Below are 144,179 nucleotides of genomic sequence, written 5' to 3' on the forward strand. Positions count from 1 at the left end.
CAATATCCCACCCAGTCTAATCCCACTCTCCCCCTCACTACCCGTACACTTTAATATTCCACCCAGTCTAATCCCACTCTCCCCCTCACTCTCCGCACCCTTTAATATCCCACCCAGTCTAATCCCACTCTCCCCTCACTCCCCACACCCTTCAATATCCCACCCAGTCTAATCCCACTCTCCCCCTCACTCCCCGTACCCTTTAATATCCCACCCAGACTAATCCCACTCTCCCCCTCACTCCCCGTACCCTTTAATATCCCACCCAGTCTAATCCCACTCTCCCCCTCACTCCCCGTACCCTTTAATACCCCACCCAGTCTAATCCCGCACTCCCCCTCACTCCCCGTACCCTTTAATATCCCACCCAGTCTAATCCCGCTCTCCCCCTCACTCCCCGTACCCTTTAATATCCCACCCAGTCTAATCCCACTCTCCCCCTCACTCCCCGCACCCTTTAATATCCCACCCAGTCTAATTCCACTCTCCCCCTCACTCCCCGCAACCTTTAATATCCCACCCAGTCTAATCCCACTCTCCCCCTCACTCCCCGCACCCTTTAATATCCCACCCAGTCTAATCCCACTCTCCCCCTCACTCCCCGCACCCTTTAATATCCCACCCAGTCTAATCCCACTCTCCCGCTCACTCCCCACACCCTTTAATATCCCACCCAGTCTAATCCCACTCTCCCCCTCACTCCCCGCACCCTTTAATATCCCACCCAGGCTAAGCCCACTCTCCCCCTCACTCCCCGCACCCTTTCATATTCCACCCAGTCTAATCCCACTCTCCCCCTCACTCCCCACACTCTTTAATATCCCACCCAGTCTAATCCCACTCTCCCCCTCACTCCCCGCACCCTTTAATATCCCACCCAGTCTAATCCCACTCTCCCGCACACTCCCCGCACCCTTTAATATCCCACCCAGTCTAATCCCACTCTCCCCCTCACTCCCCGCACCCTTTAATATCCCACCCAGTCTAATCCCACTCTCCCCCTCACTCCCCACACCCTTTAATATCCCACCCAGTCTAATCCCACTCTCCCCCTCACTCCCCGCACCCTTTAATATCCCACCCAGTCTAATCCCACTCTCCCCCTCACTCCCCGTACCCTTTAATATCCCACCCAGTCTAATCCCACTCTCCCCCTCACTCCCCGTACGCTTTAATATCCCACCCAGTCTAATCCCACTCTCCCCCTCACTCCCCGTACCCTTTAATATCCCACCCAGTCTAATCCCACTCTCCCCCTCACTCCCCGCACCCTTTAATATCCCACCCAGTCTAATCCCACTCTCCCCCTCACTCCCCGCACCCTTTAACATCCCACCCAGTCTAATCCCACTCTCCCCCTCACTCTCCGCACCCTTTAATATCCCACCCAGTCTAATACCACTCTCCCCCTCACTCCCCGAGACCTTTACTATCCCACCCAGTCTAATCCCACTCTCCCCCTCACTCCCCGCACCCTTTAATATCCCACCCAGTCTAATCCCACTCTCCCCCTCTCCCTTTAATATCCCACCAAGGCTAATCCCACTCTCCCGCACACTCCCCACACCCTTTAATATCCCACCCTGTCTAATCCCACTCTCCTCCTCACTCCCCGTACCCTTTAATATTCCACCCAGTCTAATCCCACTCTCCCCCTCACTCTCCGCACCCTTTAATATCCCACCCAGTCTAATCCCACTCTCCCCCTCACTCCCCCCCCCTCACTCCCCGCACCCTTTAATATCCCACCCAGTCTAATCCCACTCTCCCCCTCACTCCCCGCACCCTTTAATATCCCACCCAGTCTAATCCCACTCTCCCGCTCACTCCCCACACCCTTTAATATCCCACCCAGTCTAATCCCACTCTCCCGCTCACTCCCCGCACCCTTTAATATCCCACCCAGTCTAATCCCACTCTCCCCCTCACTCCTCACACCCTTCAATATACCACCCAGTCTAATCCCACTCTCCCCCTCACTCCCCGCACCCTTTAATATCCCACCCAGTCTAATCCCACTCTCCCCCTCACTCCCCGTACCCTTTAATATCCCACCCAGACTAATCCCACTCTCCCCCTCACTCCCCGCACCCTTTAACATCCCACCCAGTCTAATCCCCTTCTCCCCCTCACTCCCCATACCTTTTAATATCCCACCCAGTCTAATCCCACTCTCCCCCTCACTCCCCGCACACTTTAATATCCCACCCAGTCTAATCCCACTCTCCCCTCACTCCCCGCACCCTTTAATATCCCACCCAGTCTAATCCCACTCTCCCCCTCACTCCCCGCACCCTTTAATATCCCACCCAGTCTAATCCCACTCTCCCCCTCACTCCCCGCACCCTTTAATATCCCACCCAGTCTAATCCCACTCTCCCCCTCACTCCCCGCACCCTTTAATATCCCATCCAGTCTAATCCCACTCTCCCCCTCACTCTTTAATATCCCACCCAGTCTAATCCCACTCTCCCCCTCACTCCCCGCACCCTTTAATATCCCACCCAGTCTAATCCCGCTCTCCCCCTCACTCCCCGCACCCTTTAATATCCCACCCAGTCTAATCCCGCTCTCCCCCTCACTCCCCGTACCCTTTAATATCCCACCCAGTCTAATCCCACTCTCCCCCTCACTCCCCACACCCTTCAATATCCCACCCAGTCTAATCCCACTCTCGTCCTCACTCCCCGTACCCTTTAATATCCCACCCAGTCTAATCCCGCTCTCCCCCTCACTCCCCGTACCCTTTAATATCCCACCCAGTCTAATCCCACTCGCCCCCTCAATCCCCGCACCCTTCAATATCCCACCCAGTCTAATCCCACTCTCCCCCTCACAGCCCGTACCCTTTAATATCCCACCCAGTCTAATCCCACTCTCCCCCTCACTCCCCGTACCCTTTAATATCCCACCCAGTCTAATCCCACTCTCCCCCTCACTCCCCACACCCTTTAATATCCCACCCAGTCTAATCCCACTCTCCCCCTCACTCCCCGCACCCTTTAGTTACCCACCCAGTCTAATCCCACTCTCCCCCTCACTCCCCGTACCCTTTAATATCCCACCCAGTCTAATCCCACTCTCCCCCTCACTCCCCGCACCCTTTAATATCCCACCCAGTCTAATCCCACTCTCCCCCTCACTCCCCGCTCCCTTTAATATCCCACCCAGTCTAATCCCGCTCTCCCCCTCACTCCCCGCACCCTTTAATATCCCACCCAGTCTAATCCCGCTCTCCCCCTCACTCCCCGTACCCTTTAATATCCCACCCAGTCTAATCCCACTCTCCCCCTCACTCCCCGTACCCTTTAATATCCCACCCAGTCTAATCCCACTCTCCCCCTCACTCCCCGCACCCTTTAATATCCCACCCAGTCTAATCCCACTCTCCCCCTCACTCCCCGTACCCTTTAATATCCCACCCAGTCTAATCCCACTCTCCCCCTCACTCCCCGCACCCTTTAATATCCCACCCAGGCTAATCCCACTCTCCCCCTCACTCCCCACACCCTTTAATATCCCACCCAGTCTAATCCCACTCTCCCGCTCACTCCCCACACCCTTTAATATCCCACCCAGTCTAATCCCACTCTCCCCCTCACTCCCCGCACCCTTTAATATCCCACCCAGTCTAATCCCACTCTCCCGCTCACTCCCCGCACCCTTTAATATCCCACCCAGTCTAATCCCACTCTCCCCCTCACTCCCCGCACCCTTTAATATCCCACCCAGTCTAATCCCACTCTCCCCCTCACTCCACGCACCCTTTAATATCTCACCCAGTCTAATCCCACTCTCCCCCTCACTCCCCGTACCCTTTAATATCCCACCCAGTCTAATCCCACTCTCCCCCTCACTCCCCGTACCCTTCAATATCCCACCCAGTCTAATCCCACTCTCCCCCTCACTCCCCGTACCCTTTAATATCCCACCCAGTCTAATCCCACTCTCCCCCTCACTCCCCGTACCCTTTAATATCCCACCCAGTCTAATCCCACTCTCCCCCTCACTCCCCGTACCCTTTAATATCCCACCCAGTCTAATCCCACTCTCCCCCTCACTCCCCGCACCCTTTAATATCCCACCCAGTCTAATCCCACTCTCCCCCTCACTCCCCGTACCCTTTAATATCCCACCCAGTCTAATCCCACTCTCCCGCTCACTCCCCGCACCCTTTAATATCCCACCCAGGCTAATCCCACTCTCCCGCTCACTCCCCACACCCTTTAATATCCCACCCAGTCTAATCCCACTCTCCCTCTCACTCCCCGTACCCTTTAATATCCCACCCAGGCTAATCCCACTCTCCCGCTCACTCCCCACACCCTTTAATATCCCACCCAGTCTAATCCCACTCTCCCCCTCACTCCCCGTACCCTTTTATATCCCACCCAGTCTAATCCCACTCTCCCCCTCACTCCCCGCACCCTTTAATATCCCACCCAGTCTAATCCCACTCTCCCCCTCACTCCCCGCACCCTTTAATATCCCACCCAGTCTAATCCCACTCTCCCGCTCACTCCCCGCACCCTTTCATATCCCAACCAGTCTAATCCCACTCTCCCCTCACTCCCCGCACCCTTTAATATCCCACCCAGTCTAATCCCACTCTCCCCCTCACTCCCCGCACCCTTTAATATCCCACCCAGTCTAATCCCACTCTCCCCCTCACACCCCGCACCCTTTAATATCCCACCCAGTCTAATCCCACTCTCCCCCTCACTCCCCGTACCCTTTAATATCCCACCCAGCCTAATTCCACTCTCCCCCTCACTCCCCGCACCATTTAACATCCCACCCAGTCTAATCCCACTCTCCCGCTCACTCTCCACACCCTTTAACATCCCACCCAGCCTAATCCCACTCTCCCCCTCACTCCCCGCACCCTTTAATATCCCACCCAGTCTAATCCCGCTCTCCCCCTCACTCCCCGTACCCTTTAATATCCCACCCAGTCTAATCCCACTCTCCCCCCTCACTCCCCGTACCCTTTAATATCCCACCCAGTCTAATCCCACTCTCCCCCTCACTCCCCGCACCCTTTAATATCCCACCCAGGCTAATCCCACTCTCCCCCTCAGTCCCCACACCCTTTAATATCCCACCCAGTCTAATCCCACTCTCCCGCTCACTCCCACACCCTTTAATATCCCACCCAGTCTAATCCCACTCTCCCCCTCACACCCCGCACCCTTTAATATCCCACCCAGGCTAATCCCACTCTCCCCCTCACTCCCCGCACCCTTTAATATCCCACCCAGTCTAATCCCACTCTCCCCCTCACTCCCCACACCCTTTAATATCCCACCCAGTCTAATCCCACTCTCCCCCTCACTCCCCGCACCCTTTAATATCCCACCCAGTCTAATCCCACTCTCCCGCACACTCCCCGCACCCTTTAATATCCCACCCAGTCTAATCCCACTCTCCCCCTCACTCCCCGCACACTTTAACATCCCACCCAGTCTAATCCCACTCTCCCCCTCACTCCCCGAGACCTTTACTATCCCACCCAGTCTAATCCCACTCTCCCCCTCACTCCCCGCACCCTTTAATATCCCACCCAATCTAATCCCACTCTCCTCCTCACTCCACACACCCTTCAATATCCCACCCAGTCTAATCCCACTCTCCCCCTCTCCCTTTGATATCCCACCCAGGCTAATCCCACTCTCCCGCTCACTCCCCACACCCTTTAATATCCCACCCAGTCTAATCCCACTCTCCTCCTCACTCCACACACCCTTCAATATCCCACCCAGTCTAATCCCACTCTCCCCCTCACTCCCCGTACCCTTTAATATCCCACCCAGTCTAATCCCACTCTCCCCCTCACTCTCCGCACCCTTTTATATCCCACCCAGTCTAATCCCACTCTCCCCTCACTCCCCGCACCCTTTAATATCCCACCCAGTCTAATCCCACTCTCCCCCTCACTCCCCACACCCTTTAATATCCCACCCAGTCTAATCCCACTCCCCTCACTCCCCGCACCCTTTAATATCCCACCCAGTCTAATCCCACTCTCCCCCTCACTCCCCGCACCCTTTAATATCCCACCCAGTCTAATCCCACTCTCCCCCTCACTCCCCGCACCCTTTAATATCCCACCCAGTCTAATCCCACTCTCCCGCTCACTCCCCACACCCTTTAATATCCCACCCAGTCTAATGCCACTCTCCCGCTCACTCCCCGCACCCTTTAATATCCCACCCAGTCTAATCCCACTCTCCCCCTCACTCCTCACACCCTTCAATATACCACCCAGTCTAATCCCACTCTCCCCCTCACTCCCCGCACCCTTTAATATCCCACCCAGTCTAATCCCACTCTCCCCCTCACTCCCCGTACCCTTTAATATCCCACCCAGACTAATCCCACTCTCCCCCTCACTCCCCGCACCCTTTAACATCCCACCCAGTCTAATCCCCTTCTCCCCCTCACTCCCCATACCTTTTAATATCCCACCCAGTCTAATCCCACTCTCCCCCTCACTCCCCGCACACTTTAATATCCCACCCAGTCTAATCCCACTCTCCCCTCACTCCCCGCACCCTTTAATATCCCACCCAGTCTAATCCCACTCTCCCCCTCACTCCCCGCACCCTTTAATATCCCACCCAGTCTAATCCCACTCTCCCCCTCACTCCCCGCACCCTTTAATATCCCACCCAGTCTAATCCCACTCTCCCCCTCACTCCCCGCACCCTTTAATATCCCATCCAGTCTAATCCCACTCTCCCCCTCACTCTTTAATATCCCACCCAGTCTAATCCCACTCTCCCCCTCACTCCCCGCACCCTTTAATATCCCACCCAGTCTAATCCCGCTCTCCCCCTCACTCCCCGCACCCTTTAATATCCCACCCAGTCTAATCCCGCTCCCTCACTCCCCGTACCCTTTAATATCCCACCCAGTCTAATCCCACTCTCCCCCTCACTCCCCGTACCCTTTAATATCCCACCCAGTCTAATCCCACTCTCCCCCTCACTCCCCGCACCCTTTAATATCCCACCCAGTCTAATCCCACTCTCCCCCTCACTCCCCGTACCCTTTAATATCCCACCCAGTCTAATCCCACTCTCCCCCTCACTCCCCCGCACCCTTTAATATCCCACCCAGGCTAATCCCACTCTCCCCCTCACTCCCCACACCCTTTAATATCCCACCCAGTCTAATCCCACTCTCCCGCTCACTCCCCACACCCTTTAATATCCCACCCAGTCTAATCCCACTCTCCCCCTCACTCCCCGCACCCTTTAATATCCCACCCAGTCTAATCCCACTCTCCCGCTCACTCCCCGCACCCTTTAATATCCCACCCAGTCTAATCCCACTCTCCCCCTCACTCCCCGCACCCTTTAATATCCCACCCAGTCTAATCCCACTCTCCCCCTCACTCCCCGTACCCTTTAATATCCCACCCAGTCTAATCCCACTCTCCCCTCACTCCCCGTACCCTTTAATATCTCACCCAGTCTAATCCCACTCTCCCCCTCACTCCCCGTACCCTTTAATATCCCACCCAGTCTAATCCCACTCTCCCCCTCACTCCCCGTACCCTTTAATATCCCACCCAGTCTAATCCCACTCTCCCCCTCACTCCCCGCAACCCTTTAATATCCCACCCAGTCTAATCCCACTCTCCCCCTCACTCCCCGCACCCTTTAATATCCCACCCAGTCTAATCCCACTCTCCCCCTCACTCCCCGTACCCTTTAATATCCCACCCAGTCTAATCCCACTCTCCCCCTCACTCCCCGCACCCTTTAATATCCCACCCAGGCTAATCCCACTCTCCCGCTCACTCCCCACACCCTTTAATATCCACCCAGTCTAATCCCACTCTCCCTCTCACTCCCCGTACCCTTTAATATCCCACCCAGGCTAATCCCACTCTCCCGCTCACTCCCCACACCCTTTAATATCCCACCCAGTCTAATCCCACTCTCCCCCTCACTCCCCGTACCCTTTTATATCCCACCCAGTCTAATCCCACTCTCCCCCTCACTCCCCGCACCCTTTAATATCCCACCCAGTCTAATTCCACTCTCCCCCTCACTCCCGCACCCTTTAATATCCCACCCAGTCTAATCCCACTCTCCCGCTCACTCCCCGCACCCTTTAATATCCCACCCAGTCGAATCCCACTCTCCCCCTCACACCCCCGCACCCCTTTAATATCCCACCCAGTCTAATCCCACTCTTCCCCTCACTCCCCGTACCCTTCAATATCCCACCCAGCCTAATTCCACTCTCCCCCTCACTCCCCGCACCATTTAACATCCCACCCAGTCTAATCCCACTCTCCCGCTCACTCTCCACACCCTTTAACATCCCACCCAGCCTAATCCCACTCTCCCCCTCACTCCCCGCACCCTTTAATATCCCACCCAGTCTAATCCCGCTCTCCCCCTCACTCCCCGTACCCTTTAATATCCCACCCAGTCTAATCCCACTCTCCCCCTCACTCCCCGTACCCTTTAATATCCCACCCAGTCTAATCCCACTCTCCCCCTCACTCCCCGCACCCTTTAATATCCCACCCAGTCTAATCCCACTCTCCCCCTCACTCCCCGTACCCTTTAATATCCCACCCAGTCTAATCCCACTCTCCCGCTCACTCCCCGCAGCCTTTAATATCCCACCCAGGCTAATCCCACTCTCCCGCTCTCACACTCTCCCACACCCTTTAATATCCCACCCAGTCTAATCCCACTCTCCCTCTCACTCCCCGTACCCTTTAATATCCCACCCAGGCTAATCCCACTCTCCCGCTCACTCCCCACACCCTTTAATATCCCACCCAGTCTAATCCCACTCTCCCCCTCACTCCCGTACCCTTTTATATCCCACCCAGTCTAATCCCACTCTCCCCCTCACTCCCCGCACCCTTTAATATCCCACCCAGTCTAATCCCACTCTCCCCCTCACTCCCCGCACCCTTTAATATCCCACCCAGTCTAATCCCACTCTCCCGCTCACTCCCCGCACCCTTTCATATCCCAACCAGTCTAATCCCACTCTCCCCTCACTCCCCGCACCCTTTAATATCCCACCCAGTCTAATCCCACTCTCCCCCTCACTCCCCGCACCCTTTAATATCCCACCCAGTCTAATCCCACTCTCCCCCTCACACCCCGCACCCTTTAATATCCCACCCAGTCTAATCCCACTCTCCCCCTCACTCCCCGTACCCTTTAATATCCCACCCAGCCTAATTCCACTCTCCCCCTCACTCCCCGCACCATTTAACATCCCACCCAGTCTAATCCCACTCTCCCGCTCACTCTCCACACCCTTTAACATCCCACCCAGCCTAATCCCACTCTCCCCCTCACTCCCCGCACCCTTTAATATCCCACCCAGTCTAATCCCGCTCTCCCCCTCACTCCCCAATATCCCACCCAGTCTAATCCCACTCTCCCCCTCACTCCCCGTACCCTTTAATATCCCACCCAGTCTAATCCCACTCACCCCCCCTCACTCCCCGCACCCATTAATATCCCACCCAGGCTAATCCCACTCTCCCCCTCAGATCCCCCACACCCTTTTAATATCCCACCCCAGTCTAATCCCACTCTCCCCGCTCACTCCCCACACCCTTTAATATCCCACCCAGTCTAATCCCACTCTCCCCCTCACACCCGCACCCTTTAATATCCCACCCAGGCTAATCCCACTCTCCCCCTCACTCCCCGCACCCTTTAATATCCCACCCCAGTCTAATCCCACTCTCCCCCTCACTCCCCACACCCTTTAATATCCCACCCAGTCTAATCCCACTCTCCCCCTCACTCCCCGCACCCTTTAATATCCCACCCAGTCTAATCCCACTCTCCCGCACACTCCCCGCACGCTTTAATATCCCACCCAGTCTAATCCCACTCTCCCCCTCACTCCCCGCACACTTTAACATCCCACCCCAGTCTAATCCCACTCTCCCCCTCACTCCCCGAGACCTTTACTATCCCACCCAGTCTAATCCCACTCTCCCCCTCACTCCCCGCACCCTTTAATATCCCACCCAGTCTAATCCCACTCTCCTCCTCACTCCACACACCCTTCAATATCCCACCCAGTCTAATCCCACTCTCCCCCTCTCCCTTTGATATCCCACCCAGGCTAATCCCACTCTCCCGCTCACTCCCCACACCCTTTAATATCCCACCCAGTCTAATCCCCTACTCCTCCTCACTCCACACATCCTTTAATATCCCACCCAGTCTAATCCCACTCTCCCCCTCACTCTCCGCACCCTTTTATATCCCACCCAGTCTAATCCCACTCTCCCCTCACTCCCCGCACCCTTTAATATCCCACCCAGTCTAATCCCACTCTCCCCCTCACTCCCCACACCCTTTAATATCCCACCCAGTCTAATCCCACTCTCCCCTCACTCCCCGCACCCTTTAATAGCCCACCCAGTCTAATCCCACTCTCCCCCTCACTCCCCGCACCCTTTAATATCCCACCCAGTCTAATCCCACTCTCCCCCTCACTCCCCGCACCCTTTAATATCCCACCCAGTCTAATCCCACTCTCCCCGCTCACTCCCCACACCCTTTAATATCCCACCCAGTCTAATCCCACTCTCCCGCTCACTCCCCGCACCCTTTAATATCCCACCCAGTCTAATCCCACTCTCCCCCTCACTCCTCACACCCTTCAATATACCACCCAGTCTAATCCCACTCTCCCCCTCACTCCCCGACCCTTTAATATCCCACCCAGTCTAATCCCACTCTCCCCCCTCTCCCCGTACCCTTTAATATCCCACCCAGACTAATCCCACTCTCCCCCTCACTCCCCGCACCCTTTAACATCCCACCCAGTCTAATCCCCTTCTCCCCCTCACTCCCCATACCTTTTAATATCCCACCCAGTCTAATCCCACTCTCCCCCTCACTCCCCGCACACTTTAATATCCCACCCAGTCTAATCCCACTCTCCCCTCACTCCCCGCACCCTTTAATATCCCACCCAGTCTAATCCCACTCTCCCCCTCACTCCCCGCACCCTTTAATATCCCACCCAGTCTAATCCCACTCTCCCCCTCACTCCCCGCACCCTTTAATATCCCACCCAGTCTAATCCCACTCTCCCCCTCACTCCCCGCACCCTTTAATATCCCATCCAGTCTAATCCCACTCTCCCCCTCACTCTTTAATATCCCACCCAGTCTAATCCCACTCTCCCCCTCACTCCCCGCACCCTTTAATATCCCACCCAGTCTAATCCCGCTCTCCCCCTCACTCCCCGCACCCTTTAATATCCCACCCAGTCTAATCCCGCTCTCCCCCTCACTCCCCGTACCCTTTAATATCCCACCCAGTCTAATCCCACTCTCCCCCTCACTCCCCACACCCTTCAATATCCCACCCAGTCTAATCCCACTCTCGTCCTCACTCCCCGTACCCTTTAATATCCCACCCAGTCTAATCCCGCTCTCCCCCTCACTCCCCGTACCCTTTAATATCCCACCCAGTCTAATCCCACTCGCCCCCTCAATCCCCGCACCCTTCAATATCCCACCCAGTCTAATCCCACTCTCCCCCTCACAGCCCGTACCCTTTAATATCCCACCCAGTCTAATCCCACTCTCCCCCTCACTCCCCGTACCCTTTAATATCCCACCCAGTCTAATCCCACTCTCCCCCTCACTCCCCACACCCTTTAATATCCCACCCAGTCTAATCCCACTCTCCCCCTCACTCCCCGCACCCTTTAGTTACCCACCCAGTCTAATCCCACTCTCCCCCTCACTCCCCGTACCCTTTAATATCCCACCCAGTCTAATCCCACTCTCCCCCTCACTCCCCGCACCCTTTAATATCCCACCCAGTCTAATCCCACTCTCCCCCTCACTCCCCGCACCCTTTAATATCCCACCCAGTCTAATCCCACTCTCCCCCTCACTCCCCGCACCCTTTAATATCCCACCCAGTCTAATCCCACTCTCCCGCTCACTCCCCACACCCTTTAATATCCCACCCAGTCTAATCCCACTCTCCCGCTCACTCCCCGCACCCTTTAATATCCCACCCAGTCTAATCCCACTCTCCCCCTCACTCCTCACACCCTTCAATATACCACCCAGTCTAATCCCACTCTCCCCCTCACTCCCCGCACCCTTTAATATCCCACCCAGTCTAATCCCACTCTCCCCCTCACTCCCCGTACCCTTTAATATCCCACCCAGACTAATCCCACTCTCCCCCTCACTCCCCGCACCCTTTAACATCCCACCCAGTCTAATCCCCTTCTCCCCCTCACTCCCCATACCTTTTAATATCCCACCCAGTCTAATCCCACTCTCCCCCTCACTCCCCGCACACTTTAATATCCCACCCAGTCTAATCCCACTCTCCCCTCACTCCCCGCACCCTTTAATATCCCACCCAGTCTAATCCCACTCTCCCCCTCACTCCCCGCACCCTTTAATATCCCACCCAGTCTAATCCCACTCTCCCCCTCACTCCCCGCACCCTTTAATATCCCACCCAGTCTAATCCCACTCTCCCCCTCACTCCCCGCACCCTTTAATATCCCATCCAGTCTAATCCCACTCTCCCCCTCACTCTTTAATATCCCACCCAGTCTAATCCCACTCTCCCCCTCACTCCCCGCACCCTTTAATATCCCACCCAGTCTAATCCCGCTCTCCCCCTCACTCCCCGCACCCTTTAATATCCCACCCAGTCTAATCCCGCTCTCCCCCTCACTCCCCGTACCCTTTAATATCCCACCCAGTCTAATCCCACTCTCCCCCTCACTCCCCACACCCTTCAATATCCCACCCAGTCTAATCCCACTCTCGTCCTCACTCCCCGTACCCTTTAATATCCCACCCAGTCTAATCCCGCTCTCCCCCTCACTCCCCGTACCCTTTAATATCCCACCCAGTCTAATCCCACTCGCCCCCTCAATCCCCGCACCCTTCAATATCCCACCCAGTCTAATCCCACTCTCCCCCTCACAGCCCGTACCCTTTAATATCCCACCCAGTCTAATCCCACTCTCCCCCTCACTCCCCGTACCCTTTAATATCCCACCCAGTCTAATCCCACTCTCCCCCTCACTCCCCACACCCTTTAATATCCCACCCAGTCTAATCCCACTCTCCCCCTCACTCCCCGCACCCTTTAGTTACCCACCCAGTCTAATCCCACTCTCCCCCTCACTCCCCGTACCCTTTAATATCCCACCCAGTCTAATCCCACTCTCCCCCTCACTCCCCGCACCCTTTAATATCCCACCCAGTCTAATCCCACTCTCCCCCTCACTCCCCGCTCCCTTTAATATCCCACCCAGTCTAATCCCGCTCTCCCCCTCACTCCCCGCACCCTTTAATATCCCACCCAGTCTAATCCCGCTCTCCCCCTCACTCCCCGTACCCTTTAATATCCCACCCAGTCTAATCCCACTCTCCCCCTCACTCCCCGTACCCTTTAATATCCCACCCAGTCTAATCCCACTCTCCCCCTCACTCCCCGCACCCTTTAATATCCCACCCAGTCTAATCCCACTCTCCCCCTCACTCCCCGTACCCTTTAATATCCCACCCAGTCTAATCCCACTCTCCCCCTCACTCCCCGCACCCTTTAATATCCCACCCAGGCTAATCCCACTCTCCCCCTCACTCCCCACACCCTTTAATATCCCACCCAGTCTAATCCCACTCTCCCGCTCACTCCCCACACCCTTTAATATCCCACCCAGTCTAATCCCACTCTCCCCCTCACTCCCCGCACCCTTTAATATCCCACCCAGTCTAATCCCACTCTCCCGCTCACTCCCCGCACCCTTTAATATCCCACCCAGTCTAATCCCACTCTCCCCCTCACTCCCCGCACCCTTTAATATCCCACCCAGTCTAATCCCACTCTCCCCCTCACTCCACGCACCCTTTAATATCTCACCCAGTCTAATCCCACTCTCCCCCTCACTCCCCGTACCCTTTAATATCCCACCCAGTCTAATCCCACTCTCCCCCTCACTCCCCGTACCCTTCAATATCCCACCCAGTCTAATCCCACTCTCCCCCTCACTCCCCGTACCCTTTAATATCCCACCCAGTCTAATCCCACTCTCCCCCTCACTCCCCGTACCCTTTAATATCCCACCCAGTCTAATCCCACTCTCCCCCTCACTCCCCGTACCCTTTAATATCCCACCCAGTCTAATCCCACTCTCCCCCTCACTCCCCGCACCCTTTAATATCCCACCCAGTCTAATCCCACTCTCCCCCTCACTCCCCGTACCCTTTAATATCCCACCCAGTCTAATCCCACTCTCCCGCTCACTCCCCGCACCCTTTAATATCCCACCCAGGCTAATCCCACTCTCCCGCTCACTCCCCACACCCTTTAATATCCCACCCAGTCTAATCCCACTCTCCCTCTCACTCCCCGTACCCTTTAATATCCCACCCAGGCTAATCCCACTCTCCCGCTCACTCCCCACACCCTTTAATATCCCACCCAGTCTAATCCCACTCTCCCCCTCACTCCCCGTACCCTTTTATATCCCACCCAGTCTAATCCCACTCTCCCCCTCACTCCCCGCACCCTTTAATATCCCACCCAGTCTAATCCCACTCTCCCCCTCACTCCCCGCACCCTTTAATATCCCACCCAGTCTAATCCCACTCTCCCGCTCACTCCCCGCACCCTTTCATATCCCAACCAGTCTAATCCCACTCTCCCCTCACTCCCCGCACCCTTTAATATCCCACCCAGTCTAATCCCACTCTCCCCCTCACTCCCCGCACCCTTTAATATCCCACCCAGTCTAATCCCACTCTCCCCCTCACACCCCGCACCCTTTAATATCCCACCCAGTCTAATCCCACTCTCCCCCTCACTCCCCGTACCCTTTAATATCCCACCCAGCCTAATTCCACTCTCCCCCTCACTCCCCGCACCATTTAACATCCCACCCAGTCTAATCCCACTCTCCCGCTCACTCTCCACACCCTTTAACATCCCACCCAGCCTAATCCCACTCTCCCCCTCACTCCCCGCACCCTTTAATATCCCACCCAGTCTAATCCCGCTCTCCCCCTCACTCCCCGTACCCTTTAATATCCCACCCAGTCTAATCCCACTCTCCCCCTCACTCCCCGTACCCTTTAATATCCCACCCAGTCTAATCCCACTCTCCCCCTCACTCCCCGCACCCTTTAATATCCCACCCAGGCTAATCCCACTCTCCCCCTCAGTCCCCACACCCTTTAATATCCCACCCAGTCTAATCCCACTCTCCCGCTCACTCCCCACACCCTTTAATATCCCACCCAGTCTAATCCCACTCTCCCCCTCACACCCCGCACCCTTTAATATCCCACCCAGGCTAATCCCACTCTCCCCCTCACTCCCCGCACCCTTTAATATCCCACCCAGTCTAATCCCACTCTCCCCCTCACTCCCCACACCCTTTAATATCCCACCCAGTCTAATCCCACTCTCCCCCTCACTCCCCGCACCCTTTAATATCCCACCCAGTCTAATCCCACTCTCCCGCACACTCCCCGCACCCTTTAATATCCCACCCAGTCTAATCCCACTCTCCCCCTCACTCCCCGCACACTTTAACATCCCACCCAGTCTAATCCCACTCTCCCCCTCACTCCCCGAGACCTTTACTATCCCACCCAGTCTAATCCCACTCTCCCCCTCACTCCCCGCACCCTTTAATATCCCACCCAATCTAATCCCACTCTCCTCCTCACTCCACACACCCTTCAATATCCCACCCAGTCTAATCCCACTCTCCCCCTCTCCCTTTGATATCCCACCCAGGCTAATCCCACTCTCCCGCTCACTCCCCACACCCTTTAATATCCCACCCAATCTAATCCCACTCTCCTCCTCACTCCACACACCCTTCAATATCCCACCCAGTCTAATCCCACTCTCCCCCTCACTCCCCGTACCCTTTAATATCCCACCCAGTCTAATCCCACTCTCCCCCTCACTCTCCGCACCCTTTTATATCCCACCCAGTCTAATCCCACTCTCCCCTCACTCCCCGCACCCTTTAATATCCCACCCAGTCTAATCCCACTCTCCCCCTCACTCCCCACACCCTTTAATATCCCACCCAGTCTAATCCCACTCTCCCCTCACTCCCCGCACCCTTTAATATCCCACCCAGTCTAATCCCACTCTCCCCCTCACTCCCCGCACCCTTTAATATCCCACCCAGTCTAATCCCACTCTCCCCCTCACTCCCCGCACCCTTTAATATCCCACCCAGTCTAATCCCACTCTCCCGCTCACTCCCCACACCCTTTAATATCCCACCCAGTCTAATGCCACTCTCCCGCTCACTCCCCGCACCCTTTAATATCCCACCCAGTCTAATCCCACTCTCCCCCTCACTCCTCACACCCTTCAATATACCACCCAGTCTAATCCCACTCTCCCCCTCACTCCCCGCACCCTTTAATATCCCACCCAGTCTAATCCCACTCTCCCCCTCACTCCCCGTACCCTTTAATATCCCACCCAGACTAATCCCACTCTCCCCCTCACTCCCCGCACCCTTTAACATCCCACCCAGTCTAATCCCCTTCTCCCCCTCACTCCCCATACCTTTCAATATCCCACCCAGTCTAATCCCACTCTCCCCCTCACTCCCCGCACACTTTAATATCCCACCCAGTCTAATCCCACTCTCCCCTCACTCCCCGCACCCTTTAATATCCCACCCAGTCTAATCCCACTCTCCCCCTCACTCCCCGCACCCTTTAATATCCCACCCAGTCTGATCCCACTCTCCCCCTCACTCCCCGCACCCTTTAATATCCCACCCAGTCTAATCCCACTCTCCCCCTCACTCCCCGCACCCTTTAATATCCCATCCAGTCTAATCCCACTCTCCCCCTCACTCTTTAATATCCCACCCAGTCTAATCCCACTCTCCCCCTCACTCCCCGCACCCTTTAATATCCCACCCAGTCTAATCCCGCTCTCCCCCTCACTCCCCGCACCCTTTAATATCCCACCCAGTCTAATCCCGCTCTCCCCCTCACTCCCCGTACCCTTTAATATCCCACCCAGTCTAATCCCACTCTCCCCCTCACTCCCCGTACCCTTTAATATCCCACCCAGTCTAATCCCACTCTCCCCCTCACTCCCCGCACCCTTTAATATCCCACCCAGTCTAATCCCACTCTCCCCCTCACTCCCCGTACCCTTTAATATCCCACCCAGTCTAATCCCACTCTCCCCCTCACTCCCCGCACCCTTTAATATCCCACCCAGGCTAATCCCACTCTCCCCCTCACTCCCCACACCCTTTAATATCCCACCCAGTCTAATCCCACTCTCCCGCTCACTCCCCACACCCTTTAATATCCCACCCAGTCTAATCCCACTCTCCCCCTCACTCCCCGCACCCTTTAATATCCCACCCAGTCTAATCCCACTCTCCCGCTCACTCCCCGCACCCTTTAATATCCCACCCAGTCTAATCCCACTCTCCCCCTCACTCCCCGCACCCTTTAATATCCCACCCAGTCTAATCCCACTCTCCCCCTCACTCCCCGTACCCTTTAATATCCCACCCAGTCTAATCCCACTCTCCCCCTCACTCCCCGTACCCTTTAATATCTCACCCAGTCTAATCCCACTCTCCCCCTCACTCCCCGTACCCTTTAATATCCCACCCAGTCTAATCCCACTCTCCCCCTCACTCCCCGTACCCTTTAATATCCCACCCAGTCTAATCCCACTCTCCCCCTCACTCCCCGCACCCTTTAATATCCCACCCAGTCTAATCCCACTCTCCCCCTCACTCCCCGCACCCTTTAATATCCCACCCAGTCTAATCCCACTCTCCCCCTCACTCCCCGTACCCTTTAATATCCCACCCAGTCTAATCCCACTCTCCCCCTCACTCCCCGCACCCTTTAATATCCCACCCAGGCTAATCCCACTCTCCCGCTCACTCCCCACACCCTTTAATATCCCACCCAGTCTAATCCCACTCTCCCTCTCACTCCCCGTACCCTTTAATATCCCACCCAGGCTAATCCCACTCTCCCGCTCACTCCCCACACCCTTTAATATCCCACCCAGTCTAATCCCACTCTCCCCCTCACTCCCCGTACCCTTTTATATCCCACCCAGTCTAATCCCACTCTCCCCCTCACTCCCCGCACCCTTTAATATCCCACCCAGTCTAATTCCACTCTCCCCCTCACTCCCCGCACCCTTTAATATCCCACCCAGTCTAATCCCACTCTCCCGCTCACTCCCCGCACCCTTTAATATCCCACCCAGTCGAATCCCACTCTCCCCCTCACACCCCGCACCCTTTAATATCCCACCCAGTCTAATCCCACTCTTCCCCTCACTCCCCGTACCCTTCAATATCCCACCCAGCCTAATTCCACTCTCCCCCTCACTCCCCGCACCATTTAACATCCCACCCAGTCTAATCCCACTCTCCCGCTCACTCTCCACACCCTTTAACATCCCACCCAGCCTAATCCCACTCTCCCCCTCACTCCCCGCACCCTTTAATATCCCACCCAGTCTAATCCCGCTCTCCCCCTCACTCCCCGTACCCTTTAATATCCCACCCAGTCTAATCCCACTCTCCCCCTCACTCCCCGTACCCTTTAATATCCCACCCAGTCTAATCCCACTCTCCCCCTCACTCCCCGCACCCTTTAATATCCCACCCAGTCTAATCCCACTCTCCCCCTCACTCCCCGGACCCTTTAATATCCCACCCAGTCTAATCCCACTCTCCCGCTCACTCCCCGCACCCTTTAATATCCCACCCAGGCTAATCCCACTCTCCCGCTCACTCCCCACACCCTTTAATATCCCACCCAGTCTAATCCCACTCTCCCTCTCACTCCCCGTACCCTTTAATATCCCACCCAGGCTAATCCCACTCTCCCGCTCACTCCCCACACCCTTTAATATCCCACCCAGTCTAATCCCACTCTCCCCCTCACTCCCCGTACCCTTTTATATCCCACCCAGTCTAATCCCACTCTCCCCCTCACTCCCCGCACCCTTTAATATCCCACCCAGTCTAATCCCACTCTCCCCCTCACTCCCCGCACCCTTTAATATCCCACCCAGTCTAATCCCACTCTCCCGCTCACTCCCCGCACCCTTTCATATCCCAACCAGTCTAATCCCACTCTCCCCTCACTCCCCGCACCCTTTAATATCCCACCCAGTCTAATCCCACTCTCCCCCTCACTCCCCGCACCCTTTAATATCCCACCCAGTCTAATCCCACTCTCCCCCTCACACCCCGCACCCTTTAATATCCCACCCAGTCTAATCCCACTCTCCCCCTCACTCCCCGTACCCTTTAATATCCCACCCAGCCTAATTCCACTCTCCCCCTCACTCCCCGCACCATTTAACATCCCACCCAGTCTAATCCCACTCTCCCGCTCACTCTCCACACCCTTTAACATCCCACCCAGCCTAATCCCACTCTCCCCCTCACTCCCCGCACCCTTTAATATCCCACCCAGTCTAATCCCGCTCTCCCCCTCACTCCCCGTACCCTTTAATATCCCACCCAGTCTAATCCCACTCTCCCCCTCACTCCCCGTACCCTTTAATATCCCACCCAGTCTAATCCCACTCACCCCCTCACTCCCCGCACCCTTTAATATCCCACCCAGGCTAATCCCACTCTCCCCCTCAGTCCCCACACCCTTTAATATCCCACCCAGTCTAATCCCACTCTCCCGCTCACTCCCCACACCCTTTAATATCCCACCCAGTCTAATCCCACTCTCCCCCTCACACCCGCACCCTTTAATATCCCACCCAGGCTAATCCCACTCTCCCCCTCACTCCCCGCACCCTTTAATATCCCACCCAGTCTAATCCCACTCTCCCCCTCACTCCCCACACCCTTTAATATCCCACCCAGTCTAATCCCACTCTCCCCCTCACTCCCCGCACCCTTTAATATCCCACCCAGTCTAATCCCACTCTCCCGCACACTCCCCGCACGCTTTAATATCCCACCCAGTCTAATCCCACTCTCCCCCTCACTCCCCGCACACTTTAACATCCCACCCAGTCTAATCCCACTCTCCCCCTCACTCCCCGAGACCTTTACTATCCCACCCAGTCTAATCCCACTCTCCCCCTCACTCCCCGCACCCTTTAATATCCCACCCAGTCTAATCCCACTCTCCTCCTCACTCCACACACCCTTCAATATCCCACCCAGTCTAATCCCACTCTCCCCCTCTCCCTTTGATATCCCACCCAGGCTAATCCCACTCTCCCGCTCACTCCCCACACCCTTTAATATCCCACCCAGTCTAATCCCACTCTCCTCCTCACTCCACACACCCTTTAATATCCCACCCAGTCTAATCCCACTCTCCCCCTCACTCTCCGCACACTTTTATATCCCACCCAGTCTAATCCCACTCTCCCCTCACTCCCCGCACCCTTTAATATCCCACCCAGTCTAATCCCACTCTCCCCCTCACTCCCCACACCCTTTAATATCCCACCCAGTCTAATCCCACTCTCCCCTCACTCCCCGCACCCTTTAATAGCCCACCCAGTCTAATCCCACTCTCCCCCTCACTCCCCGCACCCTTTAATATCCCACCCAGTCTAATCCCACTCTCCCCCTCACTCCCCGCACCCTTTAATATCCCACCCAGTCTAATCCCACTCTCCCGCTCACTCCCCGCACCCTTTAATATCCCACCCAGTCTAATCCCACTCTCCCGCTCACTCCCCGCACCCTTTAATATCCCACCCAGTCTAATCCCACTCTCCCCCTCACTCCTCACACCCTTCAATATACCACCCAGTCTAATCCCACTCTCCCCCTCACTCCCCGCACCCTTTAATATCCCACCCAGTCTAATCCCACTCTCCCCCTCACTCCCCGTACCCTTTAATATCCCACCCAGACTAATCCCACTCTCCCCCTCACTCCCCGCACCCTTTAACATCCCACCCAGTCTAATCCCCTTCTCCCCCTCACTCCCCATACCTTTTAATATCCCACCCAGTCTAATCCCACTCTCCCCCTCACTCCCCGCACACTTTAATATCCCACCCAGTCTAATCCCACTCTCCCCTCACTCCCCGCACCCTTTAATATCCCACCCAGTCTAATCCCACTCTCCCCCTCACTCCCCGCACCCTTTAATATCCCACCCAGTCTAATCCCACTCTCCCCCTCACTCCCCGCACCCTTTAATATCCCACCCAGTCTAATCCCACTCTCCCCCTCACTCCCCGCACCCTTTAATATCCCATCCAGTCTAATCCCACTCTCCCCCTCACTCTTTAATATCCCACCCAGTCTAATCCCACTCTCCCCCTCACTCCCCGCACCCTTTAATATCCCACCCAGTCTAATCCCGCTCTCCCCCTCACTCCCCGCACCCTTTAATATCCCACCCAGTCTAATCCCGCTCTCCCCCTCACTCCCCGTACCCTTTAATATCCCACCCAGTCTAATCCCACTCTCCCCCTCACTCCCCGTACCCTTTAATATCCCACCCAGTCTAATCCCACTCTCCCCCTCACTCCCCGCACCCTTTAATATCCCACCCAGTCTAATCCCACTCTCCCCCTCACTCCCCGTACCCTTTAATATCCCACCCAGTCTAATCCCACTCTCCCCCTCACTCCCCGCACCCTTTAATATCCCACCCAGGCTAATCCCACTCTCCCCCTCACTCCCCACACCCTTTAATATCCCACCCAGTCTAATCCCACTGTCCCGCTCACTCCCCACACCCTTTAATATCCCACCCAGTCTAATCCCACTCTCCCCCTCACTCCCCGCACCCTTTAATATCCCACCCAGTCTAATCCCACTCTCCCGCTCACTCCCCGCACCCTTTAATATCCCACCCAGTCTAATCCCACTCTCCCCCTCACTCCCCGCACCCTTTAATATCCCACCCAGTCTAATCCCACTCTCCCCCTCACTCCCCGTACCCTTTAATATCCCACCCAGTCTAATCCCACTCTCCCCCTCACTCCCCGTACCCTTTAATATCTCACCCAGTCTAATCCCACTCTCCCCCTCACTCCCCGTACCCTTTAATATCCCACCCAGTCTAATCCCACTCTCCCCCTCACTCCCCGTACCCTTTAATATCCCACCCAGTCTAATCCCACTCTCCCCCTCACTCCCCGCACCCTTTAATATCCCACCCAGTCTAATCCCACTCTCCCCCTCACTCCCCGCACCCTTTAATATCCCACCCAGTCTAATCCCACTCTCCCCCTCACTCCCCGTACCCTTTAATATCCCACCCAGTCTAATCCCACTCTCCCCCTCACTCCCCGCACCCTTTAATATCCCACCCAGGCTAATCCCACTCTCCCGCTCACTCCCCACACCCTTTAATATCCCACCCAGTCTAATCCCACTCTCCCTCTCACTCCCCGTACCCTTTAATATCCCACCCAGGCTAATCCCACTCTCCCGCTCACTCCCCACACCCTTTAATATCCCACCCAGTCTTATCCCACTCTCCCCCTCACTCCCCGTACCCTTTTATATCCCACCCAGTCTAATCCCACTCTCCCCCTCACTCCCCGCACCCTTTAATATCCCACCCAGTCTAATTCCACTCTCCCCCTCACTCCCCGCACCCTTTAATATCCCACCCAGTCTAATCCCACTCTCCCGCTCACTCCCCGCACCCTTTAATATCCCACCCAGTCGAATCCCACTCTCCCCCTCACACCCCGCACCCTTTAATATCCCACCCAGTCTAATCCCACTCTTCCCCTCACTCCCCGTACCCTTCAATATCCCACCCAGCCTAATTCCACTCTCCCCCTCACTCCCCGCACCATTTAACATCCCACCCAGTCTAATCCCACTCTCCCGCTCACTCTCCACACCCTTTAACATCCCACCCAGCCTAATCCCACTCTCCCCCTCACTCCCCGCACCCTTTAATATCCCACCCAGTCTAATCCCGCTCTCCCCCTCACTCCCCGTACCCTTTAATATCCCACCCAGTCTAATCCCACTCTCCCCCTCACTCCCCGTACCCTTTAATATCCCACCCAGTCTAATCCCACTCTCCCCCTCACTCCCCGCACCCTTTAATATCCCACCCAGGCTAATCCCACTCTCCCCCTCACTCCCCACACCCTTTAATATCCCACCCAGTCTAATCCCACTCTCCCGCTCACTCCCCACACCCTTTAATATCCCACCCAGTCTAATCCCACTCTCCCCCTCACTCCCCGCACCCTTTAATATCCCACCCAGGCTAATCCCACTCTCCCCCTCACTCCCCGCACCCTTTAATATCCCACCCAGTCTAATCCCACTCTCCCCCTCACTCCCCACACCCTTTAATATCCCACCCAGTCTAATCCCACTCTCCCCCTCACTCCCCGCACCCTTTAATATCCCACCCAGTCTAATCCCACTCTCCCGCACACTCCCCGCACCCTTTAATATCCCACCCAGTCTAATCCCACTCTCCCCCTCACTCCCCGCACACTTTAACATCCCACCCAGTCTAATCCCACTCTCCCCCTCACTCCCCGAGACCTTTACTATCCCACCCAGTCTAATCCCACTCTCCCCCTCACTCCCCGCACCCTTTAATATCCCACCCAGTCTAATCCCACTCTCCCCCTCTCCCTTTGATATCCCACCCAGGCTGATCCCACTCTCCCGCTCACTCCCCACACCCTTTAATATCCCACCCAGTCTAATCCCACTCTCCTCCTCACTCCACACACCCTTCAATATCCAACCCAGTCTAATCCCACTCTCCCCCTCACTCCCCGTACCCTTCAATATCCCACCCAGTCTAATCCCACTCTCCCCCTCACTCTCCGCACCCTTTAATATCCCACCCAGTCTAATCCCACTCTCCCCTCACTCCCCGCACCCTTTAATATCCCACCCAGTCTAATCCCACTCTCCCCCTCACTCCCCACACCCTTTAATATCCCACCCAGTCTAATCCCACTCTCCCCTCACTCCCCGCACCCTTTAATATCCCACCCAGTCTAATCCCACTCTCCCCCTCACTCCCCGCACCCTTTAATATCCCACCCAGTCTAATCCCACTCTCCCCCTCACTCCCCGCACCCTTTAATATCCCACCCAGTCTAATCCCACTCTTCCCCTCACTCCCCGTACCCTTCAATATCCCACCCAGCCTAATTCCACTCTCCCCCTCACTCCCCGCACCATTTAACATCCCACCCAGTCTAATCCCACTCTCCCGCTCACTCTCCACACCCTTTAACATCCCACCCAGCCTAATCCCACTCTCCCCCTCACTCCCCGCACCCTTTAATATCCCACCCAGTCTAATCCCGCTCTCCCCCTCACTCCCCGTACCCTTTAATATCCCACCCAGTCTAATCCCACTCTCCCCCTCACTCCCCGTACCCTTTAATATCCCACCCAGTCTAATCCCACTCTCCCCCTCACTCCCCGCACCCTTTAATATCCCACCCAGGCTAATCCCACTCTCCCCCTCACTCCCCACACCCTTTAATATCCCACCCAGTCTAATCCCACTCTCCCGCTCACTCCCCACACCCTTTAATATCCCACCCAGTCTAATCCCACTCTCCCCCTCACTCCCCGCACCCTTTAATATCCCACCCAGGCTAATCCCACTCTCCCCCTCACTCCCCGCACCCTTTAATATCCCACCCAGTCTAATCCCACTCTCCCCCTCACTCCCCACACCCTTTAATATCCCACCCAGTCTAATCCCACTCTCCCCCTCACTCCCCGCACCCTTTAATATCCCACCCAGTCTAATCCCACTCTCCCGCACACTCCCCGCACCCTTTAATATCCCACCCAGTCTAATCCCACTCTCCCCCTCACTCCCCGCACCCTTTAACATCCCACCCAGTCTAATCCCACTCTCCCCCTCACTCCCCGAGACCTTTACTATCCCACCCAGTCTAATCCCACTCTCCCCCTCACTCCCCGCACCCTTTAATATCCCACCCAGTCTAATCCCACTCTCCCCCTCTCCCTTTGATATCCCACCCAGGCTGATCCCACTCTCCCGCTCACTCCCCACACCCTTTAATATCCCACCCAGTCTAATCCCACTCTCCTCCTCACTCCACACACCCTTCAATATCCAACCCAGTCTAATCCCACTCTCCCCCTCACTCCCCGTACCCTTCAATATCCCACCCAGTCTAATCCCACTCTCCCCCTCACTCTCCGCACCCTTTAATATCCCACCCAGTCTAATCCCACTCTCCCCTCACTCCCCGCACCCTTTAATATCCCACCCAGTCTAATCCCACTCTCCCCCTCACTCCCCACACCCTTTAATATCCCACCCAGTCTAATCCCACTCTCCCCTCACTCCCCGCACCCTTTAATATCCCACCCAGTCTAATCCCACTCTCCCCCTCACTCCCCGCACCCTTTAATATCCCACCCAGTCTAATCCCACTCTCCCCCTCACTCCCCGCACCCTTTAATATCCCACCCAGTCTAATCCCACTCTCCCGCTCACTCCCCACACCCTTTAATATCCCACCCAGTCTAATCCCACTCTCCCGCTCACTCCCCGCACCCTTTAATATCCCACCCAGTCTAATCCCACTCTCCCCCTCACTCCTCACACCCTTCAATATCCCACCCAGTCTAATCCCACTCTCCCCCTCACTCCCCGCACCCTTTAATATCCCACCCAGTCTAATCCCACTCTCCCCCTCACTCCCCGTACCCTTTAATATCCCACCCAGACTAATCCCACTCTCCCCCTCACTCCCCGCACCCTTTAACATCCCACCCAGTCTAATCCCCTTCTCCCCCTCACTCCCCATACCTTTTAATATCCCACCCAGTCTAATCCCACTCTCCCCCTCACTCCCCGCACACTTTAATATCCCACCCAGTCTAATCCCACTCTCCCCTCACTCCCCGCACCCTTTAATATCCCACCCAGTCTAATCCCACTCTCCCCCTCACTCCCCGCACCCTTTAATATCCCACCCAGTCTAATCCCACTTTCCCCCTCACTCCCCGCACCCTTTAATATCCCACCCAGTCTAATCCCACTCTCCCCCTCACTCCCCGCACTCTTTAATATCCCATCCAGTCTAATCCCACTCTCCCCCTCACTCTTTAATATCCCACCCAGTCTAATCCCGCTCTCCCCCTCACTCCCCGTACCCTTTAATATCCCACCCAGTCTAATCCCACTCTCCCCCTCACTCCCCGTACCCTTTAATATCCCACCCAGTCTAATCCCACTCTCCCCCTCACTCCCCACACCCTTTAATATCCCACCCAGTCTAATCCCACTCTCCCCCTCACTCCCCGCACCCTTGAATATCCCACCCAGTCTAATCCCACTCTCCCCCTCACTCCCCGTACCCTTTAATATCCCACCCAGTCTAATCCCACTCTCCCCCTCACTCCCCGCACCCTTTAATATCCCACCCAGGCTAATCCCACTCTCCCGCTCACTCCCCACACCCTTTAATATCCCACCCAGTCTAATCCCACTCTCCCTCTCACTCCCCGTACCCTTTAATATCCCACCCAGGCTAATCCCACTCTCCCGCTCACTCCCCACACCCTTTAATATCCCACCCAGTCTAATCCCACTCTCCCGCTCACTCCCCGTACCCTTTAATATCCCACCCAGTCTAATCCCACTCTCCCCCTCACTCCCCGCACCCTTTAATATCCCACCCAGTCTAATCCCACTCTCCCCCTCACGCCCCACACCCTTTAACATCCCACCCAGCCTAATCCCACTCTCCCCCTCACTCCCCGCACCCTTTAATATCCCACCCTGTCTAATCCCACTCTCCCCCTCACTCCCCGCACCCTTTAATATCCCACCCAGCCTAATCCCACTCTCCCCCTCACTCCCCGCACCCTTTAATATCCCACCCGGTCTAATCCCACTCTCCCGCACACTCCCCGCACCCTTTAATATCCCACCCAGTCTAATCCCACTCTCCCCCTCACTCCCCGCACACTTTAACATCCCACCCAGTCTAATCCCACTCTCCCCCTCACTCCCCGAGACCTTTACTATCCCACCCAGTCTAATCCCACTCTCCCCCTCACTCCCCGCACCCTTTAATATCCCACCCAGTCTAATCCCACTCTCCCCCTCTCCCTTTGATATCCCACCCAGGCTGATCCCACTCTCCCGCTCACTCCCCACACCCTTTAATATCCCACCCAGTCTAATCCCAGTCTCCTCCTCACTCCACACACCCTTCAATATCCAACCCAGTCTAATCCCACTCTCCCCCTCACTCCCCGTACCCTTCAATATCCCACCCAGTCTAATCCCACTCTCCCCCTCACTCTCCGCACCCTTTAATATCCCACCCAGTCTAATCCCACTCTCCCCTCACTCCCCGCACCCTTTAATATCCCACCCAGTCTAATCCCACTCTCCCCCTCACTCCCCACACCCTTTAATATCCCACCCAGTCTAATCCCACTCTCCCCTCACTCCCCGCACCCTTTAATATCCCACCCAGTCTAATCCCACTCTCCCCGTCACTCCCCGCACCCTTTAATATCCCACCCAGTCTAATCCCACTCTCCCCCTCACTCCCCGCACCCTTTAATATCCCACCCAGTCTAATCCCACTCTCCCGCTCACTCCCCAGACCCTTTAATATCCCACCCAGTCTAATCCCACTCTCCTGCTCACTCCCCGCACCCTTTAATATCCCACCCAATCTAATCCCACTCTCCCCCTCACTCCTCACACCCTTCAATATCCCACCCAGTCTAATCCCACTCTCCCCCTCACTCCCCGCACCCTTTAATATCCCACCCAGTCTAATCCCACTCTCCCCCTCACTCCCCTTACCCTTTAATATCCCACCCAGACTAATCCCACTCTCCCCCTCACTCCCCGCACCCTTTAACATCCCACCCAGTCTAATCCCCTTCTCCCCCTCACTCCCCATACCTTTTAATATCCCACCCAGTCTAATCCCACTCTCCCCCTCTCTCCCCGCACACTTTAATATCCCACCCAGTCTAATCCCACTCTCCCCTCACTCCCCGCACCCTTTAATATCCCACCCAGTCTAATCCCACTCTCCCCCTCACTCCCCGCACCCTTTAATATCCCACCCAGTCTAATCCCACTTTCCCCCTCACTCCCCGCACCCTTTAATATCCCACCCAGTCTAATCCCACTCTCCCCCTCACTCCCCGCACTCTTTAATATCCCATCCAGTCTAATCCCACTCTCCCCCTCACTCTTTAATATCCCACCCAGTCTAATCCCGCTCTCCCCCACTCCCCGTACCCTTTAATATCCCACCCAGTCTAATCCCACTCTCCCCCTCACTCCCCGTACCCTTTAATATCCCACCCAGTCTAATCCCACTCTCCCCCTCACTCCCCACACCCTTTAATATCCCACCCAGTCTAATCCCACTCTCCCCCTCACTCCCCGCACCCTTGAATATCCCACCCAGTCTAATCCCACTCTCCCCCTCACTCCCCGTACCCTTTAATATCCCACCCAGTCTAATCCCACTCTCCCTCTCACTCCCCGTACCCTTTAATATCCAACCCAGGCTAATCCCACTCTCCCGCTCACTCCCCACACCCTTTAATATCCCACCCAGTCTAATCCCACTCTCCCGCTCACTCCCCGTACCCTTTAATATCCCACCCAGTCTAATCCCACTCTCCCCCTCACTCCCCGCACCCTTTAATATCCCACCCAGTCTAATCCCACTCTCCCCCTCACGCCCCACACCCTTTAACATCCCACCCAGCCTAATCCCACTCTCCCCCTCACTCCCCGCACCCTTTAATATCCCACCCTGTCTAATCCCACTCTCCCCCTCACTCCCCGCACCCTTTAATATCCCACCCAGCCTAATCCCACTCTCCCCCTCACTCCCCGCACCCTTTAATAACCCACCCGGTCTAATCCCACTCTCCCCCGCACCCTTTAATATCCTACCCAGTCTAATCCCACTCTCCCGCTCACTCCCCACACCCTTTAATATCCCACCCAGTCTAATCCCACTCTCCCTCTCACTCCCCGTACCCTTTAATATCCCACCCAGTCTAATCCCACTCTCCCCCTCACTCCCCGCACCCTTTAATATCCCACCCAGTCTAATCCCACTCTCCCCCTCACTCCCCGCACCCTTTAATATTCCACCCAGTCTAATCCCACTCTCCCCCTCACACCCCGCACCCTTTAATATCCCACCAAGTCTAATCCCACTCTCCCCCTCACTCCCCGCACCCTTTAATATCCCACCCAGTCTAATCCCACTCTCCCCCTCACTCCCCGTACCCTTTAATATCCCACCCAGCCTAATCCCACTCTCCCCCTCACTCCCCGCACCCTTTAACATCCCACCCAGTCTAATCCCACTCTCCCGCTCACTCTCCACACCCGTTAACATCCCACCCAGCCTAATCCCACTCTCCCCCTCACTCTCCACACCCTTTAATATCCCACCCAGTCTAATCCCACTCTCCCCCTCACTCCCCACACCCTTTAATATCCCACCCAGTCTAATCCCACTCACCCCCTCACTCACTGCACCCTTTAATATCCCACCCAGTCTAATCCCACTCTCCCCCTCACTCCCCGCACCCTTTAATATCCCACCCAGTCTAATCCCACTCTCCCCCTCACTCCCCGCACCCTTTAATATCCCACCCAGTCTAATCCCACTCTCCCCCTCACTCCCCGCACCCTTTAATATCCCACCCAATCTAACCCCACTCTCCCCCTCACTCTTTAATATCCCACCCAGTCTAATCCCGCTCTCCCCCTCACTCCCCGTACCCTTTAATATCCCACCCAGTCTAATCCCACTCTCCCCCTCACTCCCCGTACCCTTTAATATCCCACCCAGTCTAATCCCACTCTCCCCGCACCCTTTAATATCCCACCCAGTCTAATCCCGCTCTCCCCCTCACTCCCCGTACCCTTTAATATCCCACCCAGTCTAATCCCGCTCTCCCCCTCACTCCCCGTACCCTTTAATATCCCACCCAGTCTAATCCCACTCTCCCCCTCACTCCCCGTACCCTTTAATATCCCACCCAGTCTAATCCCACTCTCCCCCTCACTCCCCACACCCTTTAATATCCCACCCAGGCTAATCCCACTCTCCCGCTCACTCCCCACACCCTTTAATATCCCACCCAGTCTAATCCCACTCTCCCTCTCACTCCCCGTACCCTTTAATATCCCACCCAGGCTAATCCCACTCTCCCGCTCACTCCCCACACCCTTTAATATCCCACCCAGTCTAATCCCACTCTCCCGCTCACTCCCCGTACCCTTTAATATCCCACCCAGTCTAATCCCACTCTCCCCCTCACTCCCCGCACCCTTTAATATCCCACCCAGTCTAATCCCACTCTCCCCCTCACGCCCCACACCCTTTAACATCCCACCCAGTCTAATCCCACTCTCCCCCTCACTCCCCGCACCCTTTAATATCCCACCCTGTCTAATCCCACTCTCCCCCTCACTCCCCGCACCCTTTAATATCCCACCCAGCCTAATCCCACTCTCCCCCTCACTCCCCGCACCCTTTAATATCCCACCCGGTCTAATCCCACTCTCCCGCACACTCCCCGCACCCTTTAATATCCCACCCAGTCTAATCCCACTCTCCCCCTCACTCCCCGCACACTTTAACATCCCACCCAGTCTAATCCCACTCTCCCCCTCACTCCCCGAGACCTTTACTATCCCACCCAGTCTAATCCCACTCTCCCCCTCACTCCCCGCACCCTTTAATATCCCACCCAGTCTAATCCCACTCTCCCCCTCTCCCTTTGATATCCCACCCAGGCTGATCCCACTCTCCCGCTCACTCCCCACACCCTTTAATATCCCACCCAGTCTAATCCCACTCTCCTCCTCACTCCACACACCCTTCAATATCCAACCCAGTCTAATCCCACTCTCCCCCTCACTCCCCGTACCCTTCAATATCCCACCCAGTCTAATCCCACTCTCCCCCTCACTCTCCGCACCCTTTAATATCCCACCCAGTCTAATCCCACTCTCCCCTCACTCCCCGCACCCTTTAATATCCCACCCAGTCTAATCCCACTCTCCCCCTCACTCCCCACACCCTTTAATATCCCACCCAGTCTAATCCCACTCTCCCCTCACTCCCCGCACCCTTTAATATCCCACCCAGTCTAATCCCACTCTCCCCCTCACTCCCCGCACCCTTTAATATCCCACCCAGTCTAATCCCACTCTCCCCCTCACTCCCCGCACCCTTTAATATCCCACCCAGTCTAATCCCACTCTCCCGCTCACTCCCCACACCCTTTAATATCCCACCCAGTCTAATCCCACTCTCCTGCTCACTCCCCGCACCCTTTAATATCCCACCCAATCTAATCCCACTCTCCCCCTCACTCCTCACACCCTTCAATATCCCACCCAGTCTAATCCCACTCTCCCCCTCACTCCCCGCACCCTTTAATATCCCACCCAGTCTAATCCCACTCTCCCCCTCACTCCCCTTACCCTTTAATATCCCACCCAGACTAATCCCACTCTCCCCCTCACTCCCCGCACCCTTTAACATCCCACCCAGTCTAATCCCCTTCTCCCCCTCACTCCCCATACCTTTTAATATCCCACCCAGTCTAATCCCACTCTCCCCCTCTCTCCCCGCACACTTTAATATCCCACCCAGTCTAATCCCACTCTCCCCTCACTCCCCGCACCCTTTAATATCCCACCCAGTCTAATCCCACTCTCCCCCTCACTCCCCGCACCCTTTAATATCCCACCCAGTCTAATCCCACTTTCCCCCTCACTCCCCGCACCCTTTAATATCCCACCCAGTCTAATCCCACTCTCCCGCTCACTCCCCGCACTCTTTAATATCCCATCCAGTCTAATCCCACTCTCCCCCTCACTCTTTAATATCCCACCCAGTCTAATCCCGCTCTCCCCCACTCCCCGTACCCTTTAATATCCCACCCAGTCTAATCCCACTCTCCCCCTCACTCCCCGTACCCTTTAATATCCCACCCAGTCTAATCCCACTCTCCCCCTCACTCCCCACACCCTTTAATATCCCACCCAGTCTAATCCCACTCTCCCCCTCACTCCCCGCACCCTTGAATATCCCACCCAGTCTAATCCCACTCTCCCCCTCACTCCCCGTACCCTTTAATATCCCACCCAGTCTAATCCCACTCTCCCTCTCACTCCCCGTACCCTTTAATATCCCACCCAGGCTAATCCCACTCTCCCGCTCACTCCCCACACCCTTTAATATCCCACCCAGTCTAATCCCACTCTCCCGCTCACTCCCCGTACCCTTTAATATCCCACCCAGTCTAATCCCACTCTCCCCCTCACTCCCCGCACCCTTTAATATCCCACCCAGTCTAATCCCACTCTCCCCCTCACGCCCCACACCCTTTAACATCCCACCCAGCCTAATCCCACTCTCCCCCTCACTCCCCGCACCCTTTAATATCCCACCCTGTCTAATCCCACTCTCCCCCTCACTCCCCGCACCCTTTAATATCCCACCCAGCCTAATCCCACTCTCCCCCTCACTCCCCGCACCCTTTAATAACCCACCCGGTCTAATCCCACTCTCCCCCGCACCCTTTAATATCCTACCCAGTCTAATCCCACTCTCCCGCTCACTCCCCACACCCTTTAATATCCCACCCAGTCTAATCCCACTCTCCCTCTCACTCCCCGTACCCTTTAATATCCCACCCAGTCTAATCCCACTCTCCCCCTCACTCCCCGCACCCTTTAATATCCCACCCAGTCTAATCCCACTCTCCCCCTCACTCCCCGCACCCTTTAATATTCCACCCAGTCTAATCCCACTCTCCCCCTCACACCCCGCACCCTTTAATATCCCACCAAGTCTAATCCCACTCTCCCCCTCACTCCCCGCACCCTTTAATATCCCACCCAGTCTAATCCCACTCTCCCCCTCACTCCCCGTACCCTTTAATATCCCACCCAGCCTAATCCCACTCTCCCCCTCACTCCCCGCACCCTTTAACATCCCACCCAGTCTAATCCCACTCTCCCGCTCACTCTCCACACCCGTTAACATCCCACCCAGCCTAATCCCACTCTCCCCCTCACTCTCCACACCCTTTAATATCCCACCCAGTCTAATCCCACTCTCCCCCTCACTCCCCACACCCTTTAATATCCCACCCAGTCTAATCCCACTCACCCCCTCACTCACTGCACCCTTTAATATCCCACCCAGTCTAATCCCACTCTCCCCCTCACTCCCCGCACCCTTTAATATCCCACCCAGTCTAATCCCACTCTCCCCCTCACTCCCCGCACCCTTTAATATCCCACCCAGTCTAATGCCACTCTCCCCCTCACTCCCCGTACTCTTTAATATCCCACCCAGGCTAATCCCACTCTCCCCCTCACTCCCCACACCATTTAATATCCCACCCAGTCTAATCCCACTCTCCCGCTCACTCCCCACACCCTTTAATATCCCACCCAGTCTAATACCACTCTCCCCGCTCACTCCCCACACCCTTTAATATCCCACCCAGTCTAATCCCACTCTCCTGCTCACTCCCCGCACCCTTTAATATCCCACCCAATCTAATCCCACTCTCCCCCTCACTCCTCACACCCTTCAATATCCCACCCAGTCTAATCCCACTCTCCCCCTCACTCCCCGCACCCTTTAATATCCCACCCAGTCTAATCCCACTCTCCCCCTCACTCCCCGTACCCTTTAATATCCCACCCAGACTAATCCCACTCTCCCCCTCACTCCCCGCACCCTTTAACATCCCACCCAGTCTAATCCCCTTCTCCCCCTCACTCCCCATACCTTTTAATATCCCACCCAGTCTAATCCCACTCTCCCCCTCTCTCCCCGCACACTTTAATATCCCACCCAGTCTAATCCCACTCTCCCCTCACTCCCCGCACCCTTTAATATCCCACCCAGTCTAATCCCACTCTCCCCCTCACTCCCCGCACCCTTTAATATCCCACCCAGTCTAATCCCACTTTCCCCCTCACTCCCCGCACCCTTTAATATCCCACCCAGTCTAATCCCACTCTCCCCCTCACTCCCCGCACTCTTTAATATCCCATCCAGTCTAATCCCACTCTCCCCCTCACTCTTTAATATCCCACCCAGTCTAATCCCGCTCTCCCCCACTCCCCGTACCCTTTAATATCCCACCCAGTCTAATCCCACTCTCCCCCTCACTCCCCGTACCCTTTAATATCCCACCCAGTCTAATCCCACTCTCCCCCTCACTCCCCACACCCTTTAATATCCCACCCAGTCTAATCCCACTCTCCCCCTCACTCCCCGCACCCTTGAATATCCCACCCAGTCTAATCCCACTCTCCCCCTCACTCCCCGTACCCTTTAATATCCCACCCAGTCTAATCCCACTCTCCCTCTCACTCCCCGTACCCTTTAATATCCCACCCAGGCTAATCCCACTCTCCCGCTCACTCCCCACACCCTTTAATATCCCACCCAGTCTAATCCCACTCTCCCGCTCACTCCCCGTACCCTTTAATATCCCACCCAGTCTAATCCCACTCTCCCCCTCACTCCCCGCACCCTTTAATATCCCACCCAGTCTAATCCCACTCTCCCCCTCACGCCCCACACCCTTTAACATCCCACCCAGCCTAATCCCACTCTCCCCCTCACTCCCCGCACCCTTTAATATCCCACCCTGTCTAATCCCACTCTCCCCCTCACTCCCCGCACCCTTTAATATCCCACCCAGCCTAATCCCACTCTCCCCCTCACTCCCCGCACCCTTTAATAACCCACCCGGTCTAATCCCACTCTCCCCCGCACCCTTTAATATCCTACCCAGTCTAATCCCACTCTTCCGCTCACTCCCCACACCCTTTAATATCCCACCCAGTCTAATCCCACTCTCCCTCTCACTCCCCGTACCCTTTAATATCCCACCCAGTCTAATCCCACTCTCCCCCTCACTCCCCGCACCCTTTAATATCCCACCCAGTCTAATCCCACTCTCCCCCTCACTCCCCGCACCCTTTAATATTCCACCCAGTCTAATCCCACTCTCCCCCTCACACCCCGCACCCTTTAATATCCCACCAAGTCTAATCCCACTCTCCCCCTCACTCCCCGCACCCTTTAATATCCCACCCAGTCTAATCCCACTCTCCCCCTCACTCCCCGTACCCTTTAATATCCCACCCAGCCTAATCCCACTCTCCCCCTCACTCCCCGCACCCTTTAACATCCCACCCAGTCTAATCCCACTCTCCCGCTCACTCTCCACACCCGTTAACATCCCACCCAGCCTAATCCCACTCTCCCCCTCACTCTCCACACCCTTTAATATCCCACCCAGTCTAATCCCACTCTCCCCCTCACTCCCCACACCCTTTAATATCCCACCCAGTCTAATCCCACTCACCCCCTCACTCACTGCACCCTTTAATATCCCACCCAGTCTAATCCCACTCTCCCCCTCACTCCCCGCACCCTTTAATATCCCACCCAGTCTAATCCCACTCTCCCCCTCACTCCCCGCACCCTTTAATATCCCACCCAGTCTAATCCCACTCTCCCCCTCACTCCCCGCACCCTTTAATATCCCACCCAATCTAACCCCACTCTCCCCCTCACTCTTTAATATCCCACCCAGTCTAATCCCGCTCTCCCCCTCACTCCCCGTACCCTTTAATATCCCACCCAGTCTAATCCCACTCTCCCCCTCACTCCCCGTACCCTTTAATATCCCACCCAGTCTAATCCCACTCTCCCCGCACCCTTTAATATCCCACCCAGTCTAATGCCACTCTCCCCCTCACTCCCCGTACTCTTTAATATCCCACCCAGGCTAATCCCACTCTCCCCCTCACTCCCCACACCATTTAATATCCCACCCAGTCTAATCCCACTCTCCCGCTCACTCCCCACACCCTTTAATATCCCACCCAGTCTAATCCCACTCTCCCCCTCACTCCCCGCTCCCTTTAATATCCCACCCAGGCTAATCCCACTCTCCCCCTCACTCCCCGCACCCTTTAATATCCCACCCAGTCTAATCCCACTCTCCCCCTCACTCCCCGCACCCTTTAATATCCCACCCAGTCTAATCCCACTCTCCCGCTCACTCCCCGCACCCTTTAATATCCCACCCAGGCTAATCCCACTCTCCTCACTCCCCGTACCCTTTAATATCCCACCCAGTCTAATCCCACTCTCCCGCTCACTCCCCACACCCTTTAATATCCCACCCAGTCTAATCCCACTCTCTCTCTCACTCCCCGTACCCTTTCATTTCCCACCCAGGCTAATCCCACTCTCCCCCTCACTCCCCGCACCCTTTAATATCCCACCCAGTCTAATCCCACTCTCTCTCTCACTCCCCGTACCCTTTCATTTCCCACCCAGTCTAATCCCACTCTCCCGCTCACTCCCCACACCCTTTAATATCCCACCCAGTCTAATCCCACTCTCCCTCTCACTCCCCGTACCCTTTAATATCCCACCCAGGCTAATCCCACTCTCCCGCTCACTCCCCACACCCTTTAATATCCCACCCAGTCTAATCCCACTCTCCCGCTCACTCCCCGTACCCTTTAATATCCCACCCAGTCTAATCCCACTCTCCCGCTCACTCCCCGCACCCTTTAATACCCCACCCAGTCTAATCCCACTCTCCCCCTCACTCCCCGCACCCTTTAATATCCCACCCAGTCTAATCCCACTCTCCCCCTCACTCCCCACACCCTTTAATATCCCACCCAGGCTAATCCCACTCTCCCCCTCATTCCCTGCACCCTTTAATATCCCACCCAGTCTAATCCCACTCTCCCCCTCACTCCCCACACCCTTTAATATCCCACCCGGTCTAATCCCACTCTCCCCCGCACCCTTTAATATCCTACCCAGTCTAATCCCACTCTCCCGCTCACTCCCCACACCCTTTAATATCCCACCCAGTCTAATCCCACTCTCCCTCTCACTCCCCGTACCCTTTAATATCCCACCAGTCTAATCCCACTCTCCCCCTCACTCCCCGCACCCTTTAATATCCCACCCAGTCTAATCCCACTCTCCCCCTCACTCCCCGCACCCTTTAATATCCCACCCAGCCTAATCCCACTCTCCCCCTCACTCCCCACACCCTTTAACATCCCACCCAGCCTAATCCCACTCTCCCCCTCACTCCCCGCACCCTTTAATATCCCACCCAGTCTAATCCCACTCACCCCCTCACTCACTGCACCCTTTAATATCCCACCCAGTCTAATCCCACTCTCCCCGCACCCTTTAATATCCCACCCAGTCTAATTTGCTCTCTGTGTGATATATCTTGTACGGTATCTTTCCGTGCGATATCTCTCTCGTGCGATATCTCTCCGTGTGTATAAATAAACTTGGAGGCACATTGTTGTTGTAGTGCAATAATCTGATTTTATTTGATTTCAAGTGTACAGTATGATCCCACACCCACCTTCACTTTAGACTAACCGCTCAAGGCGATTCACTGGTAACCTTGAGAAACATTCATAGTCGGTGTAGAGAATTTGAATCAGCTACCACGAGGCGGACTTCATTGCTTCTTCAGAAATGCGATGACTCGAGACTTGATGATATTTCTTAAGTTAAACTGAAAATTGAAAAAAAGAGGTTGGCATTGAAATTGCAGTATTGATAGAGAAGGCTGAGGGGTGACCTGATAGAAGTCTTTAAGATTATGAAGGGGTTCGATAGGGTAGATGTAGAGAAGATGTTTCCACTTGTGGGGGAGACCAGAACTAGGGGCCATCAATATAAGAGAGTCACTGATAAATCCAATAGGGAATTCAGGAGAAACTTCTTTCCCCAGAGAGTGGTGAGAATGGGGAACTCGCTACCACAGGGAGTGGTCGAGGTGAAGAGCAGAGATACATTTAAGGGGAAGCTGGATAAACACACGAGGCAGAAAGGAATAGAAGGATATGGTGATGGGGTGAGATGAAGAGGGGTGGGAGGAGGCTGGTGTTGATGGGGTGAGATGAAGAGGGGTGGGAGGAGGCTGGTGTTGACGGGGTGAGATGAAGAGGGGTGGGAGGAGGCTGGTGTTGACGGGGTGAGATGAAGAGGGGTGAGAGGAGGCTGGTGTTGATGGGGTGAGGTGAAGAGGGGTGGGAGGAGGACGGTGTTGATGGGGTGAGGTGAAGAGGGGTGCGAGGAGGCTGGTGTTGATGGGGTGAGATGAAGAGGGGTGGGAGGAGGCTGGTGTTGATGGGGTGAGATGAAGAGGGGTGGGAGGAGGCTGGTGTTGATGGGGTGAGATGAAGAGGGGTGGGAGGAGGCTGGTGTTGATGGGGTGAGATGAAGAGGGGTGGGAGGAGGCTGGTGTTGATGGGGTGAGATGAAGAGGGGTGGGAGGAGGCTGGTGTTGATGGGGTGAGATGAAGAGGGGTGGGAGGAGGCTGGTGTTGACGGGGTGAGATGAAGAGGGGTGGGAGGAGGCTGGTGTTGACGGGGTGAGATGAAGAGGGGTGGGAGGACGCTGGTGTTGATGGGGTGAGATGAAGAGGGGTGGGAGGAGGCTGGTGTGGATCACAAACACCGGCACGGAGCAGTGGGGCCGAATGGCCTGTTTCTGGGCTGTAGACTCTGTCATGGCTCAGGTGATGAAGTGTAAATGACTGCCATTGATTGCACACAGTTACATCAATAAACACTTCAGGCGATATCTCTCTCCGCGCCATATCTCTGTGTGCGACTGCACCATCGAGCTCCCTGTATAAATAATCACCACCCAAAGGATCGAGGGCCTCCCAGGAAAGTGTGAGGCTAGGATATCAGTCACCAAACGTAGGTGGGAGAGAGAGCGAGACGGAGAGGGGGGAGAGAGGGAGGGGAGAGAGGCAAAGAGAGGGAGGGGAGAGAGAGGGAGAGACAGAGACAGAGAGTGGTGGGGGGAGAGAGGCAATGAAAGGGAGAAAGGGAGACAGACAGAGAGAGAGGAGAGAGGGAGAGACAGACTGGGAGGAGAGAGAGAGGGAGGGGAGAGAGAGGGAGGGGAGAGAGGGGAGAGAGGGGGAGGGGAGAGAGGGGGAGGGGAGAGAGGGGGAGGGGAGAGAGGGGGAGGGGAGAGAGGGGGAGGGGAGAGAGGGGGAGGGGAGAGAGGGGGAGGGGAGAGAGGGGGAGGGGAGAGAGGGGGAGGGGAGAGAGGGGGAGGGGAGAGAGGGGGAGGGAGAGAGGGGGAGGGGAGAGAGGGGGAGGGGCGAGAGGGGGGAGGGGAGAGAGGGGGAGAGGCGAGAGGCTGGAGGAGGAGTCGAGTCGCTGGCTGGTGCTCTTCTTTCTTTGCTCGCTTCTTGTCGCGCTGCGCGTCTCGTCTTTCGTCGCGTCTTGAGGAAGAGAGAGAGGCTCCTCGCGAGGCGTTTCTCTCAGTGTCTCTTTGTGTTCTCTCGCAGTTCTCCTCACGCTCTCTCTCTCCGCTCCCTCTCCCTCGGACAGAGAGACCGAGAGCAGAGAGAGAGAGAGAGAGAGAGAGAGAGAGACAGAGAGACACACACACACACACACAGAGGGAGAGAGAGAGAGGGGGGAGAGAGAGAGAGTGGAAGAGCGAGAGAGAACGCGAGAGAGAACGCGAGAGAGCGATAGGGGCTGAAAGGGGAGGGAGAGACAGAGGGAGAGTGGATCACTCCAGCTTGATGCTGGCAGCTATCCCGACGGGGGCCACTCACCAGCTCGAGAACTCGTTCGCCAGCCACGCCCTGAAGAATTTCTGGATGTCCGTAGTGACCTCGCCATTGGGCAGCTTCAGCTCGCCATCGGTGCTGCCATCGAAATTGCCGCAGGCGCCGCACAGCTTACTGCGGAAGGCGTTGTCCACGGACAGCGTGAGGTCCCCGAATCCAGCGAAGCGCACCCGGACCATGGAGGAGTGTTCCACAATCACTGCGCCCGCCTCAGCTCTGACCTTCACTTGGTCGGTGGCCATGAACGGGAGCTGGTCTTGTTTCAGCTGGCGTCCGTTCACCTGAGACAGGAGAAGGCGGCATTACAGACCCAAGATAATCTGTCACAGCCCCCCGTGCACATCATCCATCCATCCATCAGTCATCCCAGCAACCCATTCTCCAATCAATCGATCATTAATCCCACAGTTAGCCTGGAGTCCAGCATTAAGAACATAAGAAATAGGAGCAGGAGTCGGCCATTCAGCCCTCGAGCCTGCTCCGCCATTCAATAAGATCACGGCTGATCATCAGCCTCAACTCCACTTTCCCGCCCGATCCCCATATCCCTCGATTCCCCTCGAGTCCAAAAATCTATCGATCTCAGCCTTGAATATACTCAACAACTGAGCCTCCACAGCCCTCTGGGGCAGAGAATTCCAAAGATTCACCGCCCTCTGAGTGAAGACATTTCTCCGCATCTCAGTCCTCAATGGCCGAGCCCTTATCCTGAGACTGTGACCCCTGGTTCTAGACTCCCCAGCCAGGGGGAAACAGCCTCTCGGCATCTACCCTGTCAATCCCCCTCAGAATCTTACACGTTTCAATGAGATCACCTCTCATTCTTCTAAAGTCCAGAGAGTATCGGCCCAATCTACTCAATCTCTCCTCATAGGACAACCCTCTCATCCCAGGGATCAGTCTAGTGAACTTTCGTTGCACCGCCTCTAAGGCAACTATATTCGCACTGGGACCAGCTGTGGCGGGGAGGGGGTTGGGGGTTATGGTGTCAAGTGTGGTTCACTTGGGGGGTCACTCTCTATGTTCTCTGCTGGACGGAGCTATTTTGCCAACAGTGTGCCCGCTCGGTGTGACCGCTCAGCGTGACCGCTCAGCGGAGATGCGGGACACGGTGCAACGCGGATTCCCTTGGTTCTTACCCAGACGCTCTTCTTCTCTGTGACAGCGATGAAGGCGTCCTCAAAGTACAGGTATACGGCCGCCACGCCCAGCTTTTCGTGCCCGCCGCAGGCCCTGAAGTCCGCCAGCAACCGGAACCAGGCCTCCGAGCAATCGACGCAAGCCCAGGCCAGCTCGTACGTGCCCGGCGCCTGGACCAGGCCGGAGATGCCATCGAAGCCGGTCAGCCGCCGGCCCTCCCGGACCGAACAGCCGCTCTCCTTCACGTAGCAGCCGCGTACCCCGTTCCTCAGCTGGCAGAGCTCGCCGGACGCGCAGCCCACCTCCTCGCACAGCACCGCGCCCGTATCGTAGCACGTGCACTTCGCCTTGCAGTCCGATTTGATGACGGTCTCGCCCGCCTGCAAACCAAACACAACTCGACTGAGAACTGCAAACCAAACAGTGGAGAACACGCCTGTAACAGCACATCAAAGCCATTCGGCCCCACCGCTCCGTGCCGGTGTTTCTGCACCACACCAGCCTCCTCCCACCCCTCTTCATCTCACCCCATCAACACCAGCCTCCTCCCATCCCTCTTCATCTCACCCCATCAACACCAGCCTCCTCCCATCCCTCTTCATCTCACCCCATCAACACCAGCCTCCTCCCACCCCTCTTCATCTCACCCCATCAACACCAGCCTCCTCCCACCCCTCTTCATCTCACCCCGTCAACACCAGCCTCCTCCCACCCCTCTTCATCTCACCCCGTCAACACCAGCCTCCTCCCACCCCTCTTCATCTCACCCCATCAACACCAGCCTCCTCCCACCCCTCTTCATCTCACCCCATCACCACATCCTTCTATTCCTTTCTTCCTCGTGTGTTTATCCAGCTTCCCCTTAAATGTATCTCTGCTCTTCACCTCGACCACTCCCTGTGGTAGCGAGTTCCCCATTCTCACCACTCTCTGGGGAAAGAAGTTTCTCCTGAATTCCCGATTGGATTTATCAGTGACTCTCTTATATTGATGGCCCCTAGTTCTGGTCTCCCCCACAAGTGGAAACATCTTCTCTACGTCTACCCTATCGAACCCCTTCATAATCTTAAAGACCTCTATCAGGTCACCCCTCAGCCTTCTCTTTTCTAGAGAAATCTTTCCTGCTAGCTATAACCTCTCGGTTCTGATATCATCCTTGTAAATATTTTTTGTAGCTTCTCCAGTGCTTCTATATCCTTTCTATAATATGGAGACCAGAACTGTGCCCAGTGCTCCAAGTGTGGTCTAACCGAGGTATATGGAAACTAGAATTGTGCACAGTGCTCCAAGTGTGGTCTAACCAAGGTATATGGAGACCAGAACTGTGCACGGTGCTCCAAGTGTGGTCTAACCGAGGTATATGGAAACTAGAATTGTGCACAGTGCTCCAAGTGTGGCCTAACCAAGGTATATGGAGACCAGAACTGTGCACGGTGCTCCAAGTGTGGTCTAACCAAGGTATATGGAGACCAGAACTGTGCACAGTGCTCCAAGTGTGGTCTAACCAAGGTATATGGAGACCAGAACTGTGCACAGTGCTCCAAGTGTGGTCTAACCGAGGTATATGGAAACTAGAATTGTGCACAGTGCTCCAAGTGTGGCCTAACCAAGGTATATGGAGACCAGAACTGTGCACGGTGCTCCAAGTGTGGTCTAACCAAGGTATATGGAGACCAGAACTGTGCACAGTGCTCCAAGTGTGGTCTAACCAAGGTATATGGAAACCAGAACTGTGCACAGTGCTCCAAGTGTGGTCTAACCGAGGTATATGGAAACTAGAATTGTGCACAGTGCTCCAAGTGTGGCCTAACCAAGGTATATGGAGACCAGAACTGTGCACAGTGCTCCAAGTGTGGTCTAACCAAGGTATATGGAGGCTAGAACTGTGCACAGTGCTCCAAGTGTGGTCTAACCAAAGTATATGGAGACCAGAACTGTGCACAGTGCTCCAAGTGTGGTCTAACCAAGGTATATGGAGACTAGAACTGTGCACAGTGCTCCAAGTGTGGTCTAACCAAGGTATATGGAGACCAGAACTGTGCACGGTGCTCCAAGTGTGGTTTAACCAAGGTATATGGAGACCAGAACTGTGCACAGTGCTCTAAGTACAGATATATTTGTACATTATTTTACACAACTAACTTGTTTTCAAATCGCTCCATGGTCTCTCAACTCCCCATTTCTAACCTCTTCCAGCCCTACAACCCTCTGAGATAGAATCATAGAATCACACAGCACAGAACGTGTCCATTCGGCCCATCGTGCCTGTGCTGGCTCTTTGAACGAGCTCTCCAATTAGTCCCACTCCCCCCTGCTCTTTCCCCACAGCCCTGTGAATTTTTCCCCTTCAAGTAGTTATCCAATTCTCCCTCTACACTGTCCCATCAAACACTCCCAGGGCAGGTACAGCACGGGGTTAGATACAGAGTAAAGCTCCCTCTACGCTGTCCCATCAAACACTCCCAGGGCAGGTACAGCACGGGGTTAGATACAGAGTAAAGCTCCCTCTACACTGTCCCATCAAACACTCCCAGGGCAGGTACAGCACGGGGTTAGATACAGAGTAAAGCTCCCTCTACACTGTCCCCATCAAACACTCCCAGGGCAGGTACAGCACGGGGTTAGATACAGAGTAAAGCTCCCTCTACACTGTCCCATCAAACACTCCCAGGGCAGGTACAGCACGGGGTTAGATACAGAGTAAAGCTCCCTCTGCACTGTCCCATCAAACACTCCCGGGGCAGGTACAGCATGGGTTAGATACAGAGTAAAGCTTCCTCTACACTGTCCCATCAAACACTCCCAGGGCAGGTACAGCACGGGGTTAGATACAGAGTAAAGCTCCCTCTACACTGTCCCATCAAACACACCCAGGGCAGGTACAGCACGGGTTAGATACAGAATAAAGCTCCCTCTACACTGTCCCATCAAACACTACCAGGGCAGGTACAGCACGGGTTAGATACAGAGTAAAGCTCCCTCTACACTGTCCCATCAAACACTCCCAGGGCAGGTACAGCACGGGGTTAGATACAGAGTAAAGCTCCCTCTACGCTGTTGCACTGGTGCCCTGCAATCTGGGATTCTCAATGATGAAAAGTGAACATGGCTACCTGGAAGTATCTCTCCTGATAGATGCAGCCACAGGTTTCCATGGGAACGCACTTATCGCCACTGAAGACAAAACCATCATTGCACTGACAGCCCTCTGAACAGGTCCCATCGCAGGTGACTTGAGTGATGACTGCAGCACAGGTAGACTCGCAGGTATCCGCACAGAGCTCGTAGTGGCTGTTGGCCGGACAGGCGAGAGCTACCGAAGGGACGGAAAGAGAAGTGGATCGTTACAAAGCAGGAAGGGTAGACACGGGAAGGTCCTCGAAGATCAGCTCAGTCTTTTAAGACTCTGAAGGCAATTTGGGGGCAGATCATTCCCTGCCCTGCCAGGGTCGTAGCTCACAGCGACACCGGTTAAAAATACAGAAGGCTGGCAGTGAGAAGGGCGGTCAGCCGGTATGGAGTCCTGGAATAAGCTACCAGGGAACGGCAGTGGAGTGGACATTGTAAATTAGGTGCGTTTCTGGGGAGAGAAAGGATTGAAGGATATGGGGAGAAGGTGAGTAGGTAGGTTTAAGGGATATGGGAAGAATGTGGGATTAAGGGATATGGGAAGAAGATGGGTAGGTGGGGGATGAGGGATATGGGGAGAAGGTGGGGATGAGGGATGTGGGGAGAAGGTGGGATTGAGGGATGTGGGGAGAAGGTGGGATTGAGGGATGTGGGGAGAAGGTGGGATTGAGGGATACGGGGAGAAGGTGGGATTGAGGGATACGGGGAGAAGGTGGGATTGAGGGATACGGGGAGAAGGTGGGATTGAGGGATACGGGGAGAAGGTGGGATTGAGGGATACGGGGAGAAGGTGGGATTGAGGGATACGGGGAGAAGGTGGGATTGAGGGATACGGGGAGAAGCTGGGATTGAGGGATGTGGGGAGAAGCTGGGATTGAGGGATACGGGGAGAAGCTGGGATTGAGGGATACGGGGAGAAGCTGGGATTGAGGGATATGGGGAGAGGTGGGTAGTTGAGGGAGGTGGGTAGTTGAGGGAGAGGATGAGAAGGTTGATCAGATGAGGATCCAGCCAGTGTTGCCCACTGCTGACTGCCGTCCATTGCCTCCTGCTCCAGGTGTGTTGAGGACAAGGCTGGAATGAGCTGTGATGCCGATTCCCCACCTTGACTGAGAGGAGAGGAATTGCCAATACCGAGGCTGCCAATGGGCCCCTGGACTCCAGGGGCTTGAGGAGAGTGGCGGGACGGCAAGAGGCCGGGGGGGTGGGGGGGTGAGCTAAGAGTAATATGGGAACTACATCACGACGTACTTTGGCACTAGGATTTTTACCCCCCTCCCTCCGCCCCCAGCGATCTCATACTTACGGCAGAAGTCTTTGCCTCTCCAGGACTGGATCTGAACTCCGGCAGCCTGACAGGCAATGGCATAGGCTTGGAGGCTGTTACAGAGCACCTCGGCCTGTCCCTTTGCCTCGCACACGTCGTACAGGCAGTTGTCGAAGAACCGGTCGGGGCTGACCACCTTAAAGCAGGCAGCAAAAGCCCCCCCGGCTCTCTTGATGAAACCGCACATGTCAGCGCTGCTGTAGAAGGGCGTCTTGCCGGCGTCGCACTTGGGGCACTTGTCTCCGCAGCCGTCGCTGCACTGCGCCCCTTCGACCGACACCTTCCAGCTCGCGCCGAACTCCGTCACGTCGGTGGCCTTCTTCCCATCGGGGAGGGTGAACTCGTCAGTCTTCTGCCCGTTGTAGTTTCCGCACAGGCCTCCCAGTTTACCCTGGTAGCTGCTGGGGACGACAACTGCCACGTAATACACGGCATCGTACATCACCTGCAGCCCAAACTCTGCCCGCAGAACCACCTTGTTCCCTTCCTGCATCACCTTCGCTCTCCCACCGCTGAGTTGGAAGGGCAGGTTAAACAGTTCTCCGTCGACCTAGGGGAAATGAAAGGGATCAGATTAACAGAAACCACAAGCGAGTTGTGGTGATCTGGAATGCGGGTGGAAGCAGTTCTGGTCACCACACTTTAGGGAGGATGTGAAGGCCCTTTTGAGAGGGTGCAGAGGAGATTTACCCGAATGGTTCCGGGGATGGGGGATCTTAGCTACAAGGACAGGTTGGAGAAGCTGGATTTGTTTTCATCGGAGCAAAGGAGGTTGAGGGTTGATTTGATAGAAACGTAGAAGATAGGAGCAGGAGTCGGCCATTCGGCCCCTCGAGCCTGCTCCGCCATTCAATGAGATCATGGCTGATCATCCAAATTCAGTACCTGGTCCCTGCCTTCTCCCCATACCCCTTGATCCCTTTAGCCTTAATCACAGAAATCCCACAGTGCAGATAGAGGCCATTTCAGCCCATCGAGCCTGCACCGACACATATCCCACCCGATCCCCGTAACCCCACGTATTTAATCCCCCTAACACTAAGGGTCAATTTATCATAGCCAATCAACCTAATCCGCACATCTTTGGACTGTGGGAGGAAACCGGAGCACCCGGAGGAAACCCACGCAAACACGGGGAGAATGTGCAAACTCCACACAGACAGTCACCCGAGGCCAGATTCGAACCCGGGTCCCTGGCGCTGTGAGGCAACAGTGCTAACCACTATGCCACCATTAAGAAATATATCTAACTCCTTCTTGAATATATTTAATGAATTGGCTTCAACTGCCCTGTGTGGCAGAGAATTCTACAGGTTCACCACTCTCTGGGTGAAGAAATTCCTCCTCATCTCTGTCCTAAATGGCTTACCCCTTATCCTTAGACTGTGACCCCTGGTTCTGGACTCCCCGACCATCGGGAACATCCTTCCTGCATCTAGTCTGTCCAGTCCTGTTAGAATTTTATAAGTTTCAATGAGATCCCCTCTCATTCTTCTAAACTCCAGCGAGTATAAGCCCAATCGACCCAACCTCTCCTCATACGTCATTCCTGCCATCCCAGGTATCAGTCTGGTGAATCTTCGCTGCACTCGCTCCATGGCAAGAACATCCTTCCTCAGGTGTACAAGATTATGACGGGTTTGGATAGGCTAGACGGGGAAAGGCTGTTCCCACTAGTTGATGGTACAAGGACTAGGGGACACAGATTTAATGTTTTGGGCAAGAGATACAGGGGGGGATGTGAGGAAAAACTTTTTTAAGCAGCGAGTGGTGAGGACCTGGAACTCGCTGCTGACGGAAGTGGTGGAAGCGGAGACACTCGATGTTTTCAAGGGGAGACTGGATAGACACTTGAGGGAAATAAGCTCGCAGGGCTACGGGGATAGAGCGGGGGAGTGGGCCTGACTGGATTACTCTGCAGAGAGCCGGCACCGACTCGGTGGGCCGAATGGCCTCCTTCTGTGCTGTGTGATTCCATAAGTCTCAGAACTCATTTCTTATTGTGAATTCCAGCAATGAAGCAGGATGGTGTGCGCACTCGCTATGTGGGAGATGGGTGGTCACTGGCCAGCACGGCTCCGTCAGATGAGCAGGTCCTCATCTCCTCTTCCACCGAGCTCGGAATTCCAGGTCGACATCCAGCGGGATACTCGCGTCCGGTGGGTGTGGATGACCCTCCCACTGTCATCGTACGGGTTATGCGTGCCCTTAAAACCTCACGCTCCCCCCCCGCCCCCCACCCCTTGTGTAGGACTGACCACCCCCAGCCGCACCACCCCTCACTCGGCTGGGAGAGAGGTGGTCACAGCTATGGGAAGTGCGTGAAGATACAACAGCAACTCACTTTTATCCAGCGCCTTTAACATAGTAAAACGTTCCAAGGTGCTTCACAGGAGCGTAAATCAGACAAATATTTGACACCGAGCCACATAAGGAGATATTAAGACAGGCGACCAAAAGCTGGGTCAAAGAGGTCAGTTTTAAGGAGCGTCTTAAAGGAGGAGAGAGAGGCGGAGAGGTTTAGGGGGGGAATTCCAGAGCTCGGGGGCCCAGGGGGCTGAAGGCACGGCCGCCAATGGTGGAGCGATGGAAATCGGGGGATGTTCAAGAGGCTGGATTTGGAGGAGCGCAGAGATCTGGGTGGGTTGTAGGGGCTGGAGGAGGTTACAGAGATAGGGAGGGTTGTAGGGGCTGGAGGAGGTTACAGAGATAGGGAGGGTTGTAGGGGTGGAGGAGGTTACAGAGATAGGGAGGGTTGTAGGGCTGGAGGAGGTTACAGAGATAGGGAGGTTGTAGGGGCTGGAGGAGGTTACAGAGATAGGGAGGGTTGTAGGGGCTGGAGGAGGTTACAGAGATAGGGAGGGTTGTAGGGGCTGGAGGAGGTTACAGAGATAGGGAGGGTTGTCGGGGTGGAGGAGGTTACAGAGATAGGGAGGTTGTAGGGGCTGGAGGAGGTTACAGAGATAGGGAGGGTTGTAGGGGCTGGAGGTGGTTACAGAAATAGGGAGGGGTGTAGGGGCTGGAGGAGGTTACAGAGATAGGGAGGGTTGTAGGGGCTGGAGGAGGTTACAGAGATAGGGAGGGTTGTAGGGGGCTGGAGGAGGTTACAGAGATAGGGAGGGTTGTAGGGGCTGGAGGAGGTTACAGAGATAGGAGGTTTGTAGGAGCTGGAGGAGGTTCCAGAGATAGGGAGGGTTGTAGGGGGCTGGAGGTGATTACAGAAATGGGGGGGTTGTTGGGGCTGGAGGAGGTTACAGAGATAGGGAGGGTTGTAGGGGCTGGAGGAGGTTACAGAGATAGGGAGAGTTGTAGGGGGCTGGAGGAAGTTCCAGAGATCTGGGAGGGTTGTGGGGCTGGAGGAGGCTGCAGAGATAGGGAGGGTTGTAGGGGCTGGAGGAGGTTACAGAGATAGGGAGGGTTGTCGGGGCTGGAGGAGGTTACAGAGATAGGGAGGGTTGTAGGGGCTGGAGGAGGTTACAGAGATAGGGAGGGTTGTAGGGGCTGGAGGAGGTTACAGCGATAGGGAGGGTTGTAGGGGCTGGAGGAGGTTACAGGGATAGGGAGAGGGCAAGGGGGCTGGAGGAGGTTACAGAGATAGGGAGGGTTGTAGGGGCCTGGAGGAGGTTACAGAGATAGGGAGCGTTGTAGGGGTTGGAGGAGGTTACAGAGATAGGGAGGGTTGTAGGGCTGGAGGACGTTACAGAGATAGGGAGGGTTGTAGGGACTGGAGGAGGTTCCAGAGATAGGGAGGGTTGTAGGGGCTGGAGTTGGTTCCAGAGATCTGGGAGGGTTGTAGGGGCTGGAGGACGTTACAGAGATAGGGAGGGTTGTAGGGGCTGGAGGAGGTTACAGAGATAGGGAGGGTTGTAGGGGCTGGAGGAGGTTACAGAGATAGGGAGGGTTGTAGGGGCTGGAGGAGGTTACAGTGATAGGGAGGGTTGTAGGGGCTGGAGGAGGTTACAGAGATAGGGAGGGTTGTAGGGGCTGGAGGAGGTTACAGAGATAGGGAGGGTTGTAGGGGGCTGGAGGAGGTTACAGAGATAGGGAGGGTTGTAGGGGCTGGAGGAGGTTAGAGATAGGGAGTGTTGAAGTGGGCTGGAGGAGGTTACAGAGATAGGGAGGGTTGTAGGGGCTGGAGGAGGTTACAGAGATAGGGAGGGTTGTAGGGGCTGGAGGAGGTTACAGTGATAGGGAGGGTTGTAGGGGCTGGAGGAGGTTACAGAGATAGGGAGGGTTGTCGGAGCTGGAGGAGGTTACAGAGATCGGGAGGGTTGTCGGGGGCCTGGAGGAGGTTACAGTGATAGGGAGGGTTGTCGGGGCTGGAGGAGGTTACAGAGATAGGGAGGGTTGTAGGGGCTGGAGGAGGTTACAGTGATAGGGAGGGTTGTCGGAGCTGGAGGAGGTTACAGAGATAGGGAGGGTTGTAGGGGCTGGAGGAGGTTACAGTGATAGGGAGGGTTGTAGGGGCTGGAGGAGGTTACAGTGATAGGGAGGGTTGTAGGGGCTGAAGGAGGTTACAGAGATAGGGAGGGTTGTAGGGGCTGGAGGAGGTTACAGAGATAGGGAGGGTTGTAGGGGCTGGAGGAGGTTACAGTGATAGGGAGGGTTGTCGGAGCTGGAGGAGGTTACAGAGATAGGGAGGGGGGCGAGGAGATCATGGAGGGATTTGAAAACAAGGATGAGAATTTTAAAATTGAGGCGTTGCCGGACCGGGAGCCAGGGGTGATGTGATTACACTAGAGAGGGTACAGATGAGATTTACAAGGATGTCACCAGGACTGGAGAATTTTAGCTATGAGGAAAGATTGGATAGACTCAGTTTACTTTCTTTGGATCAGAGGAGGCCGAGGAGAGATTTAGTTGAGGTGTATAAAATTAAGAGGGGCCTGGATAGAGTGGATAGGAAGGACCTATTTCCCTTAGCAGAGAGGTCAATAACCAGGGGGCAGAGATTTAAAGAAATTGGGGGAAGGATTAGTGGGGAGTTAAGGAGAAATGTTTTCACCCAGAGGGTGGTGGGGGTCTAGAACTCACTGCCTGAAAGGGTGGTCGAGGCAGAAACACTCATCACATTTAAAAAGTACTTGGATATGCACTTGAAGTGCCGTAACCTACAGGGCTACGGATCAAGAGCTGGAAAGTGGGATTAGGCTGGATCGCTCATTGTCGGCCGGTACAGACACGATGGGCTGAATGGCCTTCTTCTGTGCTGTAAATTTCGCTGCGTGCACGGGACTCGGTGTGAGTTAGGACACGGGGCGAGCAGAGGTTTGGATGAGCTCAAGGTTGGGGAGGGTGGAAGGTGGCAGGTCGGCCAGGCGAGCGTTGGAATAGTTGAGACTGGCGCGACAATTCAGATAATCTCCAGGGGTTGTTTACCCTTCCCCGCCTCCAGCAGACTCACCTTGACCTTCCAGCTCACGCCTTGCTCCATTGAGAAGCGGTGGCCGTAGATGTCTACCACCACCAGCCGGGTCACAGCCACCTTCCCGCTGCCCCACTTCACATTCTCCACCAGCACGGCGAAATGCTCCAGCTCCCCGTCCGGCGCCACCAGCTTGCTCAAGGTGTAGGTGCAGGTGCCCTGGAAGTCGAACTTCAGCCCGTCGAAGGAGTTGTAGTGGGGGTCCCCGGAGGCTTCGCACTTGCCGTAGCTGGCCGGGTGGCAGCCCCGGACGCCGTCGGTCACCTTGCACACCTGGCCGGCCCGGCAAGAGGCGGCCGCGCACCGCACCACTCCGTCGCCCTGGCAGGTGCACACCTCCTGGCAAAGCCCGCCGGGATAGAAGACATCCCCTTTCTTGCGGTACCCGCCCTGGTGCACGCAGCCGCACTCGGCCAGGGGGACGCACTGCTCGCCGCTGAGGATGAATCCGTCGTCACACTGGCAGGTCTCCTTGCACGGGGCCAGACAGCCCTGCGGCGACGTCAGACTGTAGCAGGTCGAAGGGCAGCCAGGGCTACACAGCTCGTAGTGGGTGTTCCTCGGACAATCAGCCCCTGCGGAGCGGACACGACGAGGAGGTTAGAGGACGCCCGACAGAACGCAGGACGAGCACGGTCTTAAAAGAAACACGACTAAACAAAAACCCAACAAGAGGCGGCATTCTCTACAATCTATAGTGGTAGCAAGGTTTGGAATCTGCCATGAATGTCATTTTAAGGAACAAACTCCCATTTCTCCAGCGCAGGACGTCCCAAAGTGCTTCACACCCAATGAAGGACTTTTTTTGAAGTGTGGTCACTGTTGTAATGTAGGAAACGCGGCAGCCAATTTGCGCACAGCAAGCTCCCACAAACAGCAATGAGATAATGACCAGATTATTAATTTTGTTTTAGTGATGTTGGTTGAGGGATAAATATTGTTCCCAGGACACCGGGGAGAACTCCCCCCTGCTCCTCTTTCACAAGTGTGTGTGGGATTCTTTTAGATCCACCCAAGAGGCCACCCAAAAGACGGCACCTCCGGCAGTGCAGCGCTCCCTCAGTTCTGCCCCTCCGACAGTGCGGCGCTCCCTCAGTACTGCCCCTCCGACAGTGCAGCGCTCCCTCAGTACTGCCCCTCCAACAGTGCGGCACTCCCTCAGTACCGTCCCTCCGACAGTGCGGCGTTCCCTCAGTACCGCCCCTCCGACAGTGCGGCGCTCCCTCAGTACTGCCCCTCCGACAGTGCGGCGCTCCCTCAGTACTGCCCCTCCGACAGTGCGGCGCTCCCTCAGTACTGCCCCTCCGACAGTGCCGCGCTCCCTCAGTACTGACCCTCTGACAGTGCAGCGCTCCCTCAGTACTGCCCCTCCGACAGTGCAGCGCTCCCTCAGTACTGCCCCTCTGACAGTGCAGCGCCCTCTCAGTACTGCCCCTCCGACAGTGCAGCGCTTCCTCAGTACAGGGTTCATTAGTAATCTTATAGTAAAGGATCCTCTAGGGAAAAGCGATCATAATAAGTAGAATTTCACATTGAGTTTGAGAGTGACATTCTTAGATCTGACATTGGAGTCTTAAACTTAAACAAAGCCAATTACACAAGTATAAGGGGTGAGCTGGCTATGGTAGATTGGGAAATTAGATTAAAAGGTATGATGGTAGATAAGCAGTGGGAAACATTTAAACAAATATTCCAAAATTCTCAACGAATATACATTCCATTGAGAAATAAAAACTCCATGGGAAAAGTGAGCCAGCGTGGCTCACTAAAGAAGTTAAGGATAGTATTAGGATTAAAAGAAGAGGTTTATAACGTTGCAAAGAATAGTAGTAAGCCTAAGGTTTGGGAAAGCTTTAGAAACCAGCAAAGGATGACCAAAAAATTGATAAAAAGGGAGAAAATAGAATATGAGAGTAAACTATCAAGAAATATAAAAACAGATTGTAAGAGCTTCTACAAGTATGGAAAAAGGAAGAGATTAGCAAAAGTAAACGTTGGTCCCTTAGAGGCTGAGACAGGAGAAATTATAATGGGGAATAAGGAAATGGCTGAGAAATTAAACAAATATTTCATATCTGTCTGCAGAGTAGAAAACACAAACAGCATACCAAACACAGTGGGGAACCAAGGGGCTGATGAAAGTGAGGAACTTAAAGTAATTAATATCAGTAGAGAAAAAATACTTGAGAAACTAATGGGGCTAAAAGGCATCAAATCCCCAGGACCTGAAGGCCGACATCCTAGGGTTCTCAAAGAGGTGGTTGAATCACCGAGTATGCTTCACCTACTGGGAACCTGCCCGCCCCGTCCCCGCCCCAACACCAGCGAGAAACCGGGCCGAGCGAAGATTGACCAGACTGAGACCTGGGATGGCAGGAATGATGTATGAAGAGAGATTGGGTCGATTGGGCTTATATTCGCTAGAGTTTAGAAGAATGAGAGGGGATCTCATTGAAACGTATAAAATTCTAACAGGACTAGACAGACTAGATGCAGGAGGGATGTTCCCGATGGCGGGGGAGTCCAGAACCAGGGGTCACAGTCTAAGGATGAGGGGGAAGCCATTTAGGACAGGGTTGAGGAGGAATTTCTTCACCCAGAGAGTGGTGAACCTGTGGAATTCTCTACCACAGAAGGCAGTGGAGGCCAATTCATTAAATATATTCAAGAAGTAGTTAGATATATTTCTTAAGGCTAAGGGGATCAAGGGATATGGGAGAAGGCAGGGACAGGCTACTGAATTTGGATGATCAGCCATGATCTCATTGAATGGCGGAGCGGGCTCGAGGGGCCGAATGCTACTATCTTCTATGCTTCTATTCCGCGGATCCTACTTACGGCAAAACTTGTCGTTCCTCCACTGGTAGACCTTTGCTCCGGCCTCCTGACACGCAGCCATGTAGAGGGTGAGGGCGTCGCAGAGGGGTTTGCGCAGGCCCCGGTAGTGGCAGACATCGTAGAGGCAGTCTTGGAAGAAACGGCTGGGGTCGACGGTCTTGTGGCAGTCGCGGAAGGGCCCGGTCTTGCCGCGGATCAGGCCGCAGTGGGTCTCTTGGCTGTACTTGTCCTCCTCCTCCTTGGCGCATGCCGGGCAGGCCTTCCCGCAGCCGGAGACGCAGCCGGGGGTGTCCGCCACCTTCCAGCCATCCCCGAAGGCGTCGGCGCTGGCAGCCACCTGGCCACCGGGCAGCAGCAGCTCGCCCGCGGTTTTCCCGTCGTCGTTGCCGCAAAGGCCGCACACAGCGCCCGCGTAGGTGCTGGGCAGCTTGACGGTGACGTAACTCTGCCAGTCGAAGGTCACCTTGAGGCCGAAATCCGTCTGGAGCACAGCCGTCCAGCCGCTTCTGTAGACGGCGATCCGGTCAGTGTCGAGGTAATACGGGAGCGCGGTTAAAAGACCGTTCACCTGAAAAAGAAAAGAAGAGAATCTCCAGTGCCTTTTGCCACCTCAGGACGTCCCGAAGAGCCTCACAGCCAATGACTGTAGTGTGGTCACTGTTGTAATGTAGGAAATGCAGCAGCCAATTTGCGCACAGCAAGCTCCCACAAACAGCAACATGATAATGACCCGTTTTTTAGCGATGTTGGTTGAGGGATAAATATTGGCCCCAGGACACCGGGGAGAACTCCCCCTGCTCTTAAAATAGTACCATAGGATCTATTATGCCCACCTGAGGGGGCAGACGGGGCTTCGGTTTAACGTCTCATTCGAAAGACGCCACCTCCGACAGTGCGGCGCTCCCTCAGTACTGCCCCTCCGACAGTGCGGCGCTCCCTCAGTACTGCCCCTCCGACAGTGCGGCGCTCCCTCAGTACTGCCCCTCCGACAGTGCGGCGCTCCCTCAGTACTGCCCCTCTGACAGTGCGGCGCTCCCTTAGTACTGACCCTCCGACAGTGTGGTGCTCCCTCAGTACCGCCCCTCCGACAGTGCGGTGCTCCCTCGGTACTGCCCCTCCGACAGTGCGGTGCTCCCTCAGTACTGCCCCTCCGACAGTGTGGTGCTCCCTTGGTACTGCCCCTCCGACAGTGCCACACTCCCTCAGTACTGCCCCTCCGACAGTGCAGCACTCCCTCAGTACTGCCCCACCGACAGTGCGGCGCTCCCTCAGTACTAGCCCTTCGAAAGTGTGGCGCTCCCTTAGTACTGTCCCTCCGACAGTGTGGCGCTCCCTCAGTACTGCCCCTCCGACAGTGCGGCGCTCCCTCAGTACTGCCCCTCCGACAGTGCGGCGCTCCCTCAGTACTGCCCCTCTGACAGTGCGGTGCGCCCTCAGTACCGCCCCTCCGACAGTGCCACACTCCCTCAGTACTGCCCCTCCGACAGTGCAGCACTCCCTCAGTACTGCCCCACCGACAGTGCGGCGCTCCCTCAGTACTAGCCCTTCGACAGTGCGGCGCTCCCTCAGTACTAGCCCTCCGACAGTGTGGCGCTCCCTCAGTACTACCCCTCCGACAGTGCGGCGTTCCCTCAGTACTACCCCTCCGACAGTGCGGTGCTCCCTCAGCACTGCCCCTCCGACAGTGCAGCGATCCCTCAGGGATGTTGGAGTGCAATTTGTCATGGAGTGCAGCTTGGTGCAGAGTGAAGAACTTGGGAGTATGATAAGTCTGGTGGTGAATCTTAAGGGTTAATCTCTGCTTGATACAATCTAGTCTTGTGTGCTTGCAATTAGCATTTAACTTAAATTTACTGTTTTAAGTTTTAAGTTCCTTCCAGGCACGGGCTGGACTAAGCAAGCTCTGCACTGGAGAGTGGGTGGGGCTAGTTAGTTACTTAACTGGTTCTGCGACTGCCAGAACGCTGACTCATAAATCTCAGCTGTATACACAAGGGAGTTTGGCGTGCAGCTTGGTGCAGAGTGAACGACCTGGGAGTTTGATAAGTGTGGGAGTTCGGTGAAGTGGGGGAAGGAGATGCTGCTTTGTCCTTGCTTTTCCTAACTTCTCCCGTAAAGCGGCGGCGGACCTGAGTGAGAGCAGACCGAGGCCTGAGAGCAGGGATAAAAGCAGCAACAGACCTGCAACTACAACAGAAAACTGCAGTTTGACGTCACAGGTAAGTGATTGGTAGTGACTGTGGGCTAAGTTTTAAGTTAACATATAGCATATAACTAAATTTTAAAAACTAAACTTAAGTTAATTAAATTAATAAACGAAACAAGGTAAATAATTTGAACAACACTAAACTAATTAATTACATAAATAAATAAAATAATGGGAGAACAGGAGATGTGTTGCTGCTGCGATATGTGGGAGCTTGTGGACATTTTTGTCCAGGGCGACTACATCTGCGGTAAGTGTCTGCGGCTCGAGGAACTTCGGCTCCGAGTTGAGGAGCTGGAATCCGAGCTGCAGACATTGCGAGACATCAGGGAGGGAGAAAGTTACCTGGACCTTTTGCTCCAGGAAGCAGCCACACCCCTTAGACTAAATACTTTAGAATTGACACGTGGTCAGGGACAGGAGGGTGTGACTGTGAGTGAGGCAGGTACGGGGAGCCAGGAGGTACTATTGCAGGAGCCTCAGTCCCTGCACTTGTCCAATAGATTCGAGGTTCCTGCAACCCTTGTGGACAAGTGCTGGGACTGCGGGGAGGATGAGCAAACTGACCACGGCACCGTGGTACAGGAAGCCGTTCAAATGGGGGGGAGTTAAAAGGAAGGTGGTGGTAGTAGGCGACAGTATAGTTCGGGGGATAGACACTGTTCTCTGCAGCCAGGAGCGTGAGTCCCGAAGGCTGTGTTGCCTACCCGGTGCCAGGGTAAAGGACAACTCCTCTGGGCTGGAGAAGAACTTGGAGTGGGAGGGGGAGGATCCAGTTGTCGTGGTACCAACAACATAGGTAGGACAAAGAACGAGGTTCTAAATTAAGCTAGGGACTAAATTAAAAAGCAGAACCACAAAGGCCATAATCTCTGGATTATTACCTGAGCCACGAGCAAATTGGCATAGGGTCACTAGGATCAGGGAGATGAATGCGTGGCTCAAAGATTGGTGTGGGAGAAGTGGGTTCCGATTCGTGGGGCACTGGCACCAGTACTGGGGGAAGAGAGAGCTGTTCCGTTGGGACGGACTGCACCTGAACCATGCTGGGACCAGAGTTCTAGCGAATCGAATAACTAGGGAGGTAGATAGGGCTTTAAACTAATAAGGGGGGGGGGGGGCGGTAAGGATACCCAGATTGTGTCAGGAAGGGACGGAGCGTACAAACAAAGGAGTGCACTAACAAGTAGGGTTGGGGTAAGAAAAAATGGTAAGAAGACAAATAGGGCCATAGTACAAACATGTTTTAAGATGTCTAAAAATGTTAAAAAGACAAATCTGAAGGCATTGTATCTGAATGCATGAAGCATTCGTAATAAGGTAGATGAATGAATAGCGCAAATAGATATAAACTGATACGATATAATTGCGATTACGGAGACATGGCTGCAGGACCAAGACTGAGAGCTGAATATCCAAGGATATTCGATATTTAGGAGGGACAGGCAAAAAGGAAAAGGAGGTGGGGTGACGTTGTTAGTAAAGGATGAAATCAGAGCAATAGTGAGAAAGGATATTGGCTCAGAAAATCAAGATGTAGAATCAGTCTGGGTGGAGCTAAGAAGCACCAAAGGGGCAGAAAACATTGGTGGGAGTTGTCTATAGGCCTCCAAACAGTAGTGGTAATGTAGGGGATGGCATCAAACAGGAAATTAGAGATGCCTGTAACAAGGGTACTACAGTAATCATGGGTGACTTTAATCTACATATAGACTGGCCAAACCAAATTAGCAATAATACTGTGGAGGATGAATTCCTGGAGTGTGTACGAGATGGATTTTTAGACCAGTACGTTGAGGAGCCAAATAGGGAACAGGCTATCCTAGATTGGGTATTGTGCAATGAGAAGGGGTTCATTAATAATCTTGTTGTGCGGGGTCCTTTAGGGAAGAGTGACCATAACATGATAGAATTCTTCATTAAGGTAGAAAGTGAAGTAGTCCAATCCAAAATTAGGGTCCTAAATCTAAACAAAGGAAACTACGAAAGTATGAGGAGGGAGTTGGCTATGATAGATTGGGGAGCTTTATTAAAAAGCATGATGGTGGATAGGCAATGGCTAACATTTAAGCAACAAATGCATGAATTGCAACAGTTATACATTCCTGGCCTGCTGAGTTTTTCCAGCATTTTCTGTTGTTATTTCGGATTTCCAGCATCTGCAGTATTTTGCTATCGTAGTCATACATTCCTTTCTGGCGCAGAAACAGATAAGGAAATGTGGCCCAACCATGGTTAACAAAAGAAATTAAGGATAGTATTAGATCCAAAGAGGAGTCATATAAAGTTGCCAGAAAAAGTAGCAAGCCGGAGGATTGGGAGCAGTTTAGAATTCAGCAAAAAAGGACCAAGAGATTGAGTAAGAGGGGAAAAATAGAGTATGAGAGTAAACTTGCAAGGAACATAAAAGCAGACTGTAAAAGCTTCTACAAGTATGTAAAAAGATAAAGATTAGTGAAGACAAATGTAGGTCCCTTACAGTCAGAAACGGAAGAATTTATAATGGGGAACAAGGAAATGGCGGAGCAATTAAACAAATACTTTGGTTCTGTCTTCATGGTAGAGGACACAAATAACTTCCTAGAAATGCTAAGGAACCAAAGGACTAGTGAGAAGGGGGAATTAAAGGAAATGAGTATTAGTAAAAAAATAGTGCTGGTGAAATTAATGGGACTGAAAGCCGATAAATCCCCAGGGCCTGATAATCTGCATCCCAGAGTACTAAAAGAGGTAGCCATGGAAATAGTGGATGCATTGGTTGTCATCTTCCAAAATTCTATAGATTATGGAACAGTTCCTGCAGATTGGAGGGTGGCAAATGTAACCCCACTATTTAAAAAAGGAGGGAGAGAGAAAACGGGGAACTACAGACCGGTTAGCCTAACATCAGTAGTAGGGAAAATGCTAGAGTCTATTATAAAGGATGTGATAACAGGACACTTGGAAAATATCAACAGGATTAGACAAAGTCAACATGGATTTATGAAAGGGAAATCGTGTTTGACAAACCTACTGGAGTTTTTTGAGGATGTAACTGGTAGAATAGATAAAGGAGAACCAGTGGATGTGGTGTATTTGGATTTTCAGAAGGCCTTTGATAACGTCCCACATAAGAGGTTAGTGTGCAAAATTAAAGCACATGGGATTGCGGGTACTATACTGGCATGGATTGAAAATTGGTTAACAGACAGGAAACAGAGAGAAGGAATAAATGGGTCTTTTTCGGGGTGGCAGGTGGTGACTAGTGGGGTACCGCAGGGATCAGTGTTTGGGCCCCAGCTATTCACAATATATATATCAATGATTTGGATAAAGGAACCAAATGTAATATTTCCAAGTTTGCTGACGACACGAAACTAGGTGGGATTGTGAATTGTGAGGAGGATGCAAAGAGGCTTCAAGGCGATTTAGACAAGTTGAGTGAGTGGGCAAATACATGGCAGATGCAGTATAACGTGGATAAATGTGAAGTTATCCACTTCGGTAGGAAAAACAGAAAGGTAGAGTATTATTTAAACGGTGATAGATTGGGAAGTGTTGATGTACAAAGGGACCTGGGTGTCCTTGTACACCAGTCACTGAAAACAAACATGCAGGTGCAGCAAGCAGTTAGGAAGGCAAATGGTATGTTGGCCTTCATTGCAAGAGGATTTGAGTACAGGAGCAAGGATGTCTTACTACAGTTATACAGGGCCTTGGTGAGACCACACCTGGAGTACTGTGTGCAGTTTTGGTCTCCTTACCTAAGACAGGATATACTTGCCATAGAGGGAGTGCAGCGAAGGTTCACCAGACTGATTCCTGGGATGGCAGGACTGTCGTATGAGGAGAGATTGGGTCGACTAGGTCTGTATTCACTAGAGTTTAGAAGAATGAGAGGGGATCTCATTGGAACGTATAAAATTCTGACCGGGCTAGACAGACTGGAGGCAGGGAGGATGTTTCCCCTGGCTGGGGGGTCTAGAACGAGGGGTCACAGTCTCAGGATACGGGGTAGGACATTTAGGACTGAGATGAGGAGAAATTTCTTCACTCAGAGGGTGGTGAACCTATGGAATTCTCTACCACAGAAAGCTGTGGAGGCCAAGTCACTGAATATATTTAAGGGGATAGGTAGATTTCTAGACACAAAAGGCATCAAGGGGTATGGGGAGAGAGCGGGAATACGGTATTGAGATAGAGGATCAGCCATGATCATATTGAATGGCGGAGCAGGCTCGAAGGGCCGAATTGCCTACTCCTGCTCCTATCTTTCTATGTTCTCTGTTTCTATTCTATGTACTAGAAGGACAAGGGCAGCAGGCGCATGGGAACACCACCACCTCCAAGCTCCCCTCCAAGTCACACACCATCCTGACTTGGAAATATATCGGCCGTTCCTTCATCGTCGCTGGGTCAGAATCCTGGAACTCCCTCCCCAACAGCACTGTGGGAGCACCTTCACCACACGGACTGCAGCGGTTCAAGAAGGCGGCTCACCACCACCTTCTCAAGGGCAACTAGGGATGGGCAATAAATGCTGGGCCTCGCCGGCGACACCCACATCCCAAGGATTAATTTTTAAAAAGTTTGATTGGTGGGGTTGAGGGATTGGGAAGAAGGTGGGTAAGTGGGGTTGAGGGATTGGAAAGAAGGTGGTTCGGTAGATTTGAGGGATGGGGAGAAGGTGGGCAGGTCGGGTTGTGGGATATGGGGAAATGGTGGGTAAGTGGGGTTGAGGGATTGGGGAGAAGGTGGGTAGGTGGGGTTGAGGTATATGGGGAGAAGGTGCGCAGGTGGGGTTGAGGGATATGGGGAGAAGGTGGGCAGGTCGGGTTGTGGGATATGGGGAAATGGTGGGTAAGTGGGGTTGAGGGATTGGGGAGAAGGTGGGTAGGTGGGGTTGAGGTATATGGGGAGAAGGTGCGCAGGTGGGGTTGAGGGATATGGGGAGAAGGTGGGCAGGTCGGGTTGTGGGATATGGGGAAATGGTGGGTAAGTGGGGTTGAGGGATTGGGGAGAAGGTGGGTAGGTGGGATTCGGGGAAATGGTGGGTAAGTGGGGTTGAGGGATTGGGGAGAAGGTGGGTAGGTGGGATTTGGGGAAATGGTGGGTAAGTGGGGTTGAGGGATTGGGGAGAAGGTGGGTGGGTCGGGTTGTGGGATATGGAGAAGGTGGGTAGGTGGGGTTGAGGGATTGGGGAGATGGTGGGTGGGTGGGGTTGAGCGATTGGGGAGGAGGTGAGTAGGTGGGGTTGAGGGCTTGGGGAGAAGGTGGGTGGGTGGGGTTGAGGGATTGGGGAGAAGGTGGGTGGGTGGAGTTGAGGGATTGAGGAGAAGGTGGGTAGGTGGGGTTGAGGGATTGGGGAGAAGGTGGGTAGGTGGGGTTGAGGGATTGGGGAGAAGGTGGGTAGGTGGGGTTGAGGGATTGGGGAGAAGGTGGGTAGGTGGGGTTGAGGGATTGGGGAGAAGGTGAGTAGGTGGGGTTGAGGGCTTGGGGAGAAGGTGGGTGGGTGGGGTTGAGGGATTGGGGAGAAGGTGGGTGGGTGGGGTTGAGGGATTGGGGAGAAGGTGGGTAGGTGGGGTTGAGGGATTGGGGAGAAGGTGGGTAGGTGGGGTTGAGGGATTGGGGAGAAGGTGGGTGGGTGGGGTTGAGGGATTGGGGAGAAGGTGGGTGGGTCGGTTTGAGGGATTGGGGAGAAGGTGGGTGGGTCGGGTTGTGGGATATGGAGAAGGTGGGTAGGTGGGTTTGAGGGATTGGGGAGAAGGTGGGTGGGTCGGGTTGTGGGATATGGAGAAGGTGGGTAGGTGGAGTTGAGGGATTGGGGAGAAGGTGGGTGGGTGGGGTTGAGGGATTGGGGAGAAGGTGGGTGGGTGGGGTTGAGGGATTGGGGAGAAGGTGGGTAGGTGGGTTTGAGGGATTGGGGAGAAGGTGGGTGGGTGGGGTTGAGGGATTGGGGAGAAGGTGGGTGGGTTTGAGGGATTGGGGAGAAGGTGGGTGGGTGGGGTTGAGGGATTGGGGAGAAGGTGGGTGGGTGGGGTTGAGGGATTGGGGAGGAGCTGGGTGGGTGGGGTTGAGGGATTGGGGAGAAGGTGGGTGGGTGGGGTTGAGGGATTGGGGAGAAGGTGGGTAGGTGGGTTTGAGGGATTGGGGAGACTGTGGGTAGGTGGGTTTGAGGGATTGGGGAGAAGGTGGGTAGGTGGGTTTGAGGGATTGTGGAGAAGGTGGGTGGGTGGGTTTGAGGGATTGTGGAGAAGGTGGGTGGGTGGGTTTGAGGGATTGGGGAGAAGGTGGGTGGGTGGGTTTGAGGGATTGGGGAGAAGGTGGGTGGGTGGGGTTGAGGGATTGGGGAGAAGGTGGGTGGGTGGTGTTGTTGGATTGGGGAGAAGGTGGGTGGGTGGGGTTGAGGGATTGGGGAGAAGGTGGGTGGGTGGGTTTGAGGGATTGGTGAGAAGGTGGGTAGGTGGGGTTGGGGGATTGGGGAGAAGGTGGGTAGGTGGGGTTGAGGGATTGGGGAGAAGGTGGGTAGGTGGGGTTGAGGGATTGGGGAGAAGGTGTGTGGGTGGGTTTGAGGGATTGGGGAGAAGGTGGGTAGGTGGGGTTGAGGGATTGGGGAGAAGGTGGATAGGTGGGGTTGAGGGATTGGGGAGAAGGTGGGTAGGTGGGGTTGAGGGATTGGGGAGAAGGTGGGTAGGTGGGGTTGAGGGATTGGGGAGAAGGTGGGTGGGTGGGGTTGAGGGATTGGGGAGAAGGTGGGTGGGTGGGGTTGAGGGATTGGGGAGAAGGTGGATAGGTGGGGTTGAGGGATTGTGGAGAAGGTGGATAGGTGGGAGTTGAGGGATTGGGGAGAAGGTGGATAGGTGGGGTTGAGGGATATGCGGAGTGTAATCAGCCTCATCCATTCTCTCTCCTGACTCCAATTCCAGGCCACCCTCGCGCCTCTTAACCAAGAAATCTCAAGCACCGACTAGCAAATGCCATCGAGTCGCCAGGGCAACGTTGAGGCACTCACCGTGATCCGGTGCGGTTTGTCCACGCTGAGAGTGATGGTGGTCTGGTAGACCTGCACCGTCACCACCTTTGTATAGGAGACCGTCTTGCTGCCTCGGTGATTGTTCTGCACTCGCACCTCGAACGGGACGAGGTCCGGGACCTTGGCGCACAGGCCGGCCAGCTTGTAGACACAGGTGCCCATGAAGTTATACCGGACCCCGTCGAAGGTGGTGTAGTGGGGGTCCCCAGAGGCCGAGCAGGTGGAATAGCTGGCGGGGAAGCAACCTCTGACCCCGTCGACAGTGGCGCACAGCTCGCTGGACTTGCACCGGGTCTCCTCGCACACCACCATCCGCAGGTCCGGGTTGCAGACGCACCGGACCCGGCACTTGTTGTCCGCCCAGAACTTCTCGTTGGGCTTGTAGTACAGACCCTGGTGGGTGCAACCGCAGGAAGCCAGGGGCACACACTTGGCCTCCACCAGCACGTGTCCCGCGTCGCACTGGCAGCTCTCCACGCAGGGCTGGGTGCAGCCCGTCGCTGCTTTCGGGCTGTCGCAGGTGGGTGCGCAGGCACTCCCGCACGCCTCGTAGTGGCTGTTTGCAGGACATTCGTAGGCTGCGGAGAGACCAGACAGACAGTGAGACTCCGCACCGCAAACAGACCAATAATGCACACTCTGTTCACTCAGCAGATCATAAGAATCAGGAGCAGGAGTAGGCCATTCGGCCCCTCGAGCCTGCTCCGCCATTCAATGCGATCATGGCTGATCATCCAAATTCAGTACCCGGTCCCTGCCTTCTCCCCATACTCCTTGATCCCTTTAGCCTCAAGAAATATATCCAACTCCTTCTTGAATATATTTAATGAATTGGCCTCTACTGCCGTCTGTGGTAGAGAATTCCACAGGTTCACCACTCTCTGGGTGAAGAAATTCCTCCTCATCTCTGTCCTAAATGGCTTACCCCTTATCCTTAGACTGTGACCCCTGGTTCTGGACTCCCCCGCCATCGGGAACAGCCTTCCTGCATCTAGTCTGTCTAGTCCTGTTAGAATTTTATAAGTTTCAATGAGATCCCCTCTCATTCTTCTAAACTCCAGCGAGTACAAGCCCAATCGACCCAATCTCTCCTCATACGTCATTCCTGCCGTCCCAGGTATCAGTCTGGTGAATCTTCGCTGCACTCCCTCCATGGCAAGAACGTCCTTCCTCAGATAAGGGGACCAAAACTGCACACAATACTCAAGATGTGGTTCCCGCCCGAACCCTCGATTCCCCGAGAGTCCAAAAATCTCTCGCTCTCTGCCTTGAATATACTCAACGACTGAGCCTCCACAGCCCTCTGGGGGAGAGAATTCCAAAGATTCACCGCCCTCTGAGTGAAGAAATTCCTCCTCATCTCAGTCCTCAATGGCCGAGCCCTTATCCTGAGACTGTGACCCCTGGTTCTAGACTCTCCAGCCAGGGGGAGCAGCCTCTCAGCATCTACAGTCTCAAGCTCTATAAGATCTGACGTACTTTGCTCATGTTAACAGCCTGCATTTGTGTAGAATCTTAGGAGGAGGAGGATGTTCAGCCCATCATGTCTGCCAATCCCAAACTAATCCCACTGACCCGCTCTCTCATCATAGTCCTGTATCAAACCCAAACACACACTGACTCTCACTGGGGTACGGGTCCCACACACACTGACTCTCACTGGGGAACAGGTTCCACACACACTGACTGTCACTGGGGTACGGGTCCCACACACACTGACTCTCACTGGGGTACGGGTTCCACACACACTGACTCTCACTGGGGTACGGGTTCCACACACACTGACTCTCACTGGGGTACGGGTTCCACACACACTGACCCTCACTGGGGTACGGGTTCCACACACACGGACTCTCACTGGGGTACATGTTCCACACACACTGACTCTCACTGGGGTACGGGTTCCTCACACACTGACTCTCACTGGGGTACGGGTTCCACACACACTGACTCTCACTGGTGTACGGGTTCCACACACACTGACTCTCACTGGGGTACGGGTTCCACACACACTGACTCTCACTGGGGTACAGGTTCCACACACACTGACTCTCACTGGGGTACGGGTTCCACACACACTGACTCTCACTGGTGTACGGGTTCCACACACACTGACCCTCACTGGGGTACGGGTTCCACACACACTGACTCTCACTGGGGTACGGGTTCCACACACACTGACTCTCACTGGGGTACGGGTTTCACACACACTGACTCTCACTGGGGTACGGGTTCCACACACACTGACCCTCACTGGGGTACGGGTTCCACACACACTGACTCTCACTGGGGTACGGGTTCCACACACACTGACCCTCACTGGGGTACGGGTTTCACACACACTGACTCTCACTGGGGTACGGGTTCCACACACACTGACTCTCGCTGGGTTACGGGTCCCACCATCGCGCAACTTACGGCAAGATGATGCCGCCCGCCAACCGGGCACGGTGACTCCCTCCTTCTGGCACTCAGTGGCGTACGCTGCCAGGGCCTGGCACAACATGCTCTTGAGGCCCTGATTCAGGCAGACATCATACACACAGCTGTCGAAGAACGGCCTGTAGTCCACCTTGGCGTGGCAGGGCTCGAAGGCTTTTGCCAGCACGCCGCAGTACTTCTCGCTCTCGTACAGGCCGCGGTGCTCGTCGGAGCAAGTGGGGCAGTAGCCGCGGCAGTAATCCCAGCAGAAGAGGTCCCGGTCGTTAACCTTCCAGGTGCCGGCCCACTCCACGATGGACGGGACACTGGTGCCGTTGGGAGCGAACTTGTCGTCGGTGGCCTTGCCGTTGAAATTGCCGCACAGCCCACACATGTTGCCAAAGTAGCTGCTGGGCACGTTGACAATCAGATACCACTTCCACTCGTAGGACACCTTCAGCCCGAAATCCGTCTCCAAGACAGCGAAGGACCCACTCTGGTATACACGCAGTTTACCATCTTCCAGCGTCACCGGGAGACTCGTTCGGAGGTCATCAACCTGCATAAACCAGGGGCAGAACAATCAGACACAGCGTTAGGAAACCGGCAGGATGGTTGGCTCAGAGAATGCATGGACTGCACAACTCTTTACCTGGTCTCCAACCCCACCACAGGTTAGATACAGAGTAAAGCTCCCTCTACACTGTCCCATCAAACACTCCCAGGGCAGGTACAGCACGGGGTAGATACAGAGTAAAGCTCCCTCTACACTGTCCCATCAAACACTCCCAGGGCAGGTACAGCACAGGTTAGATACAGAGTAAAGCTCCCTCTACACTGTCCCATCAAACATTCCCAGGGCAGGTACAGCACGGGTTAGATACAGAGTAAAGCTCCCTCTACACTGTCCCATCAAACACTCCCAGGGCAGGCACTGCACAGGGTTAGATACAGAATAAAGCTCCCTCTACACTGTCCCATCAAACACTCCCAGGGCAGGTACAGCACGGGTTAGATACAGAGTAAAGCTCCCTCTACACTGTCCCATCAAACACTCCCAGGGCAGGTACAGCACGGGTTAGATACAGAGTAAAGCTCCCTCTACACTGTCCCATCAAACACTCCCAGGGCAGGTACAGCACGGGTTAGATACAGAGTAAAGCTCCCTCTACACTGTCCCATCAAACACTCCCAGGGCAGGTAAAGCACAGGGTTAGATACAGAGTAAAGCTCCCTCTACATTGTCCCATCAAACACTCCCAGGGCAGGTACAGCACGGGGTTAGATACAGAGTAAAGCTCCCTCTACACTGTCCCATCAAACACTCCCAGGGCAGGTACAGCACGGGGTTAGATACAGAGTAAAGCTCCCTCGACACTGTCCCATCAAACACTCCCAGGGCAGGTACAGCACGGGTTAGATACAGAGTAAAGCTCCCTCTACACTGTCCCATCAAACACTCCCAGGGCAGGTACAGCACGGGTTAGATACAGAATAAAGCTCCCTCTACACTGTCCCATCAAACACTCCCAGGGCAGGTACAGCACGGGTTAGATACAGAATAAAGCTCCCTCTACACTGTCCCATCAAACACTCCCAGGGCAGGTACAGCACGGGTTAGATACAGAGTAAAGCTCCCTCTACACTGTCCCATCAAACACTCCCAGGGCAGGGACAGCATGGGTTAGATACAGAGTAAAGCTCCCTCTACACTGTCCCATCAAACACTCCCAGGGCAGGTACAGCACGGGGTTAGATACAGAGTAAAGCTCCCTGTACAAGGCCTCCTGTGTTTCCTGTCCATGGGAAAAGATGTGAGCATGTGGTTGGGTGATGACAATATCCCAATCTGTGTCTCCCTATCAATCGAGAGGCAATCGGAAGTGTGATCAGAAACTTAACTGGACCAGCCGCATAAATACTGTGGCTACAAGAGCAGGTCAGAGGCTGGGTATTCTGCGGCGAGTGTCTCACCTCCTGACTCTCCAAAGCCTTTCCACCATCTGCAAGGCACGAGTCAGGAGTGTGATGGAATACTCTCCACTTGCCTGGATGAGTGCAGCTCCAACAACACTCAAGAAGCTCGACACCATCCAGGACAAAGCAGCCCCGCTTGATCGACACCCCATCCACCACCTTAAACATTCACTCTCTCCACCACCGGCGTACCGTGGCTGCAGTGTGTACCATCTACAAGATGCACTGCAGCAACTCGCCAAGGCTTCTTCGGCAGCACCTCCCAAACCCGTGACCTCTTCCACCTAGAAGGACAAGGGCAGCAGGCACATGGGAACACCACCACCTCCAAGTTCCCCTCCAAGTCACACACCATCCTGACTTGGAAATATATCGGCCGTTCCTTCATCGTCGCTGGGTCAACATCCTGGAACTCCCTCCCTAACAGCACTGTGGGAGCACCTTCACCACACGGACTGCAGCGGTTCAAGAAGGCGGCTCACCACCACCTTCTCAAGGGGCAACTAAGGACGGGCAATAAATGCCGGCCTTGCCAGCGACCTGGCTATCCAGAGAATGAATAAAAGTCGGACTGCTCAACAGGAGAGCGGCTCCAACATCGAGATCTCGTGGTCCTCACCCTGACTCTGCCGATCTCAGATTTGTGTATGGAGATCTTGTGGCCGTAGACATGAATGTGGACCAGCTTGACAAAGGACACGGCCGTGTTGCCCCGGATATCATTCTTGGCTTCGACCTTGAAGGGGGTCAAGGTGCGGTCAGGGCCGCAGGCCTCCGCCACGACGTAGGTGCAGGTTCCCTGAAAGTTGAAGTTCAGGCTGTCGAAGGTGTGGTAATGGGGGTCTCCCCAGGCCCAACACTTCCCGGTGTACTGAGGCACGCACGTCGCGTCACCATTCTCAACCTTGCACGTCTCCTTCACTCTGCACTTGGCGGATTTACACGGATCTGGGGGCAAGAGAACGCACGCAATTCAGTCAAAGATAGGACGCGTCAAAACTCTCTCCGACCGCTCAACTCAAGAGAAACAATTCGCATTTCTCCAGCGACTTTCCCCACCTCAGGACGTCCCAAAACACATCACAGCCAATGAAGTACTGTTTTTGAAGTGTGGTCACTGTTGTAATGTAGGAAATGCGGCAGCCAATTTGCGCACAGCAAGCTCCCACAAACAGCAATGTGATAATGACCCAGATCATCTGTTTTTGGTGATGTTGGTTGAGGGATAAATATTGGCCCCAGGACACCGGGGAGAACTCCCCCTGCTCTTCTTCCAATAGTGGCCGTGGGATTTTTTATGCCCACCTGAGAAGGCAGACAGGGCCTCGGTTTAACGTCTGATCCGAAAGACGGCACCTCTGAAAATGCAGCACTCCCTCAGTGCCGCCCCTCCGACAGTGCGGCGCTCCCTCAGTGCCGCCCCTCCGACAGTGCGGCACTCCCTCAGTACTGCCCCTCCGACAGTGCGGCGCTCCCTCAGTACTGCCCCTCCGACAGTGCGGCGCTCCCTCAGTACCGCCCCTCCAACAGTGCGGCGCTCCCTCAGTACTGCCCCTCCGACAGTGCGGCGCTCCCTCAGTACCGCCCCTCCAACACTGCGGCGCTCCCTCAGTACTGCCCCTCCGACAGTGCGGCGCTCCCTCAGTACTGCCCCTCCGACAGTGCGGCGCTCCCTCAGTACTGCCCCTCCGACAGTGCGGCGCTCCCTCAGTACCGCCCCTCCAACACTGCGGCGCTCCCTCAGTACTGCCCCTCCGACAGTGCCGCACTCCCACAGTACTGCCCCTCCGACAGTGCGGCGCTCCCTCAGTACTGCCCCTCCGACAGTGCGGCGCTCCCTCAGTACTGCCCCTCCGACAGTGCGGCGCTCCCTCAGTACTGCCCCTCCGACAGTGCGGCGCTCCCTCAGTACTGCCCCTCCGACAGTGCGGCGCTCCCTCAGTACTGCCCCTCCGACAGTGCGGCGCTCCCTCAGTACTGCCCCTCCGACAGTGCGGCGCTCCCTCAGTACTGCCCCTCCGACAGTGCGGCGCTCCCTCAGTACTGCCCCTCCGACAGTGCGGCGCTCCCTCAGTACGGCCCCTCCAACACTGCGGCGCTCCCTCAGTACTGCCCCTCCGACAGTGCCGCACTCCCACAGTACTGCCCCTCCGACAGTGCGGCGCTCCCTCAGTACTGCCCCTCCGACAGTGCGGCGCTCCCTCAGTACTGCCCCTCCGACAGTGCGGCGCTCCCTCAGTACTGCCCCTCCGACAGTGCGGCGCTCCCTCAGTACTGCCCCTCCGACAGTGCGGCGCTCCCTCAGTACTGCCCCTCCGACAGTGCGGCGCTCCCTCAGTACTGGCTCTGGGGGAGTGTTGGCCTGGATTATGGGGCTCAAAATCTTTGGAGTGGGGGGCTCGAACCCATGACCTTCAGTAGGTGCGGCCGCTGATAGCTGGACGAGCAGGAACTGATACTAAAATCAGGCTCTTTTCCCGTTGACGCACCAGGTTCCTGTTTGCACCCCTGCGACCGAGAGCGAGTCCCAAACTCGGGAGCCTTTCCCCACAAGCGCGGGCTCCCACTGCGCAGTCGCAACACTGGGATGAGCAGCAGGCCGAGCGCGAGGTAAAGCAGGACCCTGTGTCATGGACTATAAACCCCTGTGGCGTTGCCCTCTGGCTCCCCCTGACTGACGCGGTTTACGAACAAAATCATACCCTTGTTATAACATCCCACGACTGCATTCTTCACCTCACACTTCTCGTCACTCGCGCAAGACATCTCTTCACAATACAGACCAACAAAAGAGCAGGTGCATTTCTGCTCGCATCCCTCCTGGATCGACACCTCACCCGGCTGTGAAGGAGACAAACAAGAGTGTGTCAGTATATACAGGGTGTCCCCGGGAGTGTGTCAGTATTTACAGGGTGTCCCCGGGAGTGTGTCAGTATTTACAGGGTGTCCCCGGGAGTGTGTCAGTATTTACAGGGGGTCCCCGGGAGTGTGTCAGTATTTACAGGGTGTCCCCGGGAGTGTGTCAGTATTTACAGGGTGTCCCCGGGAGTGTGTCAGTATTTACAGGGGGTCCCCGGGGGTGTGTCAGTATTTACAGGGGGTCCCCGGGAGTGTGTCAGTATTTACAGGGGTCCCCGGGAGTGTGTCAGTATTTACAGGGGGTCCCTGGGAGTGTGTCAGTATTTACAGGGGGTCCCCGGGAGTGTGTCAGTATTTACAGGGGGTCCCCGGGAGTGTGTCAGTATTTACAGGGGGTCCCGGGGAGTGTGTCAGTATTTACAGGGGGTCCCCGGGAGTGTGTCAGTATTTACAGGGTGTCCCCGGGAGTGTGTCAGTATTTACAGGGTGTCCCCGGGGAGTGTGTCAGTATTTACAGGGTGTCCCCGGGGAGTGTGTCAGTATTTACAGGGTGTCCCCGGGAGTGTGTCAGTATTTACAGGGGGTCCCTGGAGTGTGTCAGTATTTACAGGGGGTCCCCGGGGGTGTGTCAGTATTTACAGGGGTCCCCGGGAGTGTGTCAGTATTTACAGGGTGTCCCCGGGAGTGTGTCAGTATTTACAGGGTGTCCCCGGGAGTGTGTCAGTATTTACAGGGGGTCCCCGGGGGTGTGTCAGTATTTACAGGGGTCCCCGGGAGTGTGTCAGTATTTACAGGGTGTCCCCGGGAGTGTGTCAGTATTTACAGGGGCTCCGGGAGTGTGTCAGTATTTACAGGGTGTCCCCGGGAGTGTGTCAGTATTTACAGGGGGTCCCCGGGAGTGTGTCAGTGTATACAGGGTGTCCCCGGGAGTGTGTCAGTATTTACAGGGGGTCCCCGGGAGTGTGTCAGTATTTACAGGGTGTCCCCGGGAGTGTGTCAGTATTTACAGGGGGTCCCCGGGAGTGTGCCAGTATTTACAGGGGGTCCCCGGGAGTGTGTCAGTATTTACAGGGGGTCCCCGGGAGTGTGTCAGTATTTACAGGGGGTCCCCGGGAGTGTGTCAGTATTTACAGGGGGTCCCCGGGAGTGTGTCAGTATTTACAGGGTGTCCCCGGGAGTGTGTCGGTATTTACAGGGTGTCCCCGGGAGTGTGTCGGTATTTACAGGGGGTCCCCGGGAGTGTGTCAGTATTTACAGGGGGTCCCCGGGAGTGTGTCAGTATTTACAGGGGGTCCCCTGGAGTGTGTCAGTATTTACAGGGGGTCCCCGGGAGTGTGTCGGTATTTACAGGGGGTCCCCGGGAGTGTGTCGGTATTTACAGGGGGTCCCCGGGAGTGTGTCGGTATTTACAGGGGGTCCCCGGGAGTGTGTCGGTATTTACAGGGAGAACCCGGGAGTGTGTCAGTATTTACAGGGTGTCCCCGGGAGTGTGTCAGTATTTACAGGGGGTCCCCGGGAGTGTGTCAGTATTTACAGGGGGTCCCCGGGAGTGTGTCAGTATTTACAGGGGGTCCCCGGGAGTGCGTCAGTATTTACAGGGTATCCCTGGAGTGTGTCCATATTTACAGGGGGTCCCCGGGAGTGCGTCAGTATTTACAGGGTATCCCTGGAGTGTGTCCATATTTACAGGGGGTCCCCGGGAGTGTGCCAGTATTTACAGGGGGTCCCCGGAGTGTGTCCATATTTACAAGCGATCCCCGGGAGTGTGTCAGTATTTACAGGGGGTCCCCGGGAGTGTGTCAGTATTTACAGGGGGTCCCCGGGAGTGTGTCAGTATTTACAGGGGGTCCCCGGAGTGTGTCCATATTTACAGGGGGTCCGCCGGGAGTGTGTCCATATTTACAAGCGATCCCCGGGAGTGTGTCAGAGTTTATATGGGGTACCCAGGAGTGTGTCAGTATTTACAGGGGGTCCCCGGGAGTGTGTCAGTGTATACAGGGTGTCCCCGGGAGTGTGTCAGTATTTACAAGGGGTCCCCGGGAGTGTGTCAGTATTTACAGGGGTCCCCGGGAGTGTGTCAGTATTTACAAGGGGTCCCCGGGAGTGTGTCAGTATTTACAGGGGGTCCCCGGGAGTGTGTCAGTATTTACAGGGTGTCCCCGGGAGTGTGTCAGTATTTACTGGGGGTCCCCGGGAGTGTGTCAGTATTTACAGGGGGACCCAGGAGTGTGTCAGTATTTACAGGGGGTCCCCGGGAGTGTGTCAGTATTTACAAGGGGTCCCCGGGAGTGTGTCAGTATTTACAGGGGGTCCCCGGGAGTGTGTCAGTGTATACAGGGTGTCCCCGGGAGTGTGTCAGTATTTACAAGGGGTCCCCGGGAGTGTGTCAGTATTTACAGGGGTCCCCGGGAGTGTGTCAGTATTTACAAGGGGTCCCCGGGAGTGTGTCAGTATTTACAGGGGGTCCCCGGGAGTGTGTCAGTATTTACAGGGGGTCCCCGGGAGTGTGTCAGTATTTACAGGGGGTCCCCGGGAGTGCGTCAGTATTTACAGGGGGTCCCAGGGAGTGTGTCAGTATTTACAGGGGGTCCCTGGGAGTGTGTCAGTATTTACAGGGGGTCCCCGGGAGTGCGTCAGTATTTACAGGGTATCCCTGGAGTGTGTCCATATTTACAGGGGGTCCCCGGGAGTGTGCCAGTATTTACAGGGGGTCCCCGGAGTGTGTCCATATTTACAAGCGATCCCCGGGAGTGTGTCAGAGTTTATATGGGGTCCCCGGGAGTGTGTCAGTATTTACAAGGGGTCCCCGGGAGTGTGGCAGTATTTACAGGGGGTCCCCGGGAGTGTGTCAGTGTATACAGGGTGTCCCCGGGAGTGTGTCAGTATTTACAGGGGGTCCCCGGGAGTGTGTCAGTATTTACAGGGGTCCCCGGGAGTGTGTCAGTATTTACAAGGGGTCCCCGGGAGTGTGTCAGTATTTACAGGGGGTCCCCGGGAGTGTGTCAGTATTTACAGGGGGTCCCCGGGAGTGTGTCAGTATTTACAGGGGGTCCCCGGGAGTGTGTCAGTATTTACAGGGGGTCCCCGGAGTGTGTCCATATTTACAGGGGGTCCGCCGGGAGTGTGTCCATATTTACAAGCGATCCCCGGGAGTGTGTCAGTATTTACAAGGGGTCCCCGGGAGTGTGTCAGTATTTACAGGGGGTCCCCGGGAGTGTGTCAGTGTATACAGGGTGTCCCCGGGAGTGTGTCCATATTTACAAGCGATCCCCGGGAGTGTGTCAGTATTTACAAGGGGTCCCCGGGAGTGTGTCAGTATTTACAGGGGGTCCCCGGGAGTGTGTCAGTGTATACAGGGTGTCCCCGGGAGTGTGTCAGTATTTACAAGGGGTCCCCGGGAGTGTGTCAGTATTTACAGGGGTCCCCGGGAGTGTGTCAGTATTTACAAGGGGTCCCCGGGAGTGTGTCAGTATTTACAGGGGGTCCCCGGGAGTGTGTCAGTATTTACAGGGGGTCCCCGGGAGTGTGTCAGTATTTACAGGGGGTCCCCGGGAGTGCGTCAGTATTTACAGGGGGTCCCAGGGAGTGTGTCAGTATTTACAGGGGGTCCCTGGGAGTGTGTCAGTATTTACAGGGGGTCCCTGGGAGTGTGTCAGTATTTACAGGGGGTCCCCGGGAGTGTGTCAGTATTTACAGGGTGTCCCCGGGAGTGTGTCAGTATTTACAGGGGTCCCCGGGAGTGTGTCAGTATTTACAAGGGGTCCCCGGGAGTGTGTCAGTATTTACAGGGGGTCCCCGGGAGTGTGTCAGTATTTACAGGGGGTCCCCGGGAGTGTGTCAGTATTTACAGGGGGTCCCCGGGAGTGTGTCAGTATTTACAGGGGGTCCCCGGAGTGTGTCCATACTTACAGGGGGTCCGCCGGGAGTGTGTCCATATTTACAAGCGATCCCCGGGAGTGTGTCAGAGTTTATATGGGGTACCCAGGAGTGTGTCAGTATTTACAGGGGGTCCCCGGGAGTGTGTCAGTGTATACAGGGTGTCCCCGGGAGTGTGTCAGTATTTACAAGGGGTCCCCGGGAGTGTGTCAGTATTTACAGGGGTCCCCGGGAGTGTGTCAGTATTTACAAGGGGTCCCCGGGAGTGCGTCAGTATTTACAGGGGGTCCCCGGGAGTGCGTCAGTATTTACAGGGGGTCCCCGGGAGTGTGTCAGTATTTACAGGGTGTCCCCGGGAGTGTGTCAGTATTTACTGGGGGTCCCCGGGAGTGTGTCAGCATTTACAGGGGGACCCAGGAGTGTGTCAGTATTTACAGGGGGTCCCCGGGAGTGTGTCAGTATTTACAAGGGGTCCCCGGGAGTGTGTCAGTATTTACAGGGTGTCCCCGGGAGTGTGTCAGTGTATACAGGGTGTCCCCGGGAGTGTGTCAGTATTTACAAGGGGTCCCCTGGAGTGTGTCAGTATTTACAGGGGTCCCCGGGAGTGTGTCAGTATTTACAAGGAGTCCCCGGGAGTGTGTCAGTATTTACAGGGGGTCCCCGGGAGTGTGTCAGTATTTACAGGGGGTCCCCGGGAGTGTGTCAGTATTTACAGGGGGTCCCCGGGAGTGCGTCAGTATTTACAGGGGGTCCCAGGGAGTGTGTCAGTATTTACAGGGGGTCCCTGGGAGTGTGTCAGTATTTACAGGGGGTCCCTGGGAGTGTGTCAGTATTTACAGGGTGTCCCTGGGAGTGTGTCAGTATTTACAGGGGGTCCCCGGGAGTGTGTCAGTATTTACAGGGGGTCCCAGGGAGTGTGTCAGTATTTACAGGGGGTCCCCGGGAGTGTGTCAGTATTTACAGGGGGTCCCCGGGAGTGTGTCAGTATTTACAGGGGGTCCCAGGGAGTGTGTCAGTATTTACAGGGGTTCCCCGGGAGTGTGTCAGTATTTACAGGGGGTCCTCTGGAATGTGTCAATATTTCTGAAGTGCGCTCACTGTTGTAATGTAGGAAACGCGGCAGATAATTTGCGCACAGCAAGCTCCCACAAACAGCAATGTGATAATGACCCAGATCATCTGTTTTTAGTGATGTTAGATGAGGGAGAAATATTGGCCCCAGGACACCAGGGAGAACTTCCCCCTGCTCTTCTTCCAATAGTGGCCGTGGGATCTTTTACGTCAAACTGAGGCCCTGTCTGCTCTCTCAGGTGAACATCTCATCCGAAATACAGAACCTCGACAGTGCGGCGCTCCCTCAGTACTGCCCCTCCGACAGTGCGGCGCTCCCTCAGTACTGCCCCTCCGACAGTGCGGCTCTCCCTCAGTACTGCCCCTCCGACAGTGCGGCGCTCCCTCAGTACTGCCCCTCCGACAGTGCGGCACTCCCTCAGTACTGCCCCTCCGACAGTGCGGCACTCCCTCAGTACTGCCCCTCCGACAGTGCGGAGCTCCCTCAGTACTGCCCCTCCGACAGTGCGGAGCTCCCTCAGTACTGCCCCTCCGACAGTGCGGTGCTCCATCAGTACTGCCCCTCCGACAGTGCGGCGCTCCCTCAGTACTGCCCCTCCGACAGTGCGGAGCTCCCTCAGTACTGCCCCTCCGACAGTGCGGAGCTCCCTCAGTACTGCCCCTCCGACAGTGCGGCGCTCCCTCAGTACTGCCCCTCCGACAGTGCAGAGCTCCATCAGTACTGCCCCTCCGACAGTGCGGCGCTCCCTCAGTACTGCCCATAGACAGTGCGGCGCTCCCTCAGTACTGCCCCTCCGACAGTGTGGCTCTCCCTCAGTGCTGCCCCTCCGACAGTGCGGCACTCCCTCAGTACTGCCCCTCCGATAGTGCAGAGCTCCATCAGTCCTGCCCCTCCGACAGTGCGGCGCTCCCTCAGTACTGCCCCTCCAACAGTGCGGCGCTCCCTCAGTACTGACCCTCCGACAGTGCGGCACTCTCTAACTACTTGCACTGGGAGTGCCGTCCTGGGATTATGGGGCTCGAGTCTCTGGAGTGGGAGGGGTCTCGAACCCACGACCTTCTGACTCTGAGGAGAGAGAGAGTGAGCGCGCGCTAAACCCAGGGCTGATGCAGGTATCTGATTGCGCTGGGACACGAGGCAGGTTGAAGGCAGGCGGGCGAGCGGGCAGCGTGACACCTACCTGGTAATACTGGCCGTTTTCGAAGCAGCCACAGTCGTCGATGGGGACGCACTGTTCTCCATCCGCGAAGTAACCGTCGTCGCACTGGCATCCCTCTGAGCAGGTCTCGGGGCACTTGGACAGGTCGGTGATGCCGGCACAGGTGGTGGCGCAGGTGTCAGCGCAGACTTCGTAATGGCCGTTCGCTGGGCATTTCATGGCTGCGGGCAAAGTCCCGAGAAAAAAAAAGTCAGGACGAAGAGCGAGCGAATGAGCGAACGCAAAGAACAACAAGGAACTTCCTCTGGCGTAACTGGCTCAAGGATGACGTAATAAAACTCACTATGTATTTGGTATGAGTATAAAGCAAGGCTTTAATCAACTTGTTTCAGAACATGGAGGTCTAGTTGTACTTCACTAGTTCCTTGTCTTTACAAAATGTCCCTGGCAAGCTGGGGCCAACGCCTGAGTATTTATACTCCTTGGACGGCGCCACCAGCTGGCTGTCCAGTGTTATTTCATAGGTAGTTTCTCGATGATGAGATTTATGACAAAGGACGTCTCACCGCGCCTCCCATTGCTGAGCGCAGTGACTGTTGCGATCAGCCATCTTCTACACAGCAAGATCCCACAAACGGCCCCGACGCCAACTCCCCATTTGCTCTGGGTTTTTTTTTTTTTTTTTTTAATTAGAAAGTGATGTTGGTTGAGGTATAAATATTGGCCCCAGGACACCGGGGAGAATTCCTTCCACCACTGTCCTTCCAATACTGGCCATGGGAGCTTTAACACCCACCCCGAATCATCAGGAAAGACAACCGTCTCTCGCTGGGAGATACGCAATCAGCCCATACTGTAAAAGACAGGCAGATAGGAGCAGGAGTCGGCCATTCGGCCCACTCGCGCCTGCTCCGCCATTCAATCAGATCATGGCTGATCTTCTACCTCATCTCCACTTTCCTGCACTATCCCCATATCCCTTGATTACCTTAATATCCAAAAATCTATCAATCTTAGTCTTGAATATACTCAACGACTGAGCCTCCACAGCCCTCTGGGGCAGAGAATTCCAAAGATTCACCGCCCTCTGAGTGAAGAAATTCCTCCTCATCTCAGTCCTCAATGGCCGACCCCTTATCCTGAGACTGTGACCCCTGGTTCTAGACTCTCCAGCCAGGGGGAAACATCCTCCCTGCATCTACCCTGTCAAGCCCTGTAAGAATTTTGTATGTTTCAATGAGATCACCTCTCATTCTTCCAAACTCTAGAGAATATTGGCCCAGTCTACTCAATCTCTCCTCATAGAACAGTCCCCCCATCCCAGGATCCAGTCTGGTGAACCTTCGTTGCACTCCCTCTATGGCAAGTATATCCTTCCTTAGGTAAGGAGACCAAAACTGTCCACAATACTCCAGGTGTGGTCTCACCAGGGCCCTATATAATTGCAGCAAGACGTCTTTACTCTTATACTCAAATCCTCTTGTAATAAAGGCCAACATACCATTACTTTCCTAATTGCTTGCTGTACCTGCATGTTAACTTTCAGTGATTCGTGTACAAGGACACCCAGGTCCCTCTGAACACCAACATTTCCCAATCTCTCACGGCTGATCTGTACGCTGCCCGTTAACTGAGTAAATCCTACATTCTGCTAAATAATTCCATAGGTTGACACAAGTCATGTGACCAGAGGGTGCAGGATTATGGAAAGTGATATTAGTGTATTTCACAAACTGTAAAACACAGCAACAACAACTCCCATTTATCCAACGTCTTTACGTAGTAAAATGTCCCAAGGTGTTTCACAGGAGCGATTATCAAACAAAATTTGACACCGAGTCACATAAGGAGATATTAGGACCGGCGGCCAAAAGCTTGGTCAAAGAGGTCGGTTTTAAACGAGGAGAGAGAGGCGGAGAGGTTTAGGGAGGGAATTCCAGAGCTCGGGGCCCAGGCGGCTGAAGGCACGGCCGCCAATGGTGGAGCGATGGAAATCGGGGGATATGCAAGAGGCCAGAATTGGAGGAGCGCAGAGATCACGGAGGGTTGTAGGGGCTGGAGGAGGTTACAGAGATAGGGAGGGTTGTAGGGGCAGGAGGAGGTTACAGAGATAGGGAGGGTTGTAGGGGGCTGGAGGAGGTTACAGAGATAGGGAGGGTTGTAGGGGGCTGGAGGAGGTTACAGAGATAGGGAGGGTTGTAGGGGCTGGAGGAGGTTACAGAGATAGGGAGGGTTGTAGGGGCTGGAGGAGGTTACAGAGATAGGGAGGGGTGTAGGGGCTGGAGGAGGTTACAGAGATAGGGAGGGTTGTAGGGGCTGGAGGAGGTTACAGAGATAGGGAGGGTTGTAGGGGGCTGGAGGAGGTTACAGAGATAGGGAGGGTTGTAGGGGCTGGAGGAGGTTACAGAGATAGGGAGGGTTGTAGGGGCTGGAGGAGGTTACAGAGATAGGGAGGGTTGTAGGGGCTGGAGGAGGTTACAGAAATAGGGAGGGTTGTAGGGGCTGGAGGAGGTTACAGAGATAGGGAGAGTTGTAGGGGCTGGAGGAGGTTACAGAGATAGGGAGGTTTGTCGGGGCTGGAGGAGGTTACAGAGATAGGGAGGGTTGTAGGGGCTGGAGGAGGTTACAGAGATAGGGAGGGTTGTCGGGGCTGGAGGAGGTTACAGAGATAGGGAGGGGAGTGAGGAGGCCATGGAGGGATTTGAAAAGAATGATGGAGAATTTTAAAATCGAGGCGTTGATGGACCGGGAGGCAATGTAGGTCAGCGAGAAACATGGGAGATGGGTGAAGGGGACTCGGTGCGAGTTAGGACACGGGGCAGCAGAGTTTGGGATGAGCTCTAGTTTAGGGAAGCTGGGAGGCCGGCCAGGAGCGTAAATCAGACATAAATTTGAGCCCGAACCACATCAGGAGATATTAGGACAGGCGACCAAAAGCTTGGTCAGAGGTCGGTTTTAAGGAGCGTCTTAAAGGAGGAGAGAGAGGCGGAGAGGTTTAGGGAGGGAATTCCAGGGCTCGGGGCCCAGGCGGCTGAAGGCACGGCCGCCAATGGTGGAGTAAAGAGGAGTGGGGTGAAGGGAATGGGGGCAAAATAGTTTGAAATCTCTTTACGCCCCTTGAGAGAACTTCAGCCGACGGAAGGAATTACATAAGACGTAGGAGCAGGAGTCGGCCATTCGGCCCCTCGAGCCTGCTCCGCCATTCAATAAGACGAAGTCAACATGGATTTACAAAAGGTAAATCATGCTTGACCAATCTGCTGGAATTTTTTGAGGATGTAACTGGTAAAATAGATAAGGGAGAACCAGTGGATGTGGTGTATTTGGACTTTCAGAAGGCTTTCGATAAGGTCCCGCATAAGAGATTAGCGTGCAAAATTAAGGCACATGGGATTGGGGGCAAGGTATTGACTTGGATAGAGAACTGGTTGGTGGACAGAAAGCAAAGAGTTGGAATAAACGGGTCGTTTTCCGAGTGGCAGGCAGTGACTAGTGGGGTACCGCAGGGATCGGTCCTTGGACCCCAGCTATTCACAATATATATTAATGATCTGGACGAGGGAATTGGATGTAATAACTCCAAATTTGCAGACGACACAAAGCTGGGTGGGAGGGTATGCTGTGAGGAGGATGTCGTGAAACTCCAGTACGATTTGGACAGGTTGGGTGATTGGGCAGAAACATGGCAAATGCACTATAATGTGGATAAATGTGAGGTTATCCACTTTGGTGGCAAAAACAGGAAGGCAGATTATTATTTGAATGGCAATAGATTGGGAGAAGGGGAAGTGAAAAGAGACCTGGGTGTCCTTGTGCACCAGTCGCTGAAGGTAAGCATGCAGGTGCAGCAGGCGGTTAAGAAGGCAAATGGTATGTTGGCCTTCGTAGCAAGAGGGTTCGAGTACAAGAACAAGGATGTCTTGCTGCAGTTGTACAGGGCCTTGGTGAGACCACACCTTGAGTATTGTGTGCAGTTTTGGTCGCCTTATCTGAGGAAGGATGTTCTTGCCATGGAGGGAGTGCAGCAAAGATTCACCAGGCTGATACCTGGGATGGCAGGAATGACGTATGAGGAGAGATTGGGTCGATTGGGCTTGTACTCACTGGAGTTTAGAAGATTGAGAGGGGATCTCATCGAAACCTATAAAATTCTGTCAGGTCTGGACAGACTAGATGCAGGAAGGATGTTTCTGATGGCCGAGGAGTCCAGAACCAGGGGTCATGGAATTCTCTGCCACACAGGGCAGTTGAGGCCAATTCATTAAATATATTCAAGAAAGAGTTGGATATATTTCTTGAGGCTAAAGGGAGCAAGGGATATGGGGAGAAAGCAGGAACAGGGTACTGAATTTGGATGATCAGCCATGATCGCATTGAATGGCGGAGCAGGCTCGAGGGGCCGAATGGCCTACTTCTGCTCCTATCTTCTATGTTTCTATGCACAGTACCTGCATGCCAACTTTTTATGATTCATGTACAAGGACCCCCAGATCCCTCTATACCTCAGCAGAGAATTCCACAGGTTCACCACTCTCTGGGTGAAGAAATTCCTCCTCATCCCTGTCCTAAATGGCTTACCCCTTATCCTTAGACTGTGACCCCTGGTTCTGGATTCCCGGACCATCGGGAACAGCCTTCCTGCATCTAGTCTGTCTAGTCCTGTTAGAATTTTATAAGTTTCAATGAGATCCCCTCTCATTCTTCTAAACTCCAGCGAGTACAAGCCCAATCGACCCAATCTCTCCTCATACGTCATTCCTGCCATCCCAGGTATCAGCCTGGTGAATCTTCGCTGAACTCCTTCCATGGCAAGAACATCCTTCCTCAGATAAGGCGACCAAAACCGCACACAATACTCAAGGTGTGGTCTCACCAAGGCCCTGTACAGCTGCAGCAAGACATCCTTGTTCCTGTACTCAAACCTCATATGTCATTCTTGCAACCTCTCCCCATTTAAATAATGATTTGTTTTTTTATTTTTCCTGCCAAAGTGGATAACCTCGCACAATTTCTCAAACTTACGACAGAAGGATTCGCTCCTCCATCCTTTGAGGATGACCTTCTGGCTTTGGCAGGCGGTCACGTAGGCCTGGATGCTGTCGCAGAGCACCTTGGTGTCGCCGTTCGACTGGCATATGTCGTAGAGGCAGTCGAGGTAGAACTGCTGGGGCTTGACCACGGTGTGGCAAGCTTGGAGGGCGCTCTGGGCGGAGGTGAGGAAGCCGCAGTAATTGTCCTTCTTGAAGACGGCCAGCAGCTTGGGTGGGCAGACTGGACACTGTCCTCCGCAGCCATCGCTGCACTTGGCCCCCTGGATCAAGACCCGCCAGCTCTTGCCGAAGGCCGACACGTCGTGCGTCACCTTGCCGTCGCGGAGCGTGTACTCGTCCTCCCGCTTGCCGTTGAAGTTGCCGCACAGGCCGCGCATCCTCCCCCGGTAGTTGCCGGGCACGGTGACCACCACGTAGTAGGTCAGGTCATAGTGGACCAGAAGGCCGAAGTCCGTCTCAATCACTGCCTTGTTGCCGTGCTGGTAGGCGCGGATCTTTCCACCGTCCACCGTCAGGGGCAGGTTGGTCAGCACGCCATCGAGCTGCAAGCCAGAAAGACATGACAGTGAAACATAGAAGATAGGAGCAGGAGTCGGCCATTCGGCCCCTCGAGCCTGCTCCACCATTTAATGAGATCATGGCCAATCATCCAAATTCAGTACCCTGTCCCTGCTTTCTCCCCATATCCCTTGATCCCTTTAGCCTTAAGAAACATATCCAACTCCTTCTTGAATATATTTAATGTATTGGCCTCTACTGCCTTCTGTGGTAGAGAATTCCACAGGTTCACCACTCTCTGGGTGAAGAAATTCCTCCTCATCTCTGTCGTAAATGGCCTACCCCTTATCCTTAGACTGTGACCCCTGGTTCAGGACTCCCCCGCCATCGGGAACATCCTTCCTGCATCTAGTCTGTCCAGTCCTGTCAGAGTTTTATAAGTTTCAATGAGATCCCCTCTCATTCTTCTAAACTCCAGCGAGTATAAGCCCAATCGTCCCAATCTCTCCTCATATGTCATTCCTGCCATCCCAGGTATCAGTCTGGTGAATCTTCGCTGAACTCACAGATTCACAGATTCACAGATTCACAGAATCTACAGTGCAGATAGAGGCCATTTCGGCCCATCGAGCCTGCACCGACACATATCCCACCCGATTCCCGTAACCCCTACACCAACACATATTCCACCCTATCCCTGTAACCCCACGTATTTAATCCCCTAACACTAAGGGTCAATTTTATCATAGCCAAATCAACCTAACCTGCACATCTTTGGACTGTGGGAGGAAACCGGAGCACCCGGAGGAAACCCACGCAAACACGGGGAGAATGTGCAAACTCCACACAGACAGTCGCCCGAGGCCGGATTCGAACCCGGGTCCCTGGCGCTGTGAGGCAACAGTGCTAACCACTATGCCACCGTGCCCCTTCCATGAACTCCTTCCATGGCAAGAATGTCCTTCCTCAGATAAGGCGACCAAAACTGCACACAATACTCAAGATGTGGTCTCACCAAGGCCCTGTACAACTGCAGCAAGACATCCTTGTTCCTGTACTCAAACCCTCTCGCTACGAAGGCCAACATACCATTTGCCTACTCAACTGCCTGCTGCACCTGCATGCTTACCTTCAGCGACTGGTGCACAAGGACACCCAGGTCTCGTTGCACTTCCCCTTCTCCCAATCTTTTGCCATTCAGATAATAATCTGCCTCCCTGTTTTTGCCACCAAAGTGGATAACCTCACATTTATCCACGTTATATTGCATCTGCCATGTTTCTGCCCAATCACCCAACCTGTCCAAATCATCCTGTAGTTTCTCAGCATCCTCCTCACGCCCTCCCAGCTTTGTGTCGTCTGCAAATTTGGAGATATTACATCTAGTTCCCTCGTCTAGATCATTAATATATATTCAATATTCAGGAAAGATAGGCAAAAAGGAAAGGGAGGTGGGGTAGCATTACTGGTTAAAGAAGGGATTAACACAATTGTAAGGAAGGATATTAGCTCTGATGATGTGGAATCTGTAAGGGTAGAATTGAGAAATACTAAGGGGCAGAAAACGTTAGTGGGAGTGGTATATAGACCTCCAAACAGTAAGGCGGAGGTTGTGGATGGCATTAAAAGGGAAATTAAAGAAGCGTGCAATAAGGGCACAGAAGTCATCATGGGTGACTTTAATCTACATATGGATTGGGCCAACCAAATTAGTAACAATACTGTGGAGGAGGAATTCCTGGAGTGTTTACGGGATGGTTTCCTGGACCAATATGTCGAGGAACCAATCAGAGATCAGGCCATCTTAGACTGGGTATTATGTAACGAGAAAGGATTAATTAGCAATCTTGTTGTACGAGGCCCCTTGGGTCGGAGCGATCATAATATGATCGAATTCTTCATTAAGATGGAGAATGAAGTAGTTGACTGAGAGACTGGGGTCCTAAATTTAAATAAAGGAAACTACGATGGTATGAGGCGCGAGTTGGGTAGGATTGATTGGGGATTGTCACTCAAAGGGTTGAGGGTGGCTATGCAATGGCAAACATTCAAAGACTGAATGGATGAACTACAGAATTTGTTCATCCCAGTTTGGCATAAAAATAAAACAAAAAAGGTGACTCAACCGTCGCAAACAAGGGAAATTAGGGATAGCATAAGATCCAAGGAGAGGACATATAAATTGGCCAGAAAAAGCAATAATCCTGAGGATTGGGAGCAGTTTAGGATTCAACAAAGGAGGACAAAGGGATTAATTAAGAAGGGGAAAATAGAATATGAGAGTAAGCTTGCAGGGAACATAACAACTGACTGTAAAAGCTTTTATAGATATGTGAAGAGAAAAAGATTGGTGAAGTCAAGTGTAGGTCCCTTTCAGTCAGAATCAGGGGAATTTATAATGGGGAACAAAGAAATGGCAGACCAACTAAATACATGTTTTGGTTCTGTCTTCACAAAGGAGGACACAAATAACCTCCTTGAGATGTCAGGGAACATAGGGTCTGATGAAAGGGTGGAACTGAAAGAAATCAGTATTTGTAGGGAAATGGTGTTAGGAAAATTGATGGGACTGAAGGCCGATAAATCCCCAGGGCCTGATAATCTACATCCTAGGGTACTTAAGGAAGTGGTCCTAGAAATAGTAGATGCATTGCTGGTCATCTTCCAGAACTCGATAGACTCTGGAACAGTACCCATGGATTGGAGGGTAGCTAATGTTACCCCACTATTCAAAAAAGGTGGTAGAGAAAAAGTGGGGAATTATAGACCGGTAAGCCTGACATCGGTAGTGGGGAAAATGCTAGAGTCCATTATAAAAGATGTAATAGCAGAGCACTTAGAAAGCAGTGACAGGATCGGACAAAGTCAACATGGATTTACAAAAGGTAAATCATGCTTGGCTAAGCTACTGGAATTTTTTGAGGATGTAACTGGTAAAATAGATAAGGGAGAACCGGTGGATGTGGTGTATTTGGACTTTCAGAAGGCTTTCGATAAGGTCCCGCATAAGAGATTAGCGTGCAAAATTAAGGCACATGGGATTGGGGGCAAGGTATTGACTTGGATAGAGAACTGGTTGGCGGACAGAAAGCAAAGAGTTGGAATAAACGGGTCGTTTTCCGAGTGGCAGGCAGTGACTAGTGGGGTACCGCAAGGATCGGTCCTAGGACCCCAGCTGTTCACAATATATATTAATGATCTGGACGAGGGAATTGGATGTAATAACTCCAAATTTGCAGACGACACAAAGCTGGGTGGGAGGGTATGCTGTGAAGAGGATGTCGCAAAACTCCAATACGATTTGGACAGGTTGGGTGATTGGGCAGAAACATGGCAAATGCACTATAATGTGGATAAATGTGAGGTTATCCACTTTGGGTAACAGGAAGGCAGACTATTATTTGAATGGCAATAGATTGGGAGAAGGGGAAGTGCAGAGACCTGGGTGTCCTTGTGCACCAGTCGCTGAAGGTAAGCATGCAGGTGCAGCAGGTGGTTAAGAAGGCAAATGGTATGTTGGCCTTCGTAGCAAGAGGGTTCGAGTACAGGAACAAGGATGTCTTGCTGCAGTTGTACAGGGCCTTGGTGAGACCGCACCTTGAGTATTGTGTGCAGTTTTGATCGCCTTATCTGAGGAAGGACGTTCTTGCCATGGAGGGAGTGCAGCGAAGATTCACCAGGCTGATACCTGGGATGGCAGGAATGACGTATGAGGAGAGATTTTGTGTCGATTGGGCTTATACTCACTGGAGTTTAGAAGATTGAGAGGGGATCTCATCGAAACCTATAAAATTCTGTCAGGCTGGACAGACTAGATGCAGGAAGGATGTTTCTGATGGCCGGGGAGTCCAGAACCAGGGGTCATAGTCTAAGGATAAGGGGTAAGCCATTTAGGACAGAAATGAGGAGGAATTTCTTCACCCAGAGAGCGGTGAACCTGTGGAATTCTCTGCCACAGAAGGCGGTGGAGGCCAGTTCATTAAATATATTCAAGAAAGAGTTGGATATATTTCTTAAGGCTAAAGGGATGAAGGGATATGGGGAGAAGGCAGGGACAGGGTACTGAATTTGGATGATCAGCCATGATCGCATTGAATGGCGGAGCAGGCTCGAGGGGCCGAATGGCCTACTCCTGCTCCTATCTTCTATGTTTCTATGAATAGCTGTGGTCCTAGGACCGATCCCTGCGGTACCCCACTAGTCACTGCCTGCCACTCGGAAAAAGACCCGTTTATTCCAACTCTTTGCTTTCTATCTGCCAACCAGTTCTCTATCCAAGTCAATACCTTGTCCCCAATCCCATGTGCCTTAACTTTACACGCTAATCTCTTATGTGGGACCTTATTGAAAGCCTTTTGAAAGTCCAAATACACCACATCCACTGGTTCTCCCTTATCTATTTAATAGTTACATCCTCAAAAATTCCAGTAGATTAGTCAATTCCAGTAGAAGAACCTCGCCCCACCCACCCGAACACATCTCCTCGCCCAATTCAACCACCTTGGAGCCCGAGAATTGAGCCAACGGTGGGGATTGCTCCAGGAATTACAGATACCGAAACTCCAGAACGCTGCCGCGTGCAAAACCCGGGAGGAAAACCATTGGGAAGTTCGTAAGTAAAAAGTTCATTGTCTTTGAACACTTTCGATAATTAGTTATTAAAATATCGAGCATGGCGGGGAAAGGAGGGATGTTGATAGACTCAACCAATGAAAGCGGAGCAGGAGTCGGCCATTCGGCCCCTCGAGCCTGCTCCGCCATTCAATCAGATCACGGCTGATCTTCAACCTCAACTCCACTTTCCCGCCCGATCCCCATATCCCTCGATTCCCCTAGTGACCTAAAATCAACCTATCGCAGCCTTGAATATACTCAACGACTGAGCCTCCACAGCCCTCTGGGGCGGAGAATTCCAAAGACTCACCACCCTCTGAGTGAAGAAATTCCTCCTCATCTCAGTCCTCAATGGCCGAGCCCTTATCCTGAGACTGTGACCCCTGGTTCTAGACTCCCCAGCCAGGGGGAAACAGCCTCTCAGCATCGACCCGGTCAATCCCCCTCAGAATCTTACACATTTCAATGAGATCCCCTCTCATTCTTCTAAACTCCAGAGAGTATCGGCCCAATCTACTCAATCTCTCCTTATAGGACAACCCTCTCACCCCAGGAATCAATCTAGTGAACCTTCGTTGCACCGCCTCCAAGGCAAGTATATCCTTCCTCAGATAAGGAGACCAGAACTGTGCACAGTGCTCCAGGTGTGGTCTCACCAAGGCCCTGTCCAATTGCAGCAAGACTTCCTTACTCTTATATTCCAACCCCCTTGCAATAAATGACAACCTGCCATTTGACTTCCTAATTGCTTGCTGTACCCTCATGTTAAAACTCTCAGTGTTACCTTCACTCTCCAGCGCACTCTCTGTTCCAGGATCAGCTTGTGGCCGTAGACCACCACCTCCACCAGCCTGGTCACCGCCACCTTGCCGTTGCCGTAGCTCTCGTTCTCCACGTTGACGGTGAAATTGGCCAAGCGCTCTTCGTCCTCGCGCACCTGGGCCAGGGTGTAGGTGCAGGTCCCCTGGAAGTCGAAGGCCAGCCCGTCGAAGGAGCGGTAATGGGGGTCCCCTGCGGCTGTGCAGGTCCCCACCCCCACCGCGTGGCAGCCGGGCTCGCCCTTGACCACCTTGCACTCCTCGTAGTCCCCGCACTTGAACTCCTGGCACTTCACCGCCCCGCCGAGAGAGCACTCGCAGCGCTGGGCGCACTTGCCGCCGGGGTAGAAGACCTGGCCCGCCTTGTAGTAGGCCCCCTGGTAGAGGCAGCCGCACTGGGCCAGGGGAACGCACTGCTCCCCGCTCAGGACGTACCCGTCGTCGCACTGGCACCCTTCGGCGCACGGGACGCCGCACTCGACCGACTCGGACAGGCTGCCGCACGAGACGGGGCAACCACAGCCGCAAACTTCGTAATGGCTGTTCACGGGACACACCATGGCTGCAAGACACAAGGACACAGACGTCAACACACCGCCGAGGCTCTGCTCCCAACACCCTCGTCTTCAGGGCAAGGCTTGCTCAACTAAATCAACCGAAACACGAGAGCAACTCTTGCGAACTCTTTCTCTCCCACTCAACCTCCCCATTTCTCTCTCTCCCTCTCCTTCCAATCAATCTCTCTCTCTCCGCATTTCTCTTCCTCGCGGTCTCTACCTTCTCACCATTTTCTCTCTCTTTCTCCTTCTTTCTCTCTCTCTCTCCCTTCCGATCGAACTCTCTCTCCCCATTTCTCTTCCTCGCACTCTCTACCGTCTCACCATCTTCTCTCTCTCTCGCCCTCTTTCTCTCCCGCTCGACCTCCCCATTTCTCTCTCTCTCTCTCTCTCCCTTCCAATTGATCTCTCTCCCCATTTCTATTCCTCGCGGTCTCTACCTTCTCACCATCTTCTCTCTCTCTCTCCCTTCCGATCTCTCTCTCTCTCTCTCTCTCTCCCCATTTCTCTTCCTCGCACTCTCTACCTTCTCACCATCTTCTCTCTCTCCCCCTCACCGTTTTTCCTCTCTCTCTCTCACCCTCTTTCTCCCCCTCTCGACCTCCCCATTTCTCTCTCTCTCTCTCCCTTCCAATTGATCTCTCTCCCCATTTCTATTCCTCGCGGTCTCTACCTTCTCACCATCTTCTCTCTCTCTCTCCCTTCCGATCTCTCTCTCTCTCTCTCTCTCTCCCCATTTCTCTTCCTCGCACTCTCTACCTTCTCACCATCTTCTCTCTCTCCCCCTCACCGTTTTTCCTCTCTCTCTCTCACCCTCTTTCTCCCCCTCTCGACCTCCCCATTTCTCTCTCCTCCTCCCCCCACACTCCCCTTTCCTATTTCTGTCTCTCGCCCGCTCTCGCTCTCCACCCCCTCACCCTCCATTCTCCCCATCTTTTTTTCCTTAATACAAGGAGGGGATTGGGTTCCCAGCAGCGGGGTCGGACGTTTCCAGGGCAGGTAGAGCATCGGCTCCCGGTCCGGCAACGCCGCGATTTAAAAATTCTCATCCTTGGCCTCCTCGCCCCCCCTCACAATCCCTGTAACCTCCTCCAGCCTCTACAACCCTCCCTATCGCTGTAACCTCCTCCAGACCCTACAACCCTCCCTATCTCTGTAACCTCCTCCAGCCCCCTACAACCCTCCCTATCTCTGTAACCTTCTCCAGCCCCTACAACCCTCCCTATCTCTGTAACCTCCTCCAGCCCCGACAACCCTCCCTATCTCTGTAACCTCCTCCAGGCCCCCTACAACCCTCCCTATCTCTGTAACCTCCTCCAGCCCCTACAACCCTCCCTATCTCTGTAACCTCCTCCAGCCCCTACAACCCTCCCTATCTCTGTAACCTCCTCCAACCCCCTACAACCCTCCCTATCTCTGTAACCTCCTCCAGCCCCTACAACCTTCCCTATCTCTGTAACCTCCTCCAGCCCGACAACCCTCCCTATCTCTGTAACCTCCTCCAGCCCCTACAACCCTCCCTATCTCTGTAACCTCCTCCAGCCCCCTACAACCCTCCCTATCTCTGTAACCTCCTCCAGCCCCTACAAACCTCCCTATCTCTGTAACCTACTCCAGCCCCTACAACCCTCCCTATATCTGTAACCTCCTCCAGCCGCCTACAACACTCCCTTTCTCTGTAACCTCCTCCGGCCCCTACAACCCTCCCTATCTCTGTAACCTCCTCCAGCCCCTACACTCCTCCCTATCTCTGTAACCTCCTCCAGCCCCCAAACCCTCCCTATCTCTGTAATCTCCTCCAGCCCCCTACGACCCTCCCTATCTCTGTAACCTGCTCCAGGCCCTACAACCCTCCCAGATCTCTGTAACCTCCTCCAGCCCCTACAACCCTCCCTATCTCTGTAACCTCCTCGAGCCTCTACAACCCTCCCTATCTCTGTAGCCTCCTCCAGCCCCTACAACCCTCCCTATCTCTGTACCCTCCTCCAGCCCCTACAACCCTCCCTATATCTGTAACCTCCTCCAGCCGCCTACAACACTCCCTTTCTCTGTAACCTCCTCCGGCCCCTACAACCCTCCCTATCTCTGTAACCTCCTCCAGCCCCTACACTCCTCCCTATCTCTGTAACCTCCTCCAGCCCCCAAACCCTCCCTATCTCTGTAACCTCCTCCAGCCCCCTACAACCCTCCCTATCTCTGTAACCTCCTCCAGCCCCGACAACCCTCCCTATCTCTGTAACCTCCTCCAGGCCCCCTACAACCCTCCCTATCTCTGTAACCTCCTCCAGCCCCTACAACCCTCCCTATCTCTGTAACCTCCTCCAGCCCCTACAACCCTCCCTATCTCTGTAACCTCCTCCAACCCCCTACAACCCTCCCTATCTCTGTAACCTCCTCCAGCCCCTACAACCTTCCCTATCTCTGTAACCTCCTCCAGCCCCCTACAACCCTCCCTATCTCTGTAACCTCCTCCAGCCCCTACAAACCTCCCTATCTCTGTAACCTACTCCAGCCCCTACAACCCTCCCTATATCTGTAACCTCCTCCAGCCGCCTACAACACTCCCTTTCTCTGTAACCTCCTCCGGCCCCTACAACCCTCCCTATCTCTGTAACCTCCTCCAGCCCCTACACTCCTCCCTATCTCTGTAACCTCCTCCAGCCCCCAAACCCTCCCTATCTCTGTAATCTCCTCCAGCCCCCTACGACCCTCCCTATCTCTGTAACCTGCTCCAGGCCCTACAACCCTCCCAGATCTCTGTAACCTCCTCCAGCCCCTACAACCCTCCCTATCTCTGTAACCTCCTCGAGCCTCTACAATCCTCCCTATCTCTGTAGCCTCCTCCAGCCCCTACAACCCTCCCTATCTCTGTACCCTCCTCCAGCCCCTACAACCCTCCCACATCTCTGTAACCTCCTCCAGCCCCTACAAACCTCCCTATCTCTGTAACCTACTCCAGCCCCTACAACCCTCCCTATATCTGTAACCTCCTCCAGCCGCCTACAACACTCCCTTTCTCTGTAACCTCCTCCGGCCCCTACAACCCTCCCTATCTCTGTAATCTCCTCCAGCCCCTACACTCCTCCCTATCTCTGTAACCTCCTCCAGCCCCCAAACCCTCCCTATCTCTGTAACCTCCTCCAGCCCCCTACAACCCTCCCTATCTCTGTAATCTCCTCCAGCCCCCTACGACCCTCCCTATCTCTGTAACCTGCTCCAGGCCCTACAACCCTCCCAGATCTCTGTAACCTCCTCCAGCCCCTACAACCCTCCCTATCTCTGTAACCTCCTCGAGCCTCTACAACCCTCCCTATCTCTGTAGCCTCCTCCAGCCCCTACAACCCTCCCTATCTCTGTACCCTCCTCCAGCCCCTACAACCCTCCCACATCTCTGCGCTCCTCCAGCCCCCGGCAACCCTCCCTATCTCTGTACCCTCCTCCAGCCCCTACAACCCTACCTATCTCTGTAACCTGCTCCAGCCCCTATAACTGTCCCTATCTCTGTAACCTCCTCCAGCCCCCTACAACCCTCCCTATCCCTGTCACCTCCTCCAGCCCCTACAACCCTCCCTATCTCTGTAACCTCCTCCAGCCTCTACAACCCTCCTTATCTCTATAACCTCCTCCAGCCCCTACAACCCTCCCAGATCCCTGTAACCTCCTCCAGCCCCTCCAACCCTCCCTATTTCTGTAACCTCCTCCAGCCCCTACACCCCTCCCTATCTATGTAACCTCCTCCAGCCCCTACACCCCTCCCTATCCCTGTAACCTCCTCCAGCCCCTACAACCCTCCCTATCTGTGTAACCTCCCCCAGCCCCTACAACCCTCCTTATCTCTGTAATCTCCTCCAGCCCCTACAACCCTCCCTAGCCCTGTAACCTCCTCCAGCCCCTACACCCCTCCCTATCCCTGTAACCTCCTCCAGCCCCTACAACCCTCCCTATCTCTGTAACCTCCTCCAGCTGCTACAACCCTCCCTATCTCTGTAATCTCCTCCAGCCCCTACAACCCTCCCAATTTCTGTAACCTCCTCCAGCCCCTACAACCCTCCCTATCTCTGTAACCTCCTCCAGCCCCTACAACCCTCCCTATCTCTGTAACCTCCTCCAGCCCTCTACAACCCTCCCTATCTCTGTAACCTCCTCCAGCCCCTACAACCGTCCCAGATCTCTGCGCTCCTCCAATTCCGGCCTCTTGCACATCCCCCGATTTCCATCGCTCCACCATTGGCGGCCGTGCCTTCAGCCGCCTGGGCCCCGAGCTCTGGAATTCCCTCCCTAAACCTCTCCACCTCTTTGACCCAGCTTCTGGTCGCCTCTCCTAATATCTCTTTATGTGGCTCGGTGTCAAATCTTGTCTGATTTACGCTCCTGTGACGCGCATTGGGACGTTTTACTACCTTAAAGGGGCGGTAGAATCGCGAGTTGCTGTGTCCCCAGTACTTAACATAAGAACATAAGAAATAGGAGCAGGAGGAGGCCATTCGGCCCTTGGAGCCTGCTCCGCCATTCAATGAGATCATGGCTGATCTTCTGCCTCAACTCCATTCACCGGCCCTATCGCCATATCCCTTGATGCCCTTTCCAGTCAGAAATCTATTGACTTCTGTTTTGAATATACCCAATGACTGAGCCTCCAACGTCCGGCCCTACCTGACCAGGAAAGTGCCAGGCTCCATGCACCTGGCTCAGCCTCAGTTGCGGGGATTCTGCGACTGGCCCTCAAAGCCCGTGGCTGGAGGCCGCACTTTCGAGGAGTCGGCTGTCGCTCACTGTGTAGGCCGACAGCGGGCACTGGGTTGAGGGACGGACGCAGGAGCCTCTGCTGCTATACAGGGCCTTGGTGAGACCACACCTGGAGTACTGTCTGCACTTCTGGTCTCCTTACCTAAGACAGGATATACTTGCCATGGAGGGAGTGCAGCAGAGGTTCACCAGACTGATTCCTGGGATGGCAGGACTGTCGTCCGAGGAGAGATTGGGTCGACTAGGCCTGTATTCACTAGAGTTTAGAAGAATGAGTGGGGATCTCATTGAAACGTATAAAATTCCGACAGGGTTAGACAGACTGGATGCAGGGAGGATGTTTCCCCTGGCTGGGGGGTCTAGAACGAGGGGTCACAGTCTCAGGATAGGACATTTAGGACTGAGATGAGGAGGAATTTCTTCACCCAGAGAGTGGTGAACCTGTGGAATTCTCTACCACAGAAGACAGTGGAGGCCAATTCATTAAATATATTCATGAAGGAGTTGGATATATTTCTTAAGACTAAAGGGATCAAGGGATATGGGGAGAAGGCAGGGACAGGGTACTGAATTTGGATGATCAGCCATGATCTCATTGAATGGCGGAGCAGGCTCGAGGGGCCGAATGGCCGACTCCTGCTCCTATTTTTCTATACTTACGGCAGAACGTTTTGCTTCGCCATTGGTAAACGGTCAGTCCGGCGTCCTGACATGCCGCGGCATAGCTGGCCACTGCCTGGCAAAGCACCGCCCGGTGTCCCTTGTAGAGGCAGGAGTCATAGACGCAGTCATCAAAGTACTCCTGGGGGTCCAGCCGGCCAATGCAGTCGCGGAAGGGTCCCCGGCGATCCACCATCGTGCCGCAGAACTCCGGCGCCTGGTAGCGGCGCTTGGCGACGATGTCGCACTCCGGGCACTTGCCCTTGCACTCGTGCGAGCAGCCGGGGGTGGTGTCCACCTGCCAGCTCTCCCCGAACACGGCCGCCTTGGAGGTCGCCGCCCCGCCCTTGGTCTTGAGGTCGTTGTCCCTGTTGCCGTCGAAGTCCCCGCACAGCCCGCACACGGCCCCCGTGTAGGTGCTGGGGAGGGTGAGGGCGATCCGGGCGCGCCAGTTGTACGTCACTCGCAGCCCGAAGTCCGTTTCCAGCATGGCGCCCTGCCCGCTCTTGTACACGCTGATCTTCTCATCCTCGAAATGATAGGGCAGGTTCACCAAGACCCCGTTCACCTGTCGGACGGGGAGGACAGAAGACCTGTTAATGGAACTTTCCATCCTCAAGATCAACTTACGAGCTTCGTACGTGTTCCTTACTAGACCGTGAACACAGGACCTCAGAGACACAACAACAACTGGCGATCCTACAGCCCCTTTAATGTCCCAGGGTGCTTCACAGGAGCGTAAATCAGACAACATTTGACACCGAGCCACAGAAGGAGATATTAGGACAGGCAACCAAAAGCTTGGTCAAAGACGTCGTTTTTAAGGAGGAGAGAGACGCAGAGAGGTTGAGGGAGGGAATTCCAGAGCTCGGGGCCCAGGCGGCTGAAGGCACGGCCGCCAATGGTGGAGCGATGGAAATCGGGAGGATGTGCAAGAGGGCAGAATTGGTGGAACGCAGAGATCTGGGAGGGTTGTAGGGGCTCGAGGAGGTTACAGAGATAGGGAGGGTTGTAGGGGTTGGAGGAGGTTACAGAGATCTGGGAGCGTTGTAGGGGCTGGAGGAGGTTACAGTGATCTGGGAGGGTTGTAGGGGCTGGAGGAGGTTACAGAGACAGGGAGGGTTGTAGGGGCTGGAGGAGGTTACAGAGATAGGGAGGGTTGTAGGGGGCTGAAGGAGGTGACAGAGATAGGGAGGGTTGTAGGGGGCTGAAGGAGGTTACACAGATAGGGAGGGTTGTAGGGGCTGGAGGAGGTTACAGAGATAGGGAGGGTTGTAGGGGCTGAAGGAGGTTACAGAGATAGGGAGGGTTGTAGGGGCTGGAGGAGGTTACAGAGATAGGGAGGGTTGTAGGGGGCTGGAGGAGGTTACAGAGATAGGGAGGGTTGTAGGGGCTGGAGGAGGTTACAGAGATAGGGAGGGTTGTAGGGGCTGGAGGAGGTTACAGAGATAGGAAGGGTTGTAGGGGGCTGGAGGAGGTTACAGAGATAGGGAGGGTTGTAGGGGGCTGGAGGTGGTTACAGAGATAGGGAGGGTTGTAGGGGCTGAAGGAGGTTACAGAGATAGGGAGGGTTGTCGGGGCTGGAGGAGGTTACAGAGATAGGGAGGGTTGTAGGGGGCTGAAGGAGGTGACAGAGATAGGGAGGGTTGTAGGGGGCTGAAGGAGGTTACACAGATAGGGAGGGTTGTAGGGGCTGGAGGAGGTTACAGAGATAGGGAGGGTTGTAGGGGCTGAAGGAGGTTACAGAGATAGGGAGGGTTGTAGGGGCTGGAGGAGGTTACAGAGATAGGGAGGGTTGTAGGGGGCTGGAGGAGGTTACAGAGATAGGGAGGGTTGTAGGGGCTGGAGGAGGTTACAGAGATAGGGAGGGTTGTAGGGGCTGGAGGAGGTTACAGAGATAGGAAGGGTTGTAGGGGGCTGGAGGAGGTTACAGAGATAGGGAGGGTTGTAGGGGCTGGAGGAGGTTACAGAGATAGGGAGGGTTGTAGGGGGCGAGGAGGTTACAGAGATAGAGAGAGCCGTAGGGGCTGGAGGAGGTTACAGAGATAGGGAGGGTTGTAGGGGGCGAGGAGGTTACAGAGATAGGGAGGGTTGTAGGGACGGAAGGAGGTTACAGAGATAGGGAGGGTTGTCGGGGCCTGGAGGAGGTTACAGAGATAGGGAGGGTTGTAGGGGGCTGGAGGAGGTTACAGAGATAGGGAGGGATGTAGGGGCTGGAGGAGGTTACAGAGATAGGGAGGGTTGTAGGGGCTGGAGGAGGTTACAGAGATAGGGAGGGTTGTAGGGGGCGAGGAGGTTACAGAGATAGGAAGGGTTGTAGGGGCTGGAGGAGGTTACAGACATAGGGAGGGGGCGAGGAGGCCATGGACTGATTTGAACACGAGGATGTTTAAAATCCTAAGGAAGGATATACTTGCCATAGAGGGAGTGCAACGAAGGTCCACGAGATTGATTCCTGGGATGGCGGGACTGTCGTATGAGAAGAGATTGAGTAAACTAGGCCTGTATTCTCTTGAATTCAGAAGAATGAGAGGCGATCTCTTTGAAGCATACAAAATTATTACAGGGCTTGATAGGGTGGATGCTGGGAGAATAATTCCCTTGGCTGGGGAGTCTAGAACCAGGGGCCACAGCCTCAGGATAAAGGTTAGGCCATTCAGGGCTGAGATGAGGAGGAATTTCTTCACACAGAGGGTGGTGAATGTTTGGAATTCTCTACCCCAGAGGGCTGTGGAGGCTCAGTCATTGGGTATATTCAAAACAGAAGTCGATAGATTTCTGACTAGTAAGGGCATCAAGGGATATGGATTTGAGGCAGAAGATCAGCCATGATTTCGTTGAATGGCGGAGCAGGCTCGAAGAGCCGAATGGCCTCCTCCTGCTCCTATTTCTCAGGTTCTTCTGTGCTGTATCATTCTATGATTCTATGCATTCAATGTTGAGCCCCTTTAGAACTGAGATGAGGAGGAATTTCTTCTCTCAGAGGGTCGTAAATCTGTGGAATTCTCTGCCCCAGAAAGCCGTGGAGGCTGGGTCATTGAATACATTTAAGGTGGAGATAGACAGATTTTTGCAAGATAAGGGAGTGAAGGGTTACGGGGAGCGGGCAGGGAAGTGGCTTTGGGCCCAAGATCAGCCATGATCTTATTGAATGGCGGAGCAGGCTCGAGGGGCCGAATGGCCTGTCCTGCTCCTATTTCTTATGGTCTTATGTTCTTAATACAGAAGGCAAATGCCGGAGTCTCGCAGGTTAGTACAGACCAGTGAGCCCTGTGAAGCGCTTTGGGATGTTAAAGGTGCTATATAAATGAAAGTTAATGTTGTTGAAGCTCAGCCCCACACACTTCTGTCCGAGCTACAGAGAAAGAGCCCATTCGGCCCCACACCAGCCTCCTCCCACCGCTCTTCATCTCACCCCATCAACACCAGCCTCCTCCCACCGCTCTTCATCTCACCCCATCAACACCAGCCTCCTCCCACCCCTCTTCATCTCACCTGATCAACACCACCCTCCTCCCACCCCTCTTCATCTCACCCCATCAACACCAGACTCCTCCCACCCCTCTTCATCTCACCCCATCAACACCAGAATCCTCCCAACCCTCTTCATCTCAGCCCATCAGCACCAGCCTCCTCCCACCCCTCTTCATCTCACCCCGTCAACATCAGCCTCCTCTCACCCCTTTTCATCTCACCCCATCAACACCAGCCTCCTCCCAACCCTCTTCATCTCAGCCCATCAGCACCAGCCTCCTCTCACCCCTCTTCATCTCACCCCGTCAACACCAGCCTCCTCCCACCCCTCTTCATCTCACCTGATCAACACCACCCTCCTCCCACCCCTCCTCATCTCACCCCATCAACACCAGCGTCCTCCCACCCCTCTTCATCTCACCCCATCACCACCAGCCTCCTCCCACCCCTCTTCATCTCACCCCATCAACACCAGAATCCTCCCACCCCTCTTCATCTCACCCCATCAACACCAGCCTCCTCCCACCCCTCTTCATCTCACCCCATCAACACCAGCCTCCTCCCACCCCTCTTCATCTCACCCCATCAACACCAGCCTCCTCCCACCCCTCTTCATCTCCCCCCATCAACACCAGCCTCCTCCCACCCCTCTTCATCTCACCCCATCAACACCAGCCTCCTCCCACCCCTCATCATCTCACCCCATCAACACCAGCCTCCTCTCACCCCTCTTCATCTCACCCCGTCAACACCAGCCTCCTCCCACCCTTCTTCATCTCACCCCATCAACACCAGCCTCCTCCCACCCCTCTTCATCTCACCCCATCAACACCAGCCTCCTCTCACCCCTCTTCATCTCACCCCATCAACACCAGCCTCCTCCCACCCCTCTTCATCTTACCCCTTCAGCATATCCTTCTATTCCTTTCTCCCTCGTGTGTTTATCCAGCTTCCCCTTAAATGTATCTCTGCTCTTCGCCTCGACCACTCCCTGTGGTAGCGAGTTCCCCATTCTCACCACTCTCTGGGGAAAGAAGTTTCTCCTGAATTCCCTATTGGATTTATCAGTGACTCTCTTATATTGATGGCCCCTAGTTCTGGTCTCCCCCACAAGTGGAAACATATTCTCTACGTCTACCCTATCGAACCCCTTCATAATCTTAAAGACCTCGATCAGGTCACCCCTCAGCCTTCTCTTTTCTAGAGAAAGAAGCCCAGCCTGTTCAGTCTTTCCTGATAGTTATAAATCTCAGTTCCGGTATCATCCGTGTAAATCTTTTTGTACCTTCTCCAGTACCTCTATATCCTTTTTATAATTTGGAGACCAGAACTGTGCACAGTGCTCCAAGTGTGTTCTAACCAAGGTATATGGAGACCAGAACTGTTCACAGTGCTACAAGTGTGGTCTGACCGAGGTATATGGAGACCAGAACTGTGCACAGTGCTCCAAGTGTGGTCTAACCAAGGTATATGGAGACCTGAACTGTGCACAGTGCTCCAAGTGTGGTCTAACCAAGGTATATGGAGACCTGAACTGTGCACAGTGCTCCAAGTGTGGTCTGACCGAGGTATATGGAGACCAGAACTGTACACAGTGCTCCAAGTGTGGTCTAACCAAGGTCCGATACAATTTTCACATAACCGTGATTGTACATCCGTCCCTCGGTGAGTTGCTACTTACCAGCACTTTGCCGACATAATCCCGGGTGATGACGACAGTTTGCCCATAGACCACAATCCAAGCCAGCCTGGTGAAAGAGACTACCCTGTTGCCCCGATGCTCATTCTGGACTTGGACGTCGAAGGGCTCCAGCCCGGTGCCCTTGGCACAGAGGGAGGAGAACTTGTAAACACATGTGCCCTGGAAGTCGAATTTTCGCCCGTCGAATGTCCGGTAGTGAGGGTCGCCGGAGGCAGAGCAGGTGCTGTACCCGACGGGGTGGCAGCCCCTCACCCCCTTCACCACCTTGCACTGCTCCTTGGCCTTGCAGCTGACGGAAGCGCAGGCCACCTTCTTGGTCAGCGGGTCGCACCGGCACCGGCTCCGGCACGCCTCGTCGCCCCAGAAGGTCTCGCCCGCCTCGTAGTAGCGGCCCTGGTGGGCGCAGCCGCAGCGGCGGTCCGACACGCACCTGCCCGCGCTCAGCACGTGGCCGGCGTCGCACGTGCAGGTCTCTACGCAAGGCCGCCGGCAGCTGGTGGTGGCCGAGAGGTCAGCGCAGGTCACCGGGCAGGCGCTCCCGCAAGCTTCGTAGTGGCTGTTCTCCGGGCAGGGCAGCGCTGGAAGACAAAAGGCGTTCCGTAATTAGTCAGCCCAGAACCGGGTAAAACCTCCGACACACCAACATAAAACCCACAGCACATTCAGTCAGAGGTTCAGTTTCTAATTTCCCCTCCCAACAATCAATTCCCAATCAATTTCCCCTATCCCGCAATCAATTCATAAATCAATTCCCCCTTTCCCCAATCAATCCCCAATCAATTTCCCCTCTCCCCCAATCAATTCCCAATCAATGTCCCTCTCTACCCAATCAATTCCCAATCAATTTCCCCTCTCCCCCAATCAATTCCCAATCAATGTCCCTCTCCCCCAATCAATGTCCCTCTCCCCCCAATTAATGTCCCTCTCTCCCCCAATCAATGTCCCTCTCTCCCCCAATCAATGTCCCTCTCTCCCCCAGTCAATGTCCCTCTCTCCCCCAGTCAATGTCCCTCTCTCCCCCAGTCAATGTCCCTCTCTCCCCCAGTCAATGTCCCTCTCCCCCCCGTCAATGTCCCTCTCCCCCCAATCAATGTCCCTCTCCCCCCAATCAATGTCCCCCTCCTCCCCAATCAATGTCCCTCTCCCCCAAATCAATGTCCCTCTCCTCCCAATCAATGTCCCTCTCTCCCCCCAATCAATGTCCCTCTCTCCCCAATCAATGTCCCTCTCCTCCCAATCAATGTCCCTCTCTCCCCCCAATCAATGTCCCTCTCCCCCCCAATCAATGTCCCTCTCCCCCCCAATCAATGTCCCTCTCCCCCCCAATCAATGTCCCTCTCTCCCCAATCAATGTCCCTCTCCCTCCCAATCAATGTCCCTCTCCCCCCAATCAATGTCCCTCTCCCCCCAATCAATGTCCCTCTCTCCCCCAATCAATGTCCCTCTCCCCCCAATCAATGTCCCTCTCTCCCCCAATCAATGTCCCTCTCCCCCCAATCAATGTCCCTCTCTCCCCCAATCAATGTCCCTCTCCCCCCAATCAATGTCCCTCTCCCCCCAATCAATGTCCCTCTCTCCCCCAATCAATGTCCCTCTCCCCCCAATCAATGTCCCTCTCTCCCCCAATCAATGTCCCTCTCTCCCCCAATCAATGTCCCTCTCTCCCCCCCAATCAATGTCCCTCTCTCCCCCAATGTCCCTCTCTCCCCCAATCAATGTCCCTCTCTCCCCCAATCAATGTCCCTCTCTCCCCCAATGTCCCTCTCTCCCCCAATCAATGTCCCTCTCTCCCCCAATCAATGTCCCTCTCCCCCAATGTCCCTCTCTCCCCCAATCAATGTCCCTCTCTCCCCCAATCAATGTCCCTCTCTCCCCCAATGTCCCTCTCTCCCCCAATCAATGTCCTTCTCTCCCCCAATCAATGTCCTTCTCTCCCCCAATCAATGTCCTTCTCCCCCAATGTCCCTCTCCCCCCAATCAATGTCCCTCTCCCTCCCAATCAATGTCCCTCTCTCCCCCCAATCAATGTCCCTCTCTCCCCCAATCAATGTCCCTCTCCCCCCCAATCAATGTCCCTCTCCCCCAATCAATGTCCCTCTCCCCCAATCAATGTCCCTCTCCCCCAATCAATGTCCTTCTCTCCCCCAATCAATGTCCTTCTCCCCCAATCAATGTCCCTCTCCCCCAATGTCCCTCTCTCCCCCAATCAATGTCCCTCTCCCCCAATGTCCCTCTCTCCCCCCCAATCAATGTCCCTCTCCCCCAATGTCCCTCTCTCCCCCCCAATCAATGTCCCTCTCTCCCCCCCAATCAATGTCCCTCTCTCCCCCAATGTCCATCTCTCCCCCAATCAATGTCCCTCTCTCCCCCAATCAATGTCCCTCTCCCCCAATCAATGTCCCTCTCTCCCCCAATCAATGTCCCTCTCTCCCCCAATGTTCCTCTCCCCCAATCAATGTCCCTCTCTCCCCCAATGTTCCTCTCCCCCAATCAATGTCCCTCTCTCCCCCAATGTTCCTCTCCCCCAATCAATGTCCCTCTCTCCCCCAATGTTCCTCTCCCCCAATCAATGTCCCTCTCTCCCCCAATCAATGTCCCTCTCTCCCCCAATGTTCCTCTCCCCCAATCAATGTCCCTCTCTCCTCAATGTCCCTCTCTCCCCCCAATCAATGTCCCCTCTCTCCCCCCAATCAATGTCCCTCTCCCCCCAATAAATGACCCTCGTCTCCCCCAATCAATGTCCTCTCCCCCAATCAATGTCCCTCTCTCCCCCCAATCTATGTCCCTCTACCCAGCAATCTATGTCCCTCTCTCCCCCAATAAATGACCCTCTCTCCCCAATCAATGTCCCTCTCCCCAATCAATGTCCCTCTCCCCCAATCAATGTCCCGCTCTCCCCCCAATCTATGTCCCTCTACCCAGCAATCTATGTCCCTCTCCCCCAATCAATGTCCCTCTCTCCCCCCCAATCAATGTCCCTCTCTCCCCCCAATCAATGTCCCGCTCTCCCCCCAATCTATGTCCCTCTACCCAGCAATCTATGTCCCTCTCCCCCAATGTCCCTCTCCCCCCCAATCAATGTCCCTCTCTCCCCCCAATCAATGTCCCTCTCCCCCAATCAATGTCCCTCTCCCCCCCCAATCAATGTCCCTCTCTCCCCCCAATCAATGTCCCTCTCTCCCCCAATCAATGTCCCTCTCCCCCAATCAATGTCCCTCTCTCCCCCCCAATCAATGTCCCTCTCTCCCCCCCCCAATCAATGTCCCTCTCTCCCCCCCAATCAATGTCCCTCTCTCCCCCCCCAATCAATGTCCCTCTCTCCCCCCCAATCAATGTCCCTCTCTTCCCCCCCCCAATCAATGTCCCCTCTCCCCCCCAATCAATGTCCCTCTCCCCCCCCCAATCAATGTCCCTCTCCCCCCCCCAATCAATGTCCCTCTCTCCCCCAATCAATGTCCCTCTCTCCCCCAATCAATGTCCCTCTCTCCCCCCTCTATCTATGTCCCTCTCTCCCCCAATCTATGTCCCTCTACCCACCAATCAATGTCCCTCTCCCCCCCCATCAATATCCCTCTCTCCCCCCAATCGATGTCCCTCTCTCCCCCCAATCTATGTCCCTCTACCCACCAATCAATGTCCCTCTCCCCCCCATCAATATCCCTCTCTCCCCCAATCAATGTCCCTCTCTCCCCCAATCAATGTCCCTCTCTCCCCCAATCAATGTCCCTCTCTCCCCCAATCAATGTCCCTCTCCCCCAATCAATGTCCCTCTCTCCCCCCCCAATCAAATCAAATCAAATCAAATCAACTTTTATTGTCATTGTTAGTGCACAAGTGCAGTACAACGAAATGTAGGCTTGCGGCTCCCGAGAGTGTACAATTTGGATTAGGACACTTAAACATTTCAACATACATTTGTACATATATATTAGCATAAATATGACCATAATAAAGTGCATCGGCAGATGTGCAGGCTTTAGTGTTAATTTGTGGAGTTCAGTAGGATGACAGCCCTGGGAAAGAAGCTGTTCCTAAATCTGGTCGTACGGGTGCGAATGCATCTGTAGCGTCTTCCAGATGGTAGGAGGGCGAACAGACTGTGGCTGGGGTGGGTAGGGTCTTTGATGATGGACCGTGCCCTCCGTAGGCAGCGTTTCTGATATATATGTTCTATGGTCGGTAGCCGGGTGCCGGTGATGCGTTGGGCAGTTTTGACTACCCGCTGCAGGCTTTCCGGTCATTGGAGCTACAGCTGCCGTACCATACCGTGATACAGTTTGTCCCTCTCCCCCCAATCAATGTCCCTCTCCCCCCCAATCAATGTCCCTCTACCCCCCAATCAATGTCCATCTCACGTGATTCAATAGTAACTTTCAAAAAGGGGAATTGGATATATAGTTGAAAAGGAAAAATTCACAGGGCTGTGGGGAAAGAGCAGGGGGGAGTGGGACTAATTGGAGAGCTCGTTCAAAGAGCTGGCACAGGCACACGATGGCCGAATGGCCTCCTCCTGTGCGGTGTCAGTCTATCTAATTTAAACAGGAGGGTTAGAAATCCCACCCACTGGTCGGCCAGCCAATGCTGGGCCGGCACCAATGTTGACGTCCGCAAGGACCAGAAGCGGATGTCCGTCGGTCGAATACTCACGGCATTTGGCAGGGGTCCTCCAGTCGTAGACTTTGACGCCTTCCCTCTGGCATACCTCGGCGTAGGCCTTCATCGCTCGGCACAGGAGGTCCTGGAGACCCTTGGATAGGCAGACGTCATAGACGCAGCTGTTGAGGTAGGGCTTGGGGTCGATCTTGGCGTGGCAGTCCCTGAAGGGGCCGTCGGCTCTGGCAATCAGACCGCATTGAGAGGGGCCTCGGTACCTCTCCTGACTCCTGGCGTCGCAGGTCGGGGGGCCTCGGTACCTCTCCTGACTCCTGGCGTCGCAGGTCGGGCACACGCCGTGGCAGTTGTCCCAGCAGAAGAGGTCGCCGTCGCTCACCTTCCAGCTCTTGCCGAAGTCCAGGGCGTTGGACACGGCCGCGCCCTTCGGCGTCCTGAAGTCATCGCCCGCGTCCCCGTTGTAGTTGCCACAGAGGCCACACACGCTCGCAAAGTAGCTGCTGCTCACGGTCACCACCAGGTGATGGTTCCAGTCATACGTCACCTTCAGATGGAAGTCGGTTTCCACGATGACGTACGCCCCACTTTGGTACAGGTTGACCTTGCCGTCATGGAGCGCGAGTGGCAAGTTGGTCCGAATGCCATTGATCTACAAAGGGTAAAATAAAAACAAAGACAAGCATCATTAGTCTCTCTGTGCCCACCAAGCTCTGTGTCTCATAGAAACATAGACACATAGAAGATAGGAGCAGGAGTAGGTCATTCGGCCCCTCGAGCCTGCTCCGCCATTCAATGCGATCATGGCTGATCATCCAAACTCAGTACCCTGTCCCTGCCTTCTCCCCATACCCCTTGATCCCTTTAGCCTTAAGAAATATATCCAACTCCTTCTTGAATATATTTAATGAATTGGCCTCTACTGCCTTCTGTGGTAGAGAATTCCACAGGTTCACCACTCTCTGGGTGAAGAAATTCCTCCTCATCTCTGTCCTAAATGGCCTACCCCTTATCTTTAGACTGTGAGCCCTGGTTCTGGAACTCACCGGCCATCGGGAACATCCTTCCTGCATCTAGTCTGTCTAGTCCTGTTAGAATTTTATAAGTTTCAATGAGATCCCCTCTCATTTTTCTAAACTCTAGAGAATATAAGCCCAATCGACCCAATCTCTCTTCATACGTCATTCCTGCCATCCCAGGTATCAGCCTGGTGAATCTTCGCTGCACTCCCTCCATGGCAAGAACATCCTTCCTCAGATAAGGCGACCAAAACTGCACACAATACTCAAGGTGTGGTCTCACCAAGGCCCTGTACAACTGTAGCAAAACATCCTTGTTCCTGTACTCGAACCCTCTCACTATGAAGGCCAACATACCATTTGCCTTCTAAGAACATAAGGAATAGGAGCAGGAGTAGGTCAATCGGCCCCTCGAGCCTGCTCCGCCATTCAATAAGATCATGGCTGATCTGATCCTAACCGCCAATCTACTATCACAGAACCATCTCCTGAATCTAACAGAATTAGACAGACGAAATAGGAGCAGGATCAGGCTACACGGCCCCTGGGCCCGCTCCGCTACCCACAGGGCCATGACCGATCCGAACCTAGACTCATGTCCAAATTCCTGCCCGCTCCCCATAACCCTTTATTCCCTTTACTTCTAGGAAACTGTCTATTTCTGTTTTAAATTTATGTAATGATGTAGCTTCTACAGCTTTTTGGGGCAGCATATTCCATGGACCTACCACCCTCTGAGTGAAGTAGTTCCTCCTCATCTCAGTTTTGAAAGAGCAGCCCCTTATTCTAAGATTATGCCCCCTAGTTCTAGTTTCACCCATCATCGGGAACATCCTCCCCGCATCCACCCGATCCAACCCCTTCACAATCTTATATGTTTCAATAAGATCGCCTCTCATTCTTCTGAACTCCAATGAGTAGAGTCCCAATCTACTCAACGTCTCCTCATATGTCCATCCCCTCATCCCCGGGATTAACCGAGTGAACCTTCTTTGTACTGACTCGAGAGCAAGTATGTCTTTTCTTAAGTATGGACACCAAAACTGTATGCAGTATTCCAGGTGCGGTCTCACCAATACCTTGTACAACTGAAGCAATACCTCCCTATTTTTATATTTTATCCCCCTAGCAATGAAAGCCAACATTCCATTGTCCTTCTTAATCACTTGCTGCACCTGCATACTAACCTTTTGAGTTTCGTGCACCAGGACCCCCAGATCCCTTTGTACTTCAGTACTTTCCAGTTTCTTGCCATTAAGATAATAACTTGCTCTACGATTTTTCCTGCCAAAGTGCATAACCTCACACTTTCCAGTATTGTATTCCATCTGCCAAATCTCTGCCCACTTACTTAGCCTGTCTATGTCCCCTTGCAGGTTTTTTATGTCCTCCTCACTCACTACTTTCCCTCCCATCTTAGTATCATCTGCAAACTTTGATATGTTACACTCGGTTCCCTCCTCCAAATCGTTAATATAGATTGTAAAGAGTTGGGGACCCAGCACTGACCCCTGCGGAACACCACTAGTTACTGATTGCCATTCTGAGAATGAACCATTTATCCCAACTCTCTGCCTTCTGTTAGATAGCCAAGCCTCTATCCATGCCAGAATATTACCCCCAATCCCGTGATTTTTTATCTTAAGCAATAATCTTTTGTGTGGCACCTTGTCAAATGCCTTTTGGACGTCTAAATACACTACGTCCACTGGTTCCCCTTTATCCACCCTATATGTTACTTCCTCAAAGAACACCAGCAAATTTGTCAAACATGACTTCCCCTTCATAAAACCATGCTGACTTTGTCCTATTAAATTATGATTATCCAAATGTCTTGTTACTGTCTCCTTAATAATGGACTCCAATATTTTACCTACCACAGATGTTAGGCTAACCGGTCTATAGTTTCCAGCCTTCTGTCTACTGCCCTTTTTAAATAAGGGCATTCCAGTCTGCCGGGACCTTTGCTGAGTCCAGGGAGTTTTGGAAAATTATTACCAATGCATCCACAATCCCTACCGCCACTTCCCTCAAGACCCTAGGATGTAAGCCATCAGGTCCAGGTGATTTATCCGCCTTGAGTCCCATTATTTTACCGAGTACCACTTCCTTAGTGATTTTGATCGTGTTAGCTCCTCCCCCCCTATAGCCCCCTGTTTGTCCAGTGTTGGGATATTCTTAGTGTCTTCTACTGTAAAGACTGATACAAAATATTCATTCAGTGTTTTTGCCATCTCTATATTTCCCACCATTAATTTCCCGGTCTCATCCTCTAAGTGACCAACATTTACTTTAGCCACCCTTTTTCTTTTTATATAACTATTATATTACTATCTGTTTTTATATTTTTTGCCAATTTACTTTCATAATCTATCTTCCCTTTCTTAATCAATCTTTTTGTTATTTTTTGCTGTCTTTTAAAGTTTTCCCAATCCTCTATCCTCCCACTAGATTTGGCTACCTTATATGCCCTTGTTTTTAGTCGAATACTATCCTTAATTTCTTTACTTAGCCACGGATGGCTGTCTTTTCTTTTACACCCTTTTCTTCTCAGTGGAATATATTTTTTTTGGAAGTAGTAAAATAACTCCTTAAATGTACACCACTGATCATGTATCGTCTTACCCTTTAATCTATTTTCCCAATCCACTCTACTCAATTCCGCTCTCATACCTTCATAGTCTCCTTTATTCAAGCTTAGCACGCTTGTTTGAGATCCAACCTTCTCACCCTCTAATTGAATATGGAATTCAACCATGTTATGGTCACTCATTCCAAGGGGATCCTTTACTCGGACATTTTTAATTAATCCTGTCTCGTTACACAGGACCAGATCTAAGGTTGCTTGCCCCCTGGTCGGTTCAGTTACATACTGCTCAAGAAACCCATCCCTAATACACTCAATGAACTCATCCTCAAGGCAGCCCTGCCCAATTTGATTTGTCCAATTAATATGATAGTTAAAATCCCCCATAATTATAGATGCTCCCTTATTACAAGCCTCAACTATTTCCGGATTGATACTCCGTCCAACAGAGTTGCCACTGTTCGGAGGCCTATAGACTACGCCCACTAGTGTTTTTTTCCCCTTATTATTCCTTACCTCCACCCAAACTGTTTCATTATCCTGATCTTTTGACCCAATATCATTTCTCTGTATTACAGTGATTCCTTCCTTTATTAACATAGCCACCCCACCTCCCCTTCCTCCCTACCTGTCCTTCCTGATCGTTAAATAACCTGGTATGTTTAATTCCCAGGCATTGTCACCCTGCAGCCATGTTTCTGTAATGGCCACAAGATCATACCCATATGTAGTTATTTGTGCCATTAACTCGTCTATTTTGTTACGAATGCTACGTGCATTCAGATAGAGAACTTTCAAATATGTTTTGTGACACTTAGTTCCTGCTTTTGCCCTTTTTATTACTTTACCTTTTACTCCATACCTTCTGCCCCTTCCTGACATGCTCTGGTTTTTAATTTCCCCACTGCTACCTAAGTCTATGACCTTCTCTGTTGTCATTTTTATTATTTGCTCTCTAGGAACCTCCCCCCCACTAGTTAGTTTAAAGCCCTCTCTACAGCCCTAGTTATATGATCCGCCAGGACTCTAGTCCCAGCACTGGCCAAGTGAAGCCCGTCCCAACGGAACAGCTCCCTCCTGCCCCAGTACTGGTGCCAGTGTCCCAGGAAGCAAAACCCATAAGAGAGTCACTGATAAATCCAACAGGGAATTCAGGAGAAACTTCTTTCCCCAGAGAGTGGTGAGAATGGGGAACTCGCTACCACAGGGAGTTGTTGCGGCAAAGAGCAGAGATACATTTAAGGGGAAGCTGGATAAACACACGAGGGAGAAAGGAATAGAAGGATATGGTGATGGGGTGAGATCTAGGAAGGACAGAGGATCAGAGGGACCTTGTTGTGCATGTACATAGATCCCTGATGGCAGCAGGACAGGTAGATAAGGTGGTTAAAAAGGCATATGGGAGACTTGCCTTCATTAGACGAGGCATAGAATATAAGAGCAGGGAGGTTATGATGGAGCTGTACAAAGTGCTGGTAAGGCCACAGCTGGAATACTGTGTGCAGTTCTGGTCGCCACACTGTAGGAAGGATGTGATTGCATTGGAGAGGGTGCAGAGGAGATTCACCAGGATGTTACCTGGGCTGAGGCACTTCAGCTATGAAGAGAGACTGGACAGCCTGGGGTTGTTTTCCTTAGAGCAGAGAAGGCTGAGGGGGGACCTGATTGAGGTGTACAAAATTATGAGGGTCATAGATAGGGTAGATAGAAAGGAACTTTTCCCCTTAGTAGAGGGGTCAATAACCAGGGGGCTTAGTTTCAAGGTAAGGGGCAGGAGGTTTAGAGGGGATTTGAGGAAAAACTTTTTCACCCAGAAGGTGGTTGGAATGTGGAACTCACTGCCTGAAAGGGTGGTAGAGGCAGGAACCCTCACAACATTCAAGAAGCATTTAGATGAGCACTTGAAACACCATAGCATACAAGGCTACGGACCAAGTGCTGGAAAATGGATTAGAATAGAAGGGCTTGATGGCCGGCGCGGACGCGATGGGCGAAGGGCCTCTTTCTGCGCTGCATAACTCGATGACTTCTAAGAGTCTATTGAAGGCGGGTGGGAGGATGGCTGGTGTTGACGGGGTGAGATGAAGAGGGGTGGGAGGAGGCTGGTGTTGACGGGGTTGAGATGAAGAGGGGTGGTGAGGAGGCTGGTGTTGACGGGGTAGATGAGAGATGGGGTGGGAGAGGCTGGTGTTGATGGGATGAGATGAAGGGGTGAGGGAGGAGGCTGGTAGTTGGGAGGTGAGATGAAGAGGGTGTGAGGGCTGTGTTATGGATATGAAGAGGGGTGGAGGAGTGCGTGTGTAGTATAAACACCAGCATATACCAGTTAGCTAATGGCCATATCTGGCATCACCTTATTACTATCCCATTAGTACTTTCCATTCACTCACTCGCTACATAGATCACTCTCTAAAATACTAGCCATATACATCGATGTACAATTAGTACAGCCACATGAATTCAGATCTTCTATTCTAGCTATAGAATCGAGGTGCAGAAGAGGATGTCCTTCCCGCAGCTCTTGGCGATGGTGTAGGTGCAGGTGCCCTGGAAGTCAAAGTTGACCCCATCGAAGGTGTGGTAATGGGGGTCGCCCCAGGCCCAACACGTGGCGATGGACTCTGGCTCGCACACCGCGTTCCCATTCACCACGACACAGCGCTCCTTACCCCTGCACTTCACTCGGGAGCACAGATCTGCGGCGAATAAGAGGAGTGGAATTAAGGTAGGGTCCTGACCATCTAGAGTTGCCTCAGGTCCGACTCACTGTCCCATCAAACACTCCCAGGGCAAGGACAGCACCGGGTTAGATACTGAGTAAAACCACCTCTACACTGTCCCATCAAACACTCCCAGGGCAGGTACAGCACTGGGTTAGATACAGAGTAAAGCTCCCTCTACACTGTCCCATCAAACACTCCCAGGGCAGGTACAGCACGGGGTTCGATACAGAGTAAAGCTCCCTCTACACTGTCCCATCAAACACTCCCAGGGCAGGTACAGCACCGGGTTAGATACTGAGTAAAACCACCTCTACACTGTCCCATCAAACACTCCCAGGGCAGGTACAGCACTGGGTTAGATACAGAGTAAAGCTCCCTCTACACTGTCCCATCAAACACTCCCAGGGCAGGTACAGCACGGGGTTCGATACAGAGTAAAGCTCCCTCTACACTGTCCCATCAAACACTCCCAGGGCAGGTACAGCACGGGGTTAGATACAGAGTATAGCAGGGGGAACAAGTGGCATTCCGCCCACCGTCGGTAGTGTCTTCTCCTTACCTGGTCCTGCACCGCCGCCCGCATCCCCCTGGCAACCGTAGGCGTTCCTTCGCGCGATTCCGTACTTGTAGACTGCGATCAGATCCCCGGACGTCCCGCGGACCACGTGCTTTTCCTGCCCTTTGCCCACACTGAAGTCTACCCAGGAATATTCAGATCCCTCTATCGCCTGCCACCTGGCGCTAGCCGGCAGGTCGTGGTTGTCGAGCCGTAAGTGGCCGACCTCTGCGGTCTTGGCCACGATGCTGATGTAGTTGTCGAAACCGGTCAAGCCGCGAACGGTGTAGGAGTTGGCGAACTGGTCGGTGGGGATGATGGTCATCAGGTACGGGTCGTACCACTTCCCCTTATCGCCGGGGGAGTAGAAAAGTACTTGGACCCCCTTGGTGGCGGTGATGGTGATCGGTTTCTTGGGGTACAGCTTGTAAACGGCGCTCTGCCCGGCATTGAGCTTACTGACCTTGTTGCCGGGGCCCAGACGGACCTCCGTGCTTTGGGAAGCCAGCACGTAAACCAAGTCGAACGTGGGCTGCACTGAGGCGGGCGCGACAGCGAAGCGGGTGCCCCAGAGCTCGACGGGCGGCAGCTGCTCGTAGATGTGGTTGCACTTGGTGCGTAACATGCTGCACGTGTGCCCGGACAGGACGGCCAGCGGGGAGCCGGCCTGCACCCGGGAGCCCGTCAGGTCCCTGGGGCTCTGGAACTGCACAGTCTCGTAAGGATTCAGCGAGGTCTTGATGGTTGACCCGGCCATGTAATTTCTGCCCCGCAACCAGACCTCCTGAGTCACGGTGATTGCGACTGCGTTGGGCTGCCCTGCGTTTATGACGGCGAATTCCTTCATCAGGCCGCTGGGCCCCGTGGGCGGGGTGAAGATGTAGTAGTCTTTGCCCAGCGAGCTGACGGGGTAAATCGCCGTGGCGTCCACTGACAGGTACTTGCTGTTGAAGGAGGAGACCGAGATGTTCTTGTTTGACGTCACAACCACCGTTTGGTAGGAATAGGAGCTCCCGCCAATCTCGCTGGCGGCAGGGACCAGAACTGATGCTGTCTCATCCTTGCCCAGCTGCAGGTCCTTCTTGAAGCGGTTGTTGTTCTTTACGGTGACCGTGACAGAGGTGGAAGCTTCGTACGAGTTGACCAGCAGTTCCAATTTGGCTCTGGAATACGAAGTTCGATAGTTCTGCATGAACGCGGTGACAAATTCTTTGCCCACATGTCCACCGGTGCAAGTCCCTGTGGGGGGGAGAGAGAGAGAGAAAGAAGGAGGGGGGCTCAACATCCCATCATAGAAACATAGAAAATAGGAGCAGGAGTAGGCCATTCGGCCCCTCGAGCCCGCTCCGCCATTCAATGAGATCATGGCTGATCATCCAAATTCAGTACCCTGTCCCTGCTTTCTCCCCATTTCCCTTGATCCTTTTAGCCTTAAGAAATATATTTAACTCCTTCTTGAACATATTTAATGAATTGGCCTCCACTGCCTTCTGTGGTAGAGAATTCCACAGGTTCACCACTCTGGGTGAAGAAATTCCTCCTCATCTCTGTCCTAAATGGCTTACCCCTTATCCTTAGACTGTGACCCCTGGTTCTGGACTCCCCGACCATCGGGAACATCCTTCCTGCATCTAGTCTGTCTAGTCCTGTTAGAATTTTATAAGTTTCAATGAAATCCCCTCTCATTCTTCTAAACTCTAGCGAATATAAGCCCAATCGACCCAATCTCTCTTCATACATCATTCCTGCCATCCCAGGTATCAGTCTGGTGAATCTTCGCTGCACTCCCTCCATGGCAAGAACATCCTTCCTCAGATAAGGCGACCAAAACTGCACACAATACTCAAGGTGTGGTCTCACCAAGGCCCTGTACAACTGCAGCAAGACTTCCTTGTTCCTGTACTCGAATCCTCTCGCTACGAAGGCCAACATACCATTTGCCTTCTTAACCGCCTGCTGCACCTGCATGCGTACCTTCAGCGACTGGTGCACAAGGACACCCAGGTCTCGTTGCACTTCACCTTCTCCCAATCTATTGTCGTTCAGATAATAATCTGTCTTCCTGTTTTTGCCACCGAAGTGGATAACCTCTCATTTATCCACATTATACTGCATCTGCCATGCATCTGCCCAATCACCCAACCTGTCCAAATCGTACTGGGGTTTCTCGGCATCCTCCTCACAGCACACACGCCCACCCAGCTTTGTGTCGTCTGCAAACTTGGAGATATTACATCCAGTTCCCTCGTCTAGATCATTAATATATATTGTGAATAGCTGGGGTCCTAGGACCGATCCCTGCAGTACCCCACTAGTCACTGCCTGCCACTCGGAAAAAGACCCGTTTATTCCAACTGAAAGAGGAAAAAAACTCCACGACGGGAATGTTAAACCTCGTCACTAAAACACTGGTCAGGCCCCAGCAACATTACTGTCAGAGAATTGGTCATTGAACATATTTAAGGTGGAGAGAGACAGATTTTTGAACGATAAGGGAGTCGAGGGTCATGGGGAGCGGGCAGGGAAGTAGAGTTGAGGCCACGATCGGATCAGCCGTGATCTTATTGAATGGCGGAGCAGGCTCGAGGGGCCAGATGACCTCCCCCTGCTCCTACGTCTTATGTTCTTATGTTTGAATCACAGGAACCCACAGCACAGATGGAGGCCACTCGGCCCGTCCTGGCTGTGCCGGCTCTTTGAACGAGCGGTCGCGCTCAGCCCCACCCACCCCCCCGCTTGTTGTCCGTAACCCGGTCAGTTCCTGGTCCAACTCCCTTTTCAAATTACTGATGGAATTGGATCCCACTGCCCGTTCAGGTCGAGCGTTCCCGATCCCTGCAACTCTCGGAGTGAGAAAATCTCCCCTCATCTCCCCTCTAGATCTTTCGCCGATGATTTTGAATCTGTGACCTCTGGTTATTGACCCGCTCGCCAGGGGGAGAACATTCTTTCTCCATCTACTCTATCCAAACCTCTCATAGAAACATAGGAGCAGGAGTCGGCCATTCGGCCCCTCGAGCCTGTTCCGCCATTCAATCAGATCATGGCTGATCATCGACCTCAACTCCACTATCCCTTGATCCCTTTAGCTTCATCATCTTGAGAACCTCTATGAGGTCACCTCTTCACCTTCTCTGTTCCAAGGAAAACAGACCGAACTTTTCCAACCTCTCCTCATAACTGAAGTCCCTCATCCCCTGGTCACATCCCGGGAAACCTCCTCTGAACCCTCTCCAAGGCCTTGACATCGTTCCTGCGGTGCCCACAACTATCCACAATACTCCAGCTGAGGAACTAACCAGTGATTTACAAAGTTCTGGCATGATCACCTCGCTTTTATATTCTATTCCTCTGTTTATAAACCTAAGTAACCCATATTTTTTTTAATCACCTTATCAGGATTTGTGTACATGGACACCAAGGTCTCTCTGCTCATCGACACTTTTCAGTTACGGGGAGAGACTGGAGAAGCTGGGGTTGTTCTCCTTAGAGCAGAGAAGGTTAAGAGGAGATTTGATCGAGGTGTTCAAAATCATGAAGGGGTTTTGATGGAGTAAATAAGGAGAAACTGTTTCCAGTGGCAGGAGGGTCGGTAACCAGAGGACACAGATTGAAGATAAATCGGTAAAAGAACCAGAGGGGGAGATGAGGAGAATTGTTTTTACGCAGCGAGTTGTTGTGATCTGGAACGCGCTGCCTGAAAGGGCGGTGGAAGCAGATTCAATAGCAACTTTCAAAAGGGGAATTGGAGAAATACTTGAAGGGGAAAAATTCACAGGGCTGTGGGGAAAGAGCAGGGGGGAGTGGGACTAATTGGAGAGCTCGTTCAAAGAGCTGGCACAGGCACGATGGGCCGAATGGCCTCCTTTCTGCGCTGTCTCTTTCTATGATTTCAGCTTCTGAGAATAAATAATCTACTTACCTCTACTGGTACCTCGGGTCCAGCCACTGACCACCACCCCCCGCACCCTCCCCACCCCAGACAGCCACCTTCAATTAATCCTTCATTCATGCCTTCGCCACCTCCACACACAACTGCTCCAATAGCAGGTGTCGGCCGCGGCTCATTCCCAGTCAGAAGGTCGAGGGTCCCAGCCCCATTCTCCACAGCTCATGTACCGCATTGCTGTTTGTGGGAGCTTCCTGTGTGCAAATTGGCTGCCGCGTTTCCTACATTACAACAGTGAGCGCACTTCAAAAACAGTACGTCATTGGCTGTGAGGCGCTTTGGGACAGTACTGCCCCTCCTCCCTCAGTGCTGCCCCTCCGACAGTGCGGCGCTCCATCAGTACTGCCCCTCCGACAGTGCGGCGCTCCCTCAGTACTGCCCCTCCCACAGTGCGGCGCTCCCTCAGTACTGCCCCTACGACACTGTCGTGCTCCCTCAGTTCTACCCTTCCAACAGTGTGGAGCTCCCTCAGTACTTCCTCTTCGACAGTGCGGCACTCCCTCAGTACTGCCCCTTCGACATTGCAGCGCTCCCTCAGTACTGCCCCTCCGACACTCTCGTGCTCCCTCAGTTCTACCCTTCCGACAGTGCGGCACTCCCTCAGTACTGCCCCTCCGACAGTGTGGTGCTCCCTCAGTACTGCCCCTCCGACAGTGCAGCGCTCCCTCAGAACTGCCCCTCCGACAGTGCTGCGCTCCCTCAGTACTGCCCCTCCGACAGTGCGGCGCTCGCTCAGTACTGCCCCTCCGACAGTGCAGCGCTCCCTCAGTACTGCCCCTCCGACAGTGCAGCGCTCCCTCAGTACTGCCCCTCCGACAGTGCGGCGCTCCCTCAGTGCTGCCCCTCCGACACTGTCGTGCTCCCTCAGTACTGCCCTTCCGACAGTGTGGAGCTCCCTCAGTACTGCCCCTCCGACAGTGTGGTGCTCCCTCAGTACTGCCCCTCCGACAGTGCGGCGCTCCCTCAGTACTGCCCCTCTGACAGTGCAGCGCTCCCTCAGTACTGCCCCTCCGACAGTGCAGCGCTCCCTCAGTACTGCCCCTCCGACAGTGCGGCGCTCCCTCAGTACTGCCCCTCCGACAATGTGGCCCTCCCTCAGTACTGCCCCTCCGACAGTGCAGCGCTCCCTCAGTACTGCCCCTCCGACAGTGCGGCGCTCCCTCAGTACTGCCCCTCCGACAATGTGGCCCTCCCTCAGTACTGCCTCTCCGACAGTGGCGGCGCTCCCTCAGTACTGCCCCTCCGACAGTGGCGGCGCGCCCTCAGTACTGCCCCTCCGACAGTGCGGCGCTCCCTCAGTACTGCCCCTCCGACAATGTGGCCCTCCCTCAGTACTGCCCCTCCGACAGTGCAGCGCTCCCTCAGTACTGCCCCTCCGACAATGTGGCCCTCCCTCAGTACTGCCCCTCCGACAGTGTCGTGCTCCCTCAGTACTGCCCTTCCGACAGTGCGGCGCTCCCTCAGTACTGCCCCTCCGACAGTGCGGCGCTCCCTCAGTACTGGCACTGGGAGCGTCAGCCTGGAATTTTGTGCTCGGGTCTTTGGAGTGGGGGCTCGAACCCACGACCTTCTGACTCAGAGGCCGGAGAGAGAGAGAGAGCACTAAACCCACTTAAAGAATAGCAGAAACTTGCTTTACACTATCCATCTATCCTGAATGGCCTGTTTTATGAGCCAGTCAACAATCACTTTACCACCATCCGATTGATCAACAGTGGTCGCAGGCTTGCCCTCTATCCTGAACCATCCCATACGTTTCCCGTTCAGCTATAACCTGGGCCAATTTTCTAAAGGGGGACCTCCTAAATGCAAAAATAGTATGTGTCAATTTCCCCCCCCCCCCGCCGCCGCCCGAGGCTGTCCGTCCACCTCTCATAGTGATGGCGGAGTTTGAATGTTTAAATCGTCTCGTTCACCGGCGTCGATTCTGCACACGTGTGGACAGGTCCCGGTGGGTCAGGGGAGCTGAGCTGGAATCTCCGAGAGCCAGTGAGCAGCAGTCAAGGAATGGGACACACCGCGAGTGCAGCCCAAACCAATAAGCTGGTAGGAGTAGCACAGTTTTTTTTTGTTTGATTGGTGCAACGATTTGTGCGCACATACCCCCCAGGTCTCCCTGTTCATGCACCCCCTTTAGGATTGTACCCTTTCGGTTACATTGCCTCTCCTCGTTCTTCCCACCAAAATGTATCTGCCTCACACTTTTCTGCATTAAACTTCATCTGTCACCTGTCCGCCCATTCCACCCACCTGTCTGTGTCCTCTTGAAGTCTATCACTCTCCTCCTCATCCAACCAGAACCTGCATAAGCCAAGGTGCTGCCAGCGTGCCATCCTTAGGATTGGATTTTGGGGTTTGGGGTGTCGGCCGGTGATTGGTTGCGGAGGACTCCACAGGTTTTGAATGAGAGTACGGGTAATAAGAAGGGGGCCCTCAGACACTGAGGTTGCGGAGGCATTCGGCAGAAGAGAGCTTGAGAACACCCGCCAGAGGAGCCGAGGAGGGATTCGGGTTGGCGGAGGACACACGCGCGCGTCACAGAGGGCAGACGAGGGAGCCTAGAGGCCCGGGCTGATGGGCGGTGGACTCATGGAGATCGCATCTTCTACCCAGGGCCTAACAACTGCTCAGATGCTGTAATGTATCAAGTCTCACTTACACTGAATAAAATATAATTACTGTCACCAAAACAGGTCGTCGAATCTTTTGGAACTTAGGAGTGAAAGGGTTAATTGACAAAGACCCAGAATCTCTACAATCCCCACCCACAGATCCACCCACCCAGAGACCCACCCACCGACCCACCCACAGACCCACCCACAGACCCACCCACCCAGAGACCCACCCGCCCACAGACCCACCCGCCCACAGACCCACCCGCCCACAGACCCACCCACCGGCCCACAGACACACCCAGAGACCCACCCATTCCCCACCTACCCACCCACAGACCGACCCACCCACCGACTCATTCCCCACCCATTCCCCACCCACCCACAGACCCACCCACCCATTCCCCCATCTACCCACCCACCCACAGACCCACCCAACCACAGACCCACCCACCCATCCCCCATCTACCCACCCGTTCCCCCATCTACCCACCCACAGACTCACCCACCCAGTCCCCATCTACCCACCAACCCACATATCCACCCACCCAGTCCCCATCTACCCACAGATCCACCCACCCATTCCCCATCTACCCACCAACCCACAGACCCACCCACCCATTCCCCCATCTACCCACCCACCCACCCATTCCCCTCTCCACACATTCACTCCCCCACCCACCCATTTGTCTCCTGTGTATCCTTGTGCCCACCCACATGCCCATTATTAATCGGATGGTACATCACTGGGGAAAAGACTCCTCAAAAGACGGAGCTATTTTTTGAGAGAGCAGATGTTGGCTGGAATAAGTAGATATTCAGCCAGGGTTTGAGAGCAGACTTACCCAAGAGAAAGGCCACGGAAACGCACAGCAGCGTCACTGTCCCCATCTCTAAAAAAAGATCATTGAGAGACAGAATAACCAGCCATTGATCATTAGACAACACCCGCCCAGTAAATCGTCCATCAATCACCCATCAATCAATCACCCATCAATCAATCACCATCCATCAATCAATCACCGTCCATCAGTCAATCACCTATCAATCAATCAATCTCCATCCATCAATCAATCTCCCATCAATCAATCACCGTCCATCAGTCAATCTCCGTCCATCAATCAATCACCATCCATCAATCAATCTCCATCCATCAATCAATCACCCATCAATCAATCAATCACCCATCAATCACCCATCAATCACTATCCATCAATCAATCACCCATCAATCAATCACCCATCAATCAATCACCATCCATCAATCAATCTCCGTCCATCAATCAATCTCCGTCCATCAATCAATCTCCGTCCATCAATCAATCTCCGTCCATCAATCAATCTCCGTCCATCAATCACCCATCAATCAATCACTATCCATCAATCAATCAATCACCCATCAATCAACCATCAATCAATCACCATTAATCAATCACTGTCCATCAATCAATCACCGTCCATCAATCAATCAATCACCGTCCATCAATCAATCACCATCCATCAATCAATCACCATCCATCAATCAATCACCATCCATCCATCAATCAATCACCCGCCCATAATCAATTAATCAATCGGCAATAAATGCTGACGTTGTCAGCGACATTCACATCCCAGGAACGAATAAAATCATTCGCCCTCAATCAATAATACTAACAGCTGATTGAGGGCTGCCGAGGGTTTGTTGCCTTCACTATTCATAACAGGGAGCTTGACAAGGAAGACCCAAGGATTGTTAACCTTTAGTAACACAGGAGGCTTGACATGGAAGACCCAAGGATTATTACCCTCTAGTAACACAGGGAGCTTGACAAGGAAGACCCAAGGATTGTTAACCTCTAGTAACACAGGGGGCTTGATAAGGAAGACCCAAGGATTATTACCCTCTAGTAACACAGGGAGCTTGACAAGGAAGACTCAAGGATTGTTAACCTTTAGTAACACAGGAGGCTTGACATGGAAGACCCAAGGATTGATAACCTCTCGTAACACAGGGGGCTTGACAAGGAAGACCCAAGGATTGTTAACCTCTAGTAACACAGGGGGCTTGACAAGGAAGACCCAAGTATTGTTAACATCTAGTAACACAGGGGGCTTGACAAGGAAGACCCAAGGATTGTTAACTAGTATCACAGGGGGCTTGACAAGGAAGACCCAAGGATTGTTAACATCTAGTAACACAGGGAGCTTGACAAGGAAGACCCAAGGATTGTTAACATCTAGTAACACAGGGGGCTTGACAAGGAAGACCCAAGGATTGTTAACTAGTATCACAGGGGGCTTGACAAGGAAGACCCAAGGATTGTTAACCATTAGTAACACAGGGGGCTTGACAAGGAAGACCCAAGGATTGTTACCCTCTAGTAACACAGGGGGCTTGACAAGGAAGACTCAAGGATTGTTAACCTCTAGTAACACAGGGGGCTTGACAAGGACGACTCAAGGATTGTTAACCTCTAGTAACACAGGGGGCTTGACAAGGAAGACTCAAGGATTGTTAACCTCTAGTAACACAGGGGGCTTGACAAGGACGACTCAAGGATTGTTAACATCTAGTAACACAGGGGGCTTGACAAGGAAGACCCAAGGATTGTTAACCATTAGTAACACAGGGGACTTGACAAGGAAGACCCAAGGATCGTTAACCTCTAGTAACACAGGGGGCTTGACAAGGAAGACCCAAGGATCGTTAACCTCTAGTAACACAGGGGGCTTGACAAGGAAGACCCAAGGATTGTTAACCTTTAGTAACACAGGGGGCTTGACAAGGAAGACCCAAGGATTGTTAATCTTTAGTAACACAGGGGGCTTGACAAGGAAGACCCAAGGATTGTTAACATCTAGTAACACAGGGGGCTTGACAAGGAAGACCCAAGGATTGTTAACATCTAGTAACACAGGGGACTTGACAAGGAAGACCCAAGGATCGTTAACCTCTAGTAACACAGGGGGCTTGACAAGGAAGACCCAAGGATCGTTAACCTCTAGTAACACAGGGGGCTTGACAAGGAAGACCCAAGGATTGTTAACCTTTAGTAACACAGGGGGCTTGACAAGGAAGACCCAAGGATTGTTAATCTTTAGTAACACAGGGGGCTTGACAAGGAAGACCCAAGGATTGTTAACATCTAGTAACACAGGGGGCTTGACAAGGAAGACCCAAGGATTGTTAACATCTAGTAACACAGGGGGCTTGACAAGGAAGACCCAAGGATTGTTAACCATTAGTAACACAGGGGACTTGACAAGGAAGACCCAAGGATCGTTAACCTCTAGTAACACAGGGGGCTTGACAAGGAAGACCCAAGGATCGTTAACCTCTAGTAACACAGGGGGCTTGACAAGGAAGACCCAAGGATTGTTAACCTTTAGTAACACAGGGGGCTTGACAAGGAAGACCCAAGGATTGTTAATCTTTAGTAACACAGGGGGCTTGACAAGGAAGACCCAAGGATTGTTAACATCTAGTAACACAGGGGGCTTGACAAGGAAGACCCAAGGATTGTTAACATCTAGTAACACAGGGGACTTGACAAGGAAGACCCAAGGATCGTTAACCTCTAGTAACACAGGGGGCTTGACAAGGAAGACCCAAGGATCGTTAACCTCTAGTAACACAGGGGGCTTGACAAGGAAGACCCAAGGATTGTTAACCTTTAGTAACACAGGGGGCTTGACAAGGAAGACCCAAGGATTGTTAATCTTTAGTAACACAGGGGGCTTGACAAGGAAGACCCAAGGATTGTTAACATCTAGTAACACAGGGGACTTGACAAGGAAGACCCAAGGATTGTTAACCTTTAGTAACACTGGGTTCTCTCACGACGGCCCTCTCAGTGTTGACATTCTGTATTTTGTTCCCGTTTCTCAGGCACTGGGCAAATTCCCGTGCCCGAGTTATCGGAATCTTTCAAAGGGCGAAAGACAGCGGACCTCCTGGGTTCATCGCCCTCTCCCTCCGCCCACTAATGGGCTTCGGGTCCGGGAGCTCACTGAACAACCTGTCCGGGGAAACGGGAGCACACACACCCGGAGGGCAGAGAGAGAGAGAGAGAATGAGAGAAAGAGAGGGAGAGAGAGAGAGAGAGAGAGAGAGAGAATGCGAAAAATTCAACACATCAAGAAACATATTATTCAACAAGCTAAGCCAAACAACCCCAGATTTCAAGGAATTGGATGATCTGTCAAAATTGAGATTAGTCCTAGGAGAAGGAGACAGACCATACCTTGGGGCTAAATATGTAACAACATGTCACAACCTGAGGACTGTTTAAAAGTAAGACTGTTTAAAATTAATATTGAACGTACCAAATGAAGTAGAAAGACTGTTTAAAATTAATATTGTTTAAAAGTAATATTGTATATACCCAACAAATGTCAAATCGATTGACACCTACAGAATGTTGGAAAACTGTACCTTTTTGCAATGTAAGCTTTGGCAATATGGTTCTCTGTAAACTTTCATGCCAATAAAGCATTTGAACTGAACTGAACTGAACTGAACTGACAGAGAGAGAGAGAGAGAGAGCCGTCACCTCCCGCGCTCCCACTGAGAATTCAACTTCTACGGAACCAACACCTGGGACCCAATTTAAAGATCATTGTCTGAATAATATTCGAGAGGGAGAGAGACAGAGAGAGAGAGAGACAGAGAGGGAGAGAGACAGAGAGAGAGAGAGACAGAGAGAGAGAGAGAGAGAGGGACCCGGGGAGAGAGGGAGTGTGAGAGGGACCCGGGGAGAGAGGGAGTGTGAGAGGGACCCGGGGAGAGAGGGAGTGTGAGAGGGACCCGGGGAGAGAGGGAGTGTGAGAGGGACCCGGGGAGAGAGGGAGTGTGAGAGGGACCCGGGGAGAGAGGGAGTGTGAGAGGGACCCGGGGAGAGAGGGAGTGTGAGAGGGACCCGGGGAGAGAGGGAGTGTGAGAGGGACCCGGGGAGAGAGGGAGTGTGAGAGGGACCCGGGGAGAGAGGGAGTGTGAGAGGGACCCGGGGAGAGAGGGAGTGTGAGAGGGACCCGGGGAGAGAGGGAGTGTGAGAGGGACCCGGGGAGAGAGGGAGTGAGAGAGGGACCCGGGGAGAGAGGGAGTGAGAGAGGGACCCGGGGAGAGAGGGAGTGTGAGAGGGACCCGGGGAGAGAGGGAGTGTGAGAGGGACCCGGGGAGAGAGGGAGTGTGAGAGGGACCCGGGGAGAGAGGGAGTGTGAGAGGGACCCGGGGAGAGAGGGAGTGTGAGAGGGACACGGGGAGAGAGGGAGTGTGAGAGGGACACGGGGAGAGAGGGAGTGTGAGAGGGACCCGGGGAGAGAGGGAGTGTGAGAGGGACCCGGGGAGAGAGGGAGTGTGAGAGGGACCCGGGGAGAGAGGGAGTGTGAGAGGGACCCGGGGAGAGAGGGAGTGTGAGAGGGACCCGGGGAGAGAGGGTGTGTGAGAGGGACCCGGGGAGAGAGGGAGTGTGAGAGGGACCCGGGGAGAGAGGGAGTGTGAGAGGGACACGGGGAGAGAGGGAGTGTGAGAGGGACACGGGGAGAGAGGGAGTGTGAGAGGGAGAGAGGGAGTGTGAGAGGGACACGGGGAGTGAGGGAGAGAGGGAGAGAGGGAGTGTGAGAGGGACACGGGGAGAGAGGGAGTGTGAGAGGGACCCAGGGAGAGAGGGAGAGAGGGAGTGTGAGAGGGACACGGGGAGAGAGGGAGTGTGAGAGGGACCCAGGGAGAGAGGGAGAGAGGGTGTGAGAGGGACACAGGGAGAGAGGGAGTGTGAGAGGGACACGGGGAGAGAGGGAGTGTGAGAGGGACCCAGGGAGAGAGGGAGAGAGGGAGTGTGAGAGGGACCCAGGGAGAGAGGGAGTGTGAGAGGGACCCAGGGAGAGAGGGAGTGTGAGAGGGACACAGGGAGAGAGGGAGAGAGGGAGTGTGAGAGGGACACGGGGAGAGAGGGAGAGAGGGAGTGTGAGAGGGACCCAGGGAGAGAGGGTGTGAGAGGGACACAGGGAGAGAGGGAGAGAGGGAGTGTGAGAGGGACACGGGGAGAGAGGGAGTGTGAGAGGGACCCAGGGAGAGAGGGAGAGAGGGAGTGTGAGAGGGACCCAGGGAGAGAGGGAGAGAGGGAGTGTGAGAGGGACACAGGGAGAGAGGGAGTGTGAGAGGGAGAGAGGGAGTGTGAGAGGGACACGGGGAGAGAGGGAGTGTGAGAGGGACCCAGGGAGAGAGGGAGAGAGGGAGTGTGAGAGGGACCCAGGGAGAGAGGGAGAGAGGGAGTGTGAGAGGGACACAGGGAGAGAGGGAGAGAGGGACACAGGGAGAGAGGGAGAGAGGGAGTGTGAGAGGGACCCAGGGAGAGAGGAGTGTGAGAGGGACCCAGGGAGAGAGGGAGTGTGAGAGGGACACAGGGAGAGAGGGAGAGAGGGAGTGTGAGAGGGACACGGGGAGAGAGGGAGAGAGGGAGTGTGAGAGGGACCCAGGAGAGAGGGTGTGAGAGGGACACAGGGAGAGAGGGAGAGAGGGAGTGTGAGAGGGACACGGGGAGAGAGGGAGTGTGAGAGGGACCCAGGGAGAGAGGGAGAGAGGGAGTGTGAGAGGGACCCAGGGAGAGAGGGAGAGAGGGAGTGTGAGAGGGACACAGGGAGAGAGGGAGTGTGAGAGGGAGAGAGGGAGTGTGAGAGGGACACGGGGAGAGAGGGAGTGTGAGAGGGACCCAGGGAGAGAGGGAGAGAGGGAGTGTGAGAGGGACACGGAGAGAGGGAGAGAGGGACACAGGGAGAGAGGGAGAGAGGGAGTGTGAGAGGGAGTGTGAGAGGGACACGGGGAGAGAGTGAGAGGGGGAGTGTGAGAGGGACACAGGGAGAGAGGGAGAGAGGGACACAGGGAGAGAGGGAGAGAGGGAGTGTGAGAGGGAGTGTGAGAGGGACACGGGGAGAGAGTGAGAGGGAGAGAGGGGGTGTGAGAGGGACATGGGGAGAGAGGTAGTGTGAGAGGGACCCAGGGAGAGAGGGAGTGTGAGAGGGAGTGTGAGAGGGACCCAGGGAGAGAGGGAGTGTGAGAGGGACCCAGGGAGAGAGGGAGAGAGGGAGTGTGAGAGGGACACAGGGAGAGAGGGAGTGTGAGAGGGAGAGAGGGAGTGTGAGAGGGACCCAGGGAGAGAGGGAGAGAGGGAGTGTGAGAGGGACACGGAGAGAGGGAGAGAGGGACACAGGGAGAGAGGGAGAGAGGGAGTGTGAGAGGGAGTGTGAGAGGGACACGGGGAGAGAGTGAGAGGGAGAGAGGGGGTGTGAGAGGGACATGGGGAGAGAGGTAGTGTGAGAGGGACCCAGGGAGAGAGGGAGTGTGAGAGGGAGAGAGGGAGTGTGAGAGGGACCCAGGGAGAGAGGGAGTGTGAGAGGGACACGGGGAGAGAGGGAGAGAGGGAGTGTGAGAGGGCCACGGGGAGAGAGGGAGTGTGAGAGGGACCCAGGGAGAGAGGGAGTGTGAGAGGGACACGGGGAGAGAGGGAGAGTGAGAGGGAGAGAGGGAGTGTGAGAGGGACACGGGGAGAGAGGTAGTGTGAGAGGGACCCGGGGAGAGAGGGAGTGTGAGAGGGAGAGAGGGAGTGTGAGAGGGAGAGAGGGAGTGTGAGAGGGACACGGGGAGAGAGGGAGTGTGAGAGGGACACAGGGAGAGAGGGAGTGTGGGAGGGACACGGGGAGAGAGGGAGAGAGGGAGTGTGAGAGGGACACGGGGAGAGAGGGAGTGTGAGGGGGACACGGGGAGAGAGGGAGTGTGAGAGGGACACGGGGAGAGAGGGAGTGTGAGAGGGACCCAGGGAGAGAGGGAGAGAGGGAGTGTGAGAGGGACCCAGGGAGAGAGGGAGTGTGAGAGGGACCCAGGGAGAGAGGGAGTGTGAGAGGGACACAGGGAGAGAGGGAGTGTGAGAGGGACACGGGGAGAGAGGGAGAGAGGGAGTGTGAGAGGGACCCAGGGAGAGAGGGAGAGAGGGAGAGTGAGAGGGAGAGAGGGAGTGTGAGAGGGACACGGGGAGAGAGGTAGTGTGAGAGGGACCCGGGGAGAGAGGGAGTGTGAGAGGGAGAGAGGGAGTGTGAGAGGGAGAGAGGGAGTGTGAGAGGGACACGGGGAGAGAGGGAGTGTGAGAGGGACACAGGGAGAGAGGGAGTGTGAGAGGGACACGGGGAGAGAGGGAGAGAGGGAGTGTGAGAGGGACACGGGGAGAGAGGGAGTGTGAGAGGGACACGGGGAGAGAGGGAGTGTGAGAGGGACACGGGGAGAGAGGGAGTGTGAGAGGGACCCAGGGAGAGAGGGAGAGAGGGAGTGTGAGAGGGACCCAGGGAGAGAGGGAGTGTGAGAGGGACCCAGGGAGAGAGGGTGTGAGAGGGACACAGGGAGAGAGGGAGTGTGAGAGGGACACGGGGAGAGAGGGAGAGAGGGAGTGTGAGAGGGACCCAGGGAGAGAGGGAGAGAGGGAGTGTGAGAGGGACCCAGGGAGAGAGGGAGAGAGGGAGTGTGAGAGGGACACGGGGAGAGAGGGAGTGTGAGAGGGACACGGGGAGAGAGGGAGAGAGGGAGTGTGAGAGGGACACGGGGAGAGAGGTTGTGTGAGAGGGACCCGGGGAGAGAGGTAGTGTGAGAGGGACCCAGGGAGAGAGGGAGTGTGAGAGGGACACGGGGAGAGAGGGAGAGAGGGAGTGTGAGAGGGACACGGGGAGAGAGGGAGTGTGAGAGGGACACGGGGAGAGAGGGAGAGAGGGAGTGTGAGAGGGACACGGGGAGAGAGGGAGTGTGAGAGCGACGCAGGGAGAGAGGGTGTGTGAGAGGGACACGGGGAGAGAGGGAGTGTGAGAGGGACCCAGGGAGAGAGGGAGAGAGGGAGTGTGAGAGGGACCCAGGGAGAGAGGGAGTGTGAGAGGGACCCAGGGAGAGAGGGAGTGTGAGAGGGACACGGGGAGAGAGGGAGGGAGGGTGTGTGAGAGGGACCCAGGGAGAGAGGGAGTGTGAGAGGGACACGGGGAGAGAGGGAGAGAGGGAGTGTGAGAGGGACCCAGGGAGAGAGGGAGAGAGGGAGTGTGAGAGGGACCCAGGGAGAGAGGGAGAGAGGGACACAGGGAGAGAGGGAGTGTGAGAGGGAGTGTGAGAGGGACACGGGGAGAGAGTGAGAGGGAGAGAGGGAGTGTGAGAGGGACACGGGGAGAGAGGTAGTGTGAGAGGGACCCAGGGAGAGAGGGAGTGTGAGAGGGACCCAGGGAGAGAGGGAGTGTGAGAGGGACACGGGGAGAGAGGGAGAGAGGGAGTGTGAGAGGGACCCAGGGAGAGAGGGAGTGTGAGAGGGACCCAGGGAGAGAGGGAGAGTGAGAGGGACACGGGGAGAGAGGTAGTGTGAGAGGGACCCGGGGAGAGAGGGAGTGTGAGAGGGAGAGAGGGAGTGTGAGAGGGACGCAGGGAGAGAGGGAGAGAGGGTGTGTGAGGGACGCAGGGAGAGAGGGAGTGTGAGAGGGAGAGGGGGAGTGTGAGAGGGACGCAGGGAGAGAGGGAGTGTGAGAGGGTCACGGGGAGAGAGGGAGTGTGAGAGGGAGAGAGGGAGTGTGAGAGGGACACAGGGAGAGAGGGAGTGTGAGAGGGACACGGGGAGAGAGGTAGTGTGAGAGGGACCCGGGGAGAGAGGGAGTGTGAGAGGGAGAGAGGGAGTGTGAGAGGGACCCAGGGAGAGAGGGAGAGAGGGAGTGTGAGAGGGACGCGGGGAGAGAGGGAGTGTGAGAGGGAGAGAGGGAGTGTGAGAGGGACGCAGGGAGAGAGGGAGTGTGAGAGGGACACGGGGAGAGAGGGAGAGAGGGAGTGTGAGAGGGACACGGGGAGAGAGGGAGTGTGAGAGGGACACGGGGAGAGAGGGAGTGTGAGAGGGACACGGGGAGAGAGGGAGTGTGAGAGGGACACGGGGAGAGAGGGAGTGTGAGAGGGACGCAGGGAGAGAGGGAGTGTGAGAGGGAGAGAGGGAGTGTGAGAGGGACGCAGGGAGAGAGGGAGTGTGAGAGGGACACGGGGAGAGAGGGAGAGAGGGAGTGTGAGAGGGACGCAGGGAGAGAGGGAGTGTGAGAGGGAGAGAGGGAGTGTGAGAGGGACACGGGGAGAGAGGGAGTGTGAGAGGGAGAGGAGCTGTAGTTTCTCTCTCAGCGCCTCCCGGTGCAGCGCTGGGCTCGGACAGGACCAGTGGGATCCGCAGCCAGCCAGCCAGCCAGCCTCCCTCCCTCCCCTGGGATTCTGCAGGCTCGGCTCCATCCCCAGCCCTGATTCCCCAGGCGCGATCTTACCTGAGTGCGGGCTCCCGGCGGAGTGGAGAGGAACCTCCTTCAGTCCCGGACTTTATACCCGCCCTTGGAGCTGGGAACCCGCCCAATCCCGTGGACACAGCCCCGGATCCCGGACCTGGCACCGACCAGCCGCCGCCCTTGTTGCCTGAGTTCGAGGCGTGGATTCCCGGGGACAGGGGTGGGGGCTGTAGGTCCTGGTCCCAGGTCCTGGGGCAACCGCTGGCTGCAGGTTCAGGGCAGCATCCCCGGAAAACACAAGGTGCATTCAGCTCAGGGATTGATCCCAGGGTCTGGGGAGTGACCACATGGTCCGGAGAGTGATCACAGGGTCCAGGGAGTGACCCCAGGGTCCGGAGAGTGACCACAGAGTCCAGGGAGTGACCCCAGGGTCCGGAGAGTGACCACAGAGTCCAGGGAGTGATCCCAGGTTCAGGGGAGTGATCCCAGGGTCCGGAGAGTGACCACAGGGTCCAGGGAGTGATCCCAGGTTCAGGGGAGTGATCCCAGGGTCCGGAGAGTGACCACAGGGTCCAGGGAGTGATCCCAGGGTCCGGAGAGTGACCACAGGGTCCAGGAAGTGATCCCAGGGTCCTGAGAGTGACCACAGGGTCCAGGGACTGATCCCAGGGTCAGGGGAGTGACCACAGGGTCCAGGGAGTGATCCCAGGGTCCGGAGAGTGACCACAGGGTCCAGGGAGTGACCCCAGGGTCCGGGGAGTGACCACAGAGTCCAGGAAGTGATCCCAGGGTCCGGAGAGTGACCACAGGGTCCAGGGACTGATCCCAGGGTCCGGAGAGTGACCACAGAGTCCAGGGAGTGACCCCAGGGTCCGGGGAGTGACCACAGAGTCCAGGAAGTGATCCCAGGGTCCGGAGAGTGACCACAGAGTCCAGGAAGTGATCCCAGGGTCCGGAGAGTGACCACAGGGTCCAGGGAGTGATCCCAGGGTCCGGAGAGTGACCACAGGGTCCAGGGAGTGATCCCAGGGTCCGGAGAGTGACCACAGGGTCCAGGAAGTGATCCCAGGGTCCGGAGAGTGACCACAGGGTCCAGGGAGTGATCCCAGGGTCCGGAGAGTGACCCCAGCATCCAGGGAGAGATCCCAGGGTCTGAGGAATGACGAAAGGGTCCAGGGAGAGATCCCAGTGTCCGGGGAGTGACCCCAGTGTCCGGGGAGTGACCATAGGGTCTGTGGAGTGATCCCAGTGTCCGGGGAGTGATCTCAGTATCCGGGGAGTGACCACAGGGTCCAGAGAGCGATCCCAGGGTCCAGGAAGTGACCACAGGGTCCAGGGAGTGACCCCAGGGTCTGGGGGGTGACCACAGGGTCTGGAGAGTGACCAGAGGGTCCAGGGAGTGACCACAGGGTCTGGGGAGTAACCACAGGGTCCAGGGAGTGACCACAGGGTCCGGGGAGTGATTCCAGGGTCCGGGGGGTGATTCCAGGGTCTGGGGAGTGACCACAGTGTCTGGAGAGTGACCAGAGGGTCCAGGAAGTGACCACAGGATCTGGGGAGTGACCACAGGGTCCAGGGTGTGACCACAGACTCCGGGGAGTGATTCCATGGTCTGAGGAGTGACCCCAGTGTCTGAGGAGTGACCACAAGGTCTGAGGAGTGGTCCCAGGGCCTGAGGAGTGACCCCAGTGTCCGGGGAATGATCCCAGGGTCCAGGGACTGACCCCAGGATCCAGGGAGTGACCACAGGGTTTGGGGAGTGATCACAGGGTCTGGGGAGTGATCCCAGGGTCCACGGAGTGACCACAGTGTCTGGGGAGTTATCCCAGGGTCCGGGGAGTGACCACTGGGTCTGGGGAGTGATCCCAGGGTCCAGGGAGTGACCACAGGGTCCAAGGAGTGACCACAGGGTCCAAGGAGTGGTCCCAGGGCCCGGGGAGTGATCCCAGTGTCTGGGGAGTGATCTCAGTGTCCGGGGAGTGACCACAGGTTCCAGGGAGTGATCCCAGTGTCCGGGGAGCGATCCAAGTGTCTGGGGAGTGACTACAGGGTCCGGGGAGTGATCACAGGGTCCAGGAAGTGACCACAGGGTCCAGTGAGTGACCCCAGAGTCTGGGGAGTGACCACAGGGTTAGGGGAGTAACCACTGGGTCCGAGGAGTGATCCCAGGTTCCAGGGAGTGACAACAGGTACAGGGGAGTGATCACAAGGTCCAGGGAGTGCCCACGGGTTCCGGGGAGTGATCCCAGGGTCCAGGGAGTGACCCTAGGGTCCAGGGACTGACACCAGGTTCCAGGTAGTGACCACAAGGTCCAGAGACTGACCCCAGGGTCCAGGGAGTGACCACAGGGTCCGGGGGGATCCCAGGGTCCAGGGAGTGACCATAGTTTCTGGGGAGTGATCCCAGGGTCTGAGGAGTGACCCCAGCATCCAGGGAGAGATCCCAGGGTCTGAGGAATGACGAAAGGGTCCAGGGAGAGATCCCAGTGTCCGGGGAGTGACCCCAGTGTCCGGGGAGTGACCATAGGGTCTGTGGAGTGATCCCAGTGTCCGGGGAGTGATCTCAGTATCCGGGGAGTGACCACAGGGTCCAGGGAGCGATCCCAGGGTCCAGGAAGTGACCACAGGGTCCAGGGAGTGACCCCAGGGTCTGGGGGGTGACCACAGGGTCTGGAGAGTGACCAGAGGGTCCAGGGAGTGACCACAGGGTCTGGGGAGTAACCACAGGGTCCAGGGAGTGACCACAGGGTCCGGGGAGTGATTCCAGGGTCCGGGGAGTGACCACAGGGTCCGGGGGGTGATTCCAGGGTCTGGGGAGTGACCACAGTGTCTGGAGAGTGACCAGAGGGTCCAGGAAGTGACCACAGGGTCTGGGGAGTGACCACAGGGTCCAGGGTGTGACCACAGACTCCGGGGAGTGATTCCATGGTCTGAGGAGTGACCCCAGTGTCTGAGGAGTGACCACAAGGTCTGAGGAGTGGTCCCAGGGCCTGAGGAGTGACCCCAGTGTCCGGGGAATGATCCCAGGGTCCAGGGACTGACCCCAGGATCCAGGGAGTGACCACAGGGCTTGGGGAGTGATCACAGGGTCTGGGGAGTGATCCCAGGGTCCATGGAGTGACCACAGTGTCAGGGGAGTGATCCCAGGGTCTGGGGAGTGACCACAGGGTCTGTGGATTGACCACAGGGTCCAGGGAGTGATCCCAGTGTCCGGGGAGTGATCCCAGGGTCAGGGGAGTGATCCCAGGGTCCGGGGAGTGACCACAGGGTCAAGGGAGTGATCCCAGGGTCAATGGAGTGATCCCAGGGTCAGGGGAGTGACCACAGGGTCAGGGGAGTGATCCCAGGGTCAGGGGAGTGATCCCAGGGTCCGGGGAGTGACCACAGGGTCAAGGGAGTGATCCCAGGGTCAATGGAGTGATCCCAGGGTCAGGGGAGTGACCACAGGGTCCAGGGAGTGACCACAGGGTCTGGAGAGTGACCCCAGGGTCCGGAGAGTGACCACAGGGTCCAGGGAGTGATCCCAGGGTCCAGGGAGTGATCTCAGGGTCTGGGAAGTGATCCCAGGGTCCAGAGAGTGACACCAGGGTCCAGGGAGTGACCATAGGGCCCAGAGAGTGACCACATGGCCCACGGAGTGACCACAGGGTTCAGGGAGTAATCCCAGGGTCTGGGGAGTGACCACAGGGTCCAGTGAGTGACCACAGGGTCCGGGAGTGACCACAGGGTCCGGGAGTGATCACATGGTCAGGGGAGTGATCCCAGGGTCCAGGGACTGACCCCAGGGTCTGTGGATTGACCTCAGGGTTGGGGGAGTGACCACAGGGTCAGGGAAGTGACCCCAGGGTCCAGGGAGTGACCCCAGGGTCCAGGGAGTGACCCCAGGGTCCAGGGAGTGACCACAGGGTCCAGGGAGTGACCCCAGGGTCCAGGGAGTGACCCAGGGTTTGGGGCTGACCCCAGGGTCTGGGGAGTGATCCCAGGGTCTGTGGATTGACCACAGGGTCCAGAGAGTGTCCACAAGATCCAGGGAGTGACCACGGGGTTTGGGGCTGACCCCAGGGTTTGGGGCTGATCCCAGGGTCAGGGGAGTGATCCCAGGGTCTGGGGAGTGACCACAGGGTCTGGGGCTGACCCCAGGGTCTGTGGATTGACCACAGGGTCCAGAGAGTGACCTCAGGATCCAGGGAGTGACCACAGGGTCTGGGGAGTGATCCCAGGGTCAGGGGAGTGATCCCAGGGTCTAGGGAGTGACCACAAGGTCTGGGGCTGACCCCAGGGTCTGTGGATTGACCACAGGGTCCAGAGAGTGACCACAGGATCCAGGGAGTGACCACGGGGTCTGGGGAGTGACCACAGGGTCTGGGGAGTGACCACAGAGTCCGGGGAGTGACCACAGAGTCAGGGAGTGACCACAGGGTCCAGGGAGTGATCCCAGGGTCAGGGAGTTATCCCAAGGTCCAGGGAGTGACCATGGGTTCTGGGGAGTGATCCCAGGTTCCATGGAATGACCACAGGGTCTGCGGCAGACCCCAGGGTCTGTGGATTGACCACAGGGTCCAGAGAGTGTCCACAGGGTCCAGGGAGTGACCACAGGGTCTGCGGAGTGATCCCAGGGTCAGGGGAGTGATCCTAGGGTCCAGAGAGTGACCACAGGGTCCAGGGCATGACCACAGGGCCTGGGGAGTGACCACAGGGTCCAGAGAGTGACCCAGGGTTTGGGGCTGACCCCAGGGTCTGGGGAGTGATCCCAGGGTCAGGGGAGTGATCCCAGGGTCTGGGGAGTGACCACAGGGTCTGGGGCTGACCCCAGGGTCTGTGGATTGACCACAGGGTCCAGAGAGTGACCATGGGGTCCAGGGAGTGACCACAGGGTCTGGGGAGTGATCCCAGGGTCAGGGGAGTGATCCCAGGTTCCAGGGAGTGACCACAAGGTCCAGAGAGTGGCCACAGGGTCCAGAGAGCGACCCCAGGGCCTGGGGAGTGACCACAGGGTCCAGAGAGTGACCCCAGGGTCTGGGGAGTGACCACAGGGTTAGGGGAGTAACCACTGGGTCTGGGGAGTGATCCCAGGTTCCAGGGAGTGACAACAGGTACAGGGGATTGATCCCAAGGTCCAGGGAGTGCCCACGGGTTCCAGGGAGTGATCCCAGGGTCCAGGGAGTGACCCTAGGGTCCAGGGACTGACACCAGGTTCCAGGGAGTGACCACAAGGTCCAGAGAGTGGCCACAGGGTCCAGAGAGTGATCCCAGGGTCTGGGGAGTGACCACAGCGTCCAGTGAGTGACCCCAGAGTCTGGGGAGTGACCATAGGGTTAGGGGAGTAACCACTGGGTCCGAGGAGTGATCCCAGGTTCCAGGGAGTGACAACAGGTACAGGGGAGTGATCACAAGGTCCAGGGAGTGCCCACGGGTTCCGGGGAGTGATCCCAGGGTCCAGGGAGTGACCCTAGGGTCCAGGGACTGACACCAGGTTCCAGGTAGTGACCACAAGGTCCAGAGACTGACCCCAGGGTCCAGGGAGTGACCACAGGGTCCGGGGGGATCCCAGGGTCCAGGGAGTGACCATAGTTTCTGGGGAGTGATCCCAGGGTCTGAGGAGTGACCCCAGCATCCAGGGAGAGATCCCAGGGTCTGAGGAATGACGAAAGGGTCCAGGGAGAGATCCCAGTGTCCGGGGAGTGACCCCAGTGTCCGGGGAGTGACCATAGGGTCTGTGGAGTGATCCCAGTGTCCGGGGAGTGATCTCAGTATCCGGGGAGTGACCACAGGGTCCAGAGAGCGATCCCAGGGTCCAGGAAGTGACCACAGGGTCCAGGGAGTGACCCCAGGGTCTGGGGGGTGACCACAGGGTCTGGAGAGTGACCAGAGGGTCCAGGGAGTGACCACAGGGTCTGGGGAGTAACCACAGGGTCCAGGGAGTGACCACAGGGTCCGGGGAGTGATTCCAGGGTCCGGGGAGTGACCACAGGGTCCGGGGGGTGATTCCAGGGTCTGGGGAGTGACCACAGTGTCTGGAGAGTGACCAGAGGGTCCAGGAAGTGACCACAGGATCTGGGGAGTGACCACAGGGTCCAGGGTGTGACCACAGACTCCGGGGAGTGATTCCATGGTCTGAGGAGTGACCCCAGTGTCTGAGGAGTGACCACAAGGTCTGAGGAGTGGTCCCAGGGCCTGAGGAGTGACCCCAGTGTCCGGGGAATGATCCCAGGGTCCAGGGACTGACCCCAGGATCCAGGGAGTGACCACAGGGTTTGGGGAGTGATCACAGGGTCTGGGGAGTGATCCCAGGGTCCACGGAGTGACCACAGTGTCTGGGGAGTTATCCCAGGGTCCGGGGAGTGACCACTGGGTCTGGGGAGTGATCCCAGGGTCCAGGGAGTGACCACAGGGTCCAAGGAGTGACCACAGGGTCCAAGGAGTGGTCCCAGGGCCCGGGGAGTGATCCCAGTGTCTGGGGAGTGATCTCAGTGTCCGGGGAGTGACCACAGGTTCCAGGGAGTGATCCCAGTGTCCGGGGAGCGATCCAAGTGTCTGGGGAGTGACTACAGGGTCCGGGGAGTGATCACAGGGTCCAGGAAGTGACCACAGGGTCCAGTGAGTGACCCCAGAGTCTGGGGAGTGACCACAGGGTTAGGGGAGTAACCACTGGGTCCGAGGAGTGATCCCAGGTTCCAGGGAGTGACAACAGGTACAGGGGAGTGATCACAAGGTCCAGGGAGTGCCCACGGGTTCCGGGGAGTGATCCCAGGGTCCAGGGAGTGACCCTAGGGTCCAGGGACTGACACCAGGTTCCAGGTAGTGACCACAAGGTCCAGAGACTGACCCCAGGGTCCAGGGAGTGACCACAGGGTCCGGGGGGATCCCAGGGTCCAGGGAGTGACCATAGTTTCTGGGGAGTGATCCCAGGGTCTGAGGAGTGACCCCAGCATCCAGGGAGAGATCCCAGGGTCTGAGGAATGACGAAAGGGTCCAGGGAGAGATCCCAGTGTCCGGGGAGTGACCCCAGTGTCTGGGGAGTGACCATAGGGTCTGTGGAGTGATCCCAGTGTCCGGGGAGTGATCTCAGTATCCGGGGAGTGACCACAGGGTCCAGGGAGCGATCCCAGGGTCCAGGAAGTGACCACAGGGTCCAGGGAGTGACCCCAGGGTCTGGGGGGTGACCACAGGGTCTGGAGAGTGACCAGAGGGTCCAGGGAGTGACCACAGGGTCTGGGGAGTAACCACAGGGTCCAGGGAGTGACCACAGGGTCCGGGAGTGATTCCAGGGTCCGGGGAGTGACCACAGGGTCCGGGGGGTGATTCCAGGGTCTGGGGAGTGACCACAGTGTCTGGAGAGTGACCAGAGGGTCCAGGAAGTGACCACAGGGTCTGGGGAGTGACCACAGGGTCCAGGGTGTGACCACAGACTCCGGGGAGTGATTCCATGGTCTGAGGAGTGACCCCAGTGTCTGAGGAGTGACCACAAGGTCTGAGGAGTGGTCCCAGGGCCTGAGGAGTGACCCCAGTGTCCGGGGAATGATCCCAGGGTCCAGGGACTGACCCCAGGATCCAGGGAGTGACCACAGGGCTTGGGGAGTGATCACAGGGTCTGGGGAGTGATCCCAGGGTCCATGGAGTGACCACAGTGTCTGGGGAGTTATCCCAGGGTCCGGGGAGTGACCACTGGGTCTGGGGAGTGATCCCAGGGTCCAGGGAGTGACCACAGGGTCCAAGGAGTGACCACAGGGTCCAAGGAGTGGTCACAGGGCCCGGGGAGTGATCCCAGTGTCTGGGGAGTGATCTCAGTGTCCGGGGAGTGACCACAGGTTCCAGGGAGTGATCCCAGTGTCCGGGGAGCGATCCAAGTGTCTGGGGAGTGACTACAGGGTCCGGGGAGTGATCACAGGGTCCAGGAAGTGACCACAGGGTCCGGGGAGTGCTCCCAGTGTCTGGGGAGTGACCACAGGGTCTGGGGAGTGACTACAAGGTCTGGAGGGTGACCCCAGGATCCAGGGAGTGACCACGGGGTCCGGGGAGTGACCCCAAGGTCCAGGGAGTGACCTCAGGGACATCGCAGTGACCCCAGAGAGTGAACCAAATCATTTATCACATTGCTGTTTGTGGGAGCTTGCTGTGCGCAAACTGGCTGCTGCGTTTCCTACATTACAACAATGACCACACTTCAAAAAAAGTCCTTCATTGGCTGTGAAGCGCTTTGGGACGTCCTGAGGTCGGGGAAAGGCGCTGGAGAGATGTGATTTCTTCAAGTCTTTGCTCTGTGATTCTGTGGCAGTTTTCAGGCTTTATGTCTGTCTGTGAGTTGCCTATGATCTGAGGATTTGCCCATTTACATTGAATCTCTCTATCCATGTCACTCAGCAAGGGGCTCGCGGATTTGGGCATTGAGCCTGCCTCGTGAGGGTTGTTGGAAATCTCTCCATTGTTAGTATACCTGCTTCCACACCACAAAACCACTTCCAAGATCATCGGCAGGTTATCCGCACAAGATAAGAGCTCACAGGGTTGAGGGTAATATATTAGCCTGGATGGAGGATTGGCTAACTCCTCCTTCTTCTTCTTAGGCTGTCCCTCGGAACCGAGGATGACTTGCTTCCACATTAAGAATGAGTTCTCAGGTGACTGATGAGTCCAATGCGGGACCGACAGTCTCTGTCACAGGTGGGGCAGACGGTGGTTGAAGGGGCGGGTGGGTGGGGTGCTTGGGTTGACGTGCGCTCCTTGCGCTTGGCTTCCGCTTGCTCCCGGCGAAGAGACTCGAGGTGTTCGGCGCCTTCCCGGATGATTCCCAGGTGTCGGTGGGGATTGTCACACTTTTTCAAGGAGGCTTTGAGGGTGCCCTTGAAGCGTTTCCTCTGCCCACCTGGGGCTCTCTTGCCGTGTCGGAGCTCCGAGTAGAGCGCTTGTTTTGTGAGTCTCGTATCGGGCATGCGGACAATGTGACCCGTCCATTGGAGCTGATTGAGCGTGGTCAAAGCTTCAATGCTGGGGATGTTGGCCTGAGCAAGAACACTGACTTTGGTGCACCTATCCTGCCAATGGATTTGCAGGATCTTGCGGAGGCAGCATTGGTGGTACCTCTCCAGTGCTTTGAGGTGCCTGCTGTGTAGGGGTTTCGCAAAATTCCCTTGAAAACAAGAGAAACATTGGTCCACATCATGGATGAAGATTTATGTGTTTTGAATTGCCTCTGGATCAGATCAATGTTTTAAAGCATGCTCAGAACCACGAAAGACTGCTGGGCTGGGCTGAGCTGGACTACAACGGAATCGAGGAAATTCGTGGAAGTATTCATACACATTGAGAAAGAACATCTTGATTAAAATTTATGCTTTTGAGCCCGGTCAAACACAGAGGTTTACAGCTTGTAATGTGTTTGTGTGAAAGACCTGTCAATCAAACCAGGGAGGTCAGGAGTTGCCCACTTGACCCGAGGCCACAGAGACAGGTTGTTATGGCTGGCTATGTTCAGCAACCAATCACAGTCAGCTAAGCAGCTTGTAATGTGTTTGTGTGAAAGACCTGTCAATCAAACCAGGGAGGTCAGGAGTTGCCCACTTGACCCGAGGCCGATTATGGCTGGCTATGTTTAAACAAGCAATTCAGCAACCAATCACAGTCCTTTTGTTTGTGTACTGGAACTTTAGGCGGGAATTTTTCCAGACAGAACGGCAGTGTTAAGTCTGTGAATTATTTAGTTAATTAAGACACAGACTAATGAGTAACAATAAAAACAGGTCTTTACTGGTTGGAGGTAGGGACTATACTGAATACAAGATTACTGCACAGTGCTTATATACCGGTGTGTTCACCCCCGGTATTACGTCTACAGCAGCCTGAGAAAGTAGTACATCTCTTAAGGTGGAACAGGCTTAAGCTCTCTTAAGGTGGAACAGGTTACATACACCACAGGCAGCAGCACACAGGTATAAAGATAGCTGCTGAGAAGCTATCTCTCTCTTTTTTACTTCGCTGGACCACAGGTGAGCAGGGTGTTCTGACTCCTCAACAAGACAACCTAGCAAGGAGTTTGGGGTGGTGATTTAAGGGAATTGCTAAGATTGTTTAAATAACATTGTGGCCATTGTATCCCTCGTTTTCGCCGTCTGTACCCCCCCTTCTGTTATACACTTTTACTGCCTTCACTATGTTCGTGTGGTATAGTTTATATTTGATGATGGTTCTTTAGTTTAATAAATTTTGACTTTGCTCACATCCAAATCAATTGTCCGTTTCAATATCATTAATTATAAGTCCTCCAGTCTGAACTGAAAGGTGGGGTAGCGATTCGGAACCGCTGTTAAAATCGGTTTACAGTGCAGCAGGCAAAAAGGCTGCTGGCCAGGTATGTTGCCATAAACCAGTTAATAGATGCCCCCCTACAGCTGTACATTGGCTAACTAACAGAATGCAGAGAGTCGGGATAAATGGGTCATTTTCCGGTTGGCAACCAGTAACTAGTGGGGTGCCGCAGGGATCAGTGCTGGGGCCTCAACTATTTACAATCTATATTAATGACTTGGATGAAGGGTCCGGGTGTACTGCAGCCAAATTTGCGGACGATACAAAGAGAGGTGGGATAGCAAGTTGTGAGGAGGCCGCAAAGGGCTGGATTTTGTCATTGGGGGCGGGCTGGGGGGCGTGTCAGGTGGTCGGCGGGTCAGGACCCCGCCTCCGATGTGAGGAGGGACCAAAGTGCGATTTTTGCCCTAATTGGGCTCTTGATCTCCAGCGTGTGGGAACCCCTGGCCCAATGAGTCTTTACAGAAACTCGCCTCTGACGACGTCATCTATGCAGCTGGATTTAAGGCCTGCAAGCAGCCTTGGTTCTTTTTCAGCCGTACAACTTTATCAACATGAGGAAGGATGTTCTTGCCATGGAGGGAGTGCAGCGAAGATTCACCAGACCGATACCTGGGATGGCAGGAATGACGTATGAGGAGAGATTGGGTCGATTGGGCTTGTACTTGCTGGAGTTTAGAAGAATGAGAGAGGATCTCATTGAAACTTGTAAAATTCTAACAGGACTAGACAGACTAGATGCAGGAAGGATGTTCCCGATGGCGGGGGAGTCCAGAACCAGGGGTCACAGTCTAAGGATAAGGGGTAAGCCATTTAGGACAGAGATGAGGAAGAATTTCTTCACCCAGAGAGTGGTGAACCTGTGGAATTCTCTACCACAGAAGGCAGTTGAGGCCAATTCATTAAATATACTCAAGAAGGAGTTAGATATATTTCTTAAGGCTAAAGGGATCAAGGGATATGGGGAGAAGGCAGGGACAGGGTACTGAGTTTGGATGATCAGCGATGATCTCATTGAATGGTGGAGCAGACTCGAGGGGCCGAATGGCCTACTCCTGCTCCTATCTTCTATGTTTCTATGTTACAACACACAGAGAGGGCCCTTGGTCTTGGCACCTCACTCCATCTTTGTGTCCTTCTATGCATCTATGCTATGGATTCTCTGCACTCAATCAAACTCCACTTGCGTCCCTCATTGCAGGAAAAGAGAGCCTACAATAAGAGGGAGAGGACGAGGACAGGTGGAGGGCCACCCTCAATAGCCCAGCTCACCACTGCGGAGGAGGCGGCCCTGGAGATCGTGGGGGTGGAAGAGGATGAGCAAGTGTGGGACGGACAGACGGGCGCATCAGAGCAAGCTGGTGACAGAATAGTGTTTCATCTCTCTCATTGACATTGCATGAGTGACTGATATTGTATCTGATGCACTAACAGATTGACTTATGATCATCTGCACAATTCAGTGAGCATGCAACGTTAATAGAAACATAGAAACATAGAAGATAGGAGCAGGAGGAGGCCATTCGGCCCCTCGAGCCTGCTCCGCCATTCAATGCGATCATGGCTGATCATCCAAATTCAATACCCGATCCCTGCTTTCTCCCCATATCCCTTGATCCCTTTAGCCTTAAGAAATATATCCAACTCCTTCTTGAATATATTTAATGAATTGGCCTCAACTGCCTTCTGTGGTAGAGAATTCCACAGGTTCACCACTCTCTGGGTGAAGAAATTTCTCCTCATCTCAGTCCTAAATGGCCTACCCCTTATCCTTAGACTGTGACCCCTGGTTCTGGACTCCCCCACCATCGGGAACATCCTTCCTGCATCTAGTCTGTCTAGTCCTGTTAGAATTTTATAAGTTTCAATGAGTTCCCCTCTCATTCTTCTAAACTCCAGTGAGTATAAGCCCAATCAACCCAATCTCTCTTCATACGTCATTCCTGCCATCCCAGGTATCAGTCTGGTGAATCTTCGCTGCACTCCCTCCATGGCAAGAACATCCTTCCTCAGATAAGGCGACCAAAACTGCACACAATACTCAAGGCGTGGTCTCACCAAGGCCCTGTACAGCTGCAGCAAGACATCCTTGCTCCTGTACTCGAATCCTCTCGCTATGAAGGCCAACATACCATTTGCCTTCTTAACCGCCTGTTGCACCTGCATGCTTACCTTCAGCGACTGGTGCAGAAGGACACCCAGGTCTCGTTGCACTTCCCCTTCTCCCAATCTATTGCCGTTCAGATAATAATCTGCCTTCCTGTTTTTGCCACCAAAGTGGATAACCTCGCATTTATCCACATTATACTGCATCTGCCCAATCACCCAACCTGTCCCAATCGTAGTGGGGTTTCTTGGCATCCTCCTCACAGCACACACGCCCACCCAGCTTGTTTATCTCGCATGTCTAACTCTTTCCTTTACTCCCCCACGGGACCAGCAACAGCTCCCCTCCCCACTGTCCAGGAAGAAAGGAAATAAATGGTTCCCATTCTTCTGGTATATCCCTCAGTTGAGGAAGCGCTCAGTCAAGGTGGGGAGAGGGGTTTCCCAGGAAGTCACACTGGAGATGGGAGTCAGGCTCCAAAGTTCCACAACAATGAGTAGGCCTGCTAAAAATTCCCCCAGACCTGAGACAACAAGGTTCTGCCACCTGCAAATGATGATTGATGAAAACTCCTTTTTAATGGTGGTGCTGCAGCTGTTAGTAAGCCATCCACTTGTGAGGCCGCCAGGATTAACTGGCATGTTCCAGAGGAGATGTGCAGGACAGGGGAAATGTGTTAAAATCAGAAGGGCCTCTCAAAATTGGATTATAGAGGCAATTAACTGGTTGTTAAGGGCCTTAAGGGCCGATCCCGCCTCTTGGAGGCGGGATGGAAACGGAGTCTGAAATCCCGATTCTGGGAAAATTGCTCGGAGGTGGCCTGGAGGCGGGATCAGAACTGCCCGCCATATTTTTGCGATTTTTAACACCTCACACGCCTCCAATCCCGCCTCCTCGGGCCTGGCAAAATCAAGCCCATAGAGTCTGTAAAGGGATGTAGATAGGTTCAGTGAGTGGGCAAAAATCTAGCAGATGGAGTATAATGTGGGGAAGTGTGAGGTTATCCACTTTGATAGGAAGAATAAAGAAGCAAAATATTATTTAAATGGAGTGAGAGACTACAGAATGCTGCGGTACAGAGGGATCTGGGGGTCCTCATTAATGAAACACAAAAAGTTAGCCCACAGGTACAGCAAGTAATTAGGAAGGCAAATGGAGTGTTGTCCTTTATTGCAAAGGGGGGGTGGAGTATACAAACAGGGAAGTCCTGTTACAACTGTACAGGGCGTTGGTGAGACCACACCTGGAACACTGCGTACAGTTTTGTCTCCTTATTTAAGGAGGAATGTACTTGCCTTGGAGGCAGTTCAGAGAAGATTCACGAGGTTGATTCCTGAGATGAAGGGTTTGACGTTTGACGAAAGGTTGAGCAGGTTGGGCTGATACTCACTGGAGTTTAGAAGAATGAGAGGTGATCTTATTGAAACATATAAGATACCGAGGGGGCTCGACAGGGTAGATGCAGAGAGGATGTTTCCCCTCGTGGGGGAATCTAGAACTCTGGGGCATAGTTTCAGAATAAAGGGTCGCCCTTTTAGAACTGAGATGAGGAGGAATTTCTTCTCTCAGAGGGTCGTGAACCTGTGGGATTCTCTCCCCCAGAGGGCTGTGGAGGCTGGGTCAGTGAATACATTCAAGGTGGTGATAGACAGATTTTTGAACGATAAGGGAGTCGAGGGTTATGGGGAGCGGGCAGGGAAGTGGAGCTGAGGCCAAGATCGGATCAGCCATGATCTTATTGAACGGCGGAGCAGGCTCGAGGGGCCGAATGGCCGACTCCTGCTCCTAATGCTTATGTTCTTATGTTCCCCACCTCAGGACGTCCCAAAGTGCTTTTTTTGAAATGTGGTCACTGTTGTAATGTAGCAAACACGACAGCCAATTTGCGCACAGCAAGCTCCCACAAACAGCGATGTGATAATGACCCAGATCATCTGTTTTTAGTGATGTTGGTTGAGGGATAAATATTGGCCCCAGGACACCGGGGAGAACTCCCCCCTGCTCTTCTTCGAAATACTGGCTGTGAGATCTTTTACGTCCACCCGAGAGGCCAGACGGGGCCTTGGTTTAACGTCTCATACAAAAGATAGCCCCTCCGACAGTGCAGCTCTCCCTCAGTACTGCCCCTCCAACAGTGCAGCACTCCCTCAGTACTGCCCCTCGACAGTGCGGCGCTCCCTCAGTATAGCCCCTCCGACAGTGCGGCGCTCCCTCAGTACTGCCCCTCGACAGTGCAGCACTCCCTCAGTACTGCCCCTCCGACAGTGCGGCACTCCCTCAGTACTGCCCCTCGACAGTGCGGCGCTCCCTCAGTACTGCCCCTCCGACAGTGTGGCGCTCCCTCAGTACTGACCCTCCGACAGTGCAGCACTCCCTCAGTACTGACCCTCCGACAGTGCGGCTCTCCCTCAGTACTGCCCCTCCGACAGTGTGGCGCTCCCTCAGTACTGCCCCTCCGACAGTGTGGCGCTCCCTCAGTACTGCCCCTCTTACAGTGCGGCGCTCCCTCAGTACTGCCCCTCGACAGTGCAGCACTCCCTCAGTACTGCCCCTCCGACAGTGCGGTGCTCCCTCAGCAATGCCCCTCTGACAGTGCGGCGCTCCCTCAGTACTGCCCCTCCGACAGTGCGGCGCTCCCTCAGTACTGACCCTCCGACAGTGCAGCACTCCCTCAGTACTGACCCTCCGACAGTGCGGCGCTCCCTCAGTACTGCCCCTCCGACAGTGCAGCACTCCCTCAGTACTGACCCTCCGACAGTGCAGCACTCCCTCAGTACTGCACCTCCGACAGTGCGGCGCTCCCTCAGCATTGCACCTCCGACAGTGTGGCGCTCCCTCAGTACTGCCCCTCCGACAGTGCGGCGCTCCCTCAGTACTGCCCCTCCGACAGTGCAGCACTCCCTCAGTACTGCCCCTCCGACAGTGCAGCACTCCCTCAGTACTAACCCTCCGACAGTGCGGCGCTCCCTCAGCATTGCACCTCCGACAGTGTGGCGCTCCCTCAGTACTGCCCCTCCGACAGTGCGGCGCTCCCTCAGTACTGCCCCTCCGACAGTGCAGCACTCCCTCAGTACTGCCCCTCCGACAGTGCGGCGCTCCCTCAGTGTTACATTGTTGTAGTATCACATCGATAATTGGAACTACTTTGGCATGGAACTACTTTGGTATGGTATAGTTATATTGCTATGTGGCACACTGTGCATGGGCAGTGCACAGTGCAGCGTCGGACATCTTGTATCACTCCGCACCATGCGGCAGCACAGAAACAAGGCAGAAATACAGCTACCACAAGCAGTAACTAAAATGAGCTAAAAGTGTCTGTAGTATTCATAGTAAAAGAACACAAGGAGACACAACATGGTGGCAGCGGCGGGATAGTGGTCCCTCTTTATCGCCTGGTTTAGATCTTTGGGGTCCAAACATATTCTGAGACGCCCGTTTGGCTTTTCTCGTACCACAATTGAGTTTACCCAGTCTGTGGGTTCAGTGACCTTTACGATCACTCCCTTTTCTTCCATCTCCTTTAGCTCTCTTTCAAGCTTTGTCTTCAGCTCGATGGGTACTGTTGTGTATGTAATATGTGTGCTACTTTGAACCTATGGACAGGACTGCACTACTTGTAGGGCGTAGTGATACGCAGTACCACTCCTGGCCATAGGGGTATAAATAGTACTGTGGGTACTGATCTCCCCTCAGTTCCCGCCTGTGGGCATGAAGTAAAGACCTACGTATAGTCCCTACCTCCAACCAGTAAAGACCTGTTTTATTGTTACTGATTAAGTCTGAGTATTAATTACTTGAACAACTCACAGATTTAACACTGGCGACGAGTCTGATTCGGACCCTGCGGCAGTCACTCCACGGCAGCTTCGTCCACAGCCAGGACGTTGCAGAGAGGTTTCCACCCTCTCCACCCCACTGGAAGACATCCTGACCTCGGAGCCTCCATCGGCGACCGTCAGCTTCTTCTCCAGCTTGGTGGTGGGTAAGCCGTTGTCTGAGCCGGGCAGCGACGCGACAGGCAGTCGACCGCGTTGGCCGCACGAACGGGGCTGGGGGAGCTGGAGGAATAGGGCGCGAGAGCCGCTTCGAGCGGGAGGCGTTTCAACAGAGCGATCGCATCTCCTGATAAGAGCCGAGAGCCGCTTCGCGATCCAGCGATCGCATCCGCTGATAAGGGCCGCACTCGGGCGATCGCGGCGAAGATAAGGGCCGCACTCGGGGCTGAAGGGAGACGGCGTCGGGGGACGGGTGAAGACCGCCAAGCGCGGGAAAACCGCCATTTTGTGGGCGGAGGACGACGGCAAGAGCGGGAAGCTGCCATCTTTGATAACAAGTAAAGAAAATAAAATCTGAGAAATTGCAAATCTACAATGCCTAAACACGGGAATATTAGCACCTTTGATAGTGACCTCGAAGATTGGGCCATATATGTTGAAAGAGTAAAAAATTATTGTAAGGCCAATAAAATTCGTGACCAAGATAAAGCTCTAACATTATTAAATTTAATGGGTGCGAAGACATACGGGCAATTGAAACACCTGTTATCACCAGATGAACCGGCGGATAAGACGTTCGATGAGATTGTTACTGTCCTGAAAGATCATCTAAACCCCACGCCGCTGATGCTAGCGGAACGATTTAAATTTTACGACAGAAGGCAGCTACAGTATGAAAGCAATGCTGAATATTTGCTGGAATTGCGTAAATTAGCGAAATATTGCCAGTTTGGAACGGGACTGACAGATGCACTACGAGACAAATTTGTGTGTGGTTTATTTAAACAGGATACACAAAAGCGACTGCTCGAGGAGAATGAGCTGACGCTTGAGAAGGCGGTCACTATGGCAGCAGCACACGAAGCCGCAGCGAGAGGCACGGCAGTAATGCAGCTACGGTCACCGGAGCTCAGTGCACACAAATTGGGTGTGAGTTCTGGCAAATGTTATCGTTGTGGAAAGACAACGCATGATCAGAACCAGTGTTGGTTTAAAAACCAAGAATGTAGAACTTGTGGTAGGCTTGGACATATAGCTAGAGTATGCAGGTCAGGGAAGAAGACCAGCAACAAGAAGTCACCGCAAGGAAAATACGCAAAGGTACACAAGGTGACCGAACAGGAGTCCGATTCAGACGCTAGCAGTAATGAACTGGCTAGCTTAAGCTGTAATGAACTGGCTA

General features: G+C 54.5%; 1 protein-coding gene across 1 annotated transcript; it reads right to left on the bottom strand.

Moving 5' to 3' along the window:
- Nucleotides 1-37,419: 37,419 nt before the first annotated feature.
- Nucleotides 37,420-117,236, bottom strand: fcgbp (Fc gamma binding protein). The gene is made up of 22 exons (XM_086002481.1): nucleotides 117,191-117,236; nucleotides 109,788-111,023; nucleotides 108,985-109,201; nucleotides 108,434-108,443; nucleotides 103,205-103,551; nucleotides 102,939-103,162; nucleotides 98,271-98,869; nucleotides 93,116-93,683; nucleotides 87,119-87,714; nucleotides 81,194-81,764; nucleotides 76,193-76,392; nucleotides 69,908-70,046; nucleotides 67,825-68,153; nucleotides 65,226-65,787; nucleotides 62,787-63,385; nucleotides 53,590-54,157; nucleotides 50,731-51,326; nucleotides 45,306-45,876; nucleotides 43,984-44,183; nucleotides 40,870-41,250; nucleotides 39,716-40,011; nucleotides 37,420-37,641 (listed from the first exon to the last, which is right to left on the bottom strand). The coding sequence occupies exons 1-22, from the start codon at nucleotides 117,234-117,236 to the stop codon at nucleotides 37,632-37,634; spliced, it is 8,865 nt and encodes a 2,954-aa protein (XP_085858607.1). The 3' UTR covers nucleotides 37,420-37,631.
- Nucleotides 117,237-144,179: the final 26,943 nt, after the last annotated feature.

The sequence above is a fragment of the Somniosus microcephalus genome, chromosome 12, assembly GCF_052327205.1.
Source record: "Somniosus microcephalus isolate GS21.2 chromosome 12, FLI_Smic_1.0, whole genome shotgun sequence".
NCBI lineage: Eukaryota > Metazoa > Chordata > Chondrichthyes > Squaliformes > Somniosidae > Somniosus > Somniosus microcephalus.

Bases quoted from the DNA above. Each gene is read 5' to 3' on its own strand.
- fcgbp (XM_086002481.1), bottom strand. From the start codon at position 117,236: ATGGGGACAGTGACGCTGCTGTGCGTTTCCGTGGCCTTTCTCTTGG. The intron at 103,163-103,204 runs GTACCGAGGCCC...GAGTCAGGAGAG, and splicing joins GACGCCAGGAGTCAGGAGAG to GTACCGAGGCCCCTCTCAAT. The intron at 51,327-53,589 runs GTAAGTAGGATC...TCCGCTCCGCAG, and splicing joins GAGGAACGACAAGTTTTGCC to GGGCTGATTGTCCGAGGAAC.